The 124,365-nt window shown below is 41.6% G+C and overlaps 2 protein-coding genes across 5 annotated transcripts; one reads left to right on the forward strand and one right to left on the reverse strand.

Moving 5' to 3' along the window:
* The first annotated feature begins 6,872 nt into the window (after window positions 1-6,872).
* Window positions 6,873-15,320, forward strand: rflna (refilin A). The gene is made up of 4 exons (XM_062418182.1): window positions 6,873-7,091; window positions 7,222-7,582; window positions 12,308-12,417; window positions 12,555-15,320. Exons 2-4 carry the CDS (start codon window positions 7,364-7,366, stop codon window positions 12,886-12,888), a joined length of 663 nt encoding a protein of 220 aa, XP_062274166.1. The 5' UTR covers window positions 6,873-7,091; window positions 7,222-7,363; the 3' UTR covers window positions 12,889-15,320.
* Window positions 15,321-17,226: 1,906 nt separating this feature from the next.
* Window positions 17,227-111,569, reverse strand: ncor2 (nuclear receptor corepressor 2). 4 transcript variants are annotated; one of them, XM_062418370.1, is made up of 47 exons: window positions 111,375-111,569; window positions 89,746-89,941; window positions 88,842-88,957; window positions 82,389-82,563; window positions 76,930-77,112; window positions 72,385-72,498; window positions 67,433-67,489; window positions 66,822-66,874; window positions 63,581-63,647; window positions 62,307-62,479; window positions 62,014-62,107; window positions 56,492-56,670; window positions 55,598-55,652; window positions 55,387-55,485; window positions 52,610-52,743; window positions 50,706-50,866; window positions 49,352-49,414; window positions 43,806-43,948; window positions 43,547-43,685; window positions 42,520-42,937; window positions 41,223-41,343; window positions 40,457-40,724; window positions 39,506-39,553; window positions 39,008-39,169; window positions 38,690-38,826; window positions 38,388-38,487; window positions 38,103-38,213; window positions 36,969-37,069; window positions 33,904-34,054; window positions 33,477-33,626; window positions 33,281-33,373; window positions 32,249-32,466; window positions 31,807-32,152; window positions 31,311-31,514; window positions 30,627-30,878; window positions 28,140-28,292; window positions 27,750-28,034; window positions 27,441-27,624; window positions 26,944-27,326; window positions 24,280-24,410; window positions 23,963-24,138; window positions 23,647-23,781; window positions 22,421-22,563; window positions 22,242-22,295; window positions 20,719-20,916; window positions 20,237-20,416; window positions 17,227-20,107 (listed from the first exon to the last, which is right to left on the reverse strand). In XM_062418370.1, exons 2-47 carry the CDS (start codon window positions 89,848-89,850, stop codon window positions 19,911-19,913), a joined length of 7,209 nt encoding a protein of 2,402 aa, XP_062274354.1. In that variant the 5' UTR covers window positions 89,851-89,941; window positions 111,375-111,569; the 3' UTR covers window positions 17,227-19,910. The 4 variants fall into 4 exon arrangements, with proteins under 4 accessions (XP_062274354.1, XP_062274353.1, XP_062274352.1 ...); XM_062418369.1 differs by having other exon boundaries at window positions 38,103-38,210; window positions 43,547-43,688; XM_062418368.1 differs by having other exon boundaries at window positions 43,547-43,688.
* Window positions 111,570-124,365: the final 12,796 nt, after the last annotated feature.

Genomic DNA, 124,365 nt, shown 5'->3' on the forward strand with positions numbered 1-124,365 from the left:
CGACGTGCAGGTGAATCACTGATTATAGCTGAGAGTAGATGAGCTGCTAGCATGCAAGGCCAACAGCTGTGGAGCCTAAGGGGAAATGTCAGTAAGGAGGTCACAGGAGTGTGCAGACTGCAGCGAGCAACACAACAACTGATTAGCTCAGTCAAAAAATGAAAATAATCAATAATTTATCACAAGTGTCCAATGTGAAAGAGTTGAACCCACAAAGCATTATTACCTGACTCCGCTCCTCTCCTCCTGAGCTTTAGCTTCTTGTTTTGGTTTTCTAGCCTGCAAATTGACTGATTTGCAGCAAAAAACCCACAGTACACTACCTGCACGGCTCCTAACAGCAGAGGAAGTCCACGACTCGATGGTTAACGTAATGCATTTAGCAGATGAAGAGCCAGACATGTCTCTCAGGAATTAGTAGAGACAAAAAAAACAAAAAAAACAAGCTCAAAGGAGAGTAAAGATCTAACTTACATTTATCAGGTGGCCAGAAATTTGACCTCAAATGATTGTTAATGTGACTCCGTGTTTCTGCTCAAGGGTGTTTGGTGGCCCAACAAATCAGTTATTGTAAGTTTAGAGGAAAAGGAAAACTACACTTTATCACACTTTATGAAGTTTCATTCTTGCGCTGAAGTACAATTTAGAAAAATATGGCACAGAAGATTTGAACTGGTCCAACTTCAACTGGAACACAGTGGAGCGTAAATATCTGTAAATGGTACCCAGAGGAGGTGAATTTGAAACTTTAAATTGGAGTATTTCAAAAGAATTAAATAATATAATGGAAAAAACCAAGATGTGGGTCACAACCAAAAAATATTTTCCTAACGCACTCATAACATTTTTGAAATATAGCACTATCGAAGTGAGAGCTGAAAACATGATTTCCCCGGCCTCCTGTTAAGAGCCTTAATCCTAAAATATTGAAGGTTTTTTTCTCTGTTCAGCCAAGAGGACTTTTGTGGTTGAAACTATTTACCAGTTCTTCTTCAATAAATTCCCTGAAACGCAACACAACTTATTACAGACAGGTAAAAATGTAAGGAATGGAGTGTCCTGATCCATTTGGTTAGCCACATAATTGCACCCATTTGACTCCAGCCAGCCTTTGTTGCATGTTTTTCCTCTCTCTCTGCCCTAATTTCCTGTCTGCCTCTCTGTTCTCTAATGTCTAATAATAACAGAATGCCAACAGATAATCTTAAAAGAAAAAAATAATCTGGAAAAGCTGATGAGATGAGTGAAGAAACATCAGTCTATGAAAAGCAGCTGAAACTGTTGGACACCTTAGTAACACACTTTATGTTGGGTTTTCTTTAAATATGTCAGAGGATATCACTTATGACTGAGTGAACATAACAACTATGTTGAAACAATGTTAAATTAACACTTTTGAATACTGCATGAGCTCACAGAATTGACATTTTGTAAACAAAATGCTACACATCAATGCACCAAAACTTCTGAAGCAATGTTAGGTTTGACCTTCAGTAAAGAGGTAAGTAAATACATTTATCTGATGTGCGTGGTCACAGGTTACAGGGAGCTGCAGGATGAGAACTGTCTTCTTCTCCACACATTAAAACCAGATGCCGCCGGGCTCCAGAGAAGCGAGGTGCATTATGGATTGAACTTTGAGGTCTGGATGGCATATTTAAAACCTGCCAGGCTCATCCATCATCATGTCCAAACATGTTCATAACTTCTCTTCAAACAGGCCAAAGGGAACAGAGCAGAGGTGTGCGGTCACGTGAGCGTGCAGAGGCTGACACTGAACAAGCGGCTAGTGTTTATGTGTACATTGTGTGAAAAGCAAACTGAAGAATGGTCACCTATCTGTGAGAGAGAGAAGATTCATGGCAGGGAGTCTGAAGAAGAGCGTTGTGTGTGGAAACCACAGTGACGTCCCCGTCGGCTCAAAACAACCTCCCTGCCAGGACCGGCCTCTCTGTGGTTTGTTTACATTGAGACCGATCCCAGACAGCATGTGCGCACAACTACGTGCACGACACACTGCACACCTCAAGAAAATACGTGTATCTCACACTGAAAACACTGACTTGAAAAATCTGTCTTAGGGATGAAATAAGTGTACTGTCAATCTTGCCCAAGCACACACACACACACACATACACACACACACACACACACACACACACACACACACACACACACACACACACACACACACACACACACACACACACACACACACACACACACACACACACACACACACACACACCTGTATTACCCCTTCTCTTTTCCAGATCCAGTTCATACAGCTGGCTTGGCAATGTTATGTGAATGCAGGGAGGCTGAGCTACAGAGTTCTGCAGATCAGGAATGTGTGTGTGTGCGCGTGCACGTGTGTGTGTGTGTGCGTGTGTTTGTCATTTTCATTTGTAAATCTGAGTGAGAGTTTCTGCATCAATGCACACAATCATGTTTGTGTGTATGTGCGTTTTGTGTGTGTGTGCATGTGGGATGTGAGTGATTGCCCTATGAAGGGGAAGGATGATGGAGCACTAAAAAATGAATCATCAGCAGACGGCTTGGCTGTCCTCCCCCCTCTGTGTCTGTCTCAAAGTCTCCTGGGATCTCAAAGCGCTCAGGAACAGAATCCTGATTGCAGAACTCCTCAATCAACTCCCACATAATGGGGGCGTCCGCTTGGCCAAATGGTAAAGGTGTCTGTTCCATAACGTCCCAGATCTACCATCCATTATGGAAAAGGTCATAGGTTTGATATACAGTGTCAAAGTAACTTGACTGAAGGAATGAGTAGGATAAAACAGGTATGTAGAGAGTCAAAGCCAAAATGAATGACCACAGTTTTTCATGGAATAATTAATCTTCCTGAATCCGTGATGGATGAGAGCACATGGAGAAAACATTACGTGAGCCTGCTCAAAAAAATATGACTCTTTTTTTTTTGTTTGTTTGTGAATCACTGCCACCAGCTTAAAGCTAAATTGATTCACTTCTGATTGAAACTGACATTGCTAATTGAGTAGAACCAAAGAGGGTGCATGCAAACATGTGCATCATAAAAAACAAACAACATGGACATAAGAATTTCCCAAATTCCATTTTTGACGTTGTCTCTGCGTGCGAAGTTGTCACATATGAGCCAAATATTGTCACATGTTACATCAGTGGAAATGGGAACGTGGAAAAGAATCTGCATACTAAAACCAACATGTGTCCAGCACATGCTTAAAACTTAATGTTAAAGTTTTGAATAAAGTCTTTGTCCATTCATAAACAATAGTAGAGTTTCCATAGTGACAAGAGAGCTGCTTGGCTGTCTTTGTAAGTTTGACAGTGCTCATAAAATAGACGTGACATTGCTCTGGTGACCTTGTTCAACCTAAATACAAAAACTCATATTTTCTCACTTTACCTCGAATGATATCTGATGTGTCCAGAATTTGAAATAACAACCTTTGAGATTTCTGCTTCCACTCCAAAACAATGTTCATGTTTGGAAAAAATTCAACAGAAACATCCCTTTCCTCGAGTCAGTCCATGTTAGTTTGGACAGTCCACGGAAACTGCAGTTCACAGCTTAATAGTAATCATTTCTTCACTCAACAGAACAGGTGAAGTACTTTTACCACTGATAACCTTTTGTCAAATACTGCAGATCCTAAATCTACAAAAGAATTGAGCAATTTAGTATTAATAAAGATTGAACTATAACTTAATTCAAACACAAATTTTAATTAATGTTTAAAGGATTATTGCTAACTTTGTGTTTCATGTGTTTGCCATCCTTTGTGTTCATCATGGTAAATTGTATCGTGGCCTGCAGACAGATGTCACATTTTCGGATGTTCAGCTGACCTGCTGTGCAATAAAACGCTCTACTGGTTACACAAGCAATTCAATTTGAATTAAGTAATTGTGAGTGTACCAATTATTTCAATGTTCTCTATGTTTAGTAACAAATTACATAATGAGTTGAACTGTAAAGCTTTAAGTGCTACCTCTGCAGTACTTCCACTTAAAACCATTAAAGGGGGGGGGGGGGGGGGGGGTCTGTAATAAACGGGACATTTGCATGGAATGTCTACATGATCAGAAATCACCAGATTTATTTAATAATTTGGGTGAACTGACCCTGTAATGTGTCCAAATAAAAAACAAAAGCAAAAACAACCTCACTCACACTGCGTGCAAAAAACCCAATACATTGACATTCTGGTCACTACATTCATGCGGCTGCAATTGAGCAACACAGACATGCCCACACCCACAAACACGCTCATCATCTGTGTTCCAGTGTCTTATAGCTAATCTGTACCAGATCTCCACACTAATCCCTTGAATGCCCGAGGATCAACATGATGGGCTCTTTAAGATGAACATGATGACACAAAAACACACCTGACGCAGGGAACGCCAGTAAAACTCTCAGCGCCGCTCCAACGGCTTCCTGCTGAGGCTTCCAAACAATAACACAGAGGAGGGAAAACACGATTACAGCTGCACAAGCTTAACAGGCATGCCATTAAGTATATCTTCCAGACAACAAAGGCAAACACAGAGTTATCAACGTTTTTATGAGAACTAAAAAAAAAGAGAAAACATCACGCATGATTTCCTGGCAATCTGTGGTAATCACCATGGAGAGCTGGTGGACCATCAAAGATACAATCAACCACAGTCAGCTCTGTGCAGCTCTCCACTGGCTCTTATTTATGCTCTGATTTCCTTTTTGGCAGAGCTGCTGTTTGTAAGAGTAACCGTATGAACTGAGAATGCAGACATTATGTGGAGGGAACCATCAACAAGGCTTCAATTCTTTCTCTTTTTGCTTGCTGTGAAGACTGCTGTCTGCTCCGTTTGTTCTCTCAGGTCTGCTTTGTCTGCTCGGTGTGTGCGTGTGTTGTGTGTGTGTGTGTGTGTGTGTGTGTGTGTGTGTGTGTGTGTGTGTGTGTGTGTGTGTGTGTGTGTGTGTGTGTGTGTGTGTGTATGTATGCACAACATAGACTCATTTAGTAACTGGTGGATGCACAGCGTTCCCACCCATCTCCACACCCAGTCCTGAAATACACCAGGCAGGATGGTTACAGAAACACACATACAGTATACTCACAGGCCTTATGACAAATAATTATATAATCCTTTGAATGACAAACTTTCTGAACCACAACAAACAATTAAACAAAAGCAGCTGTCTGATGATTTCTTAAATAACTGAAACTAAAGACGGACTGACATCTGGCTTTTTTTCTCACAGAACAGGATTGCACTTGAATAACTTTGCAAATGTATCTGAATAACTTGTGGATAGCTAACTTAATGATTCTGTACTAGCTTCATTATGTTTAAATACCTAATACCTCCTAAAGGTAGTAATGGATATCAAATACCCATTGTTATGCAGATGATACAGTTCTGTATATGAATGATTTAACGTCTCTCTCAGATGCGCTACATAAACAATCTGCCTGTAATATACTGCAGTCTCAGCTTTCTTATCTCAAGCTTGACAAAGATATGTTGTTAAGTATTATTTTCTAATGTTAGAAGAAAGCTTATAGACATTGCTGATATTATTACAACTCAGGGGACGTTGTTACTTGGCTTGATGAATGTCTTTCTCCATAGCAGCATGTTTAAAATCTTATGAGGACACTGAGACTTAGCTGGACACAAGTCCTTTTTCCACTCTTGAAGCCAGGAGACGGATGATCGCTGCTGCCACCTTTTTACTGGTTCTTTTTATAGATTATGGAGATTAGTTGTACATGAATGAATCAGCACAGTGTCTCCACACGTTGGACTCACTCATCGGTGCACTTTCTATTCCAGAGTTGGCTGCCCATCTCTGTCCATACAGTACATTATACAATATAAGTTAATATACAATAATTGTTGGCATATTTTTTATTTATAAAGCTATTCTAGGAAAATTTGTCCAAAATAGAAGTTATTTGGTGCTTCCTTTGTTATTTGTTTGTGTAGATGCATTTTATTGGTAGTAACTAGGTATTATTATGAACTTATATGAAATTTGGTATTGTTTTATTCACTTCTTGATTTTAGTATTGTTCTGTCTGCAACTTTTTTATGCTACCATCTTTACTAGGTATGACTCACAAACATCAATGAGAATTAGCTAGTTACATCAAATTTTGAAAAGAAAAAAAAAAGTAATTGTAAATGATACTTCACCTGCACACAAATAAGTAAACAGTTGGTGGCTCTATAGGAAGGGCCATGGGGTCATTACATTTAAAACTAGTCCATCATCTTGGGAGCATGAACGTGGTCAGAAAGTTTCATGGCAAACTAATTTAATTATAAGATAACAGTTTACAATAAGATCCACAAAAAGTGCAGGAAAGAGTAAGTAACTAACTCTTTATTAGTAGTAGTAATAACAATATAAACAGGTTATTACTAAGTTTTATTTTTTTATTAAAAATCATTAATTGTTAAGTAATTAAGAAGTGGTTAATGACTACATCCTAATAGTCAATGATTTAAATTGGCAGAAATGATTAAATACATAATAATAATGAATTATTGAGTTATATCAACGGCCTGCCTACTGGAGCTGGTTGGGGTTTGAATTACTTGCTCATTGGCACTTCAGCAGAGTAATTGATCTTAAACACACTCAGCCAAACTGTACTGACGTGCTGAAGCGGCGAGGAGGACGTGCTCGCCCCTGTCGGTTGTACATGGAAGTGATCCAGATCATGAGGACTGGATAGGATCCAGGTGCAAAAAAAGCCTGGCAGAATCACTAAAAGGGAGCTCTCCACTGGAGGGACTGGAGAGCGCGCGCACACACACATACATACATACACACACTCACAAACACACTCACACACAGTCAGAGCAGAGCCGAGCAGAGCAGAGGAGCTCTCATCCAGATCTGTGCCAGACGCACGGTCGACTCTTAGTTTCTGCGCGAGTTGAATGACTTTTTTTTGTTTTAGTTTTACATGAAGACTATGTAGTACTTCAACTTGGTATCAGATTTGAAGTTTTTCGTAGTTTGGTCCTGCTTTAGCACGCCTGTTTGGAATATCTGCGAGGATTAAGGGTGGATACTTCACGACGCGCAGGTACAGTAAAGTCTGAAGAGAAATGATGGCTGAATTGATATCACTCTGTAGAGATTTGTCAACAATATATGACCAATGGTTAAATTAAATCTAATTTTTTTTCTATCTCTCTCTCTCCTTTTTCTTGCAGGAGTCATCTTGAAGAAACTTCAACCAGGATTGTTTCTTTCCGACGCAGGAGCGCGCAGCAGCTCTGAGCGCTTCGAGAAGAAAAAAAAAACTTCTAGTGTGACTTCGTCTGGACTGTTTTTTTTTATTGAGCCGTCCCAGAAATGGTGGGGCACCTACATTTACAAGCGATGGATGAAAGTCTGAAAGGAAAGAACCGGGAGGGGCTGCTCGACAGTCCGGATTCGGGGTTACCCCCCAGCCCCAGTCCGCCCTTCTGCTCACTCTCTCCGGGTCTGATCGAGTCGCGCTCCGGCAGTTGCACGACGCCCGTCGAAAGCCATCATGGATATTATAAAAAGGAAAGCAGAGAAGGCAAACTGGTAAGAAGCATATCGCAGTATTTGCCTCACGATTTTGAAACAGTTTTTGTCATGTAAAAAAAAGAGCTGACTCAGGTCTGTTCAGTATCCACTCAGCCACTGCACTGACACACTGAATGAAAGGATAAAAAGAGTTAATGACGGTGCTGAGAGCATTTTAGTGTTTGGCCAGAAACAGATTTCACTTGAGTCCCACTCACACAACATCTGGAAGCTCTCGCTCTCTCTCTCTCTCTCTCTCTCTCTCTCTCTCTCTCTCTCTCTCTCTCTCTCTCTCTCTCTCTCTCTCTCTCTCTCTCTCTCTCTTTCGATGTTGCACTCATGCTGAAGATGCCCTCAATAATCCAGAGTAGTAAAACGTCTTTCTTTTTCACTGTGGTGCATCAGCTGTGTTTAACTACACGGTGTTGTAAAGGTCAGTAAGTCAATTAGGTCCAGTTGGCTTTCCAAACGGGGGTCCAGGGACTCCCAGGGGTCCCTGCAGGATTCCAGGGGCTTCCAACACTAGACGAAGAAGTTTTATAAGAACATACGCACTCTACAATATGTTGATATGAGGATGACTGTGGTGATCGGGTTTCTTTCTTTCCATCAACAGGGCAAACAGACAGTTAAATGTTATCAGATGTTCTTTGGATAAATAAACAGGTGTAATGATCTGTGATGGATTAGTCACTGAGTTTGGCGGGTTAGGCTTCTTCTTCAAGGACTGTCACGCCTGCCATGTTGATTATAAGGTTGAAGAATCTCAATTAGAGTAGCATTCAATAGGACAATAGAGATACATTGCATAAAACCTTGGACTAAACTCATTTTGAGATCATTAGTCTGTTAACTGATTGGTTGATCAACAGAAAATGAATCAACTAGAGACAATCAGATAATCAACTTATCTATTTGTAACCACCTCCAAGGTCCAGTTTCTCAAATGTGAGGATTTGATGGTTTTATTTGTCTTATTATCTAAGTTTGATTATTTGAATATGTCACCTTGTGCTCTAGGAAATTATAATGAACATTACTTTCTAGCATCAAGAAAACAGTTAACTTATTAATCAACAATGAAAGTAATCGTTGGGTGCAGTCGGGAAATAGACCTCAGTAGTAGGTCTGTGTCTGATAAAACTAGATGAGTAGTCATCTTACTTGTGGGAATGGAACTGTCAATATTTGCATTTCATATTTGTGACTGCTTTGAATAAATAACCCAAGTGCCAAAGTTCAAAAGTCACGTGATAATCACCTTTTGTTAATATTTCTTCATAGTTTGTGCACCCACGCGATGGGCCTCACATATCCTGCTCAATATGTGAACATTAACAGGTTTCAGTCACTAGAATGAAAAATTTAAAATGGTGATGAGACAATGCTGCAGGGAAATGAAGAGAATATTGTTAAATTCATTCATCTGAGTCTCAAAACTAACATACACCAGCATCTGAAAGCCAGTGTCTTGCTAGATTACTCACCATGTCTGTAGATGTGGTAGCACTGCAGACAGGAGAAACAAGATCCTCTTTGGTTGGTTCTCTTTTTGCAGCCTTAGTCATCATCACTGATGAGCCAGTATCCATGATGGTAATAAAACTGTCAGGTAGCTGCTCAGATCTCACTGTGGAAACCAGCAAGCTCCTAAAAAAAGAAATATTAATGAAAACATAAGGCTGCAGTGTTGCATTGAAATAGTCGACCATTAACAGGTTTTTCCGCAGGTTCTTTCTTTTTTTTTATTTCCTGCAAATCTTTAGCAGCACTCAGCATAAGAAAATAATCTTAGTCTAATGGGAAATACACATTAAATGAACTAGTCAAATTGTCAGCTCCCCCTTAGGGAATATTTGTACTGATTTAGCAGATGACAGTCCTGCAGAAATAGCATGAAACCTGACATGGTAGAATATTCTACAGAAAAAGATTTATGGTTACTGAAGTTGTGTCCCACTTTCTACTCTAGCAAGACAAATGCACTTTATTGACACATCCTGCAGTGATTTGTGGGTCACATGACGAGGCTGATTTGATTGAAAATCATTTCCAGGTCACTCCCAGTTCCAAAAAGTCTGAACAAACAAGTCTGTGCAGGTCTGGGTGGCTTTTAAAGTGTCTGAGGGAGGGAGGCCTCAGAAATGCAGCGCTGCATCCTGGGAGTTGCGTGACATTGGTTTTGCTGAAGCCTGAAACAGAAAAAGAGAGAAAAAGATCCTTTAATCCTCCGGAGGTTCAGATTAGTAGGACTCCTCTGCTTTGTGGTTTCCCTTTTAAAAGATCAATCTTGATAGCAACTGCTCCTGCTTGCGTTTCTAATCCCTCTCATGGGCCAGTGTGTGTGTGGAAAGATTCAAACCTTTCCATCAGAAAAAAGAGCTTTCAGAGTTTCCTGAGCTGCATTAGGGGGAGGCATAGATGTGCTCGTGTTTTTTCTCTTTCCAAATCTATTTTCGTGTTGTTTTTGTATGCCACCTAAGAACAATCCTCAAGCTCTATTTTGAGGTGCAGGGGCTTGTTAGAGCAGCCACAGGGCATTGCATAAGTGTTTCATGACCTCTCACTTCTAAATTAAACATGGATTAACGCTCAGACAGCCTGTCTGTTTTCAAAACCTGGTTCAAATTTATGCGGATGCAGGATAACGAATTTTACAGTTGCAGCTCTTTACGTGTAAATAGATTTATAAGAGGGGACTGATGCATGAAAAATATGAGTGTGATCATTTAATCTTGAGCATTTCAGAACCATATAAGGTTGTGTACAGTTATACTGTAAGGGTAAAGGAGTTCAGTTGTCAGTGGATTAGCCAGGAGGACGAACAGGAGACGTCTCCTGTGACTTTTTCTAAATCTGCTTCACTGCTGATACCGATGCTCTCACATTGATGTCCTTGCAATCACAGGATGTAAAGTCCGAGGCTTCAGTCCACCAAACAACCAGCAGTTGGAAATGTGTGTTTGAGTTGGCGTTTCTCTCAGCAGCTCTGCATTGTGCATTGTACATTGTGTGGGTTGCTCAGCTGCAGACTATTTTTCCTGGGCAGAAATCTGCTTCCAGTGGGTGGGGTGTGTGTGTGTGTGTGTGTGTGTGTGTGTGTGTGTGTGTGTGGGGGGGGGGGGGGTTTAGGTTTTGTGTGCATACTGGGGGGATCCACTGCTTGGAGGTGACCTAGCCTCCATTCACAAGTGTTTGCTTTGCAAAAGTTGCCAGAACACACCATGGAGAAATACCTGGGATGCTCTCCGTGCCGGAGCAGTGCAGAAAAGACAATCGCATACTCGTCCAGTGTTTTCAGGTTATGAGGTACTGACAGCGGAAAAAGAACAGCCCGCAGATGAACTGCATGGCAAAACTAGCAGCTGTGCAGAGAGAGAAGCAGAGTTCAGTTCCTCCGTTCAGTTAGCGTGGTGATGATCGTGGGTTGTAGGTAAGACAAGCTTCACACAGCAATCTGCTATGCCCTTGGCCTGTTCTTGCCCGTCCCCTGTAGTGGTATGTGCGCTTGACTGCGTCCAAACTACAGCATGTGACAGCCTCCCTGTGTAATGTGAGAGGTGCCAGAGTTGAGGTTGGGTTGCCATTTGATTCAGTCTGGAGACACACATGCAAAGACAACCGTCAATCACAGCAACCTCTCTTGTCAGTGTATAGCAGTATTTGTCATCGTATGGTGTACATACAGTATAGTGTGTCATCAGCAGCGTGTCTGACTTCACGAGGTAAACTTCACCCATTTGGTTAAAGGTTAAAACAGAAGCTGTGAATTGTTTCCATGGAAACCTTTCTGTTATAATCCTAGGATTCCTCAATGGCCTGAAGTATGTGTTTGTGGGACTCAGTATTGTTTTACTGGATCTTAACTTATCTATATACATAACCATATAGGAACCTATAGCTAAACTACAGTCAAGGAAGAAATAAGTTTCTTTTGGTTCTGAAAGTATTTGACCCATCACAACTTGTCTGACTGCAGCTCTGAAAAGGAGCAGTAAAATGAATCTGAGGTAGATATTACAGAGGTGTGGCATGTGTCTGTGATTAGAGGCTGTCTGTCTTAAGATGACTTTAGGTTAAGTCTCCATATTTGCCAGTAAAGGTGCTGTTCTGGCCCCTTGTCTATCATCTTCTCATTTTATAACAGCCTCATCTCCACTCAGCCTGGTCGCCAGCTGTTCTAGACGCTCATTTTTGTATTTCCCATTCCTTAAACTACTGTAGGCCCAACATCTGTAAGCCTATTTTCAGTCCACACACACACACGCACACACACATAGACACACACCGCCTGCGTCTGGGGGGCTCGTCACCAGACTGAACTGTAGTGAAAGCTTGTGAGAAAGAGATTTACCACCAACACTTCATTTGGCTGGACCCGCACAGTATAATTATCTGCGTTAAAATGCAAGTGTTGCCCTGACTGTCGTGTCCCTCGTCTGATTGTTGTTTTAATAGCTGTGCCATCAGTGGGCGAATTCTCATGAGGGAGGATCGAGAAGTGTGTGTGTGTGTGTGTGTGTGTGTGTGTGTGTGTGTGTGTGTGTGTGTGTTTTCCTGGAGAGGGTGGGGACTGCAGTGTTTTTAATTTGGGTTACTGGCTCTGCTGAAACCCCCGACCATGCCGGCAGTTTTTACTGGAATTCTTCTGAATGGACACGTTGGCAGGCTGGTTACAAACAGTCGAGCAGTTAATGGATGTTTTTCCTGGAGATTGTGACTCTCAGTGTTTCCTCTACACAGCTGCCCTACCTGCTGCTGAACGCCACAGGACCAGACCCCCGGACCCGCATGCACCCCGTGTTCTTCGGAGAGAGCATCGAGGTCAACCCTAAACCAGAGCAAGAAATAAAGTGAGTGAACCTTGATGTATAACAACACAGTATTGATCGTAATATGCAGATTCATTCACATCATTTAATCAAATTCCTCTTCTCAACGCTGCCACCTAGTGATCAGTCTTAAAGCATTGTTACCTTTTCTTCTCCAGGTGCAACTCAGCGGTCAAGTATGACTCAGACAAGCATTACCGGGACGGGGTGTATTGCGCCCCGGTTCCTACACCCACATCCTACAGCGAGACCGTGGTGGCGGTGCGGGACTGCACTTGGAGGAGCTACAAGTCCCAGGTGTACCTGGAGCCACGGCAGAGGCCCATCACCTACCAGAGCACCACCATCATCTACCCGAAACACGCCAAGAACACTTACCGCACCACGCTCAACTACAACGCCACGGGCTCCCGCCGCTGGTTTGTCTCCACGGTGCAGCTGGAGTCAAGCGAGGATACTAGTCCCTGTATCATCTACACAGAGGACCTGTAGACCCCAGACTGCGCAGGGAGGAGTGTTTTTTTTGGGCAACGAGGAACTTAGGAACGCCCCTTATGAAAGGGAAATACTTCAAGTAAAAACTGGAGCCCCTAAAAACCCCACTCTGTTCATCTTTACTCGCCATGGAGGAAACTTTGGGAACCTTTAAGTGTACTTAGACTTTCTACTGATGCAGTTTAAAAAAAGAAAAAAAGGGAACTGCTCCTCTGGCAGTTTAAAGCTGCACTTCAATGGTTAATGTCTTATTTAATACAAGAGCTGACAAATTGGTGGCCTTTGCTCTCCTTCAGGTTGGATTGTAACCTCAGCGAAGGTAACAATCAGATTATAGATGTATGTGTGTGCGTAGAGAAAAGATTAGACGGCAGGTGGATTTTAGCCGTGCCTGTGCAAACCCAGTCACACCAATGCAAAGCTTTCTAAATGCGGCTTTATTGCACTTGTTTTCTACAGTATATATCACAGGCCTCTCAGTGGACTCGCATTGCAGGGGAGAGGGGGGTGGGGGATTTTAGCACTGCATGTGAAAAAATTGGACCAAAGATAGTTTGAAGAGGAGTGGCTGCGTGAGAGTTTATTTCACTTCAACAACTGCACACGCTCAGACTGAACATTTGATTTTGTTTTTTAACGTTTTTATCAGCTCACATTGAAACGGTAACTTGAATAGTTGATCAGGCATTTTTATTAAACTGCACAATGAAAGTTGTCCTATTTATTGACCAGAGCCAGAGCAGAATTAATACTGTCTAATCAAAGGAAAAAATGGCATCACATTACCAAAGGGATTGGCTTAGAGAGGATTTGGATAGAAATCTAAAGTATTTTTCTAAAACATTTGATATTCAACTGTGCTAGATCACTGCTGTTTTGGTTTTGCCTGATAAATTTCATTTAAGGAAGGTTAAACTAAAAGTGAATCAGACCCATAATGTAGGAGTTAAGGTGTTTTTTGGTAAACAGGCTCCTAAGAAGTGCTGACATGCTGCAGACAAAAATTTGAAAGTTCATGTTTAGAGAAAAACATTAAGGTTAAGAATTTAACAGTCAGAATCAACCCACCAACTGTCTTTAGAGTTGGATTCACGTGTTGCTCAATCCTGATTGGTGTATCTAAGGATGTGATGTCACCTTTTTCCTAATTAGACCCCCACTTTAAAAACCAGTGAGACCAGCACAGAGAAAAATGTGAAATAACCAAAACTGTCAAAAACTTTAGCAGAAAATCGTGCGTTTATGTCAGACTTCGTCACTCACAGAAGCAGATTTGGAACATTTGGTTTCATCTTTAACAGTGATGGCACTCTTTGTATGGTTGACCTTTTTGGAAACAAAGTATCAGTTTGTTTTTCAACCTGCTCTAGTGCCAGTTAAGTTGGTCTTCTTTGCAGGAAGTGCCAAAAAAAAAAAGAAGGACAATCGTAAGGAAATATTTGACTTTTCTGTCATGAGTACTGAACAATCTGTACCAATGCAGCGGAGTGCAACTTTCTAGTTTTCCATGAGACATAACAAACAGTTTTCCACTGCTAGTTGAATGAAGTCTGTGTTGTTTGCAGTTTTGGGCGCCATAAGCAATTTACATTACAAAAATCAACAAATTGGTGTCAGTTTCTGATCCGAGATCGCTCTGAAGCCCAACACGCTTTCTATCAGTAACATGTTACAAGTGGAGCAGTGAAATGATTCATATTTCCATATTGAAGATGTAAAATAGGATTTTATTGAGCGTTTTCATGACCCCTTTAGTGACTGTCTTATATATTTATATATATACATGTTTAGATTATTGAACACAGCAAATATTGAAACTTCAGTTTTTACCTCAGATTTTCTTAGGTATCCGTTTTATTTCATTGCAAATGTGTATTCCCGATTTTCAGTTGAGGTCTTGAGCTGGTGTTATTTTTATAGTTTGAAATACCCTCCAGGTAAGTGTAGAGTAGAATGTCCATGGAGGGTACGAAGCTGAGATGGTGCATCAGTACTGTAAGATGGGTACTGGGTTTTATTGAGGGAAAAGTAAGTAGCTATACAAAGAGCAAGATGAGGGGAAAAGTCAGAACTGCTCTCGGAAAAGAAAAATTATTGGTGAGATGAGGAAATTGCTCCGGAGGTGGTTTTATACAAAGCAGTAAAGTTCCTGGCAAGACGGTGGAGAGATGTGTTACGTGTTGATGGACTGAAATGTCAAGAGACGATGTGAGGGAACGTTGGTGGTTTTATGTGAGATATGTTTGTGTTTCCTAACACTTGATTTTGTTATTGTAAAATATTTTCCTGTTGTATATGTGGCATCGAGGCACTTCATAATTCTCTTTATATTTTTGTACGTCAATCATTCTTCCTGTTTTGATCAAAGAAAATAATTTAAAAAGATGTATATCCTAATTGAATAAAAAAAAGTAATTCCCAAAACCTAATTCTGTTGTTTTGAGTGTATTTTTGATCAATCTTGAGCACATGACATCATATTTTCCTGCGTACATTTTGTCCATCTCAGAGAAAGAGGAAGTTCTCCAGACACAGAGGGAGGTCAGGTCACACGTTAAAGCACAATTTAAGAATACATAATTTCAGGCGTTAAGTCAGCTGATCAGTATAAAAGCCTCCCAAAATCAAGTATTTTTAAAAAAAGCTGTTAAACAGAGAACTAGTTCTAGAAAAGAGTAGCAGTTTTTTCTTATACTTAAAGAAACATTTCATTCAGTTAAGTGAGGTGTTTTTTTATATCAAAACTGAAAGTCTTTTTAGACCAGTCTCTAATCCTTTGCTGAGTAGGTTTTGCTCTTTATATTTACTCTTTCTGTTTCTATAATTATAAGAGGGACGTCAATTGGCCAAAAGTATAGACTGGACTGTCCTGGTCTATAAGAAAATCTAATTTTAGTACTGTTCTCTATGTTCAAGTAAACAAAGGTTAAAAAGGGAGTCAGTCTTGCTCTATGTATATTCTTTGCAGGCTTTAAATATCACACTGCTGTTAAAATAACAGCAGCCAGCATTGGCGGAGGCTTTTGGATCACTGCCTCTGGGTCTCCACAGCAGCTCACATCATTCAGAGCCTCATCTGTCTCTCTCTGGAGTGTTGGAAAAGGCTGAGGTGCCTCCCGGTGGTGAGGCAGCGAGCGCGCCTCATTTATCAAAGCCGGTTTGGGTTCCTGTGATGAAAGTTATAATTCAGGAAAAATAACGTGAAAATGAGCTGATTAAGTAGCTGTTTTACAAATTCATCAGTACATCAAGTTATAAAAAGTTCAACTTGATGCATCAAAGCACAAAGTATTCTTTCAAATTTAAGGCAAATGAGGACTGAACATCAGCTTTCTTAGTAAATCAAAAGTGCTCAGTGAAGAACACTGTGGAGCCTCAGAACTATTTTCCTTAAAAGGCTTTGCAACATAAATATTATTTTACCTGGTGTTATCAGAGTTGTTTAGTCTTGTCCAAAATTCCTCTCCACCTCTTTCTGGACAAGCTACAACTGAAACATCTGATCAGTTTTAACAGAATACCTACAATAGTTGTCAAAGTGCTTTTATTAGTAGAGAAAGGAAGACTAATTAACGTCAGTTCAACACTAAGTACTGAATTTCATGACACTGTCACCTTGTATGGGAGTTATGTAAGCAGGGCTCATAACAGGCATGTAAATGTGACCTTCATGAAAGCTGAATGATAGTACAGCAGATCACAGGGGAGCAGATCAGCAGCTCAAGTAGCAGCTGAGCGGCACATTTGTATCCAAGAGAGGGATTAACCAACACCCATAACTCATAACTCAACTGATAGTGGGTCAGTTCTGTATCTATCTGTTTTCTGTCTTATCTATCCATATTATTACATGTAGTGTTAAACTATATCCTTCAAAAAGTGCCAAACACATTCTGTATTTAACTGTCAAATATATGCTCATACTGCCCCCTGCTGGTTCTCAACCTTCATTACATCAGGCTTGTCAAGTTTCCCCACACACCACCACAATCATCTGATACATTCGCCAATAAATAAAGTGACTCTGAGGCCATGAATGGCAATAAGCTTTTTATTTAAACATTAAGGCAGTGTCTTTTTTGTTTTTCATTTTTACACTGCTATCCACAAAGCTTGCTGGTGGGCATGTAGAATTTAACCATGTGAATATCTTTTTTTTTTTTTTTTTGTAATACCAACCTTGAAGCAAGCCACATAAATATTTACATCTCTTCAGTTTTATATACAATCCTTGCTATTATACAGTGGGTTATAAAAAAAAATCATTATGAACAAAATGGTTGAACAATGTACTGTTTATGTCAATCCCTCCCAACCCGCCCACCAAGCCCCACCCACCCCTCGGACAGTCCGGGGGAAAAAACATCAGCGATCAACTTTGACTTTTTAAGTTTTGAATGATTTTTTTTTTTGATTGGTAATAAAGCAGCTGTGGATTGAATAAAGACAACAAGGACGAAAACAAAAAAAATGGATGCGTGTTAAAATTCATTTCATTATACTTTTAAAAACAATGCTTTAGTTTCGTCATCCGTTTAGGGAACAGCTGGATATGGCTTTGTCTGTTTACCGTCACATTCTTAAATTTCATCAGTGGATAAATGATAAACAAGAGGAGAGACCGATATACAAAGCCTGGCTGTTTGGGGTTGTTTTTTTGTTGTTTTTTGCCTTGCCTGATGAAATTACAAACCCTCAATCAGTCATCACCTTGATAGAAAAATCTGACCTAAAACATGGCTGAGATGAGCGTTCTTGCAGGTGTGGCACGCTTAGATGCTTCACCATCAACAGGTAGGATTGAAGGAGGAAGAGGAGGTAGTCCTATAACAGTCGTGTGTGTGTGTGTGTGTGTGTGTGTGTGCTGTTAGTCTCCACTGTGACAAAATGAACTAGAGACGGGAGAGACGCTCTTCTGAACTACTTAAACAAGATCACTCCGGTTCCTCCAGAGTGTTCAAGCCAGAGGACAGAATCCGTCCCTGGTTGCACAAAGTCACGGAGCGGAAACATTTCACATCACTGAATCATTCACAAGAGAGAGGGTGACCTTTAAAAAATACTGCCAGTAAAATCTGAGTATATGTTAACTTAACGTTACATAAAACTTTCTCTGATGCCTTCCCCTCGACTTCCTCTAACCCGTACAAACACAGAGGGTGCGATGAAGTACACTTGTTAATGTCATAGGTCTCGTAGTGGAGAACACATGTCACACCTGTGATACAGCATTGTCTTGTTTAGATGAATCTAATGAGTGAGAAACTGTTAAAAGCTAAGGCTGTGATGGACTTGGAAGAGGGAGAGAAAAAAAATGCACACAAAAATTTAAAAAAGGACGTTTCATTTGCTTTTTTGTTTTCAGATTTCCCTGCGCGGACAGTATATAAACCCTGGCATGGGGGGCCAAAAGATAAATTGTGCGTCACTTGGTAACTTCAGTACTGTATTGTGTATGTAAAATAAATGGCACTTAATACTAGGAAATAACTGTACAAAATCTGCCTGGACAAGGAGTTGAGTCTCAGTAAAAAGGTCAGAGGTCAGACCGTCACAACAGCTCCTAGACGAGTTTCTAGCGGGCCGGCTGAAGCCGACGACGCCATGGACTAAGGGTCATAGAAAGATGGCTTTTTTTTTGTGTGTCACCTCTTTAATGCGAGCAAACTCCGTGTGATGCTGAGGAGTTTGCCTTTAAGCAGCTTTACGGTTGGTCTGCACCTGCTCGAAGCGGCGGAGTCGTCGTTGACTGGGATGTGATTGTCGCTTTGAGTGCGGGAGCATTCGAAAAAATGATCAGTGGCAAGACCAAAATAAAACATAGATGTTAAAGGATACCTCCACAGTGGGCTTTCTATGCTGTTCTTGAGTCCATTTTCCACGTGCCCCAGGAAACACAGATTCTTAAAAATGCCATTGTGAACAGATTGACAACTAAGTGCTTAATATCCAAAAACTGTTTCAACAAACACAGACATGGTTAATATAAAAACAGTGAGAAAGTGTCACTTGTCTCAGAGCCATCCATGTGGCAACACATCTCTCCCCCCACACGGATGCCTGAAGTCAACAGGCCTTTGCCGTTCCTCAGGACCCTCCCCGAATATATGATGACATCAGCAATGAACAGCATGTTTACCCTGTAAACCAATGATATGACCCTCCCGCATAACAATCTCTGCCTCCCGCCCCCTCCCCGAAAAAGATACATCATTTCAGATAAGAGACGACAAATATAACCATCAAAAGTTCACCATCAAAATGTACTAAAGGTCTCAGCTCACTTTCCAAACACAGGACTGGACTGACTGAAGTTAAAAGGAGAAAAAAAGAACCGAAACAAGAAAAAAAAAAAACAGATGTTGATTCTCCTCCCGTCCCTCGAGCGTCTTCTTGTAGTGGTAGCAGTGCACAGGTCGCCTGCACCTGGAGTTCACTGTGAAGAAACGTACGAGGGTCCTCGCTGTGTGGTCCGCTGCTCTCAGGGCAGACCTGTGGTCGAAATCTGTCACTAGAGCAGCCGCCGTCAGGCTCCTGACCAGACCAACAAGATGACCTCCGAGTCCCCGTCCACACACGTGTAAGCACATTAGAGCGGTGCACCCCGAGAGGTGCAGGTCAATGTGTCTGTATTTATAAGGCCAGTGAGGAAAAAGTAGTAAAGTTAAAAATAAAATAAAAAGTGATTTGTCCTTTAGAGTAGTCCTGGAGTGAATGCATTACACGTTAAGCACAAACATACACACACACACACACACACACACGGAGCTGCAGTGTTCCAGCTCGACGGTGCTCTGCGATCCTTGCTTGACGACCAATGGAGGAAATGCAGAGTGGAATGGTGCAGGTAGGTTTGCAGATGCCTCGGTAGATGTACGCCCTGTGAGAGTGTGTGTGTATGTGTGTATATGTGTGTGTGTGTGTGTGTGTTTGTGTGTATGTGTGTGTGTGTGTGTGGCTGCAGCAGCACGGAGGTGGTGGACTGTTTAGCGGGTCCTGTTGTGCGTTAGCATTTTGGGTCACTCGCTGTCAGACAGAGTCTCGTACTGAGACATGAGCAGAGGCTTGGGCTCCTCTTCCCAGGAGCGACCCTGTCCAGGTACTGACCCCGGACCCTGGCCTCCTGGCTGGCCGGAGGATGGGGAGGGAGCAGACACCGTCCCGCTGGGGAAACGCATGATCAGCGGGTTGCACGGGAAGGGGGTTTGAGTTGAACCTGTAAAAAAGCGCAGTGACAGTTGTTAGTTTCCCTGCATCCCATACATCAGCTGAGAGCACACTTAAATGCATTAAAATGTTGTAATCTGATCACAAGTGATAAATGATGGGTCGATTGGTTTTATACCTGTAGATGATGGTCGGTCCTCCCAGACACGTGTAGTAAGGGGAGTTCGTCTGTTGCAGTCTCCCTCTGAGTGGACTGAGGACACAGAGGACGGTCTCTCCCCTCCTGAAAGGCCTGGTCCTGGAGACTTTGCTTTGCGCCCATTAGAGCGCCCACTGCCCTTTGAGGACTTCCCACCACCTACGAACAGAGAAAACAGAGCTCAGGCTTAACACTCCAGCTGTATAATGAGCTCCAGATCCACTGACCCAGCCCTGCCTGCTGTACTGCAGAACTGAAGGACTTGTTGAATTGTGTGAGTTTTAGCTGAGAAGGCTAGTTCTATTTCTGCTACCATAGAAGATTTAACAGAGATTTAAATGACACAATGTTTAAGAAGGGAAGACTAAATATACAAGCAAAATGACGAAATGGAGATTAGTAGAAAAGCAGATAAAACACTTTAGTCACTGTAAGTATGTAAGTGTTTGAGGAGGTCGCACCTTGTGAGAAACAGTCCTCTGCACGTCCATCAGACATAGCAGCAGCTCCACTGGAACCCATCTGGTTAGCAGCGTTGGATGGGGAGCGCTCCTCAGACTCATCGTATTTGCCCATTAAGGCCTTTCTTATAATGGCCTCCAGGCCTATTGAGTTACCAGGTGCCTCTGGAGCTGGGTGGCTGCGGACACTCACGGTTCCTGTGACAGGAAGAGCAGCATTTAACAAGTTAGAAGGGCAACGTCGGGTAAAGAAGGGAGGGGAAAGGTAATGACTGTCACAGGACCAGAGAACTGAATGGTTTCAGAGGGAACATAAGCAAGCAATGAAGACACAAATAAAAAAGGGAATTGTACACAGAAGGTGTTCTGATGACAAAACCACATGATCCAGTATTGTCAGAAGAGTAGTAAGCAATAAAATATAACAAAGGCAAACCACATGAGAGCTAAGAATATACAGAAGGAAAGTAGAACAAACATCTCGAGTCAGCAGAGATTAGTGCAAAAGGTTACAGTGAGCACTTTAGTGGTTATGTGAAAGCCATTTGGTCTAAAATGTAGCAAAGTTGCAAATTTCATGAGTAGAAGAGGCTTTTGTAAAATAAAGCACTGTTCTCTCCAGTAAGCAGCTGATGCTTAACAACTGACCGAAGTCTGCTGGGACATTAAACAGCAGTATCCCTAAATATCAATCAAATTTGGATCATTCATGAAGGTAGAATATCATGTTATCCACCATCACCGAGCTGGACTGGGGCCAAATGCAATGGGATTTTCCATTCAGTCATTTTCTCATTTACGGTTCCTTAAATCATTGACTACGTTTACATGCACGCCAGTATTCCACTATTATTCCTAATGTGATACAGGTTATTCCGAATTAGGCCTTCTTTCGAATGCAACATTTTCCAATGAAGACATAGGATATGCTGATATTACTCAGGTTTTAGGAGCATAGCAGCTGTATAATAAACATCACAGGACAACCTAAACTAACTAACTATAAATTATAATATCCCTCTTATTACATATATCAGGCAGCGGCTCACTAGTATTTTCTACCTCGCTGGTTTATTTCACTGCCTGTGGAGATCTTATGATTCCCGTTCCCAGTGGAGCAGAGGAAAACTCTCTACATGTAAACGGGAATATTACTGGAATATTCATTTTCATTAGCCAAGTAAACAGCTTATTAGGATTATTGTCTTTATTGGTGTAGGGGGAAAAAAACTGAAAATTTGTAAATGTAAACATAATCAATGTCTGCAGGTGGTCACCATGATTAAATAACTGTTTAAATGTAAGAAATACTTTTAATCATAGTTTTGTTTCTTGTTTGGCTTTACAATCCTGTCACCATGCTGCTACATTACAATGTATATAGATGTTATAAATGTGTTGATCTTCTACATACATCCACTAGAGTGCTTTACTGAAACATTTGCACAACAAAAGGTGCATCATGAAAGGTTTTCCTCTCACTTTAATGTTTATTAATAACTAATGAGGTGGGAACAGTTTACCTGCTATTGTAGACGCTGGCATATTAAAGATCTCTGTTCCGGGCTGACCAGCATCTGAAAGTGTAAACATGGTTTTCTTTATAACAGCTCCAACTTTTTTATTAAACCACACATTTTCCTTCTCAAAATTGTGCTCAGGGCCTAGGAGCACTCGTGCCTAATGCTGAGGTCGGACTTACTGAAATCGCCGTCACTTCCCACCACGGTCATCTTCTTGATCATCTCCTGTTTCTTTGACTTCACGATAGCGGAGGTGTTCTCCGTCAGCTTGCTGAAGAAAGCTGGAGGCTGGGAGGTGTTGGGAGGGGAACGGGAGCCCATTCTGTATGAGGGAAAGGAGCGCCAGGTCAACACACGCATTGCTAATCAGACTCCTCTGATTAGGGTCATAATATACTCAGTGTGTATTTGGATATTTAGGTGCAAAATGTTGATGAAATATTTGTAGGCAATGCTCTATATGTTAAAGATAAGGTTAATTTAAATCCATGAACATTTTTTCTTCGCTGTGGGTTATGATAGTGGTGGTAGGATGATCTCAGAAAGTCATAAACCCTTCTACCCAGAATCCCAATTAGATGCAACCAGATTACCTCGACGAGGTGGAACTCTACCAGGAATCCTGAAGGAACCGCTGCTACTTTTAACTCTTTCTAGGTATTCAAGTTCATCACCCTGTCTCTCAGACCCTGTTTACACTTGATATTAACATGCGTCTCGGGTAATCTGATCACAAGTGGACAGCTGAGACACACTGCTGTTTACACCTGTCTCTGATCTCGAGCTGACCGCTTCAATTCACCTCCAGACCTTCATACTCCATTTTACCCTCACTCTCAAAACAATTTTTGACCTTAGGACGGAAAATTCCCTCCCATCCAGGGAGGGTTTGTAATTGCATACCGAAGGTCAAATCCTGATGAAGTCAACAGGGCTATGTTCTTGAAATGAAGCGGAGATGCAATCATGTGATCACCAAACTGGACACTCCACTCAGCTATGTCTAGAGGCTGTGCCCATTACAAGCAACACAGTGGGTACATCCGTTGGCTGAACAAATCCCCCAAAATAACATACTTGATTGAAAGTGAACATGGGCCTCACTCTAGTTTCATGACTCAGTGGGTTAAAGGCTACAGTCTCCTTTCCAGCATCCTGACACAAGCTGGCTGTGCAGAGTGACAACTGAAGCCCACCTGCTAGTACCACCACCCAATCTCTCTGAAAGTCCATGAGCACTGTCCCCAAGCTCAGGGCATCTTGTTACTTGTTGGGCTTTTTGACTGCGGCATAAAACATCCCAAGAGGAACATGGGCAATGTGCTTTCATAAGCTTTGCACCCAAATGACATTAATATAAGCAATATATTTGTAGAGGTCTACTGATGGCACTGTGAGGTCTCACCCTTGCTCTCCCTGCTCATTGGGGTAGGAGGCCCCTCCTTGGACTTCAGGTTCAGAGTTGGCTCCAGCAGGAGATACTGGTTCAATGCCATCATTAGAAACACTGATAGGTGATGTCTTGGGTTGAGGGGGAGACCTGCAGAAATCATACAGCATGTAAAACATCGACGCAGAGTTGTCTTACTACTATGTCATCATCCCTATGATCAAAACCAAATAGTGCCTTAACTTGTGTTCAATTGACACAGTTATTTGACAATTTACCTCTAAATGTAACAGATATTCTTAGTATGATGGAGTTTGATGATGAGTCCTACCTATCTCTGTTGCGTTCTCCTACGAGACCCTCTGAATAGCGGGACCCCTGGGCAGCCTCCTGTGAAGTGTGGGGCTGGGAGGCACTGGGTGGACGGGTCAAGTCCAGGACAGGAGAGCCGTGGTAGCTTTGCTGCTGCTGTTGGCTCTGCCTGGTGTAGTCTTTAGTTATCACTTCCTGTTACCGTAAAGACACATTTGTCTCAAGATATTAGACAACACTGTCTCGCATATATCAAGTACCAAGATCCCTTGACCACAAAGGTATATATTTTCTACTTATAATGATAACAATCATTTCTGCTACATTTCTACTTACACTGATGTGCTGGGCCAGGGTGACCACCCTCTGGCTGCCTTTCACACAGGGGGACGGGGGCTGCTGGCCAGGGGACAGCCTCTCCTCAGACGGAGGACGGTACAAACCATGTGGCTCCATCTTCTGTTGAGCTGAGAGTCAAACCCAAAGAACAAACACCACACATTGCCACACACACACACACACACACACACACACACACACACACACACACACACACACACACACACACACACACACACACACACACACACACACACACACACACACACACACACACACACACACACACACACACACACACACACACACACACACACACACACACACACACACACAAATCACATCCACACAAAAGGTATAAATTAGTTTCCATTTTAAACAATGCAAGAACTCTGATGTTGTAAATGTGCTAATGACGACATGCAGACATGTCTGTCCATTCATCAGGACTTATGGTGGTTATTTAATGTAATAGCATCTACACATGAAAGCTCAAAGGGCAACTTTTTTGCTATAAAACTACAATAAGGGTATCAAGCTGCTTCAGATCTTTTATTTATAGTGTATCTTTGCATACAGTTCTAGCAAGCCTGGCTTTAACCAGAAACGATGCTAAAAATGACTGGTTTTGCATCAGTGACTCATAAATGAAGAAGTCACAGAAATTCTCATTACTGAAGAAATTCCTCTTTTACTGGAAAGATTAGAACAAAAAAACATAAAGCTACAGCTACAAAGAGGATATAAATGTGCATACTTTATGTTTGTGTATTTATTAAATATTCATGTATAAATGCAAGCAGGCTGGGAATACTACAAATAACCAAGCATTAAAGCACTCAAAATAGACCCATCATTGGTAGACATAATTATATGAAATTATTGTTCCTATTGAACATAATAACATTGTGGGAATAAAACATTCCACCTGCATGCTCTTAAGAGCATTATGAGCAATTTTTTCCCCTTTGTGCGTAATGTATCTGATGTCTTACACAACTCTTCCACTACAGTATTTATCTCAGGAGAGGATGATGTAAGTTGAGCATGGGGGGGGCAGGATTGACTGTACAGACTCCCAGAGAGGACGAGTCCCGCAGAGAGACAAGATGTCTTGTTTTTGTTGTTAGCGATGACAGAACACAATGTGGCTTCAATTCAACAACGGCTTTCTATAGCCTGCATTTCTCTCTGTCTTTGCTACTGCTTACTCTGCTTACTTCATTTGCATGCCAACAAGGATGTGCTGATGTCCTTTTAAATCACTGTGTGGCAGTCTTATCTGTTTTTAGAAGCATGCTTCCTGTTGAATACTGTACATACAGTAGTATATTAACCTACAACACTCATCTGAACTCAGCATGCAGTCGTCTGTTGCTCTACAGGCTTGTAATAGATATAGCTTTGACACATAGCTCTACAAGCAGTAAACAACAAAACAAAAATCACATTCCAAATGACGGACAAACTCCCAGAGGCTTGATTGAGAGAGATGTGTTGAGCATTTGGGGTGTGTGGAAAAAAAACAAAAAACAAACAAAAATAATCAGCATAAATTACAGTGAGCCATAAATAGGAACATGCAGAGATTTGGGGGGAGCCAGAAGCTGTAGTACCCCCCGCCCCGCCCCCCCCGATGGCTGAAAGTTTTCCCAGTCTTTTCCACGTCCCTCCCCCTTTCCCCATCCTCCTCCTTTGCATCGCCAGTGCTCTCTAGGACCCCAGGGAGTCAGTTTGGTGGTTGGTAAGACTTTCAGCGGATGGTAATTTGTGACTCATCGTGATCTTTAATGGTAGGGGTTACCGCACCAATTCACTATTCCCCCTTCAGTCGTCTGAGTTACATGTGTTAATTGTCCAAAGTGGTGCCCTAGTGCAAAGTGTTTCAGATATGGCTATTAGTACCTGTAAGAACTACGAGGCAGAGAGTGCCTCATAAGACATGCAGCGGTGAAGTAGAGCCGCTGTATATGCATGTATAAAGTGAGAGTTAGAATTACAGGCAGTCTCATTTAACATGGGATATAAAAGCCTCCTGCAGTGAAATGCCTTTTCAAGTGCCTAAAATATTCTTGTCATGCCCACTTGTATGTGGTAAAATATTCTGTTTAAAGCGAGCAGCCGAACAGGAGGGAGGAGGGGTGCCACATGTTAAATTCAAGTCACATCCTCTACATAAAAGAAAATGAAAATAAGCAGCAAAGGATGTTCTGCCTTATTGTCCCACCAGCTTTCACGACCTAAAAATGACACCTTAAAGGACACCTAGGATATAGCTCTTCTTCATTGAAAATTAAATATGTTGACTAAGCTGTTGTTAAACTGTTAATATCTTATCAATCCTCTATCAAGTTTCTTTAAAGAAAAAAAAAACTAATAATAAAACTGGGGGGAAAAAAGCAAAAAAGTATAGCGTTAAAAGAAAAAAAAAATGTAAATGAATTGGGCTGATTTGATAATGCCAACCACCACAGCGTGCAATAGGCCACAGACTGACGGGGGAGGGTCTGGGTGATGAGGGGGACCCTGGGATCCAGAGCGTCTTACCATCAGTGGCGCTGCTGGCAACAAGCGAGCCCGTCTCTGGCATCCCCGTTTCACAAGAAATTTGACGCATAATAATCGCGTTTATGAAGTTGGCCGCAGTCATGGTGGTCTTACCGAGTGCTCGGAGCTCTTGTTCCTGAATGGACATCGGTTTGTTTTGAGTCTTTTCCCTACTAGGTGTACCGCATTCTCCACGGCCAGGAGGGTTATCCGACTGGGGAGGCAGCAGGTGCTGTGGCCGGCTCGAAGCCGAGGTATAGGAACCTGGGTACATTCCTCCTTGGCTGGGACTGGACAGCTTGGGGTCAGATTTACCGGAGGGCCCGTGCTGGTCCTGTACATGCTTGAGTAGACCTCCCCTGTTTTTGCCTGCGTCGCGACTCTGCTCTTTGGCCATGCTCGAGTCCATGGCAGGTGGGTAGGCTTCAGGGGGCACACCTGTCCTTTGGAGGTGGCCAGGGTAACCTTGGTAGCGGGCTGGCCCTGGGGCCATGGACCTGGCAGGGCAAACAAAACACACTTAGTCAACATTGCAATCAGGATGTAATCCTTGCTTGTGAAAAATGGGCTAGTTTTGGAAAATGTTGCAGTGTGCTAATGCAGAAGTTCACCTTAACACAGATGAGCTGGAGTGTTCTCCAACAGAAAGACTCTTGCCCCCAGTGTTGTGCAGCACACTCGGCCTCTGCTGCACGTTCTCCTGGGTGCGAGGGGACACTGGGGAGTGCTGGTGGCTGTACGGCTGGGAGGAAGGTCTCACACTGCTACTGCTGCTTGCCAAGCTGTGCTCTGTACCTGAGAGACACCAACAGATTCAGTTAGATTCATCACTCTTTCCTCAACCTACATTCATGCGTCCAGTATGCGACTTTATTTATAACCTCGAGATGAAAATGAAAGGAAAACTATCCGCTCCGCACCTGGTCGCCAAATGGGGGCGTGCTCCACATTTCCGAGTGACCCTCCTTTCTCTCGGTCGCGCTCTCTGTCTCTCTCCCTGTCTCTGTCCCGGTCCCTTTCGCGTTCTCTCTCCCGTTCTCTTTCGCGATCTCTCTCCCGGTCACGTTCACGCTCCCTTTCTCTCTCCCGCTCTCTGTCTTTCTCCCGGTCCCGTTCGCGCTCTCTGTCGCGTTCGCGGTCTCTTTCGCGCTCGCGTTCTGAAGACGAGGACGTGCCTTGCATCTTGTTCATGTGCGAGGAGCCAACTGTAAGAAAAAAAGCAAAGAGGGGAAAAAAAGATATTAGAAAAACAATAAGCGTGTAAAATATTTTCTCTCTAGAATTGTTTTCATGTGTGAACTTAATTGTACCGGGTGAGATGGGGGAGGTGGTGTAAGGCCTGCCAGGGAAGGTGGTGCTTGCCCCCGGGATGTAGGTGATGCGATCCATTGGTGAACCGGCTGCCCCTGCAGAGGGAGGGACCAGGACAGGTAAGTGTGGCACCTGAGATAGATCGATGATTCCTAGAAGACAGAAAGAAAGAGAAGGGTAAAGAAAAAACCTAATAGCTAATAAAGACGTGTTATGGTGTTATAATGTGAGGAAAACACAAACATGTTTAAATATGAATGAAATGTACTTAAAATAAACATAACTACAAGGTAAGTCTTTGTCTAAAAATGGAAAATGTTTAAGGAACATACTTGACAAAACGAGAAGAGAATGACTTCAACAAACACCCTACAATGACTTTTCAGATACTCTTGGATCAGATTAGATTTGATTAGAAGTCACTGATGGATGATGCAAGACAAGTTCCTGTTACTACTTGGCACCCTGGTTTGCTGACGTTTTTTTTAATTCACTACATCGATCATATTGAAAGCCGAACCTTCTCCCTGTTCCCTTATTGACTTCACAGGAGAAAAAACATCATAAATTAAATTCATTCAATCATTTGAGCTTTCTGGATTAATTGGTCCTTTGTTAAGCTTTAAAAAAAAAAATACAGTGTGTTACTTTACATTACACAGAACAAACAACATAACCGACGGTCCGTGGCCAATAAAAGTTTATGCAAGGCAAGTTGATTGGTCAATCAGAGTCATGGGTAAGTCCCTCCAAAAAACAGAATAGCCCAGGCACAGAGCAGTTACTGCAGCATGTCGCCCTCCTCACTCGTTGGAAGAGACGTGCCGTTCTGAGGACAGAGAGGCGCTCGTGGGCGGCTTGAGCCTCGTCCCGCTGGAGGAAGAGGCAGCTCACGCACTTCCTAACCTTAACCTACTAGCTTTGGAAGGTGACAGAAAATACAGTTGTGGTGTTTAATGTTACCGACACTAAATCATCACCTCAGCTTGTGCTGCTTTCTGTTGATGTACCAGCGGCAGTGGAGCTATGATGCGGCTGCTGTGGGACATGAGTGCATTATTACACCAAACTCAGCTGTGGCTGGATCTTATTTGTGCTGCTGCGTGTTGTGTAACTGGCTGATTTAGAGCTAGTGTACCATGCACATAATCATAATTTTAATTGCTGTGTGTAGCTCTGTGTTTGTGCTGCTGCTCTGAATAACTGTGTTAGGTTTTGTCCCAGCTCATACACACAGCTAGATTTAACCTTTTTCGTATTACCATGTATCTGTGTTGCCATTAGACAGCGAGCTGTGGGGCTGATTGAAAACACTCTTAAGTAATTAACTCATGTCAAGCTCTGTGTTTTTGGTTCTTTCATCAATGTTTCACACACAATGTCTTTGTCTTTGTAATTCCTTGTTGATGCAGTTATAGGCTAAAACTAATTTGAAAAACCATCCTAAATGAATTCTCTTTTTATTGCCTTTATAGAAGGACACTGTTGGCAGCAGTGAATAACTCCCTTCATTTACTGATCCAATGAATTTAACATATTCGTGTAATACATCAAGACTACATATCCATAACCACAGGAAAACAACCAAATCTAAATGGGACCTTCAATGATGTGCGTATCATGTATACAATGAATAAATACATAAGGTGTAAAACTCCTGGGGGGGAAACGTTTGGACCTTAACTCAGTCAGAATATTCATAATGTTTCCTTTACTGAGAGGGCTAGACGAGCACCATCAATGCATGCAACAAGCAGCAGAGATTAAAGTCAGATGTAAGCAACAAAAAATAAAGAGATTCCAACAATGAATCCAGAAAAATGTATTCAATGTATCTAAACCTGAATCCATTAATGTTCACTACTTTTTTGGGGGGGAGAAAAATGTATAATAAAAACTAAATACAGAAATCCTTGTGAGCAGATTATCCACCAGGATTGCATCTTGAAGTACAAGGTTAAACGGATGAAACATGCTGCAGTACTTAAAGGGATATTCCACAAAATTGGGAGACTTGCATTAAGAATTGGCAAAACTGAATCAGCAAAGGCCAATATATCCTGAATTGAAGTCCCCAGTATGGTTCAAACTCAAAACAATTAGACTTTCCCTGAGTGGTAAAACTTGGCATCTCTAGTTACAAGTTTGTAGTCACTTGAGTAATTTTCTCAGACTTGACAAAGCTCTCTGCAGATATTATAGAAATGTTTTCACAGACAGGGTAATACTTAATGTTTGATTTTTTTTGTGCGCCTTTAATGTTTTAGATGAAAGGTTATTCTAGTATTGAATGAAATCAAGGAAACATAAAGCCTGCTGTTCAGTAACCGTAAGCGCGCTTGACAAGCTTCATCTGTAAGTGTAGCACACTCGAGTTTACAATTGTTCTTTTGAGAAAAGATTTTCAGTCTGCTGACATCAGGAAAAAGAAACAACAAACACCAAGACAGTTATGAGGGGGGGGGGTGTAGTGGCACTAGTCTTACCACGAGGGGCTGCAGAATACTGCAGAGGAAGGGGCTGGTCTCGTGGAGTGAGGCCCCTCAGCAGATCTGAGCGCTGGGCAGCCATGGCAGCTGCTGCGGGCCACTGGTGCATCTGCTGGGAGGTGATGTAGTCATTGAGCAGTGTCTGGCGGTTCTCCAGAGCTGCAGTGTCAGGAAAGCCACGAATGAGGTAGGGGTAGGGATGAGGGTATGCTGGGTTGGGGGCTAGGTGGCGAGGCAAGTAGTAGGCGGCTGTGTGAAGAGTGGGAAAATGTTGGTCATTCATACTGGACTAAATAACACATCAAATTGATTAAAGCCAACACAATGTTTGCACTCATTTTCCTTGATTAAGTGTCTTCTCAGGGATGTGGGTGCGCTCAGACTGTGCTTTATTACGACCGTCATCACTCTGTTTTGTTTTAAATGTCCGAATGCGCTCAGATGAACAATGACCCCCCGTCAAAACACTGCAAGAGGCTAAACTGGTGGACAATTTAGGTTTTTATGGTTATGACCTCACATAGTTAGCAGAGCTCCACCCTACCTCAACTAAGCAGAGGGCTAAATCAGGCCACAATGTCTGAAGACACCAAAGAGGGTAGAAAGAACGTCACACTTAAAATAAAAGCTTCAGAGGACTAATGTGTTCTGATCTTCTTTTTCATTAGACTGTGGACATACCTGGGTCAATGGGTATACCACGGGGCAGCGATGCAGGATCGAAGGCCAAGGGGATTTGACGGTAAACATCTGCAGCTCCGAGACCCTGCAGAAGACGCTCATAAGTCTGCTGATCAGGAACACCTGGGATTGGTGATTTGGTAGCGCTCATCTCCCTGGGGGTTGGTGTGGATTTACGTTCTTGAGGCTGATTCTTACTGGAACCTGGAGTAAAAACAGAAAGAAAACATTTCATCAACTGTCTCCAGGGGGTGACGAATGACGTATGATGTTCAAGCATGCCATGTCAAACAAGCCATCAGTAATTATGGGGCCATGTTTCCTTTCAGGACAGCCCTGTCAACAACTCAGTGCTGGGCAACAGTACAACATGAAGAGCAAGCAGAAAAATTACGAACAAGATTCATTTGTTTTTCACTGGTGTATCATTACTCAGAGGACATATTCAGCTTTTTTTTTAAATAAAAGCTGTCTTGACTGTATGACATGAACTCACCATCATGCTGCCTTTGGCTTGCCTCCCTGGAAAGGGGGGAGCCACGATGTGAGGGTCCAGGGTAAGGGTTCCTTAAGGCGCCTTTGTCATCATAGCCCACTGGACTGTGATGGGCCTTGCCTCCCTGCTCGGACCCCAGTGTCAGAGGGGAGGAGCGGGCTATCGAGCTAGCTGTGCTGACCACTGCACTGGGGCGCCCTTTGGGTGCCTCTTCGTAGCGCCCCCTCTCTGCACGCATCTCCAGATGTGGGGGTGTGTTGTGGTAGGAACGTGGTGAACTGGCTATGATGGAGCGGACATCATGACGTTTCCCTGAACCAGCTGCTTCCTGCTTCATGGGTGTTCCCTGAAAGTGAAGCAGAATTACTCAGTAATGTGTATAAAAGGCCAAGAAAATGAAGGGTTGGATAGCATCTGTGTGTGTTGGTCATCCTGTGTTTACCTGTGTTATGATGCCCTCCTTAGAAGGCTGTCTGAGCTCCTCCCTGGGAATGAGGTGGATGGAGCGCCCAGGCTCCTTCACCGTGGGCACCATGGACTCTCTGCCTTTTATTGGATCAGAAAGTGAACCAGGTCCATGGGTTGGAGAGCCCTCTCTCTTCATCTGCTTAGCCTCCCTCCTCAGATAGCCATCCTGAGGGTCCAGATGACGAGGTATACCTGAAATCACAAGAATATTTGAAGAGTCTGCAGCACTTTTAGCTTTTTTTTTTGTTCCTTTCCTAATTCAAAACTGAGAAAGCGAAAAACAAACATGAGAGACACAAAGAAAGGTTCTGATGGGATTATGTCAGCTCATCTAACCCAGCAGGGGTTCTGATATCTCTGGGCAAGATGAGACAAACTGGTTATCTGACATTACTGCTATCAGATTTGGATAAATATAAATATCAACATAAAAGTACTCCTGCCAGCGGGGGAGTTCTGGTACGGTGGCACAATCTCTTTCTTGAAAGGAAAAAAGCAGAAGAAAAATACCATCTTTCTCTGTAGCTCTTCAGAGCAAGAACGGAGAGTACAGTCAGATGAAATGAATGCTCACTGAGTGAGTACTTTCAGGAAAAACACAAAGAGAATGCTAACAAAGACCTCAGATAATATTCAGGACTGTTATTTTACAAGCAGATACATTTATATTTAATTCAAAGATTTCATCTGCTGCACCATCTTTAAGACTTTTCACATCTAGTCATGTTGTGTGTGCCATGCCAAAAATGTATTGATGTAAGGGTTAATATATAAAAAAAATGAAATAAATAAAATATGTTAGCACATTCATATTCTTTTTAAATGTACATTTAGCAGAAAGAGAGAAGATTTGGATAAAGCTGTTCACTGTATGATCAGAGCTGATGTTTTTTGTTATCAGGTTTGGACCACAAACACAGCACAGTGATGAAAAGCATAGAAAAAGTCTCATTATAATATGAATGTTACTTGTATTATTGTGTTCAATATTAACAGGTCATCCTACCTTGTGAGATGGAACCACGGATATGGTGAGCATCCTTGTAAGGTGTGTGGTGTGGACTGTCCCTATCGTGAGGCATGGCTCGAACCATCAGACCTGAGGTAGAGAGGTAAAAATGATTCTCATTATTAATGAGAGTTGAACAAGAGTCAAACTAGATAAGATCCAGGAGCACTTTGTGAGAGTGACAGTGTGGTACCTTCACAGTTGGCAGCAGACAGTGAATCCCTCATAGGCAGTCCTCTGGAGATGCCTCCCTCCATAACATCATATGGACGCTTCAGGCCAAGAATTTCCCCTGGCTGCCCAGGGCCTCTCCCCTCATCTTTAGGGGTCTGAGAAGGCGGGCCTACAAATAACAAAGGAGTAAATAGGTCATGACAAAGTGGATAGACAGAATGCTAATATAATTACATAAACTCCTTATGTTTGGTATAATACTCAGTGACATATCTCATAAGTAGCATGAATGACTTTGGGTGCAATACAGTACTTTCCCATGACTGGTTAATTCAGGGGAAAACCACTCCAATTGTTGGCTTGTGCTGGCTTATACTCAGAATGAAAGTGATTGCTGGACATGACATGAAGTATGCTGTAGCCTGTAGCCTGGCTGAAGTACTCACGGTCATATGTGAGGATGTGCGCACTTATGCCCTCGTAGACTACGTGGGCTTTAGACAGTGCTTCATCCCGCTCCCTCTCGGCTCGGGTGGCACTGTCCTCTTTGATCAGACGGGTTATGGTTCCCTTATACAGCACATCAGCCGGTGTCCCCTGTGTTGAGGAGAGGAGAAATGAGAGCGGCACTTTGCAATCTTACTTTTGTTGAGACAACCTGCCTGCAGGCCTCCTCTCTGGGGACGCTTCTGGTGGAGGCTCCCCTCTCGGAGCAGCTCCACTGTCAGGACAGTAAATACCACCAAAATAAAACAAAACGCCCAAGAGGATACTTCCTCCGGAATAAAAGACTACAGAATTATCAGCTCTTACAGCAAATGCATGTTGCTGTTTAGTGTGGTTTTGTCAATGATATATATATGGTGATATTGATTGATTCATAAACAAATATAACCTACAACTCACAAACACTGCTTATTGATTGAGGCCTCTTCCCTTCTCACAGACACAGAACCATACACCGCTCTACTTTTATTTGCAATATCTGAGTCAGAATTTCTCTTTGACTGTTCAACTGTGATCAGGTGAATTCAATTTGACACTGTTCACACTGTTTGTGGTTGCATTTACAACCTTTAAAAACTGTAGCATATATCTACTGATATATAAGAAATCTACCAAAACAGCACATATGGAAAAGTTTGCTTTGTGGATGAAATTTACTTAATGAGCTAACGCCACTGTTAGTGTAATAGAGGACTAGATAACATTCGGTAGTTACAGTGATTTATACAATAACATAAGCTATTTTAACAGTAAAACATTTAGACTATTTGATGTTTTGGAGAGTCAGAGTTAACACTGAGTCACAATGCTTTATTGGCACTTAGCCGACAGCTAACTATGCTAACATTAATGCAGTACAGTAACTGAAGACACTGAGGCTAACTATGGAAACCTACACAGGTCACAAAATTACACATTACACTACGTTTGTGGCATTTCTTTGATATATCTACTATTTAAATGACTAAATATGAATTGCCTTCTTTAATTACTTTAAACCAAACAAGTCATATTCAACATTGTCACCACTGATTATAGCTCTAGAAAACAACACATCTTAGATGTTTTTTGAATGTAAGGCGGAAAAAAGGTGTTATTTCCTGTCCTGACAGTGGAGCAGTCCTGAGAGCGGAGTCTGCATCATGAGGCATCTCCACCAAGGGGCCCTGCAGCCAGACCCCCCCGCTCATTTCCAGCAGTCACAATTCACACAACCTCATTTCTATTGACAAACTAGACAGTTATTCCCCCGCAGCTTTGAAACCCAAAAGAGTTCTCCCAGAAGGTGCTCCCACTTGGCAATGGTAGTTAACAACAGACAGCTTTATTAAAACCTTGAGTCACATCACTTGTACTCTGACTGTGAGTCATATTTCTACACTGCTTCGTGAAGGGATGAGAGTAAGTGTGGGTGGATGGTTAAGGAGGCACAATAGCGTACTCGAGATCACATTTCTTCTGTTGATTGTGGCTCTTTCAGGAATTTAAAGGAGATGCTACTGAAGGCTGGGGATCTATGAAGTGAAGGGCTTCTGATGACAAGATCAGATGGCCCAGACCAACGTAATCCTCAACTACTCTTACTATCCTTGCCATAGTAGCAAGTGCAGGATTAACATATCTGGCTGCTCTCACATACATCAATCAGTCTGCAAAGCTGTACAAACAAATGAGCTGTGTCTCAACAACAAAACTGATTATATGTTATCTCTTTCACCTTTTCTTTACTAATCTATTATGGTGGATAACAACCCCCTAAACACTCAAAGCTATTGTATGGCAGTTGGATGTGATATTGCAGTGAGCATATCAATGACTGGTTTAGCCAGCGTCTAGAGCAAACAGATAAATGAAAGAGGGAACAGATGCGGTACAGTGTGTACCTGTTGCTAGGGTGACTAGGGCCACTCAGAGCTGTGGTTATGTCACAGCAGCAGGGAAATCCAGCAGCCACAGCACTTGGCCTGCCTCATGACCTCTCAACAGCTCTGCTGCTCTCTTTCATCATAAGCACACAAACCATAGCCAAGTAACACAAAGGCTGCTACTCTGACGCCAGTGGCTTTAAACACTATGAGCAAGCACTAACCGACAGCAGCGATATGGCAGAACTGGTGGTAACCAGAAGACAGAGTGGGAGTAATTACAAAATGATTAGCGTGGGTTGACTGTGTAGCACTAATATACGATGCTGACATCATGACCCTTCACATAGTTGAAGAGTGTTAGTTTCACTTCACCATTTACATACATCAGCCTACGTGTAAAGAAAATCACACTTATATGAACACACTGCTTCTTCACAGTAATCTGAGGGCAAACACTGAGCAAATATTATCTTACATAGATTTAACATATATTAGTAATAATATATTTGCTCATTTAGAGTGGCCCATTTTTAAACTGACTAATTTAATGAATTTCAGAGGTTCTCCAAGTGAAGGGGAAGAGGAATTTTGGTCAGTTCTCTGTCGTAATGTACTACTCAAAGTTGAACACTGTCAGCAAAATATTTAACGCATTCACATGAAGATTGCCACACCCAGTGATAACAAACTGCACAAAACTTTCTGCTGCTATGAGAGTAAAAACACAGTAGCAGAGTATTTATCTGTGATTACACCAGACTATTATTTTACAGTTATAGCACAAGTCTCCCTAAGTCAAAAACGTACTAAAAGTTATGTTGTTGTTTTTTTTCTTTAAATGTCATGTAACAGATCTGTTCTGAATATTGAGTAATTTAGGTCTCAAACATATCTTAACTAGATCAATTTACTAAACTTAAACTAGGTCTACTTGTAGGTCAATAGTGTAATGAGCAACTGTATTATGTCAAAAATATATAAATACAGGATCAACCCTGGTATCAACACATATTCAGATAGTGGAAAGATGTAATCTGGAGTCAAGAAAAAAATGTTCTCGCATTCTTATTTTCTGCACTGCACTATTTAGAAAGACAAAGGACCTCGACTCACATGACATTGCTGTCTAAACTCACCTGAGTGATGGAGCCCCCTCGGTAGGAGATGGGGGAATCGTGCATTCTGGTCCCTGGGATGCCCTTAGTGATACTACCTCCCTGAACAGCTGGAATGGAAGCTGCAAAGACAGAAGTTTTGTGTCAGTATAAGCCAAAGTGCAAAGCAGTAGTGAGAACAGCCAAAGTGGAGCACAATATGCACAGCACAACTGCAACCAAAGCAAATTGATGCGCGCATGTTTTTGAGATCACTGTTTGTGTTCAAATGTAATTATAATTCTCGGCTTTAAAAAGTATTGAGACACCACTGGCAGTAATTACACCTCTGAATCCTCTGTAGTATGCGTTTACCAGCTTTGCACACATGGATTTGGACAGTTTGGCGCATTCTTCAGATCCTCTCAAGCTCTGTCAGATTAGATTAGCTTCAGCGAACTGAACTCCCCACCGATTTTCAATTGAGATTCAAGTTTAGCCTGGGCCGCTAAAGTATATTCAGAGACTTGTCCTAAAGTCACTCTAGTGTGGTCCACACACAGTGCCTCAGGCCATCCATGCTAGAAAATGTGAATCTTTGCCCCAGTCAGTGATCATGTATACTCTGGTGAAGAAGCTCTCTGTATGTGGTGCAAATGTATAAAAAGGCTATACATAAATCCCTACAAAAAAAAGCCTGATTGATGGGGGGCTGCACATGTGGTGGTCCTTGCAGGTTTTTCAATTTTTACAGAAGAACTCCTCATTCATGTGGCCACTGGGTTCTTAGTCACCTGACTGGGCAATGACTTTCTTAACCAAATACTGAGTTTGATGTGACCGCATTCATGACGTCTTGATAAAAAATTTCCCCTATTTTCTAAATGATGACAGAGTCTACTGTTTTCCAAGAGAAACTGCTTTCACACAGTTCTATTTTGGCAGTCTTGTTTGTTGAACACAATGGCTTGCTTTGTGCTGTCCTACTCATTTTTTTTGTTTGTTTGTTTGTTTTCTAGTTCATGTCCAAACATCTCTAAACAGTATGGCGTCATGGTTGACTGCAAACACTGAACTGAATTAAACAAGACAAAGAAAAAATGCACAAGCAAAGCTACGACACCGTGTTATTTGGAAATCACATATATAAAAAAAGAAGAAAATGTGAACACCCACCTCTTCCAGCGGGGCTATCATGAGGTGTCCCCTGGGTCGACATGTTGTCACCTTGAGACGACGAGCTGCGAGGGGATAACTGTTCCTGCTTTATCACGGGGAACGGACCTGCTGAATGGTGTGGGACAATTTGGGAAAAACAAGGAATGAACAGAGATAGTGAGAAAGGCATGTCCATGGTGAAGGAACAGATGATCAGACCTCACTGTCAGCTGTGATGGTCGTTGTAGAATAGTGACTTGGCAAAAAGCAAGCAAAACTGGAAGTGCTTCCAATTATACTCACCAACTTTCCTCTGATCCATCCAAGGCAAGCCCATCTGTGTAGGAGGCATCTTCCCATGGTCCAACCCATGAGCTGGGCTGTGCAACTGCACTGGGGTGCCCTGAAGAAGCACACATTTGATCATAGGGGTGATAAACATTATAATGTTGTCTATGAGGTAACAGTTTTCTTTTTTGGAACGTTTTCATTTTCATAAAGCAATGGATATTGTTATGTAGTGTGCTACTATTACTCAAAAGTGATTTCTGATAGTCAGCTACGACCATCTATAAGCTCTGGTTTTCATCTGTGTGCTACTATACCTGTGTGATGGAGCCCCCTGGCTTGGTGGAGGAAATAAGAGGCGGTGGTTCCGGCATCGTGTGGGGTCTCACTGCCGCCAGTCTGCCACTATCCTGTGGCAGATTTGGGAGTGCAGGGTGGCCTGCTTGCTGGAACGCTGACAGGAAGGAGAGATTATGAGATTTAAGTATTTGCTTTTGGCAGAGGGTTTATGAAAAGGTATTGTAGCAGCAAGAAGAGGGGGTTTTGTTCCTATAATACAGTATACAATGTATATAATAAACAACATTAATTAGGTCTGTTAAGAATATAAGGACAGGACAGAGAGGAGGACTTACAGTAGTGGAGCAGGTGCTGGTCGTGACTGATCTTGACCATGTCTCGTGGGGACATGGGGTAAGGGGATAGAACTGGCCGACCCAAGTTAGAGGTCCTCAGGTCATCGGGGCACATTGCCTGCCGCTTGGCTTCACCATGCGGAGAGAAGGACCGGGACTTTTCTGTAATGGCAAAACACAAACATATTCAGGACCAAACCAGAGCTCTCAACTAGACATCCATTATTCCAAGATGCTGTCGTTGCTATATGGACGTTAGTGCACTGGTGCAACATCGACACCATCGTAATTGTTGACCATGAGCACATGGCATTCATGCCACTTCCCAGCCAGGGTGACACACCACCGAATTAATATACTAACATACACAACCACCCACTGCTAATATTCATTGTAAAGTACACACAGTAAAATCCAGCAGAGGAGGTGAGCACCCTGCAGTGTGGTAAAGTGGTAATTAAAAAGGAACAGGGGGAGAAGGCAAGCGGGTGAACCTACTTAATCCCTGCAGGAGGGTCAGTAACCACCTCTCGTTGCCTTCCAGCTCTGAAGGGACACAAACACACCACAGATCATCGCATCCTCACAGAACTGATCTCTCTCCCACACAAATATGTAAACACTTTATACTACCATAGCCACAGGGTGTGAATTTCATGTGCCACAAGCCAAAAGCAGAAGCTTTTTACGCCTTTTTTTTTTTATAATTTCCTAGAAAATTATGAAAGAGTGAAAAAGTGTCTTCTGTACTTTCACAGCTGCTGAGCCCAGTTGGTTATAGAAGACCTGTCTGTTGCTAACAGTCTTGTATTGTGCTCTCTGATATTCACATCTCACAAGCTCACAGTGAGTGCACTGAACTAGACTATATTCCCTTCTGGGTCAATAGCAATACCAGATCATTTATCAGTTCCCTCTCCACGAGTGTCCCAGAAACACTTGAATACCCTAAACACGAAAGAACACACACTCAAGGTTAGAGCACGTAGCAAGGACCAACTAAGTAAAACTAGATCAAACACTACTAAAACTGCATAATGTGCAGCGCTTTCATTAACCTCCATTTTCTTTTTATAATTCCATTATTCCTCATTTGCAGTGCAAATCTTGTTTCTCCATCAGTGTAAGATGGTGAATCCATTTATGCTGCACTTTTTACTGAGATGTGACAACTCTAGCAATGTACCATAGAAACAGACATACACCCTGAAGAAGAGTGATACTAGAGATCATTCAGAGATGGAATTATGGCTTGGGAAAGAGACGGAGGGACATTAATGAGAAAAAAGCAGTTCATTGCAACAAGTGTGCTTCATTTGTAACTATCTCTACTCTAAATACTAGTTGGCTGGTGAAGCATTGATATGACTTGAGACCTAAAGGACTTTGCAGCAAGTTGAAGTTAAAGCTATTAAAATAAGTGTGCTGTCACAATGGAGGTGTGCGTACCATCCTTGTCGCCGGCGGAGGGGCTGCGTGGGCGGATACGAGGGCTGCTGCTGTGAAGAGCCTCCCTGTCTCTGTCTCCCTGCGAGGTGTAAGGCTGCTGTTTGCCCGACTGGCCTGAAAGCTGCTGCTGCTGCAGTTGTTGTTTGACCTCCTGAGAGGACTCCCCGTGAGCCATGGTGATCTGTTGCTGGTACAGTGCCAGGGCGTGGGGGGGCAGCAAGCCCTTGCCCCCACTCCGCTGACTGCCCTGTACAGACGCTTCTGGCATCTACACACAGGATAAGAGGGAATGAACACACACACACACACATATATAACACCTCGCCCACTCCTACCTGGCATTTGACATATGGTTAGCCACATACAGTGTCTGATAACCATGATAGCGAATAAACATCTCTTATTTCTTGGTAAGGTGAAGATGTCCTAATGCCCTGGGTCTTGTTTCTTCTCCACAAATCAATCTATCCCATCTTCCTCCATCTGGCTGGCTTATCTTATACAAATATGACATTACAATTCCACCTGCTGTACTCTTATCTCTGTAAGCAGAGAAACAGGGATACCGTCGACACCACTGCAATGGAAGAGTGCGAAAAGGGTGTGTGTTTGTGTGAGCTGGGCCAATCACTCTTCTGTTACAAAACACTACCCTGGGTCAAAGACACTTTTCAAGGATGGAAAAGATGTGATGTTCCTGAACTAACTGTTTTTAGATGTGTGAGAAGACAGAGTACACAGGCATGAAGTTTAACAAGTTACTCACAATAGGCGGTATAGCAGCAGCCCTCTGTTTGAGCTGTTTGAGGTCCATGGGCTTCTGCAGCGAGGAGGATATGACCCCATCATGAGCGTAGTTCAGCAGGCTTGGACGTGGAGAAGTCATTCTACACACACACACACACACACACACACACACACACACACACACACACACACACACACACACACACACACACACACACACACACACACACACACACACACACACACACACACACACACACACACACACACACACACACACACACACACACACACACACACACAGATACAGAGATCAGTTCCCTCTTTTATTTGCTTTGCCCACTTGAATCCAAATGCAACATTGCATTAGAAAAAAAAAAACATTTTTAAAACCCAGAAAAAAAAAAGAAAACAGCACAAGGAGAGCAGAGGTTTTGACTGTGTTTTAAGTATTTGAATGAAGTGTGTGTGTGTGTGTGTGTGTGTGTGTGTGTGTGTGTGTGTGTGTGTGTGTGTGTGTGTGTGTGTGTGTGTGTGTGTGTGTGTGTGTGTGTGTGTGTGCGATGTATGTAAGGCCGACAATGAAAAATTCAATTTAAATCCATAACCATGTCTTGCATGTCTGTCAAGAGCACACAACATACACTGTATCAAAGAGGAGCACAACAACACAGGAGTGTGCACACACATACTACGTGCATGCACACACAGACACACACACACACACCCACACTCACTCGTTCTCTTTGTTTGCTTTGGCAGAGAGGGCAGCGTTTCCCTCGGTTCTGCCAGTACATGCAGTCTGCTGTCATGGAAAAAATTGAACAAATACCGTGCAAACAAGACTAATCGCTCCTCCCACACACTTTGACACCCATTTCTTGTGGCCTGATTCACGGACACACATATATGGTATAGATATATTTATATATACTCATTCATACAAAGTGTGAAGATAAAGTGTTTTGTTGATAGAAAAGAGCAACCTGTGGTGTACACGCAAGTGGTTTGCCAAATATGGCTTCACTGCTGTACAGTGTAACTAGGCACTAACACTTTCAAAAAAAAACCCCACACTGCTGAATTTTCTGATGTTTGCTGTGGTAGACCAGAAAAGTAGGACACCTAGTAAACCAGAGCTCATAAACCAGAAGCCCTTTCACACTAATAATGTCAAACAGACCCTGTGATGTCATTGATAAAAATGGAGCAATAGAGAAACGTTACTTTTCACTTAAATGAATGGGAAATTATTGTTTTTGTTATTTTAAAAGCAATTCATTCAACCATTTTACTTCCTGCTATGAAGTTCTTACCTGTTTTTATCTGTGTTGTCTGTCTCTTCCACCTCATCAGCGCTGCAAGTGGCACTAGAGTCACTGTCCCCATGGGAGCCCGTTTTGGTCCCATGGTCCTTCTTGGAGCTCTTAGTGGAGCTCTTGACTTCCTCAGTCTCTGCTGTAGGAGGTTTCTTGTCTGTGGCATCGCTGGGTGGCAGCTGCAGCTGCTCCTTGTTAGGTTCCCCTATCTCAGTCTTTATCTCCTGTTTGATAGATGTGTCTGCATCTTCTTTGACTGGGGGTTTCTCATCCCCGGCCTGGCCCATGTCTCCCTCCTTGTCCCCGGCATTGGAGCTTGCCTTGGACCTGCCCGAGCCATCCTCCTTAGTCTTGCTGTCATCTGATGAATGTGGTGAAGGCAAGCTCTCTGTGTCAGAGCTGTTGTTCGCTCCACCTGGCATGGACAGAGGACAAAGGGAGACACAGATCAGAAGACAGGACTGGGCTTATATTGTTAATTGTGTTATATATATATATCTCCTTGTCCTTTTTTCTTCCATCTTTTCCCCATCTCTGTTTGCTAAACCAGATTCTTGACAGTGCCACTCTTATGCCTAATCAGGTTTCACTGTACAATAAGGAGGAACACAAAACCAATTGGGATAAAATCCCCTGGGGCTTTGGTGCTCTACTGTGGAAGTAGAGTCTGTACAGTATACCTCAATCAACCCAATACAGCAGGATTTTCAGGACTGTATTACGTTTGTCACTGTGGAATATAATTCTTCAAGCTAACAGTGAGCTACTCAAAGAGCTACGCCTTTACTTTAAGGATCAGGTGGAGGATATACTGTGTTAGCTATAGTAGTGCTGAGACTATTTTGCTCTGCTCGATATTTTTGACAGAATACAGGTCCACAGCAACAGGGATGACTTTTTAAAACTCGCTTTACATAATTAGAGAAGCGCTTATAATCACTCCAATACTTGAATAATACTTATACTGAGAATAGACACAATTTTATTTGTATATTTATGTATGCAGCTCTTGTGAGTGATGTACCTTCTCCATCTTCAGCGGCCTCCTCTTCATTGCCGCTGGCCCCTGAACCCTCCATCATCTCCTCCTCCTCTGCTGTGTAAGGGGCACTGGCCTCCTCATTCAGTAGGGCTTTCCCCCTACGACGGGCCTTTCGCTCCTTCTCCTGGGTGAAAACCAATACACACTAAATAAAAATAGCCCGCAGACCCGAGACCTCCGGAAGAAGCCCACAAACAAGTACGAGACACACATGCGTCTCAGAATGTTCCCTTTGCCTTACCGATTTCATTTTATGCTGCTGCAGAATCTCATCCAGTTTTTGCCTCTTCTTGTAGTTGAAGTAGAAGTTCTTGCACTGAGACACGGTTTTTGATCCCACCATCTTCGCGATGGCAGACCAATTCCTACCATATTGGAGAAGGCCTAGAATTAACAGACGGACAGACAGCGGGATTAGGATACCGAACAAGAACGACGACAGACATGGATGACATGTGTCCTTGCAAAATAACAATGTCTCCTCTCTGTCTCAAACGCAGATGTAAAAATATGATGTAAGCTGTGCAAAGAGCGCTTGTTGTAAAGATTTTAACTGTGATGGTTATTTTGGTTTATGAACTATTACAAAATATCACCAACCGCAATCTCTCCGAGTCCATAGTGTGGGAGCCTGTCTCTGATAAATCTATAGCCATAAACATCTGTGTCTATACAGCTGTCAAATCTGTAGTGCAGCCTGGGAGTTTAGCTCACATTGTAACATAGCAGCAGCATGGGTCAATGCCATACGCTTCCTAAATAGAGAAATCCAGAGAGAGTGGTGGTGTGGTAGCCCGACTGTCTATCACACTGCATCTATCACAGCGATGACATCATTAACTCTCCCCACTCGGGTCACTCTGTGTTATATTCTGACTGACTTTGATGTGACCCAGTTCCAAGAAACCCTAGTCCTTTACCCAGTCAACCACATGATTGTGCCTTACACAAGAGTCTACAGGCACCCACTGGGCCAGAGCTGTGATAGATCAACCTGTCATGAAACGCGCGCACACACACACACGCACACGCACACGCACAACTACTATGTGTGCTAAAAGAAGAGATGTAGAGGGCAGTCAGTGTACAACTGCAAGTGAGTGAGAAAGACAGATAGCGTAGAATTTGCTCCGGTGTTTCCCCTCCAGAGTCTGCTGTTAGCTAAAGGCAGCTCATTAACAGTGTGTGCTGTAAGAGGCTTAGCTTACACCACCCACTTGTTTCCTGTGCCAGTCTGACAGGTCCTGGCAGCAGGACAGCCTCTCAGAGGGCTGTAGGGGGTGTTATTAACAGGCGCAGAGCCAACACCTCCTGGAATAACCTTGGACAAGGGTTCAGAGGTCTCTGCATCTCATCGCTTAATGGAGGCAGTAGGACAACAAGCAGAACTCTGAGCCAAAGGAGAGTAAAGGACAGCTGTTTACAGCCCTGTCATTTCAATTCTCATATCAAGCTGACTCTGATAAAAACTTTATGGAATAACACTATTAATAAGTGACAGCTGCAATAAAAGCTTATCTAATTGTTGTTTACAAGTCCAATATCTTTGCTCATATTGGCCAGATTGCGGATATTCACGTGTGCAGGGATAAGATATGACGATGCATATAAAAAAAGATGACATGTTGTAATCCAGTAATGTATCTGCATTCTAACACTTCAACTTCTATTCACCCCCTGAAATGCCATATCTATCATATGTATCATTATGTTGACATTACTCAAAGAGCACCTCTGACAGACACCTACTGATAAAATAAAAACTTTTGCCAAACGGGGCTAGAAAAGCTGTGCATCATCCAGCAAAAAATGAGAAGACACATGATATTCAATGTCATACTGAGAGTGTGCCAGTATAAAAAGAGCTACCATAACAAGTAAAAGTGATCTTCAAGTCTGAGCTGATGGTGTCTAAAAGCTACTGCAACACCTACAACCTGTCAAGTTTTAAAGTGGAAGAGGTATTTCAGCTGAAATATTCATTGCTGCCACTGATGGCAATGCTAGGAAAGCTTCCCTGTGAGAGAGAGAAGAACAGAGACCGCTCAGCCTGACTCACTCCAAGAGAACAGGGACACATGACTGACACCTATTAACCTTTTACAGCCGTCTCAGAAGAGGAGAGGGGGGGGCAGACTGCCCTACAAGTCAGACACACTCCGACCAGCCAGAGTACACACAAACACTCATGTGCACAAACAGTGGCATAATATCAAGTCGAACAAACACTTTGCTCTGCACTCAGTGAACCTGAAGTAGTAACAATGCTATTCATTTACTGAGAGTCAAAGGTCACTTTGTTATGACCTCCAGCTACATCCAGTTTATTCCATTGTATGCACGCATACAAAGCACAATCCTGAGCTGCTCTGGTTGACTCGGGGCCTGAGTTGCTGTAGCAACACACATGGAACAAACATCCAATCAGCAGCTGCGATACTGAAGCAGGTGGTAGCCTCACATCCAATCAGAACCCTGTATTCGACTTTTTAACTCCTCCCAGAGAAAGTCCAATCAACACCTGGTGCAGCCAGAAAGTGGTTGTTCCTGTCTGTCACATGCCTATCACTCCAGCCGTCGTCTCGTGGCTCTGCTCTGGGTAACGCTATCAGACGCTCTGATCTCTGTAGGGCCAGCCGGGAAGCTCTTCAGGGCTGGGCCTTCCTATCCACAGCAGAGGAGATGAAAACAGCTCAGTCTCGGCGCTTTTCCTGCCAGCTGGCTTGATACTTGAGCCGGTGTCAGGTTGACATGCTCCAAAACAGCACATGCTCCTGGCCTCTCCCCTCCTTTCCTCTTCCCCGTGCTTCAGTTAGTTGCTGGTCTGTTCTTCTCTGCCGTGTCTCTCCCCAATGGCGGTCGTCTGGGAAGACTTCCACAGGAAAGTGGGACTGTGGGGCGGTGCTATGTGCTCAGCCTCTCTCTCTCCTCATCTGATCTCTCCTCTATCTCTCTTTTTTTCCCTCCCTCCCTCCCTCTCTCGCTCTCTCTCTCTTGGTCCGTCCCTCCCCTTACCTCACTCTGCCAGCAGGCACCGCGGCACGCACACACACACCAACCAAGGCACACACAAACGCATGAGCGAGTACACACTCACTCGAACCCGCTCTCTCTCTCGCTCTCTGTGTCTCTCTTGTTAATACTCTAGCACACAGACGCAAACACACACTCAGGCAGTCCAAGAGTAAACAGAGAGCAGAGAGCGAGAGAGAGAGAGAGAGATAGACGGAGAGAGGAGAGATAGAGAGAGAGCAGAGCCACTGAGCCAAAGAGACAATGGAGAAAGAGGAAGGATACAGAAGTGGAGAGTAAGCAAAGAGTGAAGGGGGGGTGGGGTGGTGGTGGGGGGAGACGTGAGGGGGAGGGAGCGAGGGAGTTGATGTTGATACCATGAGAAAGCATAAAGGCTTTCACATTTTTCCTGACTGACCTGCTTTTCATCTTGAATGTGACCTCTCTCCAGTCTATAACAACACAGAGTGAGGGAGAGAGAAAGTGAGTGGGGGAATGAGTCGCTTGCCAAATCTTCCACAGCTCTTGCCAATCTGGGCCGGTGCCATCTCCCATCCGAGAGAGATGGACAGAGCGAGAGGCGGAGATGAGAGCAACGGTGGGGGCAGAAAGAGAAAGATAATATAACATTTTCTACCTGCTGCTCCTTTAAATGGGTTCTTCCAGCAAGCAGAGCAAGGGCCATTATCCAGCTGCCTGCCTGCACCCAAGCAAAGCTGCCAGATTAGTGCACTTACATAAACGCCAGCCAAGAAGGTGCACATGCAAACACACAGAGCTTGGACCAAGTGCACAGACACAACCTTTGCAACACATATCTTATGCACACACACATACACACACACATACACATACACACAAAGGCAGAGCTGGTGGATTTAAGAGGGAGGCTTTACAAAGCTTGGCTGTCCCTTGTTTGGAGGTACCAGTCTTTATGAGCAGCAAAGACAAGAATGATCCATCTCAGAGTGTGGCCCATGCCATCCTCGGAGGCAGCGCTGGTTGGCACAGCCATGCTGGAATGCAAATGTCCTGCCAGGCACTATAAATGCCATTATTCAGATCTGTTTAGCTCGAGGGGATAAACACATTAGCATCAGGACACCTAAGCCTCTTTAAAACATATACATGTCAAGCACCTGGAGAGGAAAGCACCTCGTCAAGCTGGTTCAGTACTGGGAGGAAATGGGGAGGGAGGTGGGGTTACGGTCTTGGAGTGTGGGGAATCCCTTTTGGCAGGTGCAGGGGCGGTTGTTAGAACTGATGACAAATGGCGAGACCAGCTCCTCTTCAGCCGTTGGTACTGTAGCTGGGGCTCTGTGGTTGTGGTTACATAAGCCCTTCATAGAAGCTCTGCTCCTACTGAGCTGCCAGGCTAATCCTCTGGAATGGAGCGCCCCACTAATCCCACTGCAGGAGAATGGAACTGAAGACATTAACCAGGATTACTACACAGGACCGTGTTCAAGCCAGGCCAGCGCCAGTTATCGCAAAATAACCCCTTAACACAAACTTGCGTGCAAACACAAACCCCAAATTGATGTGATGCGATAACTCCTCTAGGCTGAATGTGGTTTCAATGTGCTGATAGCTGCTTGCAGGCGGCACTTCATCTATTGCTGATTACAAAGAATGACAGGTTGAATTAGTCAGAAGCAGGAGCCCCTAGTAGCCATAGTAGCTGAATGGTTAATGTGCACACCACATAACCGCAACATCTCCGGTTTGATTCCTATCAGGGACTTTTGGTGCATGTCATACCCATCTCTCTCTCTCTTTGTTTCATGTCTGCGTTTTTTGCTGCCCACTGTCCAATAAACAGCAAAAAAAATGATCTTTAAATTTTTTTTTTACTCAAAAGCAGAACTGAGAGTCACACCAAGCATGATGACACACTATCCAGAAGTTGCCACAAAACGTCTGCCTTGCAGTGAAATTGTGTTGAGTCATGTAGACAAAAAGCAGCAAACTTGACATTACAAAGATGGTACTTCACCACATAAGATAACGATTTTTAGACGACGATCTGTTTAAAAAGCACACATCCAAACACACAGCTCGGGCTTACTCTTGGAAATGCGAGGATTCAAAGGCTTTATTACTATTAACATTACTGCTTGCACTGCCCATCAGCTTTTCTTGGAACATGTAAATCTCTCTTTTTAAAATACCCAAACAGATGAAAACCAGATCTGACCTTCAATCTGGTGCAGCAGATCTGTAGGGAATCCCTATCCAAAGAGTAGTATTAAAAAAAGCAAAGGGTGTGGAACTCATTCAATCAGCAACTGAGCTGGGGACTCATGTACTGCTTGCAACAAGAACTGTCAAACACATTAACACACAGCGCTGGTGTGAATGAACTGGGCAGAATGTCAGCGACCTCTGTGAATCAGCCATAGGCTGCTGGGTAATCTTCAGTCAGAGACAATAAACAGGCCAAGTTAATGACTGCTGCATATGCAGGGGCTAGCTGATAAGAGGCAGACTTTAAAATCAGCTTGATAAAAAAAGACAGGCTGCCTTGACCCAGAGAGACGGGGAAACGGCTCCAAAGAGCAACAGACCCAGTCCAGGCAGACTGACACATACACGCATAGACACAACCTAGCAGCACGTGGCGCTTGCTGCCTCACTAACAGGAAGTCACGTCTCATCACTTGTCTATACTTTCAAAGCTTGAGTCGCTGTTAGTGTGACATCTCTATTATTATGCACACTATCCGCAATCAGGTTACACTTCACGGTGGAAAAGAAAGGTTTACTTTGCATTACCTTTTTTGGCAGTTTCCATCTCTTCTTCAGTCCAGCGAGAGCTCTCATTCATCTCCAGATTGGCTGTTTAAAAAAAAAAAAAAAAAGAGAGAACCACCAAGTTACAGAAGGCGGGAGGAGGAAGGGGGGGGGGGAATGGGCAGTTGACACAAAGTCAGTTAGGGAGTGACTGACAAGAGGAAAGGAAGGAGAGAGAGAAACGAGAGAAGAAAAAATAATAAGAGGGTGGGGGGCAGGGTAGGTTGTGCTGCTTGCCAGTGAGGCACTGCGGCGTGGGTCGCTAGGGACTGTTTGTTTTAGATGGAGGAAGCAGGAAATCCAAGGAGAGAAGTAAGTTAATGATTATAGACATAACAACTGGCTTCTTCCAGGGCGACCCTGGCCCTGACTGGCAGACAGTGGAGCTGGATCCTGCACTTACATGTCCTCTACATGGACCTGTGAAGGGCACAGTGTGCCAGCGAGCACTACTCCCATCAGGGGAACAAAAAGTGGTGGTGGGGGATGGGGACTGCTGATCACACCCCAACAGCCCGAGTCACCTGGGGATTCCCTTTGACTAAACCTGTGCCGTGAGAGCAAATGCGGCACACACACACACACACACACATACCACACCAAACAACTGCTGAAACATCAAAAATCCCTGATAGCCTACAGCAAGAGTATTACTGTGTGCACGGCTGACTTACCATCTGTAAGGAAACAAAGAGCCAAGCTGGGGGACACTGCTGACACACTCAGTATTTTGTCTTTAATACTTTTGTATTTTGCCAACATATGGGAATTAAACTACATATCTCCTGCAGTCACCATTTTGATTTCTTATTGTGGCATTTCAATGTCAACCAGTGAGTGCAAGACTGAAAGTGAAGAACTGAATGGAGACCAAAGGAACAACAGTGCACTCTTGTGGTGTGGGACAGGAGGCAACAACTAGATCAAAGGTGACGAAGTTGAAGTACAAAAAAAATAAAAAATAAAAAATCCAGCCTGATGCTGATCTGTAAACATTCTCTGTTGTTTGACTGCTCCTGATAAAGCCAAATTATTTTGTCCTACATTATAGGTTTTAGCTATTTTAACATTTTAATTATTTAGTTATTATTTAGTTAGAAATTAAAGATTTCTTCTTTATGAGGAGGAATCTAAGTGTCTCTGTGTTTATCAGAAATATATTATAATGATTCAATTGTAATTTAAATGAATAAATATAAATTTCATAATGTTTAGCTGCTCTTACTACAGTGTGCAGTGCGCCTTTAACAGCTTGCTTAAATTGTTCTTATGTTGAAATAACACTGGACAGAGAAGCAGACCGGCACTGATTTGGTGCTGTGCAACTGAAACTGACCGAGCTCATTGTTGAGAGGTGGTGTGGTGGTCTCCTCCACTTCACTGGTCATAGAGCGGGTGATGCGGCCTTTGCGGCGCCCCTGGCTGTTGGCTGTGCGTCGACCCTTGGAAGCCACTGTAGGCTCTTTGTCCTCTGCGTCTTCTCCAGAGGTGTCATCCCTGCGTTTGAGAAGCGTCCACACAGTCAGAAAGAGATGATTCACCAACACAGGGCTCAGAGCCCTCTTTAAAAAAAATGTTAATTTAAAAAAATAAACACTGCAGGACAGTGTTGCTTGGCAAAGGGACTAGTTTTTTATGGTTGTACACACACTGTTCTCAATCAGACTGATCAAATGTTTCATTTGCTGAAAATCTGATTGAAGAAAAAAAAGCCCCTGGAACACGCAAAAAAAGAACAGAAAAAAAGAAAGATACAAAGTGTCTGCTAATATCTCTCACAGACTTTAGGCTGTCACTGATTGCAAAAGAAACTGTAAATCAATTTTATATGTGATTAATTCAATCACAACAAAACTGTTGCTGCTTACAGGCTGCAGTGTATAGTTCAAAATTGTAAAAGAGGTACCATATAGTGTTTAGTAATTGTTTAATAAAACAAATAAATAAGTGAAGGATGATCAGACTAATGAAATCATTCCAAACGGTATATCAATTCAGCTTGTCCCAAACTCACTCCAACTGTTTGGCCTCTTCATTGAAGCAAACATGAACACCTGCATGTTTATGTGCGTGAGGACTAGAGAGTCTATAGAACGCTGCGGACTGAAACACAAACTTGCAAGTCCAAATGTGAACGTGTATGTAGACACTGCTGCTTCTTTCTCTTTTTTTCCCCCTCTAAGATAATTTATCGAGTGTCAGCACAATGGCATGCCAGGAGACAGCCACCGAGTTTGAACCCACTGCTCCTCCATTCATCTTCCCTGAGCTCTATTAATCTTGTTGAGGGTTGCTGGTGGGACCCTAAATATAGGCGAGCCAGCTGTGCCAGGGGTGACAGGCAGGCAGCAATGTGTGCTGTGAGTCACGGAGTCCCCTGGCCTTTCTGCAGAGCGGGGAGGCAGTTGGCAGAGCTTCGTCATCATCTTCTGGTCCCGACAACAATGCTAATAAAAACTACTGTACAGTTCAACCTCAGCTAACATCATAATATAGTGAATAATTACAGAAATTGGATGTTGCATTCATCTACTGATTTTTCAGCCCAAGGAAAGCAGTGATATTCCATCTGTTGTTTTGCATCCTTTGCTGGCGCTGTGCCTAAAAACACCCCCGTCAACCACTGCACGTAGCTGCCCACCCACCCATACACACAACACACCTACCCCCCTTTCAAACTGACAGCTAGGTTAATCATATTGCTTATCCACCCCACCTCTAACCCCTGCACCCCACCCCACCCCATCAAAAAAAAAAAATCCCAGACTTACAAAATGAGCAGAGAATCTTAAAAATGAGACTTGGCACCCTACTGGGAAGGGGAGAAGCATAAACAGGAAAACAGCTGTTTCAATGGGGTGAACGAATGGACGCTTGAATTTGCCGTAGGTGGAAAAGTCTGGCTGGAGGTGAGAGAGTAAGTGCTCAAGGGTTACAGAATGATTGGATTTCCATATCCGCCCCCCCTTAGCCAAAACCTACTCCTACTTTATTTGCTGCAGCCTAACCTGGAACAATTCTAAAAATTGTCTGTTGGAGATAAAGGAGAGAATTTGAAGATTGCTGCAGCTGTACGGGTTCACTCGCACACAAATCTGCCTTCTTAATGAATTGCGAAGGCTTTCAAGTCATTTCTAAAGCACACAGTGTTTAAGCATAAAAAAATCATAAGATGTTAAGATACAAATAATGTGAATAATTCTCTCATGTATGTTTAGTCAGTATTAAAATGCGACTCACTTCATTCCATCTTCCTTGTCTTCGGCTTCATTTTTTTCTTCATCCCTCTCTCCCTCCTTCTCTTTCTCCTCCTTCTCCTTCTCTTCCTGGCTGCTTCGGTTCACTTGTTGCTGCTGCTGTTGCTGCTGGCCGTGCTGTGATGAGGGACACGGGAACAACAAGGCGCTCAATTACAAAAGATAATCCTTGGTAATGGATACACAGACTTGCAAACAAACATCTGACCTCCTGTGTAACTTGTATACCTTAAACTATATCCACACAGCCACAAGTGTTCATTTTAAAACAAAGATCATCTCCGTCCAAATGAGCATTTTAGCAGCATTTCAGAAATGAACTCCATCCATACATAACAATGAGCATTCATGTACACTGGGATTCATATACTTGGACTTATACTGGCCTTATACTTGTGTTTCTTTCAGTAACAGTTCCACCTCATTGTCGGGCCAAGTGAGGAAATCTCTGGTCTTACTTTAACATTGCTGTTCTAAGCTAGTTATGTTGACACGCTAACGGCTGCAGGTCAACTTAAAGCAGATAAACAAACAGTTTAATCCATTTCTTACACTTTTGCTCATGTTTTTTGGTTTTGGAAGGATGGAAAAAGACAGCCTGCTCCAAACTCTATAAATGTTAAGTGTCTTTCCGACTGCAGCCCATTTTCACACTGCCTCGGGATGTGGAGAAAAACTTGACAGACCTGCCGTGCCTAGTTACGGTTGCTAAGCTTTGACTGGACAATTACTGTTTGGGGAGGGGTTTAGTGAACGATCAATTACCGTTGAAGTGTCTGAGTAAGGAAAATAATTTTGCTTGACATTCAAATCTTTTTCACAATCGATCACTTTTCCTCTCAAGGTTTAACCACAGTGTAAATGAGTTATAGTGACGGTTTGATTAAGCAGATTCGTCCAACATTTCTTTGTAATTACAAGCCACAAGCTTTTAACCACAAACATTATCTACTTATTTGCAAACAGTGAGTAAGTTGGTATATCCTGTGGCAGATTTGATGTCTGAGACATTACTCAGGTGTAAATGTATTTTTGGCAGACAGCTGCAGATGATATGATGTCTGGCTGGTTTTCTGATAAGACATCAAAACAAAATGATTCCTCTTTATGTCCATTTTTTGCATAGGCAAAACAAAACAGGATACGAAAGTTCAGAAATTACAACAGCACATTTCTGTTGTATAACTTTTGGTCTTTAAGCACAGCGTACCACTTCCTTACCAATTTCCTGCCTGTCTGTGCTTTTAGGGTTAGAGTTCAGATCAGTGCAGACATGCACAGTCTGACCATACTTATACTGATCCAACCACTACCCCTATTTGGTGCATTTGAAGTTGCTGCCATTAAACTAATGCTCATTCAAAGGATATAAACATTTGTTGATCTCTTGACTTCATATCTGCTCTATACAAACGACACAGTACATCTGGCTACCGGCAAGGGAACATAAAGAGGACATCAACTGAGGCAGAGAAAAGGAGAGAGGGGAGGAAGGGGAAATGAAATATAGAGCGAGTAGAGCAAGTTAGCTTGTTAGGAAGAGGAGCAAAATGAAAATGCACCTTTAGCTCACAGAAGAAACTCTTTTCTCTGTTTGCACAATAACACTAATGTCCTCTCCCTCCCTTTGAGATCAACTTAAACATAAAACAAATAAAAGCCACAACACAATAGGACTTAATGTTCCCTCAGCCCCATACAAAACTGCCTGCTCAAACACTTTTTCCTTTACCAAGACACCTCAGCCTAATAACCCTATGTGCATCAAAACATGCACCAAGCTGATCCACGGGCAGCCCATCAGAGGTGTCGCTAAAAGAAGACAGAGCAGACACTATCGTACTGAGGGAAACTAAATGCGAACGTAAACACATTAGCATTTGCATTAAGCTATTAATTACACTCAGTCTCTCCAAACATAAACTCTATTAGCATTTGCAGTCATTTTGACATATAGCACTTTCTGTTCCTCCTGTGTAGCTGCCTCCTTCTGTAAATGTGAGCCATAATTGCTAGCTGCTACTCAAGAGATGTGGAGTACCCGCCAGGTAATGAGCGGAGCTTTCTTCAGGAGATATGAGGAGATGCCAACCTTGTACCCACGGGAAAAGGTCACCCGTAAATGAATGTGCCATTTCATTAGCGCCTGTTGCCATGAAGTTTAACAGCATGCACCTGATCTGAGACTAAGTTGGAGCTCATTAGCAATAGAAATGGCCTGTGTTTAAAAAAAAAAAAAAAAGCTGTCTGTATGGAAACAGTGCTGATATGACAGGGTTGAGAAATTTGTGTCACTTGATCAGCACAACTATGTGACCTTTGGGTTTTTATCATGGGAGTTATATGGCTTAGACCACCCCAGTGTTCCTTGTGTGCTGCGATAGTCACCAGCTGTCTCATGCTAAGCTGGGTGGTATGCCTCATAAAGTTTGCTTCCAAAGATGTAATATGTTGAACTTTATGTAGAAAAATGTCATTCTGTGTTAAAGGACTAAATCAAAGTCCAGTCCTTCTATAGGCACTGCACACAAGGATAGGTAGCATAGGTTGTTGCCAAACTTGTTCGACCAAAAGAGAACAGCATCAGGCCCTGAGCATGAAGACTGAAATGAAAAACAACTCTTTCTTCACCTAGCTAATGATAAAGGTTATTGTCATTAGATAAGTAAGCTACAGTTAAATGACTGACAGCTGTGTTGATGTTGGATTTGGCTTTGATGTATAGTAGAGCATCTTTCTGAGCCTGAAATGTGAGATTACCTGGCTTCTTCCCCGGCGTCTGTAGTTCCTCCGCACTATGTTCTTGTAGTTTTCATTCTTTTTGGTCAGATAGTAAAACAGCACACACTCCGCCACCGTCTGAAACATTAAAAAAAATAAAAAATAAAAGTTGTTCGTCTTAAATCATCATTTGCTGAGAAACCAGGATTATTCAGAGAACACCAAAAAAAAAAGGAAAATGAATCTGTACCTTTCTCTCCAGACAAGACGCAATCAGACCAAAGTTTTTGGGGTGCTGAATGAACCTATGAGAGCAAAAGAAAGAAAACATTACAGCCTGCTAAAAAAAAATCATTCGCATTTGCTGAAGCACTCAAAGATTACAGAATAATATAAAGAGAATAACTGGGGAGCTGACATCAGTGCTGATACAGATAAAGACAATTCAAAAATGAGCACTTAAATTATTTTTTTAAAGCAAGCTAAGAGGTATACTACATCTATTATTATTAATCCTACTACTACATTTATCCACTAATGTTACATTCACAAACTGGGCATCTAATAAACCATTAAATAGCCACTAGTGATGAAATATCTTACGGTATGTTTTGGATGAAGCGAGAGGTGGGCAGACTTTAAAGTTACTGATTGTGTTGTGTTGGTTTGATTTGATTCAGCGGCTTGAAACGCCTCCTTTCATTTCTCACGAAAGGGGAAGATTCACTTCCTTTGCAACAGCTTACTGACTCTTTATCAGTCACACATATTTCACATGGAGTAAAATACACATACTTCTTCTTGTTGCTTAAGAAGAAGCTCCCAAGCACTTTGTCTAATAAAAATAAGATTGGAGCTGGATGCTAATATAGGATTTTATAGAGTAAAAAAAAATGTTTTTGTATTAAAGGGAAAAAAAGTGATATCAGACAAAATAGGAACATTTGCTCATAAATCATATTCTTGGTGCAAAATGACAAAGCCAAATGACAAAATGTTACTGTCAAAGGTTATTACTCAGGTGAATCTGCAGCCAACAAAACCAAATATAGCTGCTAAAGAAATGAGGAAAGGAGATCTTTCTAAATTCAAACCAACATAAGTTATGCTTGCCACTCTGACTTCACCGAAGTTTCGAGCTTACTTCTCTCTGAAAGTGTCCTTCTCCTGTTCGCTCCACATATTCATGACCTGCCGGTCCTTGTACACCTTCATGGGGTCATCCATCAATCCATTCATGTTGATGAACTTGATGCGTTGCTGCTCAGCGTCAAACAGCATGGGAGGAATGACCGCCAGCTGTCGCATTTGCTTCTCTGTGTTCTGACGTACACACACATGCCACACACAAGACACAAACAGAAACCAGCATACTGGAGTGAGTGGGTTGGTCTCGAGAGGGAAACTATCTGACAACATGGTGCTTTTCAAGTAGGGCTAAGGCAGGGTTCAGAACATATAAAAAAACATATGTCATCCTGTCAGCTCCACAGGCTAAGGCATGCTCCATGTCTAATGTGAACCCAGCTAAAACAGTGATTGTTCCTCTCATTCTTAGATTTGCACTCTAATAAATCAAACAGCTCTAAAAATCTTTACAATGCAAGAAGACTGAGATTAAGAGAGGGAAGAATAGGCACTGTGACAGCATTTATAAAGATGAGATGGCCCAACTGCCCAACTGGACACACTGCTCAGCTTAATGAGAGGGGGGGGGGGTCTGCTGTAATGTGTGACAAGACGAGAGCAGCGCCTCCAACCTCAAGCCTATTGGTGCAGCAGGGCCACACATCTTCATTAAGACATGAAATATCCAGCATATACTGACTTTTACATCTTTGGTAAGAAAGACTTCTATCTGGTGAGGTTTATCAGAGCGTTACTACAGTAAAAACCTGACTGAATTTTCACACATATATACCTTACACTTGATTGAAAATATTTTTGGCCTATGAGCTGGATCAGACAATAGAATACAATTTCAATTAGACCTTCAGCTTTTTAATTTTTGTAATGTCACTATGGCAACCTTGTCAGCCTAAATAGCATGAATTTGGCTGGAATGTCTGAAGTCAAGTTCATTTTATTTATATAACTCAAAATTACACATTTGCACCAGAAGGCTTGAACAACTGTTTAGCTCTAATAGACAAGAGTGACACATTCAATACAGAAACCCTTCCCACAGCAGCTACATCTTCAAGCTGTGTAGACCATAGAAAGAAGAAATGAGGGAGGACTGTTTGGAAGAAAAAAAAGGGGGAAAAAAAAAAAAAAGACAGTACAAAACAGTTGAAATATCAATGTTTTGGGAGCATTCAAAATTTAAGCAGTTATGCTCAGTTGTGTTTGCCACTGTTGTACTTAAAAGACTAGCATTTAGCTTTGGCTAGCCCTGCTAGCTTACCACACATATTCCAGTGATATACCAGCTGAGAGTCACCTCTGAGTGGGTGCAGTGGAACACAGTGTCATTTATAAGTACAACAGCTGGTATATGCCGACATTTACTAAAGCCACTGAAGCAAAACAGTGTTGGCATGATTTCAGAAGGCCTGAAGCAGAGTTTTGTTTTAGCTGCATTTTATGATTCTGTTATCATTCCTTTTTCTACGGTGTAATTCAAGTGGAATTAAATAACATCAATACATATTATTAGAATATAATGTTTTGTCTAGGGAAGCCAAGGAGACATTTTATAGAGACCTAATCTAGTTTATCTGTCTGATTGATTAACGATACATCCAGCGGATGCGCTGGGACGCATCTTCAGTGATGTATCCTGGGGTCATTGGGTGCTTCGGGTCTGACAACATCATACACCCTCACCCAGGCGACCCAGTCGGGGTGATCAAGGCCCGACTTGCGTCCCAGCAGTATTAACCCACGGATCACCCCTCTTTATCCACAGCCAACCGGAGGCTCTTTCTGCTGCGTCTGTTGCAGCCCTGGTGGCTGTTCTCTTCAGCGGACCGCTCATGCCCAGCCAGAAGTAGGTTTTTCTTAAAAAAATATTGCAAAGTACTCAATTGATCATCAAAATAATACAAGTTTGCTGCACACTTTTTAAAATACTTTGAGACTTAAATAACTTTTTTTAGACCTAAACAAATAAAAATGAATACAATTTCCACAGCAGAACAAATAACACAGGCAAAGCATGTTTAATCATTCTTTTATTCAAATAAAATGATCAAAAATCAAATGCACAACTCAGTATAGAAGAATAGGGCTGAAACGTACTTATTGTTTATAAAATCTCAAACAATAAGACAAATTCCAAAAAAGTTTCTAGAAACCAAAGTTATGTCTTCAAACTACTTTAACCAACAGTCCAAAAACCCCAAAGAACTGATTATATTATATTATGTAGTGCCATATATGTAACAGAGAAAAACATCAAACCCGCATTCTGGGGAAAATGCAAGTTTACTGTTTTGTCTTGATTATTTTAATAATCCATTTCCTTTCATTCTGCTGGGTTTCAACATTATGGGGGACATTCTTTAACCCTGGGTGATTACATCCTTTGTTTTGAAGGGAGACAATTTCGCATTACATGCCTTTTTTCTCTATTTCCCTGACTCCTCTCTCTTCTCCTTTCAGTGTCTTCTCAATGTGTGGATTGTGTTCTGTTCTTTCAGTTCTGCCATCTCTGTCGCTGCTGTACTCTCAGCTTTCTCTGCAAAGCTGTTTCCATCTTTTTCTGGATGAGGATCATACACATATACTTTGCATGGTTTTCTTTTCTTCTGTAGATCTTCAAGTTCATCTTTTAGTAAGCAGTAACTGGTTCACAGCTCTTTATACTCTCACATGGTCACAGATACGTCTTTGGGTGACTACTGTGTCTTCATCCATGTTCAATATCACCTCTTCATTGAACAAAATTCAACCGTGACTTGGCCATGGGAGAGGATCAGCGACTTCTTCACCAAGCCCCACAGCTCTGAGGAAGAGATGATCTTGTGCTGATGCAAAAACACGTCAACACTTGAGTTTGGGTCTGTGGAACTCAAGTTCTTAAAGCTTGCTGCTCTGGGCTCATTGAAGAGGAATGTCTCTAACTGCTGTGCAATCACATGACCCTTACTTAAAAAAATGCTTACTTACTTACTTGCTTACACACTGGACCTCATGCAAAATACTAACACTGTTAAAAATATTAAGAGTGTAAAAGTGAGAATGTACTCAAAAGTATTTGAATGTGGTAATGTAGTAAATTACCAGCATTTAGACATGTACTGTTGTTAATAAGGCTAAAACAATAGAACCTATGAGAGTTCAAATATACTTTGAAATGTCAACTCATTTCTTATTCCTATAAATTATTTACAGCTGTTAGGCTTGATAACTGTTTATCCAGCACAAACCTCTGGATGAGGCCCTTCATTCTCCGCAAGCACACATCTGGCTCAGAGTACGTTCTATTTGGGTCCAGACACGTCATGTTTCGGACCATAGGGGAATTCAGTGGACACTTAACCAGAATGTTCTTGCAGATGTTTGAGAGAGCAATCCCGCTGACTTTCATGAACTGAAGCTGACTAAGCTTGCCTACTCTGCTTTGACTCCCTGACAAAAGTAGAAAGGAAGTGTTCTGTACAAGAACACCACAAACTACTGATGTGCTTTCAACCACTAAGCATTTAAAAATATATGAACAACCTAAATCGTACTGATAATTAATTAATAAAGAAGCATTTCTAACAAATGAGAAACGTGCGTGGCCTAGTGTCAAGGCAGCTGTGGCTCCCATTTCAACATCCACCTGCTTTTGGATTGACCTATTGGTTCTGGTCTGTCACATCCAGTGTGACAAAGTTTAACAGGAAAACATCAAATACGTCAGAGAACGCTTTCCACCAAGTGTCAGAGAAGACTCAGAAAAGATTGAGTGAGTAATATAGTATTTACAATAAAGCAATTATGAACTAGTGTCCTAAGAATCAGAACCCAGTGTGTGAAAGGTGTGAATAAAGTGTATGGTTTAAAACATATTTTTAAAAATCACAAATAATCACCCGACAAGATAATCCAAGTCTTTGCTGAGGAAGGGGAACATCAGTTTGGTACTTGGTGAGTTATGGCTGAAAATTTGTTGAGACTGCCATGAAGAAGTGCAACTGTAGGAGATCCATTCAGGCCTCTGAACTGTCATAATGATGCTGATCCTGTTTTGGGGAGCTTCTTCATTTTAATCAAGTCCACATAAGTGGACCTGATCAAAATAATATAAGGAAATACTTGGTTGAACAAAGCCACGGTATGTATGGTTAGATCCAAAGTTGCCAGTTTGTGATCCAACAGAAGCTGATGATGTAATGGCAGCAGCAACACAAGACTCCACTGGAACCGTATTTTTTCGAATACTAGCATAGCGTCAGTGTTTATCAGACTTTATATGGAACTCTTCTTCAATTCCCATTGTCCCAGGTTTAAAAGTTTTCGGGCAAATCAAGCAGGTCGCCTTAAAATTGTTTTTTCGACCTGCAAACCATTCCTGGTACTTTTCATCTTGAAGCCAAATTTCCTTAAACTTTCCCTTCCATGCTGAGAAACAAGCAGCAGTTTAAACAACAGATGAAAATGATGGCACTGTAAAATGTTTAAAATATGGGTGAAAAATGAATAGGAAGTGGTATTTTGAAAAGCAGAATTCGAAAATTATATTTTAACATTATTGTCTACTACTTGTCAGTGACTATGTTGTACCTAAGCTAAGCTAAGCTAGCTACTCGAAGAATAATATCAGCCTATCCTTTCCAATGTCCTGGGAACGCTCTATAACTTTAGGTAGCTTCAGAATGAATTCATGAATTTTATCAGTAGTAATGATATAGCAGTAGTAAAGATTTAATCAATCCACTTTTATGTCTTGATGAAAAGGTTCTTAGAATTAGATTTCAGTGGCAGGGCTTTAGTTTAAGCATCTCCTACAAATGTTGATATTTTTTTAGTGGAAAGAAGATTGAAACAAGAAGGGTACCAGCCAGTAAGGAAAAAACCTTTAAGATGGAGCTTCTGTAGTGGCAGCATAAGTGGAAACGTAATGAAACAAATAATTTCCAAAAACTCAGTCCAGTGTTCTTTATACGTAAGAAAACCCCGTATTACAGCCATTACAGCCTTCCAAGTTTGAAAATCACTGTGCTGGAAGATGAATTGCACACCTCTTGGTGGCATTATCAAATTAAACCCTTTCCCCCCCAGGAAGTACTGGCCCTAATGGCCCGTTTCATATGTTCTACTGTGTTTATTTGGTGGCAGTTTAGTACAATTCTTTATACAAATTCAATAGACCCTATTCACAGATGCATCATAATAGGGCAAACACAACTATGCAAATGAGCACTTACAATAATGAGTGTAAGTTCTTGCTCGCATAAATCACACAAATCTTCAAAGAAATGTGAGTAATAAAAAAAAAAAAAGAATATTACCGCAAATGAGAAACCGTATTATAAAAAAGATTAGATAAAATATTCAGACATGTCTCAGTCTATCTCTCACAAGTTAAAATAACACTTAAGACATACTATGAGCTTGTATTGTTAAAATCTAATCTAATACTTTTAAAGATTTTTTTAAGGATCTGCTGGAACCCTGAAATAAAAACAATACTCAGTAATGAAAGTACAAACCAGCTTTAAGAGAAGAGCTTACCTCATGCTCTGATATCCCATCAATGATCTCAGAGACCTCATGCTCACTGCGAGCTGCAGATGAGGTCAGCCCACCTCCTCGTTGCCCAACACGGCTACAATAAGGAGTAATAGAGAAGACCCATCACACACCCACATATTACTGTAACTGAACCACATGAATAACAACTCCAACCTCATTCTTTACGGGAACAGCAGGAACAAAAAAAAGTTCCAAAAGTTTACTGTGTCTTCTACTCAGTGGAGAAAAGTAGGATCAATTCAAAATACATTTAAAAAATCCTGTGATTTTACCTCTGCATGCGCTCCTGCATCTCTCTTTGCTTGCGGATCTCTGGGAACTGTTTTTCGTAGTATTCCCGCACCTTGCTCTCCTTGGCTCGGCGCCGCGGGTTGCTCTCTATGCGCTCCACCTTCTTCTCCCAGGCTTCCATCAGCTGGTCATAGCGCTGGCAAAATTTCTGTTCCTGAAAGTGCCACAGACATGAGGAAGATCTCAATCCACTGCAGAGGTACTTAAATCAACAGTATCACCTATGTTGCCCCTTTGATCTCAGGACATAATGTGACATCACAATTACTCAATTACCTAACATTTACTGCTAAAATGACACATTTCCCCCAGAAGCAGAGTGATATTTTCAACTGCCTTCACACTGAAAGTTTTCTTTCAATAATTATACTCAGTAATCTTTAGCTCTCAGTCTCTCTGGTGTACCTCCACATGTTCAGAGGGGGCAAAATGATATGTTGGTATTCTATGGGGAGTCTGGCCTTGAGCCCCGACTCTGGCAGACGACAGCCCACTGTTTTCCCAGCTTCCTCGCAGGCAGGCTGTAAAGCAGACCATTAACCCTGGTGGAGACACGACCCTCAGTAGGCTCATAAACCACAAGGTGATGTCTCGCCACACTCTGCCCCAAGGAGCTACCTCCCCCACTTAGACACAATTCCAGAGAAGACTGGACAGTGGTCCACACGTTGCACTGGCTTAGATGCAGGTGCTGCATTTGAAAACTGTTTCTTTCTGTCCTTACATGAACTTGCAATACATGATAAATGTTGATAAAGCTGTGAGATCGTTACTGCTGGCAGCATCTTTGAGGTTGGAAGCAGTTTTTAAAAAAGCTATTATCCCATTATATTTTCTACTTGTAGATAGATGCTAATTTAATAGTAAAACGGCAATAACGATTTTCTGTCAAGCCAGTTAATTTTAAGATGTCCGCTTGGCTCCAGCAACAGAGCTCACCCCATTGATCTCTGCTTTATTAATAGTCATGCTCTTTAGCTCAGTCTTGCTCAATCACTGGCATGCATGAGAACACACTAACCCAGCACAATGCTCGTTATAGTGTTTGGCTGTCAGATCTAGGTCTATATCTGAGGTGATAGTATGAGAGAATTTCTTTTGTTTTCTGACAACAGGATCACACTCAGAGCTTTATTCCTCTTTGGTCTGCCTAAAATGGCCACTCACTTCAAGGAGCAGCTGGCGCAGTTTAACACCAATCATTCGTCATGGCCTTAGTCCCGGCGGAGTCAAAAATGTAGAGTTCTCTACTTACCCACTGCTTACGAGCATGATTTCTCCTCTTGAAGTATAAGATGAGCTTCTTCCTCATCGCCTGGTTTCTGGATGGGTTTAAAAAAAAAGAAGAACAGACGCAGAAAGAAAGCAGGAGGCAGAGTGAGTTAGAATCCAAATGATCTGGTGATAATACAGGAAAACATGTCATGTCAGAGTGGTTGATCACATTTGTAACACAATAAATGTAAGTGTGTTTTATCCAGCTCTTCGGGAACATATATTCTACCCTCTTACACTTTCTCTGCCCACTTCTTTAACCTAATAAACAAAAAACACACACACACACACACACACACACACACAAACACAAACAAGGCCTGTCCTTGTATTCCACCGCTCGATAAACTCAAACTTGTTCTGGGGTGGAAAGGACGACGAGGGGAGCCAAACTTATAAAACTTGTCTGGGGCTGGGAACAGCTAGCCACAGTGCTTCAAATAAAGATCAGGGCCAGTAATCTCCTTAGGCAGCCTCTCAGTTTGTCTCTTTCTTTGCTGCAAGACAGAGTTTTATTCCTGACACTTAATCTGTCAGTTGTAAGGTCACGTTCCCCCGCTGATTAATGTAATCTTATTCTACATTAGTCACTTCAGCTGAGCTGCAGGGTCCTTCAGGTTACAGGCAAGGACAGAGGACTACAAAGTGGGCTAGATTGGGAGATAGTGTGATAACATTAGGGGTCTAAAGAGATAAACGCACAGGAAGACCTCTTCTCCATTTCCCAAACATGCTATCTGTAATAACAAACCCGAGTGAAATCTAAACAGCCTTAACCCCCAACCTACATAAACAATGACAAACACTCCCACACAACCACACATACAAACAGACAAATAACTGAGCCACGCCATTGCAGCATAAGATAAATATCACTAAATCTAGCTGGATGCTGTGGAAGTCCAGTTGTCCACACATATCGTGGCATATAATTGGTGAGAACTAACTCAGTGTGGCAAAAAAACTAGACTGAAAAACAAAGCCCTTTAAAAGACAGAGATGGCATTGTCCTCTGCACACCAGATGGCAAAGGGAAAGATTAGTAGCCCTGAACCCCAACGAAAGGTTTCTTTTGTCCTGCTCTAAGCCTCTACCATTTCTGAGATATCAGAGAACACTGTAATTTGGCATATTACTCCCAAAACATGATGGCTGAAAGATTCTTTACACACACACACACACACACACACACACACTTGTGACAGATGTTCACGTGATACAATCTCACTGAGCAAACGCTTGAAATGTTGGTTATTTCTTTCTTAGCAGCTCATGTGCAAAGATTTTGGCAAATTGCGCAGATGCTCTCTGGGTGTGCAGGAGATGAATGAGGATGGGGACTCCACAGAGATATTGGTAGTCATCTATTCCAGCAGGGACGAATGCCAAGGTTATCAAAACAAAGAGGTCAATTGTGCTGGCTCAAAAGCAACACAGTGGTATTTAATAACACACACACACACACACACACACGGAGGGAGAGAGGAGAGTTTTCAGTTAATTGCTTTGAGGCAATAATACTGATCAAACGGTGCAGGGATCAAAAGGAGTGAAGACAGAGCGGTGTGTGACTAAGAGGTCAGACACATCTTGTGGTATGCCACTGTGCCTACACCACTGTGCCAATGGTGGAGGCGAGCCATTATAACCCTGCTACAGCCCTTTGATATGCCTCAGACAATTATGGTCCTTAAAAGATTACAGATGCACCATAAGTCTTATTGATAGACATGGCAGGGACATGCAAAGTTGTGTATCCTTTGCTCTCCTTCTGGCAGATATCCACTGAAAAAAATGATATGGTATGATTTATTAATTTCACCTAAAGTAACCCTGGGAGCTGAGAAAAGCATCCTGCCGTTAATATTCCGTGTCATCACGTCAGGGGCCAAACATAAAAGCAGAAGCTGTTTTAGTTAGTTTTCAGAGGGAGTAGCTACGGATGTTTTTTGTTTTTTTTAAATTGATGTACTTTTAATCTGAGCACAGATGGTTGGAAGCTCTGTTAGCGGCATAAAGATTCAACTGGAATTTAAATACGACTGAACCTTTATATCTATATATGTAAATGTAGATACGTCAGAGTAACCAGCTGCTGATTTGTTCAACTATAGCAGACAGCAGCTGGATGTGACATACTTAACATCTGACATGTAAAGATAGAATTAAATGATGTCTTTGACCCATTTGGAAGTTTCAATCAAAACAATATTAACATTAAAAAGGAGAAAACAGGTGACAGTGTAATTCCTTTTCCATGAGGCCTTTGCATTATTTCCTACCCTCTGTAGCTGCCGCTATACACATGATTGTTGGTGTCAGTTTCATTGCTAAGTTTACATAATGACAATTTCACATCCTCCTCTGAAATGCCAATCTTTGCTGTCTGCAAAGGGGGAAGGGGCTGGAAAAAAGAGACAGGTCTCTGTGGAGGTTAAACAAAACCACCAGTGGAATCAAAAGTTTGCTAAGATCATCAAGTGGAAATTCTAAAGTTTAAATATACATGATTGGCCCAAAACTATAAGAACACAGGTGTTCAACTGACAGGATATCTTTAATACAACTTCAAATCATTTTATTTATTTTTTTTGTGTCTTATTCTTCTTTTTTATACAAAATCCAATATCCACATATACAATTAATAAGTTCTATTTCTTTCTTATACCTGGATATATATTGTGCGCATCCACAGGACGTCGAGACGCAATACCAACAAAGTCACAAATGTGACCTGGGTGACACAAGCAACGTCATTAACGGGTGGCACTCGGCAATCATCTCCTTTTCATCTTCTTGCTTAACTATACAGCTCATATATGCTGTAAGCATTAGCTAGGAATAATGTTCACCGCCTATGCCAGTAAACTCGTACACCTTCAGTTGGAGCTGTGTTTTCATCCTCCAGAGGCTGCATAGCCAGTGCTCAACTCTGCTGGGAGTTTCGCCAAAACCGTGACTACGAAGCATCAGACTTCCAGCTAAGTAGCCACATTTCTTCTCACTTACCTGCTTAACATAGCTTACCACCCCCGCAATTTATACTTTTTTATACTTGACTCACTAGTCTCACTGCAGTGTTTTTGCCTTGTTACAATGACTTAGTCTACAGTTGGGCAACTGTAGTGGAGAGTGTTTTTGTTTTTTTTGCTCCTTATCTACTAACTTACTAATAACTTTTTAACCGTATATAATAACCCAATATGTGGTGACAGACTTACATTTTGATGTTCTCATGGTACTGCTTGGTATCAGAAGGCTGATTGTACAGAGGCTGGAATGACAGAAGGAACAATCAGATCAAAGATTCATATTCACTGTACTCCATTTACACTTTTAACTGCATACTGTAAACATCATCATACATGATGACCAAGTGAGTTCAATCCACATCTCTTAATATGATTCTGACTTTGCCAAAAAATACATTATCAAAAAGTCTGCATCAAAATGGGTAATTTAACAGAACCAAATGATGAAATTCATTTTGAGTGTGAGACTGATCTGAACTGGACAGATGAATAGATGACAGTTAAATATACTATGTATAAAGGTTAGGATTTCTATTCTCAGTGGATTTGATTACTAGCAAGCCTTTCACATTACACTCTGATGTGAGTCATCTTATTCAGTGTATTGTCATCATATCTATAACTGAAGCTTCGAGTATAGTCAGTATTTCTACTTCATTATTTTATACAACAATTACAGCCATGTACCAAGGACCTGGGGGAACATTCATATGATTCGATACCATTTCCGCTCATCATTAATGCAAAAACATAACATAACAGGAAGAGAAATATGACATGAGATCAAAGAGCCCACTCACCAGTTCTACCCTGGGTCCCAGTCCCTCCAGTATCCTGTGAGCCTCCTCTGCTTTTTTCTGGTAAGAGGAAACACAAACAGAAGTAGTACATTAGCTGGCTGCCTGCACCTCTACCGTCACCACGGCAACGCAGCGAGAACGCACACCACTGCTCGCCGGGATGGACGGACGGTTGGTTGGATGTATGGATGGATGGGAGAGAGATGGATGTACTGCCTATTATTAGAGCTTTCAACTCAAGCTGGGCCACAGCTCCTTGCCTCAGCTCTCTCTCTCTCTCTTTTTCCTCCTCTCCCAGAAAAAACAATACTCACCTCCCCTGAGCAGAGAGAGGTAAAGAGAAAGAGCAGGCAGGCAAGAAAGCAAGCAGGAGTGGAATAGAAAGTGAGTGGGAGAGGGAGAAAAAAAAACAGGGAAAGGGAAAGGGAGGTGGGCTAAAAGGGCTTTGGTGCTTATCTCATAAGAGACAACTGATGAAAAGACACCTCCAGCTCACTACCTACAACAATCAGCCTCTTAAAACAAAAAATTCTTGGCAGGGACCATAAAGCACGACAGGGGAGAGGTGTCGGGCCATGAATCCAGCCAGTGGAAGAAAAAAACAAAGAAAAAAAAACACTCCCATCTGTGTCTCTGAATGACCTCTCTGCAGCTCTGCTTCTCCATACATTTATATTTAGCTCCACCAGACAAATGTGGGAGCGCCGTCCCAGACTACCCCGCTCCTCTCTTTTTCCTCATTCCACTCTGTACGCTCGCTCCACTTCATCGATCAAACAGACCCTCCTTTGGTGACACGCCGCATGCTCTGTTGCCTTCCATCACACTTAATATCCTTCAGTGACCAAGAACGGTGAGACTGGCACGGTAGACACACTCACGGACAAGATGCAAGTGCAAGTGAGAGAGAGATAGAGAGGGGTGGATGGACAGGAACACACCGAGGGAGAAGTTTTAAAGGTGATAACACAGACAAAACCTGCTAGTGTACGCGGACGCCAACCTTTACTCTTCACCTCCCACCATGTCATGCTGCTTCCCTGTCCATTTCACTCTGTCTTCGCTGTTAGAGGTACGCAGGAGGTGTTTGGTGATCTACTCTGGAGTTTATACAAGACTCACGCTAACAGAATTGGATGTAAGACCTTAGAGGAGCTCACGCACACACAGAGCTTAACTTTACTCAAGACGGGCTTTCCAACTGGGTCACCTGTGAGTGAAGCCAAATGAGTTAAAAAGTAGCCGCGAGGAAGCGCTGATATGTAAAGTATTTGCAAATCTGTGTTATTCAAATACAAATACACAATGTCGCTATCCTTCTTCAAGTCATTTTGCATTGATCCCCTTTTTTTCCTCCTTCCTCTTGCTTCCTCGTCAGTGAGTAGGTGTAACAGGCTGCAGAGTGTTGCCTCAGAGAGCTCGCTGGCTACGGGAGCAGTTAATGAGCAGCAATTATTAAAAGCAGCCTTTCATCCTCAGGGAGTAGAGAGGCTCAACAGTTTCTCTCTGTTTTCTGGCTGTGATTCCTTCTTCAGCGAATTTGAAAAACAAGATCACACAAACAGTGACCCAAAAACTCTTGAAATACTGCTTCACGATTAATACAAGAAATGACTAATTTAGCCATGAAAATAAAAGGGAGGTATGAGATAGAAAAGGAGCTGTACAGAGCATTACCTTTTCACTCTTTGTTTGGCTAATTACACAGAAAGCTGCAGGTCTAGTAATCCACACACACACACACACACACACACACACACACACACACACACACACACACACACACACACACACACACACACACACACACACACACACACACACACACACACACACACACACACACACACACACACACGGCCAAGCTGTTGGCTCAGTTACTTCAATCATGCCCCCTCCTGGTAACACACAGGAAGTGCTACTCAGGCTGTGGCAGTATAACCTATGCAGCTTAGCAACTGGACTGTTACACATTCTGCGGTCAACACAATTCCCCCTACAGCTCATATTACTTTTGAAATTTAACCGTGAACATGAGTCAATTTTGACAAACCTGTGAAGATAATTTTGGGGGTGTTTTTGCCACTAACAGCTCACTCTTCAAACAGGGAAAACCAAAAGACCCAAACAAGAAGAGAGAAAGCACTTTGAGGCCATCTTAACACAGCATAGACACTGTGAATTCACTATAGCTCAACAGAATTATGATAACACAGTCTCAGTGAGGCTGTCCTCTCGTGTTTATGTCCAGGACAGCCGTGTCCCAAATATGAGAAGGGTGAGCTTGAGTTGAGCCATCCTAAGGGTCTGACAATGGGCTGTTGGTGGAAATGTGACTGTAATCCTGTATGGAGAAGCTGGTGACACTGAGCAGAGGGGAAAGATGACACTCAGTTTGAAAGGCATGCTGAGTAAATATAGCCAGGTGTTTTTATATGTAAATAAACAAACACACACCCATAAACCACAGGTTTACAGCTTTAATGTAACATTATTATTGGATAGCTGTCTGATGGAGTGTGAATGAATCCAAGATGCCTTTGAGACAAATTGAATTTGGGCTTCAGAAGCATTCTAGCCAAATATTAATGTTCATCCCTTACTCCAAGACGCAGACATTACGTATACATTACTTTAATCCACCAAAGTAAAACAAAGTTGTTTAGTGAATAGTGGTCATAGCCTACAAGGTGTGTCCCCTATTATCATAGCAACTAAAGAGACACTGAAAGAAGCCATTGTTCTTCCTTTCACATAGGAAGCTACACAAATAAAACTGAACTGATCCAGTGATAAACACACAACTGACTGTCATGGTTTTTGTTAGATCCCTGATCATTGCAATTACTGAATGAACTGTGTGGTTAAGAGAACAGCATCTTCAATTCAGATCTTCAATGTCCCACAAGAGGACATTTTTTTGCAGCTAGGCAACATAAAAAAAACATAAAAATGTAAAAACAATAAAAATGCATCAAGACACACCTGTGAAGACAAACATTTTGTCTTGATGTGCTTGTTTAGGTTAACAGACATTTGTTAGCTAGCAAGACAAACTGTTACTGTTATTTGGTAACTCTTTAAGCATTGTTAAAGGGTTAACAACGGTTGGGATTGCCTCAAACTGACAAACTGCAATCAAATCATAAAAGAAAGTGTAATTAATCTCAACTGGATCCAGATTTGACACACTAATAAAAAATGTAATGTGGCTAATGTAACATTAAATAATTAAAAACAAATAAGAAATAGCATGGAATAGTCACTAAAATGTAGTCACTAAATGCAAGTTAATGAATGACTGCTATGGTGTCACTATAGTGAGTTTAGTGAGAGTGTAACTAGAAAAAAATCTAGGTGCTAGTGAAATGTACATAGGGGGAGAAAAAGCAACAGGGCAGTAGGCCAGAGTACATCCTGCAAATCAGAGGAAAGTGGAAAGTGTTACAGGGGTCAGGCTACATTGTGGAGTAAGCCATGAGTCATTCTTAAACTTCCAGCCTTTCAGATCAGGTCTTGAGCAATCAGCAATGTCCTGCTGTTGCTTACACTTGCAGTGATTTAGCCGTGTGTGATGACTGAGGACAAAAGTCATGAAGGGCAGTGCTTGTACTGTGGTGTGACTTGAAAACTGCTTCTCTGAGCATTTTGATGATTATCTGGGAACATATGTGCAGGTTGGACTGAAGTGTCACAACCACAAGATCTGTTAAGGATTTGGCCTCTTTCTCAATGACACTTAAAAAGGTTGAATGCAGGTTTTGCCTTTCTATGATAATAATTTGCCTTGAATGTGTGAGAGATGCTGTTCAAGTTTTAATATTACTCGTGGATTAATATTAAAAGGATTTCCCTGCTTTAAAGTCCTTTGCCAATGGAAAAAAAGACTAATGCATTCCACCACTAGGTGGTCTGAGAGCACTGAGAATAACTTCATTATGAAGGTAATCTTCTGCACAGAGCTCTGATGCACACGATGATTGCTGTGACTTGCAATAACTAAACTCTTTATATGACCTCCCAGCTGTTCTGTTTGTCTACTGATGAAAGAAAGATTAAGTTGCTATTCTGGCACAGGTGATTGAAGACAAAGATCTTTGTTTATGCCACTTTTCAGCTTGTGTGTGTGTGTGTGTGTGTGTGTGTGTGTGTGTGTGTGTGTGTGTGTGTGTGTGTGTGTGTGTGTGTGTGTGTGTGTGTGTGTGTGTGTGTGTGTGTGTGTGTGTGTGACACATGCGATTCATCATGCCTGATATGTTGACCTTTAGTAGCTTATTCTGTTAGGCAAGCATCCTGCCTTGCCTGACAGTGAGAGTGGGAGGCTCAGGTAGGAGATGAATACTTTGTGGCACTCACTGGTCTTGTTGACAGCGGTTTGTTGACAGAGGATTACAACAAAGCAGGTAAATGAAAATGACATTTCTCAGAGAGAGAAAAAAGCACTACAGGCACACAGACAGACATCAGTCTTTTTAGACACACAGTACATGAGTAAACCACATTTTGCCTGTGTTTTCTATGAACTGGTGGAACAAACATAATGAAAGGAGCATGCTTCATGGGGCTCTGCTTGTGGTAGAAATAGAGCTTACTCTGTGGTTACCTAATCTGTTTTTATTTCACACACACACACACACACACACACACACACACACACACACACACACACACACACACACACACACACACACACACACACACACACACACACACACACACACACACACACACACACACACACACACACACACACACACACACACACACACACACACACACACACACACACACACACACACACACACTTTCACTCTCTATGTAATTTATGTATGTAGTGTACATATGTGATCAGGTAAAACCAAATTCAAACCTAAAGTAATCTGGGCTTCAGTGGTAGGACACAGATTGAGCATCTGATGTGTATTTTTGTGTTTGTGTGTAATTCTACTGACCCTGTTTTCATCGTAGATGATCTGCACCAGGCTGCGGTGCTTGGCCTCACTAGGTGGTGGTGAAATGGGCCGCTCTGGCTCATGGGGCTTTGCAGCCTCCTCCTCCAGCTGTTGCTGTAACACACACACACAAAGATGACAGTTAACACTTGAAAAATTCAAAAAAGGGCCCTGATGTTCCAGGAAGACTAGTGGCTCACCAGTTCCTGTTGCGAGGTTAGCGAGCATGTGTTAGATCAACCGTCCCTCCCCCAGCACTCCAGCAGGGATGAGACTAACTGTCGTATTAGCTGTAATAGCTATTAACTCCCCAGGGCCTAGTTAATCAAAGAGTTACCACAACAGCCTGTAAACAAAGCCATTGCCCGCTGTGTGGCTAGAACATCGAGTGAGAGAGTGAGGGAAGGAAAGAGCGAAATTAAAGAAAGCGAGACAGAAAGGGAGAGAAACCCGGGAAATGAACACTAGAGAAATACTGGAAAACATCATTCCTGTAAATGGCTTGTCACTTTGGCATGAATCCAACCATTCAGTGGAGGTTTTACTCTAAAACACTGAGTTTTAGGAAGTAGTGTCTACTGTGACCGGCAAACAAAACACAGAGACAGAAAGGTTTTGGAGGTGCCAAATATATGAGGACTTTAAAGAGAGAATCTGACAGGGCAGTGAAAATAAAGCTTGATGGGCCTCAACCATCAACCTGTATTTTTCACAGGCAATCATTTGGAGGTCTGTTAGTGTTTTCCTGTCCCTCAATCTCTTCTAGACTGATGAGAAGCAGACAGCCTGCTCTTGCAGTCAGAACAATGAATGAATATACTGAATATGATAAAGGAAGCAAAGTAGGGTTTGGCTCTTATTACCCACTTAGATTTAGACACTTCATGCATCTTTAACAGTTTGGATCACTATCCCAAACTGAAGAGGCCAAGAATAAATGCCACCAAGAAGCTTTAGAGACAGATTGCTTTCCAATTGCACATTTTCAACAGATGCTGAAAGGTGTAAATGGACCAGTGAGGATCATTAATCCTTTCACACTTAAGTAACTCAACACAGAGATTTATGTTTAAACTATTTATACATTTAATTTTCTAATGTGACCCACAAATCAACTTTTTCAACACATAATCATAAAGATAGCACAGGGTGGTAATATTTCATATTATGTCATGTCTTGCTAATAGTTCAGTAATGCAACTCGTCAATCAGAGTGTTTACATCCATTTAATGGTAAACAGCTCCATCAATAAGAAAGAGAAACCTGATTATTGTAGTTGGGGAATTAGAGAAAGCTGGTTTACCAAGGTAGAATTGTGATGAGAAATGACAGTTTCTGGGCCATATATACTGGTAAGCCACATGGGGAAAGTAACAGCAGAGCCGGGTTAAAAGGAGAGATAACTGTGCAGGGTGATGTGTCCTCACATGTAAAACAATTCCATCCACATTCAGTCAAAAACTGAGACAAAGTTGTTCAAGAAAGGCAGCTAAGTGGTGAGTTAGTTCTCACCGCAACATCTGACTATTTATTAATTTCACACACTGTGAGAAAGATCTCTTATGTATAAGTGAGTCATTCCTCCAAACTAAGGTCATGAGTATGGTCATGCAGACGTACTGTTACGACACTGGTTACTTGAGTGAGTGAGTGAGTGAGTGAGTGTGTGAGTGTGAGTGTGTGTGTGTGTGTGAGTGTGAGTGTGAGTGTGTGTGCATTTTATCCAGTTAACTTTAAGCTATCTAAATCCTCTAGACTGGAGTGTGTGTTTATCTGGCACAGAAAACAAAAAAACAATTAATTGTGTTAAATCTCATCAGGGATTCATCTGGATGTGAGATGCATGAAAACAAACTGGGGCTTTGGTCTTTGACACTGCAGAACTTTCCTATCATTCTGGTTAAAGAGGTTTTATTAGAAGCGCCTTTATTTTCTTGTCTTTAGACAAACACGCAAACATTTGAGCGAGAGCTGGATAACATTAATTAAACAGCCAGTGTCTACTTACAGATATACAATTAACTTTGTTTTCTTAAGGACATCAAAAGCACCCAGACTGACTATCTATATTTTGATTTCATTATATCGCAAACATATACTTTCCACACACCCCTCTGAATAGATGTAGTAAGATGTTCTAAATCCTCATCTGTTTTTTGATGCATGATAATGAGCTATCATCTTCAGATACTGATAAAATAAAAATAAAACTACAGCTACCTACAAGTGTCATCCAGTATAGTGTATTTAGCTGATCTACAGTTAAGTCAGCGCCTTACTCCCCCCTTCACCTCCTCCTTCTCATCTCCTGTCATGGGGCTTCAGAAGGGGGAAATGCGGCCTCCGGAGGATCCACATGAGAGTGGAGCAAGATGGATCATCATGTGCCATGATAGGCCTGGATAAGCATCTGGTGAGGGAAACACAGACATTCCCAGAGAGACCTCCCTTCCCTCTCCAAACCCACCGGCGAGTAAAATAAAATAAACCAGCCATCCTGAGCTTGGCTGACATGACACAGGCTGGCGGTAACCTAAGCCCTCATTCCCGCCCGTCCACTGACTCTGCCAGAACTCTTTAAATAAAGTTTTACCGTGCCACTTAATTAGTCCAGATGTTTTAATGCTTGAAGAGAGCCGGACTGTAAAAAGACATTTATAAAGACATGGTGTGTGCATGTGTGTGCGTGTTTGTGTGTGTGTGTGTGTGTGTGTGTGTGTGTGTGTTTTGAGGGAGGGTGAAGGGGTGGTATCTTGATTTATGCTTGTAAGCAGCAGAGCATAGCCTTTCAATCATTCCCAAGTTTCAACCCAATGCTGGAATCTTATAGTCACCTCCATTTTACTTCCTATTGCAATATTGTAAAGTTAAAAAAAAAAAAAACCCAGATTCATAAAATACCAAATCTGTATTGGCAAAGAGTGTTTGGCTGGAAGACTTATTCATCTGCCAACCATTGATTTCATCTGATGAAACGTCTCACGTTTAGTTGGTGGAAGCACAAAATGAAAAAGTAAACATTTGCTGTGGTTACTTAGAGGAAAATTACCCACAATTCAAAAAAGAAAAAAAAAGAAAAAAGGACCAGCTGATTGGCAAGTCTTGTGCAATCCAGCTTATGACTTCACATTTTCATTTCATTTTCACTAGTAAGGTTTTATCAGTTACGCATTTGGTATATCGCAAGAGGAACTTCCAGGAATCCGAGTTGTGAAACGGTTTGTCAGATCAGCTCATTAAACCAGGATTAGATCTAGCTGCTACAGCTGAGACTGGAGAGACGTCAACAGTATAATTTGGAGGTCAGAAGTCAATTTTACTAGAACAACACATTTAGCCTTCGTCAATAAATGAACACAATCTTTTAATGATCTCTTTATTTAAATGAGTACAATGAACAGTATGTTAATTTATCAGCACGCATGGTGGAGGAGTTATTGGGGTGGAAAATAGCGAGGCTGACCATACTGTTTCTCTACTAAACATGGCAGGCGGCCAAAAGGGAGACAGTGTGGCAGGGATATGAGTGGTTTAGCAGTCACAAAACCTCCACCATAATCCTCCTCCTCCCCCTAGGGAGACTGTTATTTATAGCTTTATATATTTTTAACCTACTTTTCTCCAAAATAAAAAGTAAGAGAGGGAATGCAGCTGCCTGGGGGGAGTGCGTGGACGGAATCGTGGCACAGTGAGCTCAAACCAGATACAGCGATTGAATGCAGCGATTACGACACAGTATAAAAAGTCTGCTTAAAACTTAATTGCGCTGAAGCCAACTGAAGCTTGGCAACCGAAGTCACATTGGAAAACCACACATGAACATTTTAAACAAGCTAAACACTGCCACTAAGCAAATTCAACAAAGCTGCCAGGGCTGGCAAAGCCTCCAACATCTACAAGCATGACGAATATAGACTTAAAAACAAGGTACCTCATAAATATGTGCAGAGTGAACATGAAAGAAATCAGAATAAGGTGTCTTTGATTAACTTTCCTCACTGTCACATATCATTTCTACTTAAACATTGTGTACAAAATAGCATCATGAAAAAAGAATGAAGAAGTGAAGCAGGACTTGGCTTCCCAGAATACAAATGTATATTTAGCAATCTAGGGAGCACCCATGCTCTAAAATCTCCTTGTAAGAGACTGACACTTCCTCATCAGGTTTTACTCCTGTTATATACAGACTAGAAGCACTTTTTTTACAACTCAGTCTATTTTCTTCTGCCTCTGCCTGTGAACTACACTCAATACTGTACCTGGACTATCCGCTGTATGAGGACTGAAGATGCTACTCTACCAACATACTGCTTTTACTACACAGCGTGTGTATATACTGTGTTAGACAGAAACATAAATCAGTTCCAACACCGCAGGCATCTACGGCAGGACTGCCAGAACTCCTCTACAGAGAAGAATATATCGTTCTTAAAATCAAAACAGATAAAGTTGGAAACTTTGAGATAGCATCAGCAATCTCTAAACAGGAAGCAATGCCAATTTGACCACAAAGTTAAGACCACATCCATAAATGTGCAGACCTGTTTCTTGCGAAGCTTGCAGATCTGCTGCTCCACCATAGTGATCTCCCTGTCCACCCGGTCCATGTTCTGGATCAGCTCCTCCTTGGAGAAGCGAGCCGGCACCAGATCCATGTCGGGGTCCATGTGCACTGGGCTCACTGGGGAGATTGGCTCGAGCTTCCCCATGGAACTCCCACGCTCCTAAAAAAAAAAAAAAGCACAGCAGAGAGAGAAGTGACACGGTTAGATAGTGCTAAATGCTCCAAACACGTATCTGATATGATGGTTCCAAGTATGTTAAATGTTACAATGTTAGGGAAGTTGGGAGGCCAAAGAGAGGCATATTATGGTACGGTTATAATATTTAGATTAAACTGATTAATAGACATGGTTGGGTATCTGAAAACAAAGCTGAAAGCACGTTTCCATCTCTTCTCTGTCTTGTTGAAAGCATACCTGTCTGCCTCTGATTGCCAGCACTGTACAGTACTTTACAAGAAATCATCTGAGCATACCCTGTGTATCCTTCGGGAAGGTAACACAGGCCAGTAATTAAGTCCTCTGGGTAATGAAAGCCAGTGTAGTGTCTCAGTGTCACTAGACCACACTAATGAATATAAGGTCAAAGCCTCCCTAGCTAGGATTATGTGCGAGAGCACTGGCAGCTGGCTCTACTTAAGAGACTTTGTTTCCAATGCGAAATGCTCTGTTTTCGGGATGTGTGTGCATGCGTGTGTGCATGCATGCGTGCGTGTGCGTGTGCGTGTGTGTGTGTGTTGGGGGGTCTGAAGGGTAGGGCAAACATGCGTGTAGATCAAATTCAGGAGGTAATGATTATCCGTTTCTGCTTGCAGGAAAATGGAAATGGTGTGTGTCTGTCAAACAATACACGGTGCAGCTTATCAGTTATGAGAGTGTAGGGAAGGGACTCATCAAATCACAGATTTCACAGTACTTCTGTGTCAGTGAAGCCTCTGCGTGTAAACACCTAATGAGCAGCAAAGTGTAAACTCCTCTTCAGTAACGTGTTGGGCCACCTCTGGCTGTACAGACAGCGGTGCTGACAGGGGACTTGCTGCCTCAGAGGAAAGGAGGGTTATCCTGCATGATCATCTGCCATTATCCCCCATTCAGGCAAGGCTGAGGCTCATTTTTTTTCTCCAGAACTGCTTTGAGGCGCTCCACACATGAATGTGATTTTAACTTTAGCCTGTCCGACTGTCAAGCCACCTGACGTCTCGCAGACAGTTTAATGAGGCGTCTTGTGTTCTACTCCGTTCATGCCTTTGAATGTGCTGCCTTTGAAAAGCCAGACACCCCCAAAAATGCCTTCACGCTTAAAGCTAATTCTCAGTAATCTGTTCACATGAAAAGCAAGTGTGGAAATGGAGGTGCCGTCGCATGCACCTGTTTATGTAACAACACATGCAAATGGAGCCCACTTCTGCAGGGGCAGGATTCCTCTTTTTTCTGACCATTTTCTGCATGTATATGTAAGCTTATGTGATTTCTAACCTCCATAAAACGTGTGTGTGTTACTCAGCTTGGGTTTTGTTCTGTGTTATTTTTAAACATTTGAAATGAAGGTTATGTAAATGGGCTAATCTGGACTAGGCTGGCTGCATTATAGCCCCGTAGACCTGCTGTGATTGAAATGTCACTGCCAGAGGATGTTGAGGGGCTGTCGTAGATGAAGAAGCCCAAGGGTGCCAAAGCCAGTTAGTCACAAATATTCACCATACATAAAATAAAGTAAAAATAGCTCCTAGGTTGGATTGACTTTGTCTAAAACATCCTTGAGTGCAAATAATACCGCTGTCCTCTTGACCTGTGACAGCTCAACATGCCAGAGGACTAAATCATGCTGATGTAAAAGCCTGTATCATTACACAACGTGTGTGTAGTCATCACAGTCACATGAATATCAGAGTCAGAACATAATCGCGAAAAAAAGAAAAATGATCTCCCTTGCATGGCTTGTTACTGTTACTTAACAACAGTTATGTATGTGCAAGATGTTGATGAGACTGTTAATCAAGACTTTTGGAGGTTTTCCCATCCAGTACTGTGCCCTATACTGTCCTCTGTTGTTGTCAAAAGTACAACAGCACATCAACATCAACTACACCTGTGACATAGTATGAAAAGGTCACAGGCCAATAGCTAAGCCTTTGGCCCAGTGCAGCTCACAGCTTATATGCCCTCGACAACCCTAGTCACATTAAGAACATTCCACAACATGATGTCTCAGGCTGTGCATGCATCAGGTTTTTTTTTATTACCTCTGGGTGTTGTAGCGTGTGTCTGTGAGGGTGTTCTGTTTAGTAAGCACCAGCCCGCGTGACTAAGTCACATAGTCTTAAGTACATGCATTGCAGATAACAGTTGAATAAAGCTGTAGACATCCTGTTTTTTCACTAAAATATGTATCTAAGTTCACACCAGTCCCTCTGATATAGACTTGAAGCCCACTCTTATGCAGAGTACTCTACAGCAGGTGCACAAAGATGCTGATAGAAGATGACTGAGTTAAAGGGTTCAAAAGCAAATCTCACTGAAGAAGGGAAACAATATAAACTATAGAAAAAAAGGTTGGTCTGATCAAGGTTGAGGTTTAAAGCTATAGGAAAAAATGAAAACCTTCAAAGTGCAGTTTACTGGTGTAAGTCGTGTGGGCGGCTCGCAACCAACTGAAAATGTCAACTACTCTTGCACACATTTTCTGCTGCTGCTTCAATTTTTCATGTTTTCCTAGAACCAAACTGAGTGAACACAATGTCAATTCTATGCCAGTGTCTTGGAAAGTTTCTAAATGTGAACCACAGCTGCTTTGTGGGTTTATGCTTTAATGTAGGACTGAAACTATCAGTTATTTTCATAGTTTTATACCTCATCAGTTAAGACTATACTTCAAATGTGCTCAGAATGCTTTGAAGTAAATGAGAGTACATCAAATTGATCAGACAGCTCTTTGAAACAATTATTGCTTCCTGGTACAGAACAATCTATATATAGTTTTTCATATTATAATTTAGTTACGTTTGCATAAAATTAAAAAGGTAATTATGAAGGTAAAGTCATAAAATACTGGGATACAAACATTTGCAAGAATGTGGCTCTTAAACTGATGCAATATACAGCATTTGAGTGTTGTTTGATGGCATATGACATGTCTGCTGTTCTACGCTCTTTGATGAACATGGGTTAAAAACCATATCATTACAGAGTCGTTAAAGGATAAAGATGGCCATTTTCTATATCTTTCTCATTACCAACAAATCTCATGTGCAGAGCCAAACCAACAATGAAGCCATCCTACTGGTAGTGTGTGTGTGTGTGTGTGTGTGTGTGTGTGTGTGTGTGTGTGTGTGTGTGTGTGTGTGTGTGTGTGTGTGTGTGTGTGTGTGTGTGTGTGTGTGTGTGTGTGTGTGTGTGTGTGTGTGTGTGTGTGTGTGTTAGACCTCCCTATTAATAGGCATGTCAATGTGACACACTGTGGTACTGGGTGAGATGTTCCCTCGCATCCTAAGAGTGTCATTACTGTAGTTTGTTCAGAAACGGCTCCAAAGTGTAACAGCGGTGATAAGATTGTACCTCTCAGGAGATAATATCTTAACATGCTTCACTAGCTTGTCGTGCATATCACAACCTCTTGACTTTGTACTAAGTTCTTTTAGAAATGTACAATGTAGTACAAAGTCAAGAGGATGTAGATGGTCTTGTTCAAGTTGGCGACTGGCGTGTGTCGTCTCTGATCATTGAACACCTCGTGCAAATAAGGTCATCAGTCCAGATCCAGAGCTGGTGGTATTATGACTAGAAATATATCAAACATGAAATGTGTTTGCTCGACACGCCAAGTGACAGGGCAAAGAGCTGGTGTGAGGAGGGCATGAAAGTGGCACTTAAACCTGAGTAGTCAAAATATTTATAGAATATAACCCATTCATGTGTAACAGCTGTGACGGGGTAATCTCGAGACTTCAATGTTGGCATATAAGTCAGTATGCAGTGTGGTTTGGTTCGCTGCTAAACCGCAGAAATGCAGTTTGCGATGTATTATTAAGTAGCAAATAAAGTTACATTTTTTAAAAAGGTGAAGAAGGCGGCGGCATTCGATCTGGAAAAAGCTAGTGAATGTTTAGAATATTTTATCAACGTTATGAGTCCCCTTGCTCAAGAAACAATCTCCACACTCAAGTTTCAGTTTGACTACTCACTTTCTTTTTATTTGCATCCTGACTTTCTCTCAATTTCTCACAGGAGCACAGTTTCTACCCCCCTCTCTCTCTCTCTTTATACCTTTATTTATTGATTTTTCACATAAACATCAACATTTTTTTAAACCGTTGATAAAACTGTCAGTGCTCACTGGTGGACCAACTATGTACTGGTGTCAGTGTTCACACCTTTTTAAAACCATCAAATGAGGATGACTAAACACTGGCGTACAATAACAAATTGTGGCTTTTGTGCTTGACTGATTAACAGTCCACATGAGTCATGATCCAGACGTCAGCTTTGTCTGACACGACTTGTCGACTCCCTCTTTTCCTGTTGGTCTTTGTTTTTCACTCCTCCTTTTCCCTTTTCCCCCCCTTATCTGTGCCTCTTTACACATGCCCTTTGCCTCATTTCCAGTATCTCCCCCCCTCTCTATCCCACTATCATTCGGTGCACTTGTTCCATGCTGTGATCGCCTCTGACATGACTTATATAATGAGTTTACAGCTCTCCCAGCTCTGAGGGGAATTACTGACATTCCTGAATATTTTCCTGCAAGCTTAAGAGTCTGGTTTTTTTTCCTGTACCTTCTGTTATTGGTGTATCTATTTACCATTCCTTGGCTGTCTTCAAGTTTCAAGCGCTCTGTGTAATGTAAGGAACACCTCCCCATCAGCTCTACACTGCGAGCCAGTCGTTTTGATCTGCAGTTCACACAGTTTCATCCTAAGTCTTTTGAAATCTAGGTCAGCTCTATTATTTATTAATTGCTGTTTCACAACTCCCTTCGTCTTCCCACTGCTGATCACAGCTCTGCTACAATGCAGAATCTCCCTCATGATTCCTGCTGTGGTACATCTAATAATATCATCTGTGGTTCTAAAGGAGAGCGGCAAGATTAATGTATTAAAGCACACACACACAAAATTTGAAGAATTAAGTCAATCATTTTGGAGGGATGAGTGGTCACTATATGCAATTTATGAGTCATCATTTCTCAAAAGCTTATGCATGTGTAACTCCTGGAGACATCAACAGTGATTTCCTAATACTGGCACATTAATTTAAAAAAACACTGTAAGACACCCCGCCCTCGCTTACCACAATAAGTGTTCATTTAAATTATACAGCTTTTGATTGACATGCAGTTTTTAGTCAAGCGCTGATTATTTGCCACTTGTTTATTGGTCATCTTGCTGCACCATATTTCAAGCTGTCAAAATCATACTTTAACTTTCATAGTTTCTACTGACCTTTGCCATATCCTCAGCTCCTCCCATAGGCAGCTGAGACCGGTGAGACGAGGGCCTCATCAGAGACTCTGGTCCCATCTCTAAACGAGGCCGTTTCATCTCATACTCCACCTCCGATTGGCTGCTAGGGTCTGGTAGGTAGATGTGTTCGTAACGGATATGCTGCTCTTGTCCTCTGAAACACATGCACGCAAAAAAGCACACAATTGTACAAGATTAGAGAAAGGTGTGGAAAGCTACTAAAATGATTCACAATGAGGGAGAAGTGAATTATTCAAGGGCTTGTGCTGATACATGAGTTTCTCATATACATGAGCTGTTACAGGGTTTGCTGTATTTGCTCTTACACAAGTTTCTCATGTAACAGCTGAAGAAAGCAAATCACAAGGTAGAAATAACAATTGAAGAACAGAATTTCCCTTAAAATATTGCTGAGCTGTGTCAGGTTTTTAACCACACTATCAGAGTGGATGATCCTCTGACTCCAAAGTGGATTTCAATGACATTTAAAATAGATATTCATAGATGTCAGAGAACGAACCCTTAAGAGTTGACTTTTTCCAGCATTGGACTAAATGTTCCCTTCAGTTCATATTAAGATAACTTTAAAACTATTAACAAAGTTCCTGTTATCACCTATGTACGCTTTCATCACATTGTTAAATGCTAAAGCGATGTAAATGCTAAATGTAAGCATGCGAACATATGAATGAATACATCATCATTCAGCTCAACGACAGCTGAGGCAGATGCAGACAAGGTGCAGACTGACTGATGAAAGTTGAGCCAAATCTGATAATGTATGAGGGTGGAGCTATTCCCAAAGCTGGGCTGATAAAAGATAAGGACCATGTGTGAAGCTTGACAGTCTGATTGTTAGAATTTGCCTGAAAAACTCGTTCGGATTTCTTACTTCCAAAAGCATAATGAAAGCGAAAGCTAGAGTAACCATAAAATGAAACACACAATCAATTTAATCCTATGCATCAAGTGAAACTGATACCCCAGAGTTACAACAATGTAAGATGAGAAGACATCAGTAGAAAAGATACTGAACTGATTTTCTGAGTGATAGACAAGGCTTGGTGCTGGTTTTCATTAAAAACAGCTTAATCAAGGCTAACGTTTCACCAAACAAAGACACATTTTTACCCGACATGACAGTTACAGCCTGAGATCAGACTGACCTAAATATTTACTGCCGTGTTCAAGGTAAACACAAATGCCAGCTGGCCTCATTTGGTTCAATCAGAATCCTCATAAAGTAATCACTGAAGACCATTTTCATCTGCAGGATGGGAATATGCAATCGGTCACTCAGTAGAGGAAAATGGAAAGAAAGGGAAGCGAGACAATTGGAAATGGTGACTCACTGCAACACTACAATGTAATGGTCTTAAATATAGCAGCATATGGTGGAGCAGCTCTTGTGTGGGCTTTTTGTAGGCATTGCTAGGTAGTCAATGGCTCTGCACGCAAAAAAAAGTGCTATGTTTTGACCTGTGATAGAAACTGTGGCATTCCCTTCACAGACCCTTTACTGTACCCCCAAAACTAGACCTGATTTTGGAGGGCCTGGAATGCTAACAATTACACTAACAGCCACTGGAGGAGGGGGGAAGCGCTGCGCTGTAATGTGATCTGGTCATGATCTGCTGTATGTGTGGTGCTCGTACAAACCGCACTCTGTATGAGTTCATCACATTCATTAGACTCATTAGTACATGGGGAGGGGAAGGAAGGGGGGTGCAGTCAAATGACAGCTTCTGAATGTCAACTGCACTCGCTACTTAGATCTGGGGAAATTTTATTAGCCCACTTGTAAATGGTTCTCTGTTCTTTCTGAGGGGGGAATGGTTTTCTCAAGTCTGCCCTGCAGGCGGATGCCAGAATGTCAGTGACTTTGCTGCCAGTGTCAAAATGGAAGTGGCTTCTGAACAGAAGAGGGAAAACACAACCATAATTGCTGGTCCAGGCCCACAATGGCCTAGTGTGTGGTTTTGATATGTGCCAAAGAGCATGGAGCCTCTCTCTGTCCTGTAGAATGTTGGCAGGGTGGTGGAATGGAGACTTATGTAATGTGCAGGGTTACGTCTGCATCTGTAAAGGTGGTCATGGGTGTTAAGGAAAGAAATGGATTTTTCTCTGTGTGATTGCCTAAATAGTAACTAAATAGTAAAGTTAAAAATTGGGCGTGTTACCAGTGTCTGAAATTAACTTAACTCACCTGTTGAGGGGACCAGAAGATGAAAACACTGGACAAACATGTTTTTACCGGCCAACGTAATCAACTGAAGCGTCACACATACATTTATGTACGTACATTATGAATGAGACAATAAGCTATTATGTTGAATGCAAACTTCATGAAGAGGCCAGAGCAAACTTTCCATAAAATAACCCATTAAAAATACATTATAAAAAGCATGTTAGTACAGTCCCATATTTTAAAATCAATGTGGCTCACAATGTTGTAAAAAGACATTTTTTGTTCTGGTATTCAAAAATATTTCATAACACCAAAATGAACAACATCTGCTGATCCAGACTTTTATTTCCATCCTGTAAGGTTCCAAAAAAACTCCAAATGCAAGACAGTTTTGTATATCTTAAAGGTGAATCAGGGAAGTTAGCCAACAAAAATAAACATCTACAGGGATTAAAGCTCTCCATTGCTACAATGGATTTCCTTCATTTGAGTGGAAAGCTGGAGAGAGAGAGATGAGTAACTTCCCATTCATTTTCTACCTCGTTTGTGGAAATCAACAGCGTGACACAGACCGACACAGAATATCCAAACAAAGAACATTGCTTAACCTTAGCAAACAGTTCCAAGCGACAGATCAAACATCAGAGTTCCACAAGAAGGAGTAACAACAGTAAGATATTATTATTCAACCGATGAAAATGATGCGTACAAAAAAACAAAACAAAAAACACACATGGTGCGCATGTCTACACTGTGTAGGGATAAACATGAGTAATTTCCTCTGAGCCATCATGTCAGATATTTTATTACAAGACTATTTTGGTACAAACATTTACCCACCAGTGTGGCGGATAGCCTTCTGAGATTTTCTTGCCAAACGGAAAATCTACCCGCATTTGGAGCTTGGCAGGTGTTAATTTCAGACCCTGCATGTGACTACTCCCCCCCCCCCCCCCGAAAAATATTTTTCTCATTCATTCAGCTGCACACTTCCTCATCTCCATAGAGGGTTGGCACTTACATAATCACATCATCAAGCTCTAGCCCCCCCCCCCCCCCTCTCTCTCTGTCCCTCTTTCTTTCTCCCTGTCCCTCTTGTGAGCGTGCAGAATAATCTGATCCCTGGGGAGGATTTGTCTGGAGGATGAGAGAAAGAGATGTGTGTGTGTAGGTGGGGGGAGGAGCATGTGCAGAGGGGGGGGGGGGGGGGGGGGGGGGGGGGGGGTACGCAACACAAACACCAACACACCATAACACCTCCATTAGTTTCTCACTGGCTTGGGCCCCATTAAGACAAGAACAGAGATCATGTGTGCTGATAGCAGCCTGTTATTGTGAAAGCATTACAGTATTTGTGTGGCTGCCAATCTCTTGGTTGCTCCCCAGATGAGCGGCTCCGCAGCTGTGAGTGGCACAGTGACGGCTTACAGAGAGAGAGAGAGAGAGAGAAGCTGGGTTAACTTCACCACAGCTGGGATGAATGAAACCGAGACAGTGCGCAAAAGAGGAGGAACGATGAGTGGGGTCCAGAAAACGTCATGCAACATTTGCTCAAGCCCTCAACTTTTCTGTATGCTCTCCAAACGGCCAACGACAACTGGATTATTTACAACCGCTAAACGATGGATTTTTGGAATGAAGACTGATGTCTAAAATCTATTTGTTTGATAAGTTATGGAGGCTTGTAATGTGAACTTCAGGACCCACAAGGCATTGTGGTTTATTTAGAGGGGCGGGAAAAGCTATAAATTCTTAGATGCATTATTATACTCTTGTGTGATTCAGCACTGATGCTCTTAACTCCTTATCATAATTTAAAGGCTTTTCTTTTCAAACAATAATTACATATGAAAAAAGTAACTATGTAATTCAATACCATCAAGGGATGTTGTAATTATTCATTTAAAAAAGGTTCCTAAAATCACAACAATCATAGTGACATGACACTGTAATTGAGACCAGGGGACTCCTCTTTAGGGCCAATTGTGCAAACATTTAGAAACAATGACATAACTGTGCACTAATCCACATAACAAGATCTAATTAGAATAATACTATGTTGACATGCATTAACTACATTAATCGCAGCCATAAAACAAACCCCATTTTGCATCATCATACCAAAAATCTGTTTGCACTCTACATTCTGTTTTGCTAGAGGAGAAGCCCTATTAAGTGGTTTCTCCGTTTTGTTATGCTTGCTATAAAATGGATTCTCTCCCTTTCTCAAGTAGCCTGGGTGATCTCAGACAGATGGGAAAGAGGTGGAGTGACTGAGATATTGCCTGGAGTAAAGTGGAGGATGAAACAAACAGGCACAGTGGCTCACCAATGATTACACTGTTGTGGTTTTCTGACCTGTAATTACGGTAAATTTGAGGCATTAACTAAATAGAACCTTTTTTACCTCGCGCTCGGTCCAAGACAATTCAAGAGCAGATGCGAGACACAAAGATCAATTATACTTGGCAATAGATAATGCTATTCTAAAGGGGAAAGCGCTGTTTCTAAGGCCATTTTACTGCTTACATTCTGTCAGGATGTGATCAACCCCGGAGCTTACTATAAATGGATACGTGGTGTGCAGAATTACTGTGACTTATGAAAAGACAAGCACACATCTGAGATGAGAATAGACTGAAGGATTGCCAAGGCCAAAATTACGCCATTCAGACTCTGAATGAGAACGTAGAGTGAGGGCTTCAGACTGGATTCTAAGCCCTCTAAAAGGAATGCTGAAGGCCTGATATATTCAACTGAAAGACTCCCCACCCACAGACGCCTGCCAGCAAGACCAGCCGTTTTTTTCTCCACAAAGAAACGTGGGCTAACTGCTAGTCCTCGCCTTTTGATATGATGGATTTTTTTTTTTTTTAAATCTACTGAAAAACAACTTCACTATTCCACTGTATAAGTTGTGCGAGGCATCTGTGGTGCAAAAAACAGGAGTCGTGTATATGGAGAGTGACTGCCAAAGCTCCAGTGATTGAATGAAAGGTGTCAGTAAATCGGGAGCTGGCAGGTAAGCAGTCGAACAGTGTGGTGTTTATTTCTGTTGCAACCCATGACCTACTGTTCCCACATTGTGGGCTAGGCTATGCTAGCCGTGAAACAGGGCCAGCACATAGCACTGTGAAGACTATAATCCCATCTGATTGATACTTCAAGACACAGACACAACACGCAACGGCCACACACTGCTGTAGAGCCCTTCCACCATCTGCTGTCTGCCATTATAACCCCGCTGCATTCGAGGCAAAGCTAATTATTTGTTATGTTTTCAAAAGACAGCCCTCACTCCACACACCCGACATACTGTACATCTAACAAATATCTGCCAGCTGATTTCTAGTAAAAAATCAACCTCTTGAAAAATACATTCTCTCTCCCCTGTATGTTTTAACATATGCAAGAAAATCTGCCACAACAATCCGCTGAGAAAAAAATATTTTTGTGACTTATCCTCTGTGCATCATGCAAAATTCATCGCATGCACATAAATTATTCAGCGTTCATCAAGACTCATCCTCAAAAAAAAAAAAAAACCCTGGCTATATAAATAATAAACAACTTTGGTAGGTACAAGACCGCAGTCTCCAGAGAGAAAGTACGATGCATACAATGCCTCGCCCCACTCACTGTTAGTCTATTGAAGATGGCAAAACACTGCAAGCTCCATGGCCCCACAGAGCCATTTAACACAATATTACAAAGGAACGGCTTGCGGATGCCAATTACATAAGGATTACACTGGGGGAGGGTTAACAGGCAGAGGCTTTGGTAGAATAATACTGCATAAAAATGCAGCCTGTATGAGGCTTCCACTGAGCATGCTTTGTCCCACAGTCAACACATTAAAAAGGGCAATACAACCATTTTCATGTGAATGGTATATCATTCTCATATACTGACGGTGAGACCCAACATATGAATTTAGTTTATCTAAAAAAAAAATAATTTTAAATCTCTAAACCTCAGCAGAAGAATATATTTAATACGAATCCTGAAATGAATGTAAAAGTGAAAATTGTTATAGCAATTCTTTTTAGCATGTCCTTCACATACACTGATACTATATTTGCACTATAAATAGGACTGCACAAATAAACGATTCCAACAGCATAGTAGTATAGTAGTGTAAAAACTGCAATGTAATGAAATGCTTAAAAAAAACACAATCTAAAGACACAGCGATAAGGATTTGATGAGAGGATGGAGTTTCTATTTGAGACTGGTGCGCCTACCTTTCATTCCCAGGCTGGAACTCTGAAAGTAAGGAGGGCCGACGGCGATGGGGCTGGGCCAGGTGCGAGCTGTAGTCCCTGGCATGATGAGAGTGGTAGTCAACCAGTCCCATTTCCTAAAACACAAAACAACAACACATTTTCAGTATGCAACCTAAAATCCCACGTGAATCCTTTGTCCTTGAGATTGAAGCAAAGACCCCAGAATACTAAAACATTGCAATACTTTCTGGCGTTCTGTGCCTCGTTTCCTCTGTAAAATCCACTCCATCTCTCTCTCTGACTCTCATTGTTTCTCACACAAGTGGGGTAACCCGTTAAGCTACTGTAAAAACCTGCGCCTCTGCAAAACGGGGATTGCTGGGACACAGTGTGTCAACCCATATCTCCTCTTGAATGTGATGACAAGAGGGAGTGGTGGGATTAACTACAGGTGCAGCTGCGGGGTTCCTGGGGGTAAGCTTTGGATTCTCCAGCCATACATGAACAAAAAAAAAAAAAAGTCACAGAGTGAACTTCTACAGCTTGAGGCCTCTTCTTTGAAGCACAGACAGCTTTGCCTCTGATACATAGAAGAATCTAATCTTGATAATTAGGAGATGTGGGTGGAAATAATGGGAAAGGCCCTAACATGACTCCACAATGACAACATGAACTTTCAACTCAACCATCTAATGAGGAAGCGGTCCTGTGTGCATAACATTGTAACCTAGGAATGTTTCTGTTGGAAAAACACCAACTGGGGGCCCCTGGGGTCAGGCCCTCTCCAGTTGGCCGGAGTAATTCCCCGTTTACTAAATATCCACAGAGTAGGCAGAGCTGGGCTACAGCTACAGTAAAACTTCTTAAAAGGGTTTTTAGCTAGAAAAGTTGAAGTGCTGGAGGTGGTGCTGAGCCCCCTTACCGTGTGTGCCCGCTGCAGCTGCAGTGGTAAAGTGGCAGGGTTTGGCAGGTGCCGTGTGTCCACAGTCCTCCGGCCCGGCGGCACAGACTGGGGATGAGAGGACATGCTGGCACAGCCGCTTCCTCTACAAGCAGGAAGTGGGTGTGGCTGCAGAGCAGATGCCGTGCATTATCGGCTGTTCCTCTTAGCCAGCGACCTGTGGAGAAGAAAGAGAGCGGGAGAAAAAAAAAACATGAGCGTTGGGACATTTGTTGTATTTGAGCAACCTCAGTAAAAAAAAAAAAAAAAAAGTGCTTTGGACACATTCATACCTGCAAGCAAAAATGCATAAAACATTATACAATACGTGGAACGGTTGAGGTTTTCTGGCTAGCACCTCCAGAGCAGCTAGAGATGAAAGTGTGTCTCTCTGTCTGCCCCGGATATCAGAATGTCATCACCTCCCTACCACAGTGCAACCCCCCACACCCCCTCCTCCCCTATTGCTCCTAGTAAAGAAGTGAGAGGCCCTGCACCTGCTAGACTGAACCCCTCCTTCGTTGCTCACTGAATAGCCCACTGTCCTCACACTGAGGACTCACAGACCGAGTCAAGCAGTCTAGCCGGTAAACCAAAAATACTCCGGAGTTTAATGGGGCTTTAGAGGCAACATAAATAACTCAACGACAGATAGAGATGTAGTCCTTGAGAGTTGGGGCGGTAGAATTTGACTCCAGATGATGTTTTGCAAACCGGAGTGGCCTCATCTACGAGGAGTGTGTCATATATTGACAAAGAGTGATGATGTAAGCGAAAACAGGGACACGCTAAGCCACAGCATACACCCACACTAACCCTCTCTGTAAAGCTAAGAGAAGAGATGTTTATTCTGCACAGGAGTAAAGAGTGAAAAGCCTAGTACAGTGTAGATTACAACACACGCTGACAAACACCACTGTACTGTTAACATTGGAGAGAACGCTGAAGAAAAACATGGTGGACATATGAAAACAGTTTCTAAGTCTCAGTGGGAAAAGGATGTGAGGACTTTGAAGGTGAAGTTTAACATAAATGTATGTTGAGACAACCTTCAGCTCCAGCCAGTCTGTAACTGTAAAAAGCTCCGTGATGATAGGAGTAGGTGGACTAGCGCTTGTGTCGGGTGTCCCTCAAACTCCTGCCAACAGAGAAATTAGGACTCCTGCCATTTCTAAAAGGCCTCCTACTAATATGAGTCCAAAAATATCATACATGCAAATAACTACCGGGATTACTAATTACATAAATACATAAAAAAGATAGATATTTGTAATGAAAAAGGACAATTACATTCATGTTTTCGACATTTCCATAAATAATCTTTTATTTAGGCTATTTCTGTATTTCTGTTTGTATTTATTCATTTATGTATTTCTATATGTCCCCTTTTATGCATTTGCATAGTGTCCATATGTTAAATCCGGTAGGTGGTCCTAACTTCAACTAAAGCAGGAATGGTTTGAATGTAATGTACAGCGATATCATTATAGCCAGTGTAATACAAGGCCAGTAGATTTGTTATCATGGATTATTATTACATTTTTGGTTTGCTTTCATTTGCATAGTGGTAGGAAGTGCAGATGAGTCGTCCATCTAAATAGCCTGTGTGTGTGTGTAGTTAATAGAAGGTTAGCATACAGTAGTTAGCTCGTGTCATGAAGATTTGATAGAAATCGTTTGCTTCTGTCTGGTGCCGATGCTGATGCCAATATTAGAGTTTAAAAAAAGATAGATATATGGGTTGATAATCTTATATATAAAGAATACATACAGAAACATATGTTTTTTGCAGTGACCTCTCAAATGTGGTTATCAAACACTTGTGACAAAGACATGTAATTTTGTCCAACAGTTAACTATACTTAAGCGTATAGCGGACAACATATATATGCCAATACTGACATATCTGTGATAGGCTAATATCGGTTGACTTGGGTTCTACCTGTTACACCGAGGTTGGGACCACCCACTCAATTGACATGCTGACACAGATATACAAAAATACCCCAATAAAAAACATTAATTGTGTATTTTTTCATTACCAAAATCTATTTATTTATGCTTGTGTCCCTTTTTCTTACTCCACTATGGAGTCATTTTCTGAACTTACCAGACTGTTCTAGCTGCTGTGTTATTTGCTTTTACCCACCAATAGTCATCCATACAATATTGTTGCAATATCGATAGAGGTATTTGGTCCAAACTATTGGGATATTTGATTTTGTCCACATTGCCCAGCCCTATAATGGGATATTATAAGTTGTATTAGAGTGCCTGTGTGCCAGTCTCCATTGTCTGACTCTAGTGTTGACTCTTTTTTGCAGTACAAAGAGGGGTACTATCTACTCTTCCTTGGTGTTCAACTGTCACAAACACGAAGTGTCACTTGATTTCAGTTATGCAAAGAGCTGTATTACCAAAGGCTGAACATGTCTCTGGCTTTAAGGAACAGAGCGGCTCTGTAAACATAGGCTCCTAAAGGCCACAAGATTGGAAAACGCTGCTGAAAGTCTCACACCAACTATAGACTGCCTTTGTGTCCGGCAGTCTAAACTGTGGCTTCAAGTATTTTCAAGAAACTGGTGAATGCTCATCTTTTGGTCAGACAGCCTTGAATAAACAGACCACACAAAAGGGAAGTGTTAAAAGTCCTCGAGTGGACCTCACTGCTGCTGAAATATTAGATGAGGAAAAACTCATGATATTGACGCGGCATGCAAATATGTTCAACAAAGAGCGGGGGGAAAAAAAGAGGCCAGCAAGACAAAGAGGGGGTGAGATAAGCCGTTCTCCTCGGAAGCCTCTCTTTGATGACCGTCCAGTCCGCAGAGATTCCCCTGAGAAGGAGGAAAACAAGTCTGAAGGCAGTCACAAGATCCGCAGAGGACAAAAAAACCTGAATCAAGATGAGAGGGCCAACACAATAAGAGAGCTTTGACATAAACTCTGAGGCGAATGGGGCCTTCCAGACGAGAGGCAAAACACATGCACTGGCACTGCTACAGACACCCACAGGCAAGTCGATGGCTCGCTGCCAACACTGCGAATGAACTCAGTCACCTCACTCTCTCACTCTAGCGTGCTTTCCTTCTCCCCTCTTTTGCTCTCGACTTCTTCACAGAGTGGGCCTCAGCCTTCAGCGGCGCAGGCCAATATTTCATCCTGTTACCCCCCCCCCCTCCCTTCTCACTCCTCCCCGCCCTCCCTCTCCATTTTAGGAATGGCTGTGGAAATACTAGCACAGAGCACACAGACTGCTTCTAGCCTGCCAAGGAGAGCAGGAGGCTGACTTCAAACAACAGTTTAATTCTACTGACATAAACAGTTAATCAAATATCTGTCTGGTCCGACTTGGTAGCTTGACAGTTGAGCTCAGAAATAAAGTACAAGGCATTCAACAGCTTGTAACATATTTTTTGATAAAAGCCTCGATAGCACGGCTCAGACCTTGTTAAGAGCTGAGGTTGTGATCGAGCCATCGCTGAAACAGTTATACTGCGCCGTTAATTATATACCTATAAAAATATTCTGCCTCCATTTTTTACACAAAGAAAAACACATTAAGTTTCTGAGCTGTCAGCGAGGACTTCTGCAATTATTATGTCAGCCAAAGTTTTGCCAAAAGAGATGATGGCTCAATTCAAAAAAGGGCTGTTGGGGCTGTTGTGGGGGGAAAAAAGGCGGATGAGTGAAGCGTAATCGGCATAAGGCTTGGTCTGGGAACAACATCAGAAGTCTATAAAGCAGTGCCCTCGAGAGCTTGAAGCTCAGGGGAGGGGGGCTGCTAGGACTCTCAGCCTAGGAATGTGGCACCCTGTCAGGTCTCATAAGGATTTATCTCCCTGGAGCCTCATTACCGAAGGGCCTTGGACAAGGAGGCTCTCGCTCACTTTACCCTCTCTCTCACTCAGTCACCCTCAACCTCAAAACAGAACGGCTCACGAACACTATACGTGCACGCAAACACTGCATTACGGCATGGGTGGCCCTGTTTGCACAAGAAGAGCCAGACTAGGTATGGGGACTCTAATATCTTTTGGATGTGTATTGATTTTCCTTTATCTGATGGAAATTGAACATGTTGGTCTCATATCCGATAAGCGCCCAAGAAACTTTTACATTAAAGCTCGGTCCAACAGTAAAATTTAAATATCATTTTAATATCACTGAATGCTGTAATGTATGAAATTAAACATAAACATATTGAGAGGAATTTGCATCTTCTTTATTTCATCACCATCTGTCATCCACAAAGGGAAAAAAAAAACGTTTTATTCAACTATGAAATGTTGCTTTGTTTCCCATTAGCTCACATGTTGTATGTAAATCAGAGTCCCAACTTCACTTCCTGTCATTCAACGGTTGTGGTTAGAATTTATAAAAAATTTTAAAAAACAAGCAGCAGAATTAAAGTGATGAAATTGATATGAAACTGTATCCATGGATACACTGTGAGAAGCGGGAGCCACTGTCCCCCCACGCTCACATTGGTCATTAATTAAGGCTTCAAAACTGTTTATGGAGTTCTCAATAACACAGTCATTACCCGGGTTACCACCATTTCCATTTCTCTAAAGAGACTCCATTATATTTTTCCTGACTGCTTTCCATGTGATAAAATTTCACTTTTGTGCCTTAATGGCCTATTCTTTTTTTTTTTTTACGTCTCGACAACAGCATGCCAAGAGCTGAACTAATCAAATCACAGTGAAGTGAGTGAGTGAGGAAGTTGCAGCACAACACCCAGTGAAAACATGGGAAGGTGACAACATTTCAACAGTAACAGTTGGACAAGAGAAGAAAAAAATACTGTCATAGATAATACCAAACCCTGGTACAACACCATTTATACTGCCAGTAAGATCCTGGTAAACACTGTCATTCTGACTGGGGCTGGTTCCATCACAAATGGCTGACAGGCATCCACCACAGACACGTCAATTTGGTACAGCCGGCCCAGATCAAATGTGTATGCCACACAGTAAACTACAGCAAGCAGAGATTCCAGTGTCTACTATAAAGGAAAAAAATAAGTATTACTTATTTATTACCTGCTTTAAATGTTGCATAATCAACAGAATGATGCCCATGCAAATGGTTGTGAAGATCGGCTGTCTGTTCATTTTTGCTAAGATTACATTAGCACAAATCCTGCACACCTCTTCAGAAGTGTCTCTTGGTGCTCCTCTTTCATGAGGCCAAAACCCACAGTACTGCCAGATGGAAAAAGCGGTTCCCAGGTTTGTCACCACTATAAGACATGATGATTTACCACCATTAATTAAGAATATCCACTCCCATCCACTGGGCTGACTAGCGTTTTTGGGGGGTTTTCTGCAGTAACATCACTATGACTAGTATTTAAAATGTGTTTCTTTTTAATCAGGTGATCTGCTTAATGAGGTATAGAGCATAGGCTATACTATAGGGAGGAAAATGAGGAAAGACATGGTGAGTAGGCGAGGATGAGCTCTCTTCTGTATTAACCACATTAAACTTGACCCTATTACTTTGCCAGTAAGACATAATTTAATAGTGTCTGAGGAATGTAAAACATCTTTAAATCCAAACCAATAAAAAGGCCTGTCAACCATTATTATAGGAAAGCAAAAGAAGGAGTAACTAACAGGGAGGTAAAATCAAATGTTAGGTGACAGAGAGAGGCCCTGAAGTGCAGCAGGTGATGTAATTATCGCCTGTGTGCCAGCTTGATATATAGTGCAGCTCTTGGCAGGCAGGTGGCTAACACGCTGCTATTACTACCAAACAGTCCAAGAGCATCCAGACACCCTCCGCTTATTTAGCCTTACTTAGCTCGACTTTCAGACAGGAAGTCTGCGGTCACAACACACAGTCAGCAACTGAAGACACTGTGAGAAAAGTGTGAACACCCACAGTCAACTTTGACATGGTTGTTTTTTTGTCTGAGGGAAACGGGTACAATAATCTCCATAAACCACAGCATGTCACACCTTTTTATTTTGTATCTAACTGAACGACACACTTCCCCCTCACGGTAACAAGAGTATGATTAGCACCAAAGAAACACCTGCAGCCACAAGCCAGCAGTGAATAACAACACAAGTGACTGTGAAACCGAAAATGGATCATATTTAGATACTAACAATGATTATATGCAGCATACAGCGTCAATATAGATATTTAGTTTTAAGGTAATCTGACTTAACTCATCGTTAAAGTGCAAGTGTTGTCAGTAGAGGACAACAAATGTAAAAGTGTCATCAAATGTATTGCTTGTTTTTTGCCAGTCAATATTTTATGCTGATCAGATATCAGGTTGTAGATACAGGATGTGAACATGAACTAGGGTAACACTCAATATTGTAGTGAAAGATAAATGAAAAGAAGAAAAAGAAAACACAGATGTCAGTTAAGATATTTCTCAATTTGGGGAAAAAAGATGAAATCAGGGAAATGAAAGGCCTCCATGAAAAGATACTGACGTTTCTCGGTTTCATAACAGTAAGACAAACAAAACAAAAAATGATGCAGAATATGCTTAGCTCAGCTAACAGGGCTTTCTAGGGTAAAATACAGACCTTTGGCCTGTGCTGCTGCATTAGCCTCTAGCCTCTTGTTAGTGTAACCCTGCTCGGCACTGTGACTCAGTGTCCAACACAACACTTTTCCCCAGTGGCCCACTTGGCTAGATGATCAGAGTTTTGCTGGCCTATTGTATATTTTCACTGGCCCTGCAGCCAAAACTTTTCCATAATGTTGGTGGTTTATTCATTGTATACATAATTTTTATTTATATTATACATTCAGAGCATCATCACAGCTGCAGGTAGTGCTGGTCGAGAATACTAAGCTTATAAGACGCAATTGTTGTATACAATGAATGTCCATTTTGAGCTTGTTCCTAACAGTTTGCTATTATCAAAATGAGCTCTGTGAGCTGTAAAATATAATGGCTGTGGGTGAGAGGGAATTTGACTGTTGGAAGTCACAGATATTATACTTAAGTTTATGTTCCACCTGTTCAACAGTAGTATGAAAAATTGACTGTCACTGCTCCGTCCTGACACCTGCTCAACAAGCACGAACATGTAGAAAAGCAAGATTTTCAGCTGTTTTGTCCATACGGAATTAGTTCTCAACAAGCTAAAATGAAACCTGTCTGTATATAACAGTTTAGCTTAGTTTGCCTCATATCTTAAAATGTGGCAAATTCTTATGAACTTAACTACTGGCTGAGACAGGAGCACCCCTCCTCTCCACCAACAGCAGAAAGAGGAGGACAGAGGACTGGACGAAGGACTGATAATGACGGATATCTGTGTTCTTCACTAGTCAGTATTTAGATGCCAGAGGTCTAAATTATTTTATTCACATATTGGGTTTGTTTCCAGTGAGGGTTATTATTATTGAGTTTATAGGGTGACTTTGCTGTTGCTGCTCAAGAAACAATAGATATATTTTTTTTAAATCCATTCTAATCCTGTTCTGAATTTATTATTTTTTTAAATAATAATTCAAAAAACCCAATTTTTTAGGAATGAAACAAGATCCAGTAAGACCCAGACCAATAAGGTTATGGATAAGATAAATGATACCCATCAGCTGGTTAGTGGCTTCCCCCTGACTTCAAATCCCTTCAGCAATAGCCTGTTTTAACAATGTTATTTTGTAATCATCATTTTTATGGGGAAGAGTGCGATCACTCACGAAAATGTGACAGATTACTTCAGGCCACAGCGCTTACACGTCTGTTTCACTTCTTCATTTGAATGTGTGAGTGTACTGATTATTGAAGTACATCCTTTAATTAAAAAACAGTGCAATGTAGTGTTGCATCATTACAAACACATTGATAGATGTTAATTTCATTCGATGCATGATTACATGTTGAATACATTTATTACTGAGCTGTTGAAATGTTATTCATCCGCCAAATGATTAGACTCTCGATAATGACAAAATGTGATTAAATTGTAAAAACAGAATTTAGAAAAAAATTTAAACAGAAAACACAAAATTTGAGTAAAAATAAAACATATTTCATAGGACACTAGATAATATATCTCTGGAAATAACCATTTTAAATACCAGCTTATTTACATCAGCATCACCCAAGGGTCACCTGAGGTACAAATCATTGATATTAAACAAGACTAGGTGAAAACCTTGTACATAACTGACAGGAAGTCACACTGGTAATGGCACACGGTGGACCCTCTCTTCTCAAATAGGCATTATTTGGATAAACTGACCACATGTTGGGAATCTAAATGGTTTGCCACCTTTCCCACCTATTGGTCAACCAATGGTTTAACTTCATCACTCAGTCAGTCAGCAACTAAGTGACAGACAGAAATGTGGTTCTAGCGTTGGTTTGGTTATTCGTAGTGCTGGCTCCCAGAATACAAATGTTAATACTAATTTTGGACGAGTACAATCACATGTTTAAGTTTCATCATTAGTAGTCTGTATTTTTAAATGCACTGTAGTAACCAGGTTACAGTTGGCTTCCTCCAGTAAGCTGTTCATCTAAAAACAAGAGACTTGGTTTTCAATAATCAGGATAGGGGATTAAAGAAATCTGGTGTTCCAGGTAGATTTATTGTATACTTGTAACCAGGTTTATAATCAGCTTTAAAAAGGATGCATGTGCATTATTGCAAACGACTTCACACAGGGAAAGTAACAGTGGAGCAGCTCAGTGAAAGGAGAGATAATTACAAGGAGCGATGTGTCCTCATGTATAAAATAATTCCATCCAAAGCTGACACAGACACAAAGTAGCCTCCGATACTCTAAATCAGTTGATTTGCACTGCTGAACATTTTACACTTTATTAAATTCACACACTTTAGTGGTGTGAGAAAGAGCTCAACTCTGTTTGCCTGCCCTCTCTGCACAGTCTGCTCCAACACACACAAAAAAGTAGCAACCTCTGTCAATACCGGTTAAATAAGCAAAAGACGCTTCTAAAATACAGTTGCGAGTAGAGTCGAGGACAAATCTGGTGACTGATCTGCTGCATGTATACATGTATTTACAGTACCTGAGTTTCTACAGCGCATGTAAACATGTTCTCCGATTACCTCCATAACATAACTGCATGTTAACGCCCTGAATTTTTCAACACACACACTGTAAAAATGTGTTTCTGATGGAGAAGAGAGGTGACAGAGGACGAGTGGAGAGATGAACAGGATCACGGACTGGCTGACCTGTACGTCCAGATGTGGTTGTCCAGCTGTATCCATGCTGGACAGCAGAGCAGCAATTGGATTTCCTGCCTGTTCCCCTGCTGCCGGCTGTCTCAGCGACACTGTGTGAAATTACATAAGGCTCTCCCTTCCCCCTCCCTGCTGGTCAGTGTAGAACTGAGGGCCTTCACACACTGTCTCCGCTAACTACGACTCCGTGTAACCATGGAGCCACAGGCACGCCACCAAAAAACACTGGAGGGTCTGAGAGCTATTCTCTCTGTTCACAGAGACACACTAACAATGGGATAAACATTTTTCATAATTACTTTTATCAGTTCATTACAATGACCTACAATCAATAGCTGAGTAAGAATCAATAATAGTGCACCAACATAAATGTGAGTGGTCAGATGTAGTACTCATTTTCTAAAGCCAGACATTAGTAACGTGTTGGTACCTACAAGAGATTCATGTGGAATTCATTCTAATTCAAAACACATTAGACCACAATGAGACCACAGAACAGTAGATTATCTATTCATATAATTAGTCAGCTGTGTAGATATGTGAAGAAAAATATAACTGGAGCATCTCTCCTGCTGGATGCTGACACAGCATCGTTGGCCGAAGAGTAGACCACTGGACAATGAAGCAGGACGCTGAGTTGTGATTATTAAAGTTAGGGTAAGGGGCTAGGGAGTGCGTTATGTCAAAGATGTAAAGACAAACGTGTGTGTCTGTGTGTGTTATAATAAATAACCTGATAAAAATGACTAATGGTTGTCTTTAACCTTCGTGAATCTGTCTAAGGCCTTGTAACATCACACCAAACTAAAAGCTCTAATGCCAACAAAGGCCAACTGATCCAGTGTTTAACATCGCCTCACGTCTTGTGTTACGAGTGTAACTTGAATGGACTGCAAAGATTACAGCCAACGGCCAGCTCACAGTTGAGATGTGTCTGAGGGGAAATAACTGGTCAGTAGTTTGTATTTGCAATCCAAATTCAAACTAGGCTAGACATTAGAGAGACACGAAGAACTGGCCTGTCATTTTCAGACAACTGCAAATTTGTTTTGGACGGTCTTATTACATGCTCACAGCAGCAGAGTATGGGAATATGTGTGATAAACAGGCACATTCATGAGGTATGACGGCCAGTCTCAAGTACTCTGCCATGGACCCACCATGATTAAACATTCACCATACTCTGCTGATGCTCTGGCATATATCAGACCATTTGGATATTTAAAAAACTTATATTGTGAAATAAACAACGTGCCTGTGAGAATTAGTCTGGATATGCTAAGCTAACATTCTTCAGTTGAGTCACGAAACCACCCTACAATATTCAGGCCATGTTTTCTAGTGAGTCACATTTGACTCATCAGATACCTGGTAAAACTAATTAGGAGTGTGTATTCAACCTCAAAACTTAGTGAAATATATCTGTCTCACATCTCTCAACTGTTGATTAAACACTTGGCGCTCACTTAAAACAACAGTTTGGTTATTTTACAATTTAGTCAAGGTGAAACTTTTGAATAGCTGGTGCTTTCATAATCGATTAAATGATAAATCGTTCATTTAAACTGATGTGAGTGACTATTAATAAAACACTGATTGTGACTGAGCGCTGTGTATGATATTTTGTTAATTACTGATGCACAAATTAAACTTGATCCCTTTAGAGGGCACTACACCAACACTCCTCAGCTCTGCGGGACACAATGTGACAGCATCGCTCTGATGTCTCAACTCATGAAACCCTCTTTATTCTCTGGCGGCTCTCTTCTTAAAGCCCACCTGACATTCAGCTCTCCATCCTTAGGAGCAGGAAATAAAACTGAGGAGTGCACTTGTCTGCTGGGCTGACCTACTTCCTCCTCGCTGCTACTTAATTATTCAAGAGCTTTGAAATGTTCTTCTGTATGGCAGCATGCAACCCGAGCACCTCCGTTTGCCCCTCATGACAGCAGCCTCACAGAGCTTCCATTTATGCATGACAGGGTTCAAGTGTGTGCGTGTGAGTGCGGCGCGCACGCTGCCAAACACTAATGGCCATACATGCCTGTGTTATGTACACACACAAAACACCACCTAGATTTGATATACAGGATTTTTTTGAATTTTGGACAGAGAAAGATTTAGTAAGGGAAAAGCAAACAACCCAAACAAAAACACAAGACTACACGTCACACCAGCAGCTCTGTGTTTGGATGCATTCAGTGAACTAATTTGTTTCCAACTGCACTGTCATGGATCCAGTGCACATGTCAAGACAGGCGTTATATCCTCCCACACAAGCACACCATAACCTGTAATTACACTGCACGTAGGCCTTCATACCTTTCACTCCACTGCCAGATCATCAACTCTGAGGTGTGTGCCCTTGGCTGCCCTTACGAGCAGACTTTCCAGAATGTGGAAAACAAACAATGCTGTCACAGACATTCCTAGCAGAAAACTTTGACTACTCAGTGAGATAAATACAACGCTACCCACAGCTGTAGCCTTCACACAAACACGAGTAATGTCCTATAAAATGCTGTCATCTGTGTTGCATAACAGAGTCAAGTGAATCACTTACCACAGAGCCATTTCTAATCTCTGCTAATCCTCCGCCTGCCTCTCTTTTAGTGTGTTTAAATATGGGTGACTCGTTTTAATAGCAACTCCATTTCATAGCCAGGAAAATCTAAATGGAAAGCCCTGTGTATAACGACTTTAACTATGAATTGAATTCATTTCTAACAGCGCTCAGGGTTTTCCCTAGATTATATTCAAACAAAGGTGGCAAAGGTTGGAGAATGAGCGTGTTGCAGCAAACACAGTTTATGTCCACACCTTTAGAGTGCAGTGTTTTTTTCCTACCATTGCTTTCATCCCCCTGAAAGATAGGATGAGACAATACCATTTGTATCGATATAATTGCGTTACTTAAAATAAATTTCTTCCGTAAAGTCATGCCAGTGTTTGCATCTCTCCTCTCTCATACTCTCTGTGTAACCCCATCCCCACTATCTCACAAGTTCTCCTAGAGAGGCTATCAGCAGAAAAGACTGGGGTTTTAGCTTGTAGCTAACTAGCCCGTGCTGCCAAGCGGCTCCAGTCTGCCGTCTTCTCATCAACACCAGCGGCCAAGTCAAAGACAGACAGGTGATTTACTGAACTGTTTGACTTAACACTCTCTCCCTGTCTTAAGTATGCCGTCTGTGGCACAGCCTGGCCTGTTACAGATGTTCAAGGCTACATATGTGGAGATAGTTTGGTAAAAAACTATCTACCCCAGTCAAAAACTTGTCAGAGCAAGCAGGCCTGTTGTTACTTTGGTTCTGTTTACATTCTTATTTGCGAGGTTGAGTATTTTGTTAAATAAGAGAGGAGTATCTGTAATTGTAGTTTATTTTATTCAGCCTGTTATTATTGTTGAAATCAACTGAAGGAGCATTGTCAGAGAAAGGCCTATTTCTATTAAACACAGGCTCATCCTCATCCAGCCCAGGTGGCTGATGAGGGGAAGGCGGAGTGCTCCACTGTGTTATTATTAACATCATGTCTCCAGCAGTGGAGGGCAGCCTATCTCTGCTGCACCGTTAGCTCCGTTGTCCAAGATGCTGAGTGGGCACAGGGTTTTTGAGGTGAAACCGACTGAGTCATTTTCTACACCTGAGAGTTGGGTTACGTTGTTTAATGCTGTAGTGTGTGTTGGTCAGCCGGTCTTTTTTTATGTTCCTAAAATTTCATGTCAAGTAAGCAAATTTCTATTGAAGCAGTATCTAGCGTAAATGATACAGTCTGTGACTTTGTGTAATCATACATTTTGTTTACTGCTTCTGACAATACTTGGGACAGACTACAGTCTAGTTAATAAGAAAGAAGAACCAGTGAGTAAGTGAGAAACTAAGCTCTACCCGTCAGTGCAGTTTCATACCAGGACCAGCCAAGTCATCCGTAGAGATGGCAAAGTCTAAATAAAGTAATTGAAAAGCCACAATAAAAAATGTGATTGTTTTACAATGTCAGATAAGCAGAATACCACACATACAGTAGTTACTTCAAGCAATTGTCATCGTTGATGCATGTTTATGATATCAATATATATTTTTAGGGTTTAATGGTTTGAGTTCCAGGGCTGAGACAGAGTCTTAAGTAACATTAACACTATGCAACATTACAGAGAACTACAAAACATGTAATAATGAGCCTTTAAAAGTGTATGCATGAAGCCAGCCTTCTATTAACCATAATGCTAACGGCAATAGTTGTAAAATGAATGAATGGCTCTGAATGTGTCGCAACAACCAGCAAGGAGACCGAGTTACCTTTTTCAGTCGTGTGGGTCAGTTAGTTTTGTTAAATCTTCCTATCTCTTATTTCAGGTGGTTTCCTGGCAGAAAAGTGCCAAAGCTAACCAAAATTTCCAGAGGAATCTGTGCTTCTGTTATCACAGCGGACCAGGTCACTGACGAAGTGATGAGTCATTGGTCACCACGGCTGGGTGTTGCCACTTCCTGAATCTGCTGTGTGAAATTCACACACATTCCAAACAGACACTAACTTTTGACCTAATTTTTTGACAAGGTAAAATGAACTGTAAAAAAAAAAAAAAGACTGATCGTAACAATATGTAAAATAATAAATGTTCAGATTGTAATTATCAGATAACACATGTTATAACATTGAAACAAATGCTATATTAGTTTTAAGAGATATAAACTGATAGTACTTGTTGGGAAGTAAGCTCTGCTGCCTGAAAACAAAACTTAAGCGGGAAATTCCAGTCAGTATTACACAATTGTAAACATGTTGGTTTCACCTAGGCTGGTAAAAAAAAAAAGGTTAAATAGGATTATGTTTGGCCTATGTGTGCAATTAATGAAATGTGCTTTAAATACTTACTTATGTAAGAATGTGCAACTCAAGTCAATACACCTTTTGTAATGGATAAAAAGGTATATGTAATAATAATAATACCTGCATCAATAAAAAGACAAGATATAAAAATGGCAACGGAATAGTGCTAGTGTGACTCCAATAAGACTTTGTTATGCAGAAAAACTGGAGTGAGACAAGCTACTGCTAGCTCTCACTATTATTGCAGGGATTCATTAAATTTGTGTTAATTATTGTAAGCAGTATCAGAACTTCTTGGAGGGGCTGATAAATCCTGTGACCCTTTTGAGCTCCGCAGAGTGACAGAGGTAGAATCAGTCTGACCTTCAGACCCCATTAACCCCTAAGCCAGCAGCCCCAGTGCACCCACCCCCCTCTTTGACATCTTACAACTGCATTTACGATGAGGACAAAATTATGAGTCTCGTTTCTTGGCCGTAAGCTACTCGCATGAGCTGCACAGGTTTTTCAAGCGCTCTGCTGAGTTGTCACAGCAATACGAGAAAAACACTTTTCTCAAGCAGCACTTCACAACCACGGTTTTTCCATTTGGCAATCCCAGAAGACGGCACAACTGCTCAACTTCAGCCCCACTGCGGACACTGGGACTGAGGTGCCATCGTGTCCACTTCAATGGCACTTTGATTGCGAGTAATTTGAGGCACTGCAATAGACCAGCTGTGCTTGATCATAATATTCTACCACACTGAGTCAAGCATAACATTCTCCACACACGAAACCTACCAGGTGCAGTCTACTAGTGAGCAAGAAATGCTAGACAGCTGCTGTTACTCATTCAGTGAGAGGGAAGCTGGGTGGGGGAGGGATATGTGCCTAGAAGGCAGTTTCACGGTGACTGCCTCATATTTCCCTCTTTGGTTTTTGCATGTTAACTTTAGGGGTTCATAAAGTGCACCGCAACATACCAAAGTTGTGTCATTTCCCTATAATCATTGTTTCATGCGCTGTAATTACTGTAAATATACATTTCACTTAAATATGAAGTGTGAAACACTCAGAGGAGGAACAATTAAATGTGAATTGGATCATGACAGGATTTGCCTAAATCAAAGAATCACACCTTTGAAAACTCATACTGATCATTTCAGTCTGTGGAAATTACAACTCTCAAGAAGATGTTGACATATGATTTAATGCCAAATCCAACCGATCAACAAACATACAAAATGAAGGCTGAGATTTTAATAAATACATTTTTTAAAAGCTATACCAGATCCAAAATAAAGTGCTCCACCAATCTAGCATTGCACATTTATAACACTGTGGGACTCCCAATGCACAAGTGAAAATAAAATATATCACCTAACAGTAGCAGTAGTAGCAGTTTACGTCAATGTCTGTCCAGACTCATATTTGTAGTGAAGGAATTTAATAAAAGAGTATTAAGTGTATTTACCTTGTATGTGTTCACATGTTTGGCCGATAAAGCCGATTCTGATAAAACACAAAGTTGTAGCCATGACAACAGACAATGCTTCAGATATGGATGTTGCTGCAAAAAAGATCTTTACAATCCACACAGTTTGAAGACAGACACCCAAGATAAGTGTCACCAATTCAGTATCCAACCAAATCTGAAATATAGTCACAATCTCCTCTTCTGTTTTTAAGTTACAGCGGTGAATAATGGCCAGAAAAGTGTTTGATATCAAATGTCCTCACTTCATCATTTTACCCTATCAGATTGTTTGTATGACACTTTGTCATAAGTAGCGTATAAATTCTTGAGTTATGGCCAAAAATGTGTTTTGTGAGGTTACAGTGACCTTGACACACAACCAAATTCTAAGCAGTTCATCCTTGAGTTCAAGTGGACATTTGTGCCAAATTTGAAGAAATTCCCTCAAGGCGTTCCTGAGATATTGCTTTCATGAGAATTCAACCTGAAAACATATTTCCTCTGACTGCTCTGAAGCAGAACCACAGATATTGTCTTTCTTATTCCACACGTTCTTCTACCACCTACACGACGCACAACAGAATTCAAGATGTCACTTGAGGCAATTTAAAACTGTTTGTGCAGATTCCTCTGCTTTTTACACACCTACATTAATACTCCCCAACGGGACTGGGCTGTTGTAAACATTTTCAGACGGGTTAGATATTAAGCCAAATACCAGCCTGAATGACACATTGTGGTTTTATCTCACACAACAACCATTCAACTTAACTTTTCTTCTTATGCTAGTTATGCAGTGTTCATAGTGTTTTGGTTTAACAGCTGGTAAACTGGCTGGTAAAATGATCCAGGTTGTCCCACGGGTTGTTTTCAAAACACAAGCTGCTCTGGGACTGCTTGAAGCTGTGAGTAACCCGGCTATGTTCATCCAGGTTATCGGTGTGATCTGAACTCCTCCAGTTCGTCAGCAGGGTCCGGCCCTGTCAGTGTCAGAGCCTCCAAGTGAGACCCTTAGATGTCCCATAATGACAAGTGCCAGTTCAGTCCGTTTGAATAAGATCAACCAGATCAAACTCGTACACTGGACTGGCAAAACCGGTGTCTGACCAAACCCTCCCCACAAACACCTGAAAACACACTGCATGTGTAAAATTGGTACAGTTTCATTTTAAGGCCTTGACACACCAAGACAACTAGCTGGATTTGGCTATACCAAACATCACCATATTGTCAAATCAGCATGTTGGATCTTTCATTTGTCTGTATGCGCATGTCAACAGCCAACTGGCCAGTGAATAGCAGTGTGTATCACCCCCAACAAGCCAGTCCACTCATGGTATTAAGGCTAGGCTACCATATCAAATTGATTAAAGGCGAAAAAATACAAGTAACAGAAGCATGTTTCAACTTCCTAGGTAGCACTGACTAGCAGCTATAGGAAAAGGTAACATTTACCAACTTAAATTAATGGAAAGATTGTATCACAACATTAGCATGTGTCAGTGAAGAAAGTACAGTGCCATTTCTGTTTATATTTAAATGGCATATCGTTAAGCCTACACAACAACAGTGGTATAACCTAATATCTACTGGTGTGTTCCACTCCAACAACACATACATTGTAGCACTTTAAGAAAGCTTGAGTCACATTCGAGCAGGTCATGTAGCAATGATGGTGTCTTGTTTACTTGTCATTTATTGCAATTCAATACTACTAATAATAGTAATCATAAAAATAAAGAAAAAAGAAAAAGAATACAAAACATTAAAAATTGTTCTGTACATTGTTCATTCAAGTATTTTCATATTTACTCATGCTCTTAAAAAAATACTCAATTCTATTGTCTTATTGCTGAATAAATCAATAGAAAAATTGGTAGAATACTTCCTTCTTCGATAACAGCTGCGTCCCAACTGAAAGGTGACATTTATGCCATTGAAGGGCAGACTTTTTTGCATTTTAATGGTAATAAGGTGTGATTTATGATGATGCAACATGCGTTTTCTTGCCACAAGAATTCACTGTGAGGATTCATCTTTCACAGACAATAAAAATGAGCAAGAAGCGCTCCTCTTTCCAGTTTCATAACTGTGTTGTGTTTCATAATACGAGCAGAAATTGAACTAGCAGTAAAACGGTCTCCCTGAGGCACCACACTGAGTGTACGGGATTATCTTTGCCCCCATTACCCTTTTGGATAAGGGGGAGATATCGCCTCACTCTCGTTTAACTCTTTACAATCCAAACTGTTACACTGACAGTGTACTGATTGCACTGACGTAAGCAATGTCACCTCATTATGGATTAACATCGGACTTTGAGCTCCTTAGACTGCCTTGGAAGATGCACAGTGTCTCAAGGCAATAAAACCAAAATATGTGTTTAAGTGCCAAATAAATTGTGTCCACACCACAAATTACCCAAACAGTCCAGTAACCAAAGCTAAATGCTTGGTCAGATTCGTAATCTGTTATACTTAATCTCTGGTCAGATGCTTCCTTGTTTAAATCATTATTTCATATCTTGTTGTAAGTTATTTAAGAGAAGTTCTTGTATGCAGTATGTGTCAAGACAGCGATCAACACTGATGCATTTGTGTGGCTTATTACATAATAAGAAAAAACTTAAATTCTAACCAAAAACAGTACACAATGACATGAAAGTGTGTACCGACACACACAAACACATATATACAGAAGGAGGAACAGTAGTCATATAAATGAGAGGGGAATATCTAAAACAATATATTTATAGAAAATATTAATATAATATATTTTCAGCAAATGTCTTAAGACATCTATCAAAATTGGTACCAAGCCTCAAAGCAACTTAAGCTAACTTTTCACACTTATTTCTTTGTATCTTTATCAGAAAATCACCATACGTTTCTAAAGCAGGACCTTAGCTTTCACAAAACAAAGCTTTATTCAGAAGAAAGACACTTTATGTATGTAAACATCAATTATCAGAAAGTAGTTTTATTCATATTGTATACATTTGACATAAAAGCAACTAAATGTCCATATTTATGCATTTCACAGTCTGACGAAGCAGCAGTCACCAAAGTCATTGACTAAGGCTTCAGGAATTTGCAACTGTCACAATAGAAGCCTTATGATGGTTGACCAGTGGGAAGCTTTAATTGTGAAGCAGCAATAGGAAATGTTGTGGCAACAAAGTTCTCACAGTGTTTTATTTTATAGCATTAACCCATAGGGGGAAAGAGCAGAGGTACCATTTCAAGTGGCAAATGCTATAATATATTTAATGAGTGTGGCTGTTAGTTTATAGGTCGTCAACTACTTAGTGGATCACAAGATGAGATGCATGAAGATCTGGGTGGCTTACCACCTTGGCTGAACTGTTTCCTGGGGGAAACCTTTGGTTGTATAATCAAAAGGGACAGTTCAAAAGAAAAAAGAAAACTTTTCACTTGATACTCGTGGTATCCAGCCATACACACAGCTTCTCTTTCATTTTACCAAGTTTTCAGATGTGTTTGACACAAGTTAATTTTCCTCCACACTGTTTAAACTATCTGCATAACAACATTCCACCTGTAGTTATTGACAAATGGTTTTTTTGTTATTTGAGCAAACCATTGAACAAAAAAAGGACAGCATTACCAATTAACTAAATCAAATGTTGAAGTCATTTAAGCATTTAATATTATTAAACCACCCCCTGATATATACAACAAGATAAGGAGCAGGTCCTGTTCCACAAAGCCCATCATGTTTCTACAGTAGCCAAGAACAGACAATCGAAACACTGGCTCTAGAGAGGGCTTCTCACGTTTTTTTCACGGCCACCATAGATTCTGTAGTTCCTACAGGAGGGGTGGGGCAGGGCAGTCACCCCTCCTGTTGGTGAGGTTGCCCTCTGCAACCTCACCAACAGATGCCACTAAATCCTACACACTGCACCTTTATGCCAAATTCCAGTAATACCAAATTTTACCACCAGGATATTTATGTGACTCCGCTACTCCCATGTGGAACACAATAAGAGTCAACGAATAAGAGTGCAGCAGCATCACAGTCAGGACAACTGAATGACACATTGTGTTTATTTCTCACAACAACCATTCAACTTAACTTTCCTTCTTGTGCTAAGATGTTGTGTGTAGCCGTGGTGTTTCTAGTTTAACAGCCGGAAACACTACAGCTACACACAGCGCAGTACGACTGTGTTATAAGCCATGCTAAGAAACTGCTAGCTGCCGGCAGGCTGGTAAAATAATATGTTGCATCCATTTTTATCCACCTTGTCAAAAAACAAGCTGCTCTGACACTGTAACCAGCCTGGCTAGGTTTATCCAGGTTATTGGTGAGATCTGCACCGTTAACCCGGGTCAGCCTACCTCCTCCAGCTCATCTTTGATGTCCAGCTGGGTGGGCAGCAGCAGTCTGTCAGTGTGAGAGCCTCCATGTGAGACACTTAGACATTTCCTAATGACAAATGCTGATTCAGTCAGTTCGCAAATAATCAAATTGGTTTAAGCTTATACACCGGACCGTTCCAGCAAAACTGTACACTGACCCAACCTTGGTCGAAGCATTAAAAAAAAGACATGCCTCTTGGCTATATTAGCTGAGGTACACATAAATAAATATTCCCCAATGCCATGCCACCAAGAATAATGGGCCAGTGCGTTTTTTCTAAAAGCAGATTTAATGCACACAGCATCACACAAATTAAAGATAAGAACTGCTGAAAGCACTTTTGAGCACAATGTTTAAATAATCATTTAGGATATTGGAGCAGACCTATATACTTTTCATGCAAGTGTGTAGTCATTAAAAGGCAACCACTTTTATCTGTGTCACAATTTAAATCCAGTCCATTATCACCGTCTTTGAAAACAAATGTTCATTTTTTAAGACACTGATAATGAAGTGATAACAGAGCATTTGAGAAGATATGGATATGTTTTCAAGCTAAAACAATCATTTAAATATAGTAAAATGTGGATGACTGCTTATGTAAGTGGTTGTATAGATTGGGCAATTGACAAGGAAAGACAACCTTTTTTTCATACAACACTACCTGGTTATGTTGTGTATGTTAATGATCGCTAACTTTTGGGTAATGTTTTGGCACAAAGCCTTGCACACAAGGGTTTGGTTGTTCCTTTAAGATATAAACAACTTGTAAATTAAGATGTTTTTGCCCTTAAAAAGTCTCAGTTAGACAGCCTCTAAGAGAAACTCTTGCTTACAGGTGGGTATCTACTTGTTAATAGAATTGACTCTTAACTTAGTCCTCCTAAAATTGAAGGACAAGTGTTTGAAATAAAGTACGACTGAAAGCTACAATCAAACTCAAAAGCCTCTACAGACTTGTCAGAAAATGAACGTCTCAATGTGAGACAACAAACCATTAACACTTTCTCACCTGACGTTCACATTAACTGGTGTCTATGACTTGACACCAAGCTGGTTGGGCAACTAACATTACAGTCAGTAAATCATAGCTTATCAGCAATCCGACAACAAAGCAGAGAGTTACCGGGTCACGTCCAGATTATCTATGGACAGACAGCACCGAGTCAATCTAACCACTGTTTACAAACGCAAACCAAAGCAAATAGCTGTTAGTTAGCATGCTAACCAAGTTAGCCCAATATCGCTATGTATTGACACATTGTATAGTTGACATAATTTATAGATTGTGGATTCTGACAGTGTTGTGAATGGGACTGTGTTTTTACACAGAAACCACGAATGCGGGATTAATTCAGCCTTGTTAAATTGGCGTTAGCGATTCCGCAGTTCTGACAGCTAGCTTAGTCAGCTAGCACCGTTAGCAATTAGCTAGCTTAGCTTAGCCATGTAGCACGTGTTCCTGATTTATAAAATAATTAACTAGCTGAGGATAACCAGCTAACTAGGAGTGCCGTGGTAAGCTGAGCAAACAGCTAGTTTCTCTCCTATGTAGCCTTTCTTAGAGGTTTAATAAGGTGTGTCCCTGTAACGTTAATGTATAGCCTCGAAAAGGTCAACACTGCTCTGTGTGTTTCCCCTCCAAAGAATAGCCAGACCCCGTCGTCCAACAACAGAACAGACAGACCCCCGCAAAACCGACGGACAGCAAGCAATGGGAGCTAACCAACCTTAGCGGCGGGGCAGGAGAGACCATCCGGCGGTGTTATCGTACAGTAGCAAATGTCCCAATCCTCGTCAGTCGGTACAATTTCGCTAAAAGGGTTTCTCACTTCGAGTGGGTGTCTCGCCTCTGAATTAATCCACATGAAAGAGTAGTTTTCGTTTTCATTTGTTCCGCTGGAGGTTTTCAGCTATGCCGTGCCTATTCCAACACAACACAGTGGTCTGATACTACTCCCTGAGCCGCTGCTGCTGCTGAGACCATAGCGGGGATGAACCGCCTCTCTCTCTCCATAGGTCCGCATGCTCTCTCGCCCCTCCCCTTTACTAAAGACTGCTAGAGGTGGGAGTCACACATGTGCAAGTCACAAGCAAGTCTCAAGTAAGTCTCCAGCAAGTCCCAAGTCACTGTAGTGAGAATTAAACATGTCAAATCGAGCCCCTGCTTTAAATCCAGCACGGACGAGGATTAGGGCCACATGTGAAAATTTGAATTATGTGTTTAAAGTCAGAATTGTGAGATTAGTCAAGCAACTAACTAGGTAAGTCATACGCAATATTGGTTATCTACCCCAGTTGCCACATTTTAAATCAGTTAAAATGCAGTGATCATGAAAAGCTGAGTTGTATTTAAACAAAAACTGTTGCAGCCAGCTTCGATCTTATAAAGCCTACTGATATGTGACATTTGGTGGCAATCAATAACAAGCCTCCTCAATGAATGAAGAATGTGGCTCTGAAATTATGATATAGCCCTATAACTCTAAAGGGCTCTAAAGCAAAAACAGAAATACCACACCAAAAAAAAAAGACATCACAACTTTAAGCCTACTGGCCCTGGCTCCACTTCAGCACGGTCACACCATTTCTCATTGGCCTATTAACATATCCATCTAAGGTGCTTCTTATAACAATGTCATATACTAAACTATGTCTTTGCACACCCAGTAGTGTAACAAAGGTAAATAAAACGGAATAGAGTGTAAAAGGAGAATATAAAAAATAAATATAATTATATAACATAAAATTGACCAGCCAATACGTTTTAAGACACATTCATATTCCTTTCCTTGTGGGTGTTGTAGTGATGGATGAAGTTGGATGCGGTGGTCATGTCACTGATTTTTGAGCTGCAGACCTTGCATACTGCCCTTCTCCTCTTACTGCTGTCATCAACAACATAATTCTTGAATCTAAACTTTATTATTTTTGGACAAGCCCCATCCATGACGGCCTCTGCTAGTATGCCTCACCCTAGTAAGTTGCCAGGTTTGCACACATTGCATTAGAAATCACTCATCATCATGTTTCAAAAATAAAACATAACTTCTCACAAAAATGTAAATATTCAATAAAAAAACAGTCAAGTCAATTCAAGTCATCTGTCTCTAGGCTAAGTCAACATATTCAGTGATATAGCAATGTAGTGTTAAAATCAATGATTATAATATATAAATAACCAAGTACTATTTTCTCTTTTTATAGGCTATGCACTACCCTCTACACATAGCATGTCTGATCTGCATTCCTGCACATGACCTGTAGCCTTTATATTGTCTCATAGCATATAAACTTGTTTTCTTATACATTTCTTTGTATATACGCTATATATCATCTGATAATATAAAATAAATGCACTGTACAAATGCTCACACTTTTTACAAATATATACATATATGTTGCTTTCATCTCCATCACAATGTATGTAGGCCTATATATACAATCTATACATCTATTAAACACAAATACACGTCTCCTGAATCACTACATATGCTACTTAAACATATTATTGACACACCTGCTACTCAAATTATCAGCACACAGTGTAATGTTATTAACAACCTTGTATTGTCTCTCTCTCACTACTACAGCTATGAGGACAAAACCCTCTGTATTTTCTCTCCCTCCCTCCCGCTACAGTCTGAACTCTGAGGTTCCAAAAGGGGTCATTTCAAGCGTTGACACACCAGGAAGCTTACATCTGTGCTGCTTGATGCCCACAGAGAAGTAAAAGCTGTGAATACAGTGACTTAACATTGAAGGATAGTATTTGGGAGATCACAACATCCCATGCTGTGTACATAGTTGATGACTCCGCTGAAGCCCGTGCCCTCTAAATGGTCTGAAACCTCTCTGTCTGTTTCACACCAGCTACACCGGCTTCTAAAACCACCACCCATGCCGCGGTTATTTCGGTCACAGAAAATATTCTGTTTAAAAGTATTTAAATCAGCCAGTGAGACTTATTAAAAAACAGAAACCTGCTGCTGCGTAATCCTGGTTTTGACAGTCTAAGGTAATTAGTGTCATTTCATTTTATATTGTATAATTTTGATTATATATTATGTCATTTCACTTGGACAAGATTTTGGCAACCTGACTATGCCATATAACTATCTGGCACAATTCAGGCAGGCTATATCTTGACCTAAATTTCAGCGGCAGCTTCCCCTATGATGTCAGATGGGATTGTTTTTCTTCCCCGTGTTTTTCTTTCTGCTCTGTGGTTTGGGAGACCCCCTCTAACCATCAGTATAACCACCCTCTCTTCATCCAGCCATCACAGAGCAGGAAAAAGAGCTGTTTATTTCAGCTGGGCTTTCTGGGTCCGGGCGTATGTCAGAATAATTTATCCCTATCTCTGCAATGCCCAATTTGTCAGCTCACTGATAAAGCACAAATGTTTCTCTCTCGCCAGTTTTGATGTCAACAGCTGTGTTTCATCTGCAGCCAAGAACCCCCATGGAGTTAAATGGAGCTTCAGACAAAGCCCAAGCAGACAGATGAACTCACACAGCATCCTAAAATCTCACAATCAGTACATACTCCACATCTGAACGACGGATCCTTTCCATGATTTAAAGAAATAAAAATTGCAACCCACTTCAGGTGCTGTACAAGTTATTAAAAAGGACTAGAGAAAAATGTTTCAATAGTTCCAGAGCCAACATGAAAGGCACCGCTGAGAGTGAGTGCACCAGCTAAGCAGACTTCAGAGATTTCAAACGCTGTCAGTTGATAGATGCACTGCAGACAGTCATTATGGCTCTGAAATAAAAGATGAACAACAGAAAATTCTCAGAAACAGAGAGGAGGTTGGAGGGAAACTCCTCATCAAAACAACATTCTTAAAAGACGAGCTGCCATCCGGAGTATACCGGATTAATGGAGCTCCCCCTTTGTGAATGATCAGCTTTGATTACAAATTCAAATACTCTTTTGCCAGCGTCGTATTCCAAAACTGTGGCTGATTAGAAACACATGATTATACTCTGCTATTCTCAATTTGCACTTGTCTTCAGGGTTAGCATTTGAGGCGTGTTCAGTTATGTTAATTGGATTCAAGCACAATGAAACCAGAAATATATAATCTATGCATATTGTAATAAACATGAAGTAGCTCTAAGTGAAATCATGTGTTCCATGTATAATGTGATCTTTAGATGAAGGTGATGGATATTATGTGGCACGTGTTGCTATTTATAACACTGGTATAATTACATGCCAGGTTCTTCCTTTGGCTATGATGTACATTTTTAGCTGAGACATAATTCATTCTGCCATCACAGGCATTTATTATTGTCACGGCTGGGCTCGAGTCAAATAGCCTGGGAAAATTATCTTTCTCTGAGGCAGCTGGAGAGAGAGGAGCCTGTTCTCCTTCTTCTTCTTCTTCTTCTTCTTCTTCTTCTTCTTTTTTTAATCTTCTTAATCATGACACTATTTTCTCATTTCACTCACAAATCAGTCAAGGTTTACAATGCAAAGTCGGTGCTGAGATTTATTCACAGCCACAGGACTTCACCTAACTGACTCCTCGCCACAACAAAGACAGCACTGAGAGCAGAAATGGCAGCATCTCACTGAAGAGTCTAACAACTGCCTGCATTGTTGGAATTCCGGCTTAACTTCCTGAGTCTGTCCACACCTGGCCGGATGCCAGCACGCGCTTTTCTCTCACTTTTTCCTTTCCTTCCTTTTATCAAGATCATGTGTAGACTAAATTTTACTGTTGAGACATAATATGAGTCTTTCCAGCCTCACCCACGTGTAACACAATTTTGGATTATGTTCTGTGTCTTTGTTACATCATATATCTGTGTATTTTGACAGCATTTCTATCACTGATGTTGCTTTGAATTTAGCTTTAATCCATGTTGCGCTGAAATCCTTTCAAATATAGGTAAGGTGTGTTTGATTTAACAGTCAGACCACCTACGTAACCACAGCAGTCCACTAGCAAGAGTTGCTTGATACTGAGTATTTGACAATTTAGTTTTTAAATGCAAAAAAATAATCAGTTGATATATCACACATTGCTGTATGTGCCCTAGTAATAAATCTGATTACATAATGTGAGGCATGCCGTGATGTAATATGTTCTCTATCATGTGTCTTTAAATCGTGCTTGAATTTCTTCAGTGTCAGTGGCCGCCGTGGGCATGACAGACATATTCACACTCGTCCCATATCCAAGTGAACCCCTGTAATGAAACTGGCAGTGGCAAAGCATCGCTGGAGCTTAGCTCAGTCAACCATCTGTTAGGTCGCATGGATTCATGCAGAGTAAACTACAGTGGACCTTGTATGGACATGTTCCAGCATGACTGTCATGACATCAATGTTCAACATGAAACGAACAAAAACAAAAAAAAAACATTCCTGTCTCTTTCTAATAGAAAAAGCATGCAAGGAGAATATGATTCACTGCCCTTCATGTCTAATCCAGGTTTCAGTACATTAAATAAATTAGATGTAGAGACATAATAAAGCATATACTATCAACATTTACAGATGGAGCCAGTTTTGGCATTGGAAAGACTTTTCAGAATTATTAAATACCTAGTCACGCTTAATATTTGCTCTCTGATCATATGCCACCACACCAACAGATAGCACTAGCAGTGATAACACTGATGCCCTTTACAAATGAAATGAGGACCTGGTGTGGACTTTCTTCAGTATGTGTGATAAACCCTGGCAGCTGAGCAGCACATAGTGATGAAAGAGCTAAAGTGAATCATAGTAGTATTCTCCTGGCATGGATATGGAGGTGAGGTGATAGTTTGTTCACCCTTTTTAAGCAGAATAGCCTGCCTACCAATAATTGACACCATCTCTTTATATACCTGACTGAAACATTGACATTTGCTCTTTTAGCATAGATATGAGTTCAATTAGTCCTTTCCAGGAAGGGGCACATAAGGAATTCCTTTCTCTTCTCAAGGACAAAGCCGTTTTTGGCTGCAGTTACTTGCTAAGTGGCTGAGCCATAAGCCCAGAGGTGAATTGCTGCTGCTCAGCCAACTCAAATATGGCTCTGCAGGAAGTGCTGAGCTGGGTGGACTTGCACTGCTGCGTCTAATGTTAAAAGCATAGCCGGCACTGAGTCCTTCACCACTTCAGAACACAACACTATCTATCCAGCCCTTTGTCCATCACATGATAACAGGCTGTATTCTCACAGGTTGCTCACATCTTCGCTTCCCCATAAAGTAGACTTATGCAGGCACTAGCTCCTGGGAAGATGTGTGGGAGTGAGAACACTAAGATTTCCAGGAAAAAAAAAAGGGGAGGAAAGAAGGACTGGGGTGTATATGGGTTGCCATAGCACTATATATGGGAGGAAGAAGAAGGGGAGTGGGAGGATGGAAGGGGAGGGGTTCAGAAGAGTGCAAAACCCCCATAAATAAAGCTAATGAAATGGCAGTTGAGTCTGGCGAGAGGTGGAATGGCTGGTTGGGTCTTACCCACTGTCTGATTTATCCTCAATGTCCCTGTGAGCACAGCGGGGAGATCCATTACCTCACGTCATCAATAACATCCCATGGACAGGGAAAAAGGCCTGCTTTCCGCACCAACACCCACCCCAGGGACCAGCTCTGAACACTCACTCAGTGGGGGAGGGGAAGCTGGCGTAATGTAGTCACACAGAGCAAAAATGTCTCAGCTGGGGGATGGGTTACTTTAGGGGTGCTGTGCAGGGGGTAGCTCAACATATAGAAGAGCACACACTCAGCACATTGCAGCAACTCGCTATCACGTGCATATGCATCTTAGCAAGCAAATTGATACATTAGCCATTTCCCACATGGGCATGCTGTCTTTATTTTTATTCTCTGGGTGGATGGTGAAAGGACAAGCGTGCATTCTCTGAGTCAGATGACACAGGCAGTTATCTTCCAAGTGAATGTCAACACACAGACTTGTAAAGCGCTGATAAGGCTCACCTAATTCATAAGCAATGCCGTCAATAAACTAGAACAGCGCAGGTTTAGGCATGCCTGGCGATGCACTATAAACAGAGCAGTGATTTGAAATGATCCCAGAGGGAAGGCTAGAAAAGATGAAGCTGCAGGGAAAAAAAGTGCTTTACTGTAACAGAGTGGAATGGAATTAAAACAAAACATGTGATAAAGATAATAAGGCCTTGGAAGTATTTTACAGCAGAAATGAGGTGAAATGTCAACAGGGCTTATAGTCTAGAGGGAGTTGATAACAGCACTGAGATAAGAATAGAGTGAATAGCAGATAGTGTGACTGAAGTAGTCTCTGTCACACACTCGCTCTCTGTGTGTATGTGTGTATGTGTGTGTGTGTGTGTGTGTGTGTGTGTGTGTGTGTGTGTGTGTGTGTGTGTGTGTGTGTGTGTGTGTGTGTGTGTTTGTGTGTGTGTGTTCGAGAATGATCTTTCATGTGCTTTTTTTGCAGTGAGATCACAAGGTAGTGGTAGTGCCTGTTCAAGGCTGAGTAAGACACCCTGAGGGAAGGGCTTTTCAGCAGCACGGCTGAAAGGAGGAAGTACTGCACTCAAACACGCCACAGAAAAGCACCGAATGAAATCCTTGTCAATCACTTCCCATCTCTGAGTCCCAATCCCCCCCCCCCCCCCCCCCCCCCCCCGACTTCTCCAGTGTCAGCTAAGCAAATGTTGGACTTTGATCAAATGATTGAGGATTTCACTGCTCACATGAAGCGAAGATTCCAGATTTGCCCTCGGAGAAGTTCTGCAGTACAGCCTTTGAGGTGTGTGGACTGGAAAAGCACAGTTATTTTAGCTTTCTAAAGACAGAAATGAAGTTGACAGAATCTCTCTCCTCAAAGCTAAGCTTTTACGCTGTGCTACATCATATGAATTTATCTTCTCTGTGTTGTGAGGCAACATAGTGAGCCTTAGTGGGGGCATTTAGAGTTTACTTCCCTACTCAGTACTCAGCCGAGCTTTTTGACAGACAGACAACCTGAGTAGATCTCACTGTTGAAAAAAAGCAGACAGTCTCGTGTCGTGCAAACGGAGCTCCCCTGTGAATTGCTGCAGTCCAAGACTTTAGACTGGCAGGACAATAGAAGACGGAGCTATTCATAAGCTGTTCCTCTGCTACACACATTTAATAGTTCCACTCCCAGCTGTAGGTCCCTCTACAGTGTTGTTTCTCCTTGCAGGAAAGTCATTCTGAATTTTTTTGCCCACATAGCACCAGAAGAGACGAAGAACCTGAAATATGATCCACCTGTATACAAAACATAAAATACAGCTGAAGCTTTGAGAATGTCTTGCAGGTATTAAGTCATAAACTAAAGTATTTGACAAATTAAAATTTTGACTGATGATGGCATTACATAGTGAAAGGATCATCAACATTATTACAGGTAATCTTTGGCAGAACATGTCCATCTGTACCAAATTTCATGGCAATTCAACCTGTAATTGAAAAATATTGATAGCTCCTTAAATGATACAGACATATGCCATCGGTGTACCACATTTGAGACTAAATACTGACACATGGTACAAGAATGAGATGACACTGTATACATTTCAATAGGATAGCATACAGACACTATGAAATATGTGAGTTAGACATTTTATAGGTCAGAAATTTAAATATTCCTTTCCACAATCATCATAAAAGCACACAAAGGAGCATGTTGCCTTTTACGTCCTTGAGGAAGAGGGAAATATCCTATTCAGCAGGTTCTGGCTTTGCTTACACCAAGGTCAGAATGTACACAGCCGTGCTCAGGAAGGAGAGAAAATAGTCCATCAAACGAGCACTGAACCTGCATCCTGGAAAGCGTTGATGCAGGAATACAGGGTCCTCTGAGAGTAGAAGCTGCTCTGTAAGCATCTACAGTGCTCGCTGAGCATTCACAGTGTTTCTATTTCCACCTGACCTGGCCTTCTGTCCTCTAGCACAGGGGCAAAAACACTTGATGTGTTTCCAGAAAAATCTTTTGTCCTGATATGGCCATTAATGGGTGATGTAATTCACTGAGAAGACACAGATTGATGTGAAAGACACCACCACAGCTGTCAGATGGCGTTCATGTGAGTATAATCAAAACCTCCTTTTGACAGTATGTACATGCAAATTCCTGTAAAACAGTGGGTCTTTCGATGTGACAACACACATCAGAGGCTGGAATCCATTGTGACAGACTGTAAGAGAGAGAGAGAGAGAGAGAGAGAGAGAGAGAGAGAGAGAGAGAGAGAGAGAGAGAGAGAGAGAGAGAGAGAGAGAGAGAGAGAGAGAGAGAGAGAGAGAGAGAGAGAGAGAAATAAAGGCAGTGGAAAGAGCTGAGTGGTCATTGTAAGAGAGTAACAGAAGAAGAATTTAGCTTTCGACTGCCAAAGCTAGTGAGTCACATCCGATCTGAAAGATTCTTGTCAGATGTGGGAGAGTGGGAGGTGTGTGTGGGCTGTAGAAATATGATATAGAAGCACAGATCCAGCCTGAGAGCGTTTTCTCTTCAACACCAAGAAATGAATCCATCCACCTTGGAATGTCCTCAAGGCTTTTCACACTAAGGATGTAATGTGACTTGTATGGGTTCTTTGTGTGTTTGTGTCAGCGAGATACAGAAAGGAGTCTGTGAAGGACATGAACATTACACTGTACATACAGGAAAGCTTGTGTAAGACGTACATTGACTATTTTGTGTCATATTACTCAATGATAAGGATATCCACTACTTCTACTCACACCTCTGTGCTGGTGTTGGCAACACCTGGTTACAGTTAATGTCTCTGAGCAGCTTTGCACTTGGTGACCTTTGCAATCATTTTCAACAACTACAACTACTAACATCACCATTGGAAGTGCCATGTATTAATCATTATGTTAATCACTATGTCTCTCTTGCAGTCTAATCTCTACCTTGTAATTATTTTGCTAAAACATTGCATCCCTCTCTTTTATTCCTCTCCCTCCCCCCACATTCACTATCTGTGTCTGCTCACGGGAACAGTCCTAATTTTGATCCTCGTAGTGATTGGTGCCCAGCCAGGTGGCAATAATGTGCCCATTCTACTGTGTTTCCTTCAAGGGGTCAGGGGTGCTGGGTGATTAACACACAGGATGTGACCTTTAATCCACTAGAAGCTCCTCGCTACATTAATTTCCCCCAGCCAGCATTCAGCTCTGATAATGGCATGTTAATTAATGACACTCTTTTGAGATGGCGTCAGCCAGCACTGGAGGCTCCAAGAGCTGGTTAATACCTCACACATGTTCTCAAGCATTCAAGTCATTTCTAAATAATAGTATATAAAAAATACAGACACGTAAAACTCACCATATAACAGCCAAATGATACTCAAGATTTCTTCCCAAGACCTGTTTGATTGAGTGCAAATGTCTTCGGTGGCTGTCAGCGGGCGCGTGATTAAAAGCGCCATTGTTAATTCAGAGAACGGTTGTTTTGTTAGTGAATTTTATCAACTGTAAAAATATTCTTTGTGTCAGTGCAGAAGAACAGCATGATTTTTATGTTATCTTATGCATACCATTATAGCCTTGGCCGCATGTTTTATCAGGCAAAATGTCAACCCATGCTCCCTTCCTGTCTCCTCAAATCTTCCTGATAAAGCTGATCGCTCAAACGTATTCACAAACACACATGCATGATCCACCCAAAGGACTCTCATGCTCTTGGCTTATGCATATTTAATCAAATATTTACATTCTCCTGTTCACTATTCCCTGTTGATGTTAGAAGGAGAGACAACTGGCTGGGCTGGAGCTTTGTGTACATTGGATGAGTCAGAGTGATATGGAAGAGAGGCAAAGACCAGGTTGTCACTGTCTGGGAACAGTGACAGAATTTATGGATCTTTGTGCCTCGGAGGGGAGACTGAGAATGTGTTTGTGTGTGTGTGTGTGTGTGTGTGTGTGTGTGTGTGTGTGTGTGTGTGTGTGTGTGTGTGTGTGTGTGTGTGTGTGTGTGTGTGTGTGTAAGGGGGCATCAGTTGCCTTCAGTGACTTTATTGCAATGACTGTTTATCAGCAACAGAATATTAGGTTACACATTACACAAAAACTAGTATATTGCATTGAGTGTTATTTTCTTTTAATGTACTATATGATGCTACCTAATTAATAATATCTGTGATAATTATTGATTATTTGAATTGAAGTCCAACACATGCCTTTAGAGTTGTATTTAATGGCTAAAAAGCAAGACTAAGCCACCGCACCCTCGCTAGCAGCTCTGTGACGCTGTGTTTTGCACAGCACAGTGCTTTGAGCTACATGCTAATGTTGGTGTGCACACAATGACTATGTTATTATGCTAATGTTACTACAGATACTATGTTCAACATGTTCATAGCGTATTAGCATGCCAACATTTGCTAATGAGCACCAATACAAAATGTAGCACATGCTGATGGGAACGTCATTAGTTTAGCAGATTTAGCCAACCAAAGTAGTGGACATATTAAAAATTTGACCAAATGAGAGCACTGGTGGGGCATAAATATGTGTGCCAAATTTGATGTTATATAATATGATAGTTGTAATGACATTTCCCAAAAAAGACCCCCAAAAATGTTGACCTCATTGTGATGCAAGAAGAAATTGGATTGGTGGAAGTTGGTTACGCCTCAACCTCTGGGAAAAATGAATGTCTGTACAAATGTTCACAGATAGTTTTGTATATCAGGACCATGTATAGTGTACATATAACATCAATGCATAAAATATAATGAACCATTTGCTAAAATTACATAAATGATCAAAAGTCGGATCAGCTTTTAAATACTATAGCCTTTACTTTCGCCAACTTTGAAAGATAGATTTTTTAATCAGTATTTGCTTTGATTTCTTGTCAGTTCAAATTATATTATCTTTATTTGCAATATATGGATTTTGTAGTAGACATGTAAATCTGAAAATATGATGATGTAAGTTCATATGAATTTTTAAAATTTTGAAAAATGTACTTGTTTGCTTCATAGCACTACCTGTCTACTGTGATGCTGTGATACCAGTTGTGCTAAACTGCTGGAAAGGAGATATATCACTTTTTCTAGTGGGAGTATATCTCTGGGACTAAAACGCCCACCTATCAAACTTGAATAAAGGACAGAACCTCTAAAATGATGGGAGGAAGTGCTCCATTCGCACTTTTAATATTCACACTACAACATGCAAATTTATGTTTAAAAACACACACCTGCTTTGTACTACTGTTGATATTTTGACTGCTGTGGTTTTTCAAATCAGGAACTGGTTTTGTTAGTATATGCAAAAATTCAAGCCATTGAGACGTGGTCTGCTCAGTAACATATAGCAGCAGTATACACAATTCCCAGCCATGTTTTAAGCTAACTAAATAGCATACAACAATGTTGAGGTAACTCACACCTCATATTTTTATTGTCATTTGTTTTGAGCATTTTGGTTGTTGTTTTTTTTAGGTGTTTTAGCTATTACTTTTGACTTTAAAAAGCTATCTCGCTTTTAACAATTTCTTAATGTCTTTTAGCAAAGCAAAACTTCACAACATGGTTAATGGACTATATAACCAAGACAATTTATGTTTTTTTAAGACCACGTATTTACAATTTCTAATGTGAATCTGTCACTTAATTGCTGACACGATCTGTTGGAGCACTGGAGATAGCTGAAATACTGAAATACTGAAAGACATTAAGGTGGCAGTCATTTCACGAAAGAAGTTAAAATGAACTGAACAGAATGACTTTTAAGTGTAAGCACCGAGTATCAGCTGATGTGACAGAAAATGAAATAATGTGATAAATTGAGCTGGAAGTGTAATAACTGTAATCGAGTGAACTCACAATAACCGAGGAAAATGGGGAAATTGTCAGTTGATGTGTAAGCACTGAGCATTCGAAGAGTTGAATTGTCATGTCATCATTTGATCATGTGAGGTTATCTTATATGTTTGTATTGTGATATTTATATCATTAAACTAATTAGTAACTTTCAGGCCAGTCCAGAAATAAGGTTGACTAATGCAGCTCATGCCGGCTATAAAACCCAATCAGAACTGTATATTTCTCATCTTAATATTGTTAAAATTATTGTTATTGTAAGATTTTAGTCTTGACTCATGTAAAAAGTGAAATTCAATGACATGAACATTGACAACAACCAATAGTTGAGCTCTCTCTAACACTAAACAGGAAGCAGCAAACCGGGTAGATAGTAAACATGGCGGGGATTTAGAAAAGGTGCATCTTTGGTGTCCCTGTTTTCTCAACCAGAGTTGTATCCACATTCTGCGGTGTCTTTTTTTTCTTCGTTTTGGCTGGTGTTTCAGAACAAACAACTACATCAACAAGGGCAGCTGTGGCCAAAATCTGCTTCTGTTTTTGCTCTATTGTTCAATTGTTTTTCTTTTTGTAAATTCCCACCAGGAGCGGGATGGAAAATAATCTCAAAAAGAAATCTAGTGATAGTCTTACAAATAGGGACCCTGCAAGATCCCCAGTTTTACAAAATTATGACACATAGTCTTTCCAAAATTTTCTATGGGAGGCATAAGACTAAAATACAATCATCTCTCCCTCCTCTTCCTCCTCCTCCTCATTCTCGTTCTCCTTCTCCTTCAGAGCCTCTTCGCTTCGCCTCCCCCACAGTGGTTCCACTTCTCCCCCCATTCTTTCCACTCAGTGGTTTAGCAGGAGCCAGTTTATTGGCTGGTGGCTCTGTCAGTTTGGGCCTGCCTCCACAGCTTGCTGGCCAGGGA

This window comes from Scomber scombrus, chromosome 4 (assembly GCF_963691925.1).
Source record: "Scomber scombrus chromosome 4, fScoSco1.1, whole genome shotgun sequence".
Lineage (NCBI taxonomy): Eukaryota > Metazoa > Chordata > Actinopteri > Scombriformes > Scombridae > Scomber > Scomber scombrus.

Bases quoted from the DNA above. Each gene is read 5' to 3' on its own strand.
- rflna (XM_062418182.1), top strand. From the start codon at position 7,364: ATGGTGGGGCACCTACATTTACAAGCGATGGATGAAAGTCTGAAAGGA. The intron at 7,583-12,307 runs GTAAGAAGCATA...TCCTCTACACAG, and splicing joins AAAGCAGAGAAGGCAAACTG to CTGCCCTACCTGCTGCTGAA. The intron at 12,418-12,554 runs GTGAGTGAACCT...TTTCTTCTCCAG, and splicing joins AAACCAGAGCAAGAAATAAA to GTGCAACTCAGCGGTCAAGT.
- ncor2 (XM_062418367.1), bottom strand. From the start codon at position 89,850: ATGTCCTCTCATCCCCAGTCTGTGCCGCCGGGCCGGAGGACTGTGGAC. The intron at 55,653-56,491 runs GTAAGCTCGAAA...TTGCTCTCATAG, and splicing joins AAGGACACTTTCAGAGAGAA to GTTCATTCAGCACCCCAAAA. The intron at 55,486-55,597 runs GTACAGATTCAT...TTAATGTTTCAG, and splicing joins CGTCTTGTCTGGAGAGAAAG to ACGGTGGCGGAGTGTGTGCT.